Source organism: Malaclemys terrapin, chromosome 20 (assembly GCF_027887155.1).
Source record: "Malaclemys terrapin pileata isolate rMalTer1 chromosome 20, rMalTer1.hap1, whole genome shotgun sequence".
Lineage (NCBI taxonomy): Eukaryota > Metazoa > Chordata > Testudines > Emydidae > Malaclemys > Malaclemys terrapin.
Window position 1 is genome coordinate 10,367,129 of NC_071524.1, and position 142,701 is coordinate 10,509,829.

The following is a 142,701-nucleotide window of genomic DNA, read 5'->3' on the forward strand; positions in this document are numbered from 1 at the left end:
TCACGTCTCCAGGGGTCTGAATTTTTCACCCCCCTGAGCGATGTAGCTGGGTCGACCTAAGATTTAGGTGTAGATCAGGCCAAGCCTCAGCCTTGTTCAGCTGGAGTAAGGGGGTCCACACAGCCCTCAGTGTCGCTTTAACTGCATGGGCTGATCCTTGAATCTGCAGTCAAACCCGTGCACCTCTCTTGTGTCCATCAGGCCTCCATGGATTGGTTCTGTTGTTCCCTGTGAACCAGTTCCAGGAACAGCCCCTCCGCCCCATGTCACCCAGAACCAGCTGTTCCAAGAGGGGTTTGTTTGCGCAGCATGTTTCAGGAACACGTATTTCACAATCCAATGATATAAATAAAGCCACAGCGCAGGGCACAAGGGTCACTTCTCCTCTCTGGGCTCAGCTGCACACACCAAGTGGGTCACTGCAGGCGGGCGCAGAGGGAGGGGTCTCTGCAGTGAGAGGCCTGTCACACCCCCTGTCCCCTTGGGTCCCTGCCCCCTTGGATGCTTGCCCCATCTCCCCAGCTTCCCAGACTGTGACCATCACACCGAGCTCAGCCTGCCTCTCTCACAAGGACGATCGCCTGCCCTAACGCTTGGCCACGCTGCCCCACAAGGACTGTGCTTTGAACATGGGACTTCCCGGGTGCCTCCTGCTCCCAGCTGGGCACCCCCATGGCAGGAGCTCGGCTGCCTGCGCTGGAGCTGGGAATACAAGGATCCCCATCCTCCTGGCCTGGTTTTGGGGTGAGTGGCCTTTTTTCTTTGCTCTGGCTTTGAATAGCTCTGGGAGCACCATGTGATTCCGCAGCCCAACCCATCAGACACGGCATAGCTGTGTCCTGGGAGCCAGAACTACTGGGGTCTATTGCTGCCATGGAAGGGGAAGGGAGTCTAGTGGTTAGAGCAGGGGGGGGGTGATACCAGGATCTATCTAACTGCACGTACCAGATCCCTGCTCAGCCTGTGCTGAGCCAGCTAAACCAGCCAAGCTCCTCTTATCTGACCAGCCTCCATGCCCCGAACGTCCTAGCAGCCTTTCTCTGCACCTGGTCCCTTCTGAATCCATCTGTCTTGCACGCGGGTGACCAGAACTGCACACAGGATTCCAAATGATTGCCACAAATGACCTAACTTCTGTCCTGCTCTCACTGTGTTTGTTCAGTGTTTGACGCTTCATTTCTTAACTATTATTTATTATGCAAACACAAGAATTCATGTTACGGCAGCACTGTAGGCCGAGTCTGGTGAAGAATTCATTCATTAGAATGAACATAGCACATTGGTTCATTACATACTTATTAGCCACGATGGATCATAAAATCATAGAAGATTAGGGCTGTAAGAGAACTAAGGAGGTCAAAGCAGGACTAACACCAAATAAATCATCCCAGACAGGGCTTAGTGATGCCGGGCCTTAAAAACATCTAACGATGGAGATTCCACCACCTCCCTAGGTAACCCATTCCAGTCCTTCACCACCCACCTAGTGAAATATTTTTCCTAATATCCAATGTAGACCTCCCCCACTGCAACTTCAGACAATTGCTCCTTGTTCTATCATCTGCCACCACTGAGAAAAGCTGAGCTCCATCCTCTTTGGAACCCCCCTTCAGGTAGTTGAAGGCTGCTATCAAATCCCACCTCACTCTTCTCTTCCGCAGACTAAATTAGACCAGTTCCCTCAGCCTCTCCTCATAAGTCATGTACCTAAGCCCCCTAATCATTTCCGTTGACCTCCACTGGACTCTCTCCAATTTGTCCACATCCTTTCTGTAGTAGGGGCCCCAAAACTAGACGCAATACTCCAGATGTGGCCTCACCAGTGCCGAACAGAGGGGAATAATAACTTCCCTCCATCTGGTAATTGGCTTGCAGCCTTAAACTCAATCCCAAGGTGTTCTGGGATCACAGAAAGGCAAATTGCTAGATAACTTGGGGGAAGGAAGTCCCCTGGAGTTACTAGTGTCCCTCCCCTTTCCAAAGACATTGCACCATGCTCAGCCTGTTCCTCTGGGTAACAGTAGGGTTGATGAGAGATGGGTTGCTTCTCACCAAGATAACTTAGGGTGAAGTAGGGTCCCATTTTACAATAACCCACCCCTAATGCCATTACAATAAGCTCAGTTTAGCCTTTCTATACGAGCTGGCGACTCTCTTCATGTCTGGCCCCTTTGGAGATAGGTTCTTTTCCAAATTTGGACCAATCGTTCTGAATTGTTTTCCCATCAAGAGTTGTGCGGGACCATATCCAGCAGCTGCTATCAGTGTTAATCAGTAACTCAGAAGAGCAAGGAATGGGTCTTCCTGCTGTAGGATTTTCTTGGCTGTCTGTACATCTCTTTCAGCTTCTCCATTCACTTGGGGAAATGTGGGAGGCTCACAATAAGAGCAAAATCATATTTAGTTTGGAATGACAAATTCTGCTGCAGTGAATCGTGGTCTGTTGTCTGTCACTAGTTGCTCTGGAATACCAAAGTGAGCAAAGGTGCACTTCAGTTTCTCCATAACACTGTGACATGTCTTTCAAGTACATTATCTCTATATACCTGGAAAAATAGTCCATGATGACTAGGTAATGACAACCTCTGAATAGATGCAAGGTCTCTCTGGTAGAAATGTTTGTACATTGTACAGTTCAGCGACGTCTCTTAAGTGGATTTGTACTGGATCTCCTTTCAAAAGCCTAATATCATAAGAACATAAAACGGACATACTAGATCAGAGCAATGGTCCATCTAGCCCAGTATCTTATCTTCCAACAATGCCCGATGCCAGGTGCCCCTGACGGAATGAACAGAATAGGTAATCATCAAGTGATCCATCCCCTATCACCCATTCCCAGCTTCTGGGAAAAAGAGGCTATGGATAACATCCCTGCCCATCCTCGCTAATACTCTTTGGTGGACCTATCCTCCATGAACTTCTCTAATTCTCTTTTGAACCCTGTTATAGTTTGGTCCTTCACAATATCCCCTGGCAAAGAGTTCCACAGGTTGATTTTGTGTTATATCATCAAATCCTTCAGTGAGTTCTTCCACCTTTCTCACTAAGCCCATCGTGGCTGACAGGCTGCTGCTGAGAAGGTTGATGGTCTGTGGTTCTTTGATCACATGCACTCTGAATGCAAAGCTTTTGTCTTAGTAAGTTGTTTCTGTGGTGAACTGTCCCATGCATTTAAGAGTACCTCCAGGGCTAGTCACAGCCCTCAGGTGACTTCAGCTGTGGGAGGATGTGACAGGGTGCACTCACACCAAACCGAATGGGGAAGGGTTAATTCCTCACTGTGAGTGGAAGAGGCCACACCCCCAAGTCCCTACTAGGCATGCACCAAGTGTAGCACTTCTATAAAAGGGAGCAGCACAGCTCAGTCAGGGCAGACCGCTGGAGAGGAAGGACTCACGCCCCAGGCTCCAGCCCGGGAGTTGTCGAAGCCCCAGACTGCGGGAGCCAGAGGTGCTAAGACCCAGGTAGATGCTCAGGTACCCGAGGACACCACTCGGAGGTCGGAGCCACCGGGAGCAGCACAGTCCAGGGAGACCAGAGACCCAGAGGATGTCTAGACCAAGACTGCAGGAGACACAGTAGGAAGTATCCCATGGAAGGACTAGCCATTGTCCCTACAGCAGTCAGCGTGTATCAAGCCTACTCGCCACTACCAGTGTCCTGGGCTGTGACCGAGTGGAGCAGGGAGGGCCAAGGTCCCCCTAAAATGGCTGCCACTCACCTCTGGAAGGCAGCCAAATCCCCACTCCGGCCAGTAAGCCTTCTGCCCTGAGGATTAGGACAAACCCATTGACTCTGGACGCAAGGCCTTACCACCCCATGGACTAGGGCAAACCTTATTGACTCAGGCCACTAGACTTTTCTGTCCTGTGGCTCAGGGCAATCCTATGGGCTCAGGTCACTGGGCCTCACTACCCTACCGACAAGGGCATCCCTATTGACTTTATCCACTGGGATGCATTGTCTGGAGAGAACGGACAGCTTGAAGACTGGGGTGCACTCACCCGTGCTAGATGGGAACACCCCACCCTGTCACAGAGAGGTTGAAGGGGATTCTAAGTCCCTTCTGAGATTCCTGAAATATTAGCTGCTGAGTCAGTTTTATAGTCAAGTGTCTTGCCATGAACATTCAGTTTCACTCTCCAGACAGGCTCCATGTCCTCACAAGTGATGGATCCCAGAAACAACGGCTCTTGATTGTCTGTAATCTGAATCAGATCCATAACTGCTCTGGTGCTGCAAACAGCTGCAAAATGTCCATATTTCATGCAAATATTACCCCATGTGCCTCTGGCTGGACACGTATCATCCCTTGGGATAGGACCTTTTCCACACCTAGTGTATGTAGGCTGTCCCTCTTAGTCTGGGCATTCTCTCTCCCTGCCTGATGCCTTTTATGGTAATGACCTTTAACACTCAAATATCTGTTTATAGCTTCTAAGAGCTACACTAGAGAGTTTACAGCTGCAGAGCTGCAGCAAGGCAGCTGTGTCAAGCTCTCTAATGTAACCACTCTGAGATGACGGGAGAGCTCTCCAGTTGGCTTAACTACTTCACCCCCATGAGCGGCAGTAGATATGTCAGTGGGAGAACTTCTTCCGCCCACATAGCGCTGTCCATACCGGTGCTTAGGTGAGTGTAACTTACATCGCTTGGGGGGGCGGGGCTTTTTCACACCGCTATGCGCCGTAAGTTATACCACAGCAAGTGCTAGTGTAGACATAGCCTAAGCTAAGCCATAGCTAGTGTCAGGTTTAACAAGTTGCTCCTGCCTTTTGTTCTGTTGTTTGACTAATTCAGACTGGTTTGCTATTTGAATAGCTGTGGCGAGAGTTAAATCTCTTCAGTTGGAGCTGCTGTGAAATTTTTTTATCTGTTAGCGCACACAGGCAGGTTATTCGGTTATTTTCAACCTTTGCATTCCTGAAATCACAGTTTTTACCCAATATATGTGGAACTTTTATAAAATATTCCAAACTTTCCCCTGGTTCTTGAGTTCTCTGGTGGAAAGAAGCTTCTTCATAAGCTGCATTTCTCTGAGGTATAAAGTATGCATAGAACATAGCCAGAGCCCTTTCATAGTCACCTTTGTGACTGTCTTCAGTAAAGTCAAAGGATTTAAAGATATGCTCGGCCTCCTTCCCATAGCCTACATTAAAGACAATACCTGCATATCTCCAGTTTCCTTATGCAGCTTGGCAGCAATGTGAAATCTTGTTTCCAGTGTGTCCATGGTAAAGTTTGTGAAAGCTGAAGTTCTCTGGGGCAGTGAAGAGTGGCACGGTGATGAGATCCTGCAACCTTCCTAGCTGTGTTCCTTCTGTTTATGTTCTTAATTTATTCCACATGCCATGTCATGTTCTTCTGTACCAAACATGGACTGGTCACAGAGCTTCCTTTTACATACCACGGTCCTTTAATGCTCTGCCAGGCATGGCTGATATCAGCTTAAAACAGGGGCGGGCAAACTTTTTGGGCTGCATGGGGTTTTGGAAATTATATGGAGGGCCGGTTAGGGGAGGCTGTGCCTCCTCAAACAGCCAGATGTGGCCCAGCCCCCGCCCCCATCTCCCCCCCCCCCGGCTTCTCACCCACTGACGGCCCCCCCGGGACTCCTGCCCCATCCAACCCCCCCACCGTTCCCTGACCGCCCCCGCCGAGACCTCTGCCCTATCCATCCCCCCCGCTCCCTGTCCCCTGACCGCTCCCCGAACCTCCACCCCTGACTGACTCCCGCTGTCCCATCCAACCCCTCTTCTCTTTCCTGACTGCTCCCCCAGAACCTCTGCCTCATCCAACCACCCCTTCTCCTTGTCCACTGACTGTCCCCGGAACCCCTGCCCCTGACTGCCCCCCGCCACCCCATCCAACCCCCCCTCCTTCCTGACTGCCCCCTAGGACCTCTGCCCCCAATCAACCCCCCTGTTCCCCACCCTCTGACCACCCTGACCCCTATCCACACCCCTGCCCCCTGCCCACCAGCCTGAACTCCCTGGCCCTCTATCCACCCCCCTCCCCCCCAGCTCCCTGCCCCCTTACCGTGCTGCCTGGAGGGTCACGCCACCACGCACCACAAAGCACCGGGTCAGGCTCTCAGCTGCGCTGCCCCATGGGGCTCGCAGCCCTGCCGCCCAGAGCATTGTGCTGCCAGCGGTGCAGTGAGCTGAGGTTGCGGGGGAGGGGGAACAGCAGGGGAGGGGCAGGGGGTAGCCTCCCAGGCCAGGAGCTCAGGGCCCGGCAGGAGGGTCCCGTGGGCCCGATGTGGCCCGCAGGTCATAGTTTTCCCACCTCTGGCTTAAAATAAGGTATTTTACACACATCACCACCTATTGGGTGAGCAGTATAATACACTTTTGCATCCAATTACAGGGCTTGTGGGGTTGTCACACTCCAGGGTGGGGGGACACTAGCCCCAGTCATGCCTGAGGGGAGCAGGGTGTGTGGGACCTTCAGCGATGCAGGCAGTGTGAAAGCAGGTGTCTCGGTTTGGAAGGGCTGGTGCAGTGTCATTGGTTCTGACGTCGCTCACCATGTCTTGTATTTTGCCAGCTACTTAGGGCTCATCTGCACTGGAAAAATTACAGTGTAGATACTACCAAGGCCGACAGGAGACATTCTCCCATCAGTGTAGGCAATCCACCTCCCTGAGAGTCAGTAGCTAGTGTCACTGAAATATGATGTGCAGCTGAGACCTTTTCTCCCAGTGCATCAACAGATGGCAGGGGAGAGCTCACTCTGGCCACTGCTTACATCAGCCAGTGTTTGGAGATCCCTGAAGTGTCCAGTCATGGAGATAGAGACTTACCTCATGTCTTTGCTTTCTTTCAGCTTCTATGACAGGACTCCCAATGGCAGGTAAATACAAACATAGGCTGAGGGTGCGGGGTGTGTGTGGGGTGCATGCTGCAGGGTGCAGCTCTGGGTACAGCTATCTCATAAACCGGGGTGGGGAAGGGCAGAGTTAAGATTATTTAAACTAGTGGTTCAAATGTAGAACTGGAGAACTGGGTTCAAATCTTGCCTCTGCCAGACTCAGGCTCACTACATGCCTCTGTTTTCCCCACCAGTGAATTATTAGCAAGGCGGACTGTGTGGCAGAGTGCAGGGCATCTTGGCTGTTGGGTCCCTGTGGAAATACCCAGGCCACCCAGCATCTCGAGAACTCACTCCTGTCTAGCAAGTCCAAGTTACATTTGGGCTGTGGAAGCTCCTGGTTGAGCTGCTTCAGTTTGGGGTGACCCCAGATTTACCCTGGCAAAGGATCAGACCCCAAAAGATATTTTTGCCTTGAGTTATTGTTAGAGCCATTTCAGCTCAGCTCTGGCTGGGGCTGACGCATGGCCCCGACCCCTGCACCGGGGGAGTGGAGGTGCCGTGAGTGACGCTAGCTGGGGCCTGCGGGAGATGGGGGTGGGGTACCAGGAGCTAGCTACCGTGGTGCTGTCACCACAGGAGGGTGCTCAGTTCAGCCCAGGGCCGGCCCTGTCTGTCCGGGCGCTGTGGAATATAGAAGAGCCGAGTCAGCCCCAGTCAGCCCCAGTGGAGTCTTTGGGGAGCAGAACTACAGCCCCGCGAGGCTGCTGCTGTTGGCTCTGGTCAGGCAGGGTCATCGGGGCGTGGACGGGGAGGGAGCCCAGGCAGGGTCAAAGGACAGTTCAGTCTCCTAACCAGTTATGTCCTTTGCCCCTCGGCTGGGAGCCGCTCAGACTGAGGGCTGGCGTGGCCTGCACACACCTGTCCTGTCACGGAGGGGAATTAACCCCAGCAGCTCATTTCACATTTTGGGCATCAGAGAACTGCAATGGCTGCGACTTCTACTCACTACCAGCTTGGCCCCAGGGCCCCAGACGTAAAAGCCCAGTGCCTGTGCCCCCCACGCCAGCCACAGCCCCTGCCTGAGTTGGGGAACTGGTGCCCTCCAGAGGAAAAGTTCCAGGTCTCCTTCCCCCAGTGTACTGCGTCAGCTCATCCCCCTCGCACAGACTACTGGAGCCAGAGTCCCCTGTGGTGAAAGACCCTGTGTCCCATTCTCCATCCCACGAGTCAGCCATTCCCCCCTGCCTGGGGCTGGATCAGAGCTGGTGACCTCCCGAGAAGAACCCCGCAGTGTCCCATTCTCAGCCCTGCAGAGCCAGCCAGTCTGCCACACTGGGACTGAAAGGGAGCCAGAGTAAAGGATAGGGGAAAAGCCCCATATTCCTTTCCTCTAGCCCATCCCTGAGTGTTTATTCCCTTGGGGTATTTGCAGACTCAGGCATCCCTGAACTAACTCAGCTCCGACTGGTGAACGGCCCGAGTCGCTGCGCTGGGAGAGTCGAGGTGCTTCACAACCAGCAGTGGGGAACCGTGTGTGATGACAACTGGGATTTAACTGAGGCCAGAGTCGTGTGCAGGCAGCTGGGCTGTGGGACGGCGTTATCAGCCCCACGTGGGTCTCGGTTTGGACAGGGAACTGACCGTATCTGGCTGGATGAGGTAAACTGCACAGGGACAGAAGCCGCCCTCTCCGAATGCAGGGCTCGGCCTTGGGGAGAGAATAACTGTAACCACGTAGAAGATGCTGGTGTTGAGTGCTCAGGTAAGGCTCATCTCTTCTGTCATGATGGGTGCTGCAGGGAGTGGATTGGGAAGCTTTCAGCGCAGCCCCTGGTTCCCTGTCTGAGTTCCTGTGCCCCAGCACAGCGCTAAGGACTGTACTGAAGGGAGCAGGTTGGGAACACAGTAGGGGGCGCTCTCCTCTAGCAGTCTGGGCTGACCCCAGTCCTCCCGCTGGCTGACAAAAGGTCTGTGCTGCAGGGTATGGGGCTCTCTCCCTACAGTGAGTGATGCTTACAATTCCCCAGAGCTGAGCTAGGGGGCATGAGCTGCAGAGGGTGGTGTGTGGGGCAGAGTGAGAGGCCCTCTCCCCGCTCTGATCCCCCACCCCTCCCTGGCACAATGGGGCGCTGGGGAAGCATGGATCCCAGCTGTGGGACTTGGTGTCAAACAGAGCTTGCAGACACTCCTGGGGACTTGAAACCCAGGTCACCTTGTCAAGAGTTGGGCTAATAGCTCAACTATGCTGGACAATTTGCCCCACAGATAATTACCTCTGAACTTGTAACGTCCCCCACAGCTCTGACTGGACAAACATTTCCCCCTACTTCCTGTCATGCACAGTCACCATATTTCTGTGCCCTGACTCTCAGCTGCCCAGTGCCACCCCAGAAGTGGCAGCATGTCAGCGGTGGGGACTGAGCCCTTAACATGCAGTGGCTGTGTGAGGAGGCCAGTCACATGCATCAGTGGTAGGCAATACAGTCATCAGCATCACTTGTGATCAGATGCACAGGAATCTCCTTGAGTATTTATTGCATTTGCAGACTCGGTCATTCCAGACCCAGGTCCTCTCCAACTGGTGAACGGCCCCAATCGCTGTGCTGGGAGAGTTGAGGTGCTTCATAACCATCAGTGGGGAACCGTGTGTGATGATGGCTGGGACTTAACTGATGCTGGAGTCGTGTGCAGACAGCTAGGCTGTGGGACGGCGTTATCAGCCCCAGGCGGGGCTCACTTTGGGAGAAGTTCTGAAACTATCTGGCTGGATGACGTAAACTGCACAGGGACAGAAGCTGCCCTCACCGAATGCAGGGCTCGGCCTTGGGGAGACAATAAGTGTCACCACGGAGAAGATGCCGGTGTTGTGTGCTCAGGTAACCCTCCTCCATCACATCACTGGGACTGCTTCCTGGAACAGGCTGGGAAGCTTTCAGCACAGTCCCTGCTTCCCTGTCTGAGCCAGTGCTGACCCTAGTGTCTCAGCGAGGTGCTGGGGGGCTGTGCTGCAGGGAGAGGTGTATGTGTCCCTGTGAGAGACCTTCCGCCATCTCTGCCCGCTCCAGTCCCAGTGCCAAGCTATGGCACAGTTTGGCACTCTGTAGCCATTGGTCCCCCCAGTCAGATTCAGTGTCAGCTGGAGCCTGTAGCTGTTCACTGGGAACCCTGGATCACTTTGCCAAGCATCAGGCTCCTGACCCCAGTGTCCCGGGAAATTGGCAACTTAACTAATGTTGCCCTTGGCGTAGATGGGATTGGACATTGTCAGGGCCAGGAACACGGCGGTGTGGCCTAGTGGTCAAAGACAAGGTGGCATCGGGATCACGGTTGGAAATCACACAAAATATGAAAGCCAGAAACAGAGTCTGAAGCCTTGTCCAAGGTCAAGCCACAGTCAGAGTTGGTCTCTGGAATTAGGCTGAGGAAGCAGGAACAAGGGACAGTAATGGGAGCAAGGAGCAGGCACAGGGCCAGGCAGCAGGAGCCAGGAACAAGGGGTGGTAATGGGAGGAAGGAGCGGGAACCGAGCGAGGAGGCAGGAACCTGGTCCCTGAGGTCTGGCCAGCAGCAGCCTTAGAAACGAGTTGCTCAGACAAGGGGTAGGATGGGAACAGGAAGCTTTACACCTGGAGGTGTCCAATCAGCAGTCTGCTTCTAGTCACCTGCCTGTGGTGGGTGGGCCTCTGCCAGTGGACCATTAGCTACTATTCCCTCATTTCACCGTGATGTGACGGGTAAGGCTGTAGTTCGGCAACGTCGTGGACCTGGGTTTGAGACATGTAGTGCATGGGAGATGCCTAATTCTTTCCCATTTCCTGTATAAACAGCTGGGCCAACTTTGCCTAGCATGTGTCTCAGCTGCCCTGATTCACCCCAGAGGTGACAGCATGTCAGTGGTGGGGAGTGAGCCCTTGATGGGTATCTGTTGTGTGGACCTGTAAGTGGAAAGCACTACATTCTCCATTGTCACTAGTGATCAAATGCACAGGAACCTCCCTGAGTGTTTATTCCCTTGGGGTGTTTGCAGACTCAGGCATTTCAGAAGTGGCTCAACTCCGACTTATGAACGGCCCAAGTCGCTGCGCTGGGAGAGTCGAGGTGCTTCACAACCAGCAGTGGGGAACTGTGTGTGATGACAACTGGGATTTAACTGAGGCCAGAGTCGTGTGCAGGCAGCTGGGCTGTGGGACAGCTTTATCAGCCCCACGCGGGTCTCGGTTTGGACAGGGAACTGACCGTATCTGGCTGGATGAGGTAAACTGCACAGGGATAGAAGCTGCCCTCTCCGAATGCAGGGCTCGGCCTTGGGGAGAGCATAACTGTAACCACGTAGAAGATGCTGGTGTTGTGTGCTCAGGTAAGCCTCATCTCTTCTGTCATGGTGGGTGCTACAGGGAGTGGATTAAGAAGCTTTCAGTGTAGCCCCTGGTTCCCCATCTGAGTTCCTGTGCCCCAGCATTGTGCTATGGGCCTGTACTGAAGGGAGCAGGTTGGGAACACAGTATGGGGCGCTCTCTTCTAGCAGTCTGGGCTGACCCCAGTCCTCCCGCTGGCTGACAAAAGGTCTGTGCTGCAGGGTATGGGGCTCTCTCCTCACAGTCAGTGATGCTCACAATTCCCCGGAGTTGAGCTAGGGGGCGTGAGCTGCAGAGGGTAGTGTGTGGGGCACAGTGAGAGGCCCCCTCCCCGCTCTGATCGCTCTGATCTCCCGCCCTTCTGGCACAATGGGGCACTGGTAAGCATGGATCCCAGCTGTGGGACTTGGTGTCAAACAGAGCTTGCAGCTGCTCCTGGGGACTAGAAACCCGGGTCACTTCGTCAGCAGTTGGGTTCCTAGCACAACCATGCTGGATAATTTGCACCACAGATAATTACCCCTGAACCTGTAACATCCCCCACAGCTCTGGCTAGGCAAACATTTCCCCCTGCTTCCAGTCATGCACAGTCACCATATTTCTGTGCCCTGACTCTCAGCTGCCCTGTCCCACCCCGAAGTGGCAGCATGTCAGTGGAGGGGACTGAGCCCTTGACATGCAGTAGCTGTGTGAGGAGGCCAGTCACTCCCATCAGTGATAGGTGATACATTCATCAGCCTCACTTGTGATCAGATGTACAGGAATCTCCTAGAGTGTTTATTGCACTTGCAGACTTCGTCATTCCAGTCCCAGGTCCTCTCCAATTGGTGAACGGCCCCAATCGCTGCGCTGGGAGAGTCGAGGTGCTTCACAACCATCAGTGGGGAACCGTGTGTGATGATGGCTGGAACCTAACTGATGCTGGAGTTGTGTGCAGGCAGCTGGGCTGTGGTACGGCGTTATCAGCCCTAGGGGGGGCTCACTTTGGGAGAGGATCTGACACCATCTGGCTGGACGATATTAACTGTACAGGGACAGAAGCTACCCTCACAGAATGCAGGGCTCGGCCTTGGGGAAACAATAACTGTCACCACGGAGAAGATGCTGGCGTTGTTTGCTCAGGTAACCCTCCTCTCTCACGTATCTGGGGGTGCTGCCTGGAACAGGCTGGGAAGCTTTCAGCACAGTCCCTGCTTTCCTGTCTGAGTCAGTGCTGACCCCAGTGCCCTAGTGAGGTGCTGGGGGGCTGTGCTGCAGGGTGTGCTGTGTCCCTGTGAGACATACACCGCTCCCTGAGCCAGGCAACAGGCGTCAGGAACAAGGGATGGTAACAGGAGCAAGGAACAGTAACTGGACGAGGAAGCAGGAGTCAGGAACAAGGATCAGGAACTTGGGCTGGTCCCAGGCGTCTGGCCAGCAGCCGGCCTAGCAACGGGTTGTTCAGATAAGGGGTAAAACGGGAACAGGAATCTCTGTACCTGAAGGTGTCCAATCAACAGTCTGCTGCTAGTTACCTGACTATGATGAGTCAGCAGGTGTGGCCTCTGCTGGTGGGCCATTGGCTGCAGTGACACATTATGCTCTAGTTGGGCAATCTCATAGGCCTAAGTTTCAGACCTGCAGTAACTGAGAAAGACAAATTCTTCCCCATTTCCTGCCTAAACTACTGGGCCAGCTTTCTGTAGCCTGTCTCTCAGCTGCCCTGTTCCACCCCAGAGGTTGTAGCATGTCTGTGGTGGGGAGTGAGCCCTTGTTGGTCAGTCACTGTGTGCTGAGGCTCTTTAGACCTGTCAGTGGGAGGGATAAGATGCACAGGAATCTCTCTGACTACTCCTTCGGGGTTTTTGCAGACTCAGCCCTTCCACACCTGGCTGAGGTGCGACTGGTGAACAGCCCAAGTCGCTGCGCTGGGAGAGTTGAGGTGCTTCATAACCAGCAGTGGGGAACTGTGTGTGATGACAGCTGGAACATAACCGATGCCGGAGTTGTTTGCGGGCAGCTGGGCTGTGGCACAGCGTTATCAGCCCCAGGAGGGGGTCGATTTGGACAAGGATCTGGACCAATTTGGCTGGATGAGGTTAACTGCACAGGGACCGAAGCTGCCCTCTCCGAATGCAGGGCTCCCCCTTGGGGGAACCATAACTGTGACCACAGAGAAGATGCCGGTGTTGTGTGCTCAGGTAACCCTCCTTCGTCATGCCCATGTGAAAAGCAGTTTGGGGACTCACTGAGGTGCTCTCCCCTCACAGTGAGTCCTGACCCTAATGCACCACCTGATGCAAAAGGCTGTGCTGCAGGGAGTGGGGCTGGAGCTCAGTGGAGGCTGCTCTCCCTGCAGATTTATGTGTAACCACAAGGCCCCAGGACACATCTAAGGGCCTTTCTGCAGGGAGAAGTTTGGGGACCACAGGAGGGGGCTGCCCTCTCTCAGAGTCAGTGCTGACCCCAATGCCCCAGCATGGTGCTAGGGCACCGTGCTGCAGGCTGAGGTGTATACATCGCTGTGAGAGCCCCTTTGCTCACTCTGATCCCCCCCACCAACTACAGCACTTTGGGCACTCTGTGACCAGTGAGTTCGAGTCAGACTCACTTGGTGTCTTATTCTGATGAGATGGGAGGGAATAGCCTTGATGTACTTAGACATCTGCCATTTTTGTATGCAGTGTAGTTGCAGCCATGTCGATCCCAGGATACGAGAGAGACAAGGTGGGTGAGGAAATGTCTTTTATTGGACCAACTTCTGTTGGTGAGAGAGACAAGCTTTCCAACCACACCGAGCCCAGACCTGAAGAAGAGCTCTGTGTGAGCACCAAAGCTTGTCAGGAGAGGGGGTTGGGGTGCAGGTGGGGTGTGGGGTGCAGCAGGGAGCTCAGCGCAGGCGGTTGGGGTGCAGGATGCGGGAGGGGTTTGGAGTGCGGGCTCTGGCCCGGCGCCGCTTACCTTGAGCGGATTCAGAGTAGCAGCGGCGTGCCATCACTAAGGCAGGCTCCCTGCCTGCCCTGGGTCCGCACTGCTCCCAGGAATGGGGAACCATGGCCAATGGGAGCTTCGGGTGTGGAATCCACAGGTGAGGGCTGCGCATGGAGCCCTCTGACCCCTACCCTCACTCGGCCGTTTCTGGGAGCGGCGCGGGGTCCACGGTGCCACAGGGGTGGCAATCCCGCGGGCCGGATACAAAGCCCTGAGGGGTCGGATCCTGCCTGCGGGCCATAGTTTGCCCACTACTGCTCTAGATTCCTGTAAGGCATTTGACTTGGCACTGCACGAGAACGATGCAAAATTGACATTGTACATGATAACTCAATGATACATCTAGGAACACAGAACACAGGCCGCACTTCCAGGAGAGGGACTCTCTCCTGGGAAACAGTAACTCTGAGAGAGATTTGGGGGTGGGGGGTGGATAATCAGCTGAACAGGAGCTCCCAGTGTGACTCTGTGACCAAAATGGCTCATGCAATCCTGGGATGCACACACAGGGGAATCTCGAGTAGCTGTAGAGAGGTTATTTTACCTCTGTAGTTGGTGCTGGTGTGAACGCTGCTGGAATCTTGTGTCCAGTTCTGGTGCCCACAATTCAGGAAAGATGTTGATAAATTTAAGACGGTTCAGAGAAGAGCCATGAGAATGATCAAAGGATCATTGGATTGAGGGGAGGGATAGCTCAGTGGTTTGAGCATTGGCCTACTAAGCTTAGAGTTGTAAATTCAATCCTTAAGGGGGCTATTTAGGGAACTGGAGTAAAAATCTGACTGGGGATTGGTCCTGCTTTGAGTAAGGGGTGGGACTAGATGACCTCCTGAGGTCCCTTCCAATCCTGTTTTTTTTATGATTAGGAAACCTTCCTTGTGGTGATAGATGCAAGGAGCTCAATCTGTTTAGTTTAACAAAGAGAAGGTGAAGGGGTCACTTGATCACAGTCTGTAATTACCATCATGAGGAACAGAAATGTGATAATAAAGGGCACTTTAATCTTACAGGCAAGTGATTAATAAGATCCAGTGGCTGGAAGTTCAAGAGAGACAAATTTAGATTACGGATAAAGTGCAAATTTGTATCAATGAGGATTATGAACTGTTGGAACATCTTTCCGAGGGCTGTGGGGGATCCTCCCTCATTGGCAATTTTTAAATTGTCTGAAAGGTCTGTCCTAGGAATTACTCTGGGGCAGGTCTGTGGCCTGTGCTACCCAGGAGGTCAGACTAGCTGGTCACAGTGGGCACTTTGGGCCTTGGGAATCTATGAATCCCGCTGATCAGATTCAGTGTCAGATGGAGCCTGCAGCCATTCCCAAGGAGTAGGGACCCTGGGTCACTTTGTCAAGCACCAGGCCCCTAAACCCACTGGCCAGTTAGTGTCTTAGCTGATGAGCCATAAACCTGTAACATTTGGCACCATTGTGAATGGATGCAGAATTCTTCCCCCTGTCCTCCCTAAATGACTGGGCCAGATTTCTCTTGCCTGTTTCTCAGCTGCACCCCAGCAGTGGCTGCATATCAGTGGTGGGGACTGAGACCCTGATGGGCGGTAGCTGTGTGTGGAGGCTGTTCAGACCCGTCAGTGGGAGGTGCTACGTTCCCCAGCATCACTACTGATCAGATGCACAGGAACCTCCCTGAGTGTTTATTCTCTTGGGGTATTTGCAGACTCTGGCATCTCAGAAGTAACTCAGCTCCGACTGGTGAACGGCCCAAATCGCTGCACTGGGAGGGTCGAGGTGCTTCACAACCAGCAGTGGGGAACCGTGTGTGATGACAGCTGGGACATAATTGATGCTGGAGTTGTGTGCAGGCAGCTGGGCTGCGGGACGGCGTTATCAGCCCCAGGAGGGGGTCGATTTGGGCGAGGAACTGACCGTATCTGGCTGGACGATGTTCAGTGCAAAGGGACAGAAACTGGCCTCTCCGAATGCAGGGCTCGGCCTTGGGGAGACAATAACTGTCACCATGGAGAAGATGCTGGTGTTGTTTGCGCAGGTAACCCTCATCCATCACTGTGCATGTTGCAGGGAGCAGGGTGGGAAGCTCATTACGGGGCATTGTTCCCTCACAGCCATTACTAACCCCAGCATGGTGCTTGGGGCCTGTGCTTCAGGGAGCAATATGGCGGTTCCAGTAGGGGGCGCTCTCCTCTCACACGCTGCGATGACCCTAATTCCCCTGTGCAGATCTATAGGCCTGTGCTGCAGGAAGCGGCATGGGGCCTCAGTAGGGGACGCTCTCCCAGGGCTGGCTCTAGGTTTATTGCCACCCCGAGCAAAAAATGTTTTGGCTGCCCCCCACCCCAGCCCTGGGCTCTCCGCCCCCACCCTCACCCCCTGCCACCCCAACCCTGGGCTCTCCCCCGCACACCACGGGCACCCATCCACGTGTCTCCCTGCAGCGCCCAGCCCCTGTCCCACTGGGCATTCACAGCACTCACAGATCCACTGCTCCCAAAGGAACAGGGCCCCCATCTGACCATTTCCACCTCCCATCTCTGCCCCAATCAACGCACAGCCTGAAATCACTTCATAGTCACACCAAGGATAAGTGATTACACAGAGAGTAGAGATTTGAGGGGTACCAAGGAGAAGGGTTGGAAAGAAATGGTTCCATGGCCAATAAAATCATACCACGCTGACTAGAGCCTAGACTCATTGAACGAGATATTTTTCTGTCTGGTAGAGCAACACTCACCCCACAGTCCTTCCAGGGTTTTACTCCAGGCTTGGCTGTGATCTCCTGTTCCTGAGACAAATGCTGTCAGATGCCTCCTGGGTGAAAGGGAGCTCTTGTCCCCTCTCCTCTTTCTTTGTAGGTACAGACCATTGTCTCTTCCCAGAGGAGGTCTCTCTTCAGAGACTTGTGCTGAGGGTCCTTTGTCTTTGTAAATTCTCAGGCCCCCCACTGGGCCCAGACAGTGAATACAGCCTGTCTCCTCGGATGTGCTTTGTTCTATGTGCTGATTGGCTCAACTGAAGGGATTGCCATGGTGCAGGTGACAAGCTTCACTTCAGCACTTCTGGAGCCTCATATTCTGTATTTTACATCTCTCTTCAACTATGTCCCATACAAACATCTTGCTCCCGTTAGGTCGACCAGCGGGCTGCTGGCTCTTGGTAGAGACCTCACAAAACACCTCTGGTGAGCTATTGTGCATATATCTCATCCAGGGGATCCCTGTATAACTCTAGGTATCCCTGTGCCCTCTGCCAGTTGGCGTTTAGTTATCCCTGGGCCAGACTCCTCTGTGACGCAATGGGGACCTGGGTAACTGCAGCTTCCACTGGTTGGATTTGGTGTCAACGGAGCCTGCAGCCGCTCACTCAAACAAAAAATCTAGGGCCAATTTTTCAAGTGTCCGGTTCCTAATCACTGTGTTCCGGCAGATTTCCATCTCAGGGAATTAGCCCTGAACCTGTAACTTCCCCAACAGCTGGACACAGGACACTTCCTGTCCTACACAGCCTAAATATTTCCCTGTCCTGTTTCTCAGCTGCCCTGTCCTACCCTAGAAGTGGCTGCATGTCAGTGGGGGGAGTCGTCTTCTTTTGCGTATTTCACAAGTCAATATCTATGTAACCCTTCTGCCAGGTGGAGTCAGCAGCGACCAGGGCTGGATTCAATATCTAGGATTCTAGGGGTTCCTTTTCAGCAATACTACAGAACTTGCTTGAGTTCCCAGCCAGTAACCTGAGACTATTACACACCACCCCCTGGGTGCTTCTACGAGGCAAAGCTTCCCCTCTCGCAAGCACAGAGTTTCAGTGCAGAAAAGAAACTTTTTAATAAAAGGAGGGAAGTAACCCACCATTAACTTGGGAAAACACCGGAAATAGGTAAAACCATGAGCAAAACACCTATCCCAGAGTACACTGGGCAGTGTCTTGCCTCAGGTTCTAGAGTCCAGCAACCTAAAGTTCCTTTAAGGTTCCCTTTCCTTCTCCCTCTACTGCATCCCACTCACATTGGTTGTCCTTGGTTAGTGAAGACCCAGAGTTCAGAGGTGCACCTGTGTGACTTCACCTCCCACCATAGAGGCAGGGAGGAGAGTGCCTGGCTTGCTCTGCTGTCTGGGTGCTTGCTCTGGTGGCAGCTGCTCTGCCAGCCACTCACCATAAGAACATAAGAATGACCGTACCGGGTCAGACCAAAGGTCCATCTAGCCCAGTATCCTGTCTACCGACAGTGGCCAATGCCAGGTGCCCCAGAAGGAGTGGACCAACAGGCAATGATCAGGTAATCTCTCTCCTGCCATCCATCTCCATCCTCTGACAAACAGAGACTAGGGACACCATTCCTTACCCATCCTGGCTAATAGTCATTAATGGACTTCACCACCATGAATTTATCCAGTTCTCTTTTAAACGCTGTTATAGTCCTAGCCTTCACAACCTTCTCAGGTAAGGAGGTCCACAAGTAGACTGTGCGCTGCGTGAAGAAGAACTTCCTTGTATTTGTTTTAAACCTGCTGCCTATTAATTTCATTTGGTGACCCCTAGTTCTTGTATTATGGGAATAAGTAAATAACTTTTCCTTATCCACTTTCTCCACATCACTCATGATTTTATAGACCTCTATCATATCCCCCCTTAGTCTCCTCTTTTCCAAGCTGAAGAGACCTAGTCTCTTTAATGTCTCCTCACATGGGACCCGTTCCAAACCCCTAATCATTTTAGTTGACCTTTTCTGAAGCTTTTCTAGTGCCAGTATATCTTTTTTGAGATGAGAAGACCACATCTGTACGCAGTATTCGAGATGTGGGCGTACCATCAATTTATATAAGGGCAATAATATATTCTCAGTCTTATTCTCTATCCCCTTTTTAATGATTCCTAACATCCTGTTTGCTTTTTTGACCGCCTCTGCACACTGCGCGGACATCTTCAGAGAACTATCCACAATGACTCCAAGATCTTTTTCCTGACTTGTAGCTAAATTAGCCCCCATCATATTGTATGTATAGTTGGGGTTATTTTTTCCAATGTGCATTACTTTACATTTATCCACATTAAATTTCATTTGCCATTTTGTTGCCAAATCACTTAGTTTTGTGACATCTTTTTGAAGTTCATCACAATCTGCTTTGGTCTTAACTATCTTGAGCAGTTTACTGCAAACTTTGCCACCTCATCTGCAAACTTTTCCACCTCACTGTTTACCCCTTTTTCTAGATCATTTATAAATAAGTTGAATAGGATTGGTCCAAGGACTGACCCTTGGGGAACACCACTAATTACCCCTCTCCATTCTGAGAATTTACCATTAATTCCTACCCTTTGTTCCCGGTCTCTTAACCAGTTCTCAATTCATGAAAGGACCTTCCCTTTTATCCCATGACAACTTACTTTACTTAAGAGCTTTTGGTGAGGGACCTTGTCAAAGGCTTTCTGGCAATCTAAGTACATGTTGACCCCTTCAAAGAACTCTAATAGATTAGTAAGACATGATTTCCTTTTACAGAAACCATGTTGACTATTGCTCAACAGGTTATGTTTTTCTATGTGTCTGACAATTTTATTTTTAACTATTGTTTCGACTAATTTGCCCGGTACCGATGTTAGACTTACCAGTCTGTAATTGCCGGGATCACCTCTAGAGCCCTTTTTAAATATTGGCGTTACATTAGCTAACTTCCAGTCATTGGGTACAGAAGCCAATTTAAAGGACAGGTTACAAACCTTAGTTAATAGTTCCACAACTTCATATTTGAGTTCTTTGAGAACTCTTGGGTGAATGCCATCTGGTCCCGGTGACTTGTTAATGTTAAGTTTATCAATTAATTCCAAAACCTCCTCTAGTGACACTTCAATCTGTGACAGTTCCTCAGATTCGTCACCTACAAAAGCCGGCTCAGGTTTGGGAATCTCCCTAACATCCTCAGCCGTGAAAACTGAAACAAAGAATCCATTTAGTTTCTCCGCAATGACTTTATCGTCTTTAAGCGTTCCTTTTGTATCTCGATCATCGAGGGGCCCCACTGGTTATTTAGCAGGCTTCCTGCTTCTGATATACTTAAAAAACATTTTGTTATTACCTTTGAAGTTTTTGGCTAGCCATTCTTCAAACTCCTCTTTGGATTTTCTTATTACATTCTTGCACTTAATTTGGCAGTGTTTCTGCTCCTTTCTATTTGCCTCACTAGGATTTGGCTTCCACTTTTTAAAGGAAGTCTTTTTATCTCTCACTGCTTCTTTTACATGGTTGTTAAGCCACGGTGCCTCTTTTTTAGTTCTTTTACTGTGTTTCTTAATTTGGGGTATACATTGAAGTTGGGCCTCTATTATGGTGTTCTTAAAAAGCGCCCATGCAGCTTGCAGGGATTTCACTTTAGTCACTGTACTTTTTAACTTCTGTTTAACTAACCCCCTCATTTTTGCATAGTTCCCCCTTTTAAAATTAAATGCCACAGTGTTGGGCTGTTGAGATGTTCTTCCCACCACAGGGATGTTGAATGCTATTGTATTATAGTCACTATTTCCAAGCAGTCCTGTTATAGCTACCTCTTGGACCAGCTCCTGCGCTCCACACAGGACTAAATCTAGAGTTGCCTCTCCCCTTGTGGGTTCCCATACCAGCTGCTCCATGAAGCAGTCATTTAAAGTATCAAGAAATTTTATCTCTGCATTTGGTCCTGAAGTGAAATGTTCCCAGTCAATATGGGGATAATTGAAATCCCCCACTATTATTGGGTTCTTAATTTTGATAGCCTCTCTAATTTCCTTTAGCATTTCACCACTCTGCTCACCCTCACCTTCTGCTGCCCCCGGCCGCTCTACTGTGACCTCTGCAGGTCGCTCTCTTGAGGCTCCACCCAGCTCTCAGTGACTGTCAGCTCTTAGTGGGGAACCCTCAGTGCTGAAGCAGCTGGGCAAAAACACTTTCTCACAGCAGGTCATTTCAGCTCTAGTGATCACTGAAACCAAAAAGACTCCTAATGGAGCCTTAATTAACTCTATCTTTGGGGGGAGGGGCAGATTGAACCATGCCTAGACCCCTTACACAGCGCCCTCAGCAGGAACACCCATCTCCACCCCCTCTCACTCTTGATAGGGGTCTGGTGTCTGAGCCCCCTGGTTAGTGAGTTCAGTTCAGTTGTGGGTGACCCCCTCAGTCAGGGCAGGCTAAGCACAGTTCTGCTGCCCTTTACTCAGACAATCAGGATAACATTTCATTGCCCCTGTATTCAGTACTCCAGTGATTTGTAACCCAACACCAGCCAACACAGCTCTGTCTGCTGGATACCTAGGTAGACTGGGTGTGTTCATGTAAATACTGTCTGGTCCTGAAGCCTTTTCCCCTTCCCAGCTCATCACTAGGTGTTAGGGGAGAGCTCATTCCAACCTTGCTCACCTCTAGTTCAGGGATGGGCAACCTTTGGGACACGGCCCATGGCGGGCCGGGCCGGTTTGTTTACCTGCAGTGTCCGCAGGTTCGACTGATAGCAGCTCCTACTGACCATGGTTCGCTGCTCCAGGCCAATGGGGGCTGTGGGAAGCGGCGGCCAGCACATCCCTCAGCCTGTGCCGCTTCCTGCAGCCCCCATTGGCCTGGAAAGGCGAACCGCGGTCAGTGGGAGCTGCGGTCGGCCGAACCTGGGGATGCTGCAGGTAAACAAATCGACCTGGCCTGCCAGCGGATTTCCCTGACAGACCACGTGCCAATGGTTGCCGATCCCTGCTCTAGCTTGTTCAGCCATCTGACTGTGCATCCTCAAGGTCCAGTCTTCTAACGGGGCTCCCCTCCACCACGTGTGTGACCGTCTGTATTGCTGCCCTACCTCTTGTTTCATTAACCTTGCTCTCTCTCATCCTTCCACTTTATTCCCTGGTCATTCCTTACCATTCTTTTTACATCTTCAGCCACTATTTAAAAAAGTTGCCTATCATTTACCAGAACATTTTACCTTTCCCCTGCTCTGTGCAAACCTTAATTTTAAAACAACACCCACATGAAATGGTGGGTAGGTATTATCCATGCTTAATAGAAGAAGGTCCCAAACACAGATGATTGCCCCAGGTCACTTTGTGAGCCCATGGAACAGCCTGGGCTAGAACCCAGGCACTTCTAGTTGTTGTATTGTTACTTCTAATTTCAATTCTAATAGCAATTTGAAAATGTAACGGCTGCTTGAGAAGATCAAGCTAAGCCAAATCTCTGCATCGCAGCAGTCCCTCTGGCCAGTCCAGTCAGGGGCCCGTTAAGCCTAGTCCAGGATCTGCGTCCCAGGTTGCAAATAGGGAGATACAAGTTAGGGCTTCTAGAAATCCATCAGCACGCCAGTCTCTTTATCCCAGAGTTGCTGCCCCTCTGTGGGGACACAGATGTCAGCCCAGCTCTGTCATCATTCATCTGAGACTGGTACTGGGCTGGCAGCACTAGACACGAGTGCAGCAATGGCTGCCACAAAACGATGTTGCCAAGTCAGTCGTGGCAAGTCAAGAGGAACTGCAGGGGCAGGTGTTTGCTTCAGGAGGGGGCTGATCTGCTTGTAGGGAGTGTGCGTTGCCTCTGCCCTGGTCGGAACCATTGTCAGCCTGGTGCGCAGCAGATTCCTGCCAGGCGTCCCTGTGCTCCAGGCAGTTCTAAGGGGGATCATAGAATCATAGAATATCAGGGTTGGAAGGGACCTCAGGAGGTCATCTAGTCCTACCCTCTGCTCAAAGCAGGATCAATCACCAATTAAATCATTCCAGCCAGGGCTTTGTCAAGCCTGACCTTAAAAACCTCTAAGGAAAGAGATTCCACCACCTCCCTAGGTAACGCATTCCAGTGCTTCACCACCGTCCTAGTGAAATAGTTTTTCCCAATATCCAACCTAAACCTCCCCCACTGCAACTTGAGACCATTACTCCTTGTTCTGTCATGTGCTACCTCTGAGAACAGCCTAGCTCCATCCTCTTTGGAATCCCCTTTCAGGTAGTTGAAAACAGCTAGCAAATTCTCCCTCATTCTTCTCTTCTGCAGACTAAATATGCCCAGTTCCCTCAGCCTCTCCTCATAAGTCATGTGCTCCAGGCCCCTAATCATTTTTGTTGCTCTCTGCTGGACTCTTTCCAATTTTTCCACATCCTTCTTGTAGTGTGGGGCCCAAAACTGACACAGTACTCCAGATGAGGCCTCATCAATGCCGAATAGAGGGGAATGATCATGTCCCTTGATCTGCTGGCAATGCCCCTACTTATACAGCCCAAAATGCTGTTAGCCTTCTTGGCAACAAGGGCACACTGTTAACTCATATCCAGCTTCTCATCCACTGTAACCCTAAACCCTGCAGTTTTCTGCAGAACTGCTGCCTAGCCACTTGCTCCCTAGTTTGTAGCGGTGCATGGGATTCTTCCATCCTAAGTGCAGGACTCTGCACTTGTCCTTGTTGAACCTCAACAGATTTCTTTTGGCCCAATCCTCTAATTTGTCTAGGTCCCCCTGTATCCTATCCCTCCAGCATATCTACTACTCCTCCCAGTTTAATGTAATCTGCAAACTTGCTGAAGATGCAATCCACACCATCCTCCAGATTATTAATGAAGATATTGCACAAAACCGGCCCCAAGACCGACCCTTAGGGCACTCTGCTTGATACCGGCTGCCAACTAGGCATGGAGCCATTGATCAATAACCGTTAAGCCCAATGATCTATCCAGCTTTCTATTGGCCTTATAGTCCATTCATCCAGCCCATACTTATTTAACTTGCTGGCAAGAATACTGTGGGGGACCATATCAAAAGCTTTGCTAAAGTCAAGGAATAACAAGTCCACTGCTTTCCCCTCATCCACAGACCCAGTTATCTCCTCATAGAAGGCAATTAGGTTAGTCAGGCATGACTTGCCCTTGATGAATCCACGCTGACTGTTCCTGATCACTTTCCTCTCCTCTAAGTGCTTCAAAATTGATTCTTTGAGGTCCTGCTCCATGATTTTTCCAGGGACTGAGGTGAGGCTGACTGGCCTGTAGTTCCCCGGATCCTCCTTCTTCCCTTTTTTAAAGATGGGCACTACGTTAGCCTTTATGCAGTTATCCGGGATCTTTCCGGATCCCCATGAGTTTTCAGAGATAATGGCCAATGGCTCTGCAATAACATCCGCCAACTCCTTTAGCACCCTCGGATGCAGCGCATCCGGCCACATGGACTTGTGCACGTCCAGTTTTTCTAAATAGTCCCGAACCACTTCTTTCTCCACAGAGGGCTGGTCACCTTCTCCCCATACTGTACTGCCCAGTGCAGTAGTCTGGGAGCTGACCTTGTTCGTGAAGACAGAGGCAAAAAAATCATTGAGTACATTAGCTTTTTCCACGTCCTCTGTCACTAGGTTGCCTCCCTCATTCAGTAAGGGGCCCACACTTTCCTTGACTTTCTTCTTGTTGCTAACATACCTGTAGAAACCCTTCTTGTTACTCTTAACATCCCTTGCTAGCTGCAACTTCAAGTGTGATTTGGCCTTCCTGATTTCACTCCTGCATGCCAGAGCAATATTTTTGTACTCCTCCCCGGTCATTTGTCCAATCTTCCACTTCTTGTAAACTTCTTTTTTGCGTTTAAGATCAGCAAGGATTTCACTGTTAAGCCAAGCTGGTCACCTGCCATATTTACTATTCTTTCTACATATCGGGATGGTTTGTTCCTGGACTCTAGGTGATGTTTTCAGGGAGCTATGGAGCCAGCACATGTAAATTCGATTCTGATGTCAGGCTAAGGCAACCATTAATGACACGGGTGACTGTGCTGAGCTCACAATCACCAAGATGTTTATGCCAGCGTCTGCCCACGGTACTGCACAGTATCACACTGGAGCGAATATCAGCACCAGGAGTGAGGGTGTAAATCTGCTCCCCAGGAGGTTCCTGCCAGCAGTGCAGGGGATGATCTTTTTAAGTGCTCTAGTGGGAGCAGTAGGTCAGACTGCCATCCAGTCTGCATAACTAGGTGACAGCTGGCTGGGAGGGGAGTGGACAAACTTCAACATTGCCCAAGTGATTAGCCTGGTTAGTGGTGGGGAGCCCTTGACAGGCAGTGGCTGTGTGCAGAGACAGTCAGACACGTTGGCGGGAGGCGCTACGTTCCCCAGCAACAGAAGAGATCAGAGGCCCAGGAAACTCCCTGAGTGTTTATTCCCTTGAGTGTTTGCAGACTCCGGCATCTCCGAAGTGACTCAGCTGCGGCTGGTGAATGGTTCGAGTCGCTGCGCTGGGAGAGTCGAGGTGTTTCATAACAAGAAGTGGGGAACTGTGTGTGATGACAGCTGGGACTTACAGGATGCTGGAGTCGTGTGCAGGCAGCTGGGCTGTGGGACGGCGTTATCAGCCCCTGCCGGAGCTCACTTTGGGCCAGGATCTGACCATATCTGGCTGGATACTGTCAACTGCACAGGGACAGAAGCTGCCCTCTCCCAGTGCAGGGCTAAGCCTTGGGGAGACAGTAACTGTACCCATGAAGAAGATGCCGGTGTTGTGTGCTCAGGTAACCCTCCTCCATCACGTCACTGTGGGTGGTGCAGGGATCGGGCTGGGAAGCTTTCAGCACAGACCCAGCTCTCCTGTCTGAGTCAGCGCTGACCCCAGTGCCCCAGCATGGTGCTAAGGGCCTGTACTGCAGGGAGCCGGTTCGGGGTCACAGTAAGTGTTGCTTTTCCCACGGTGTCAGCACTGACCCCATTTCCCCCACCCAGTTCTACAGGCCTGTGCTGCAGGGAGCCGGATGGGGGCTCAGTGCGGGGCACTGGGGTCAGGGAGCAGTAGGTGCGCCTCAGTGAGAGACCCTCCCCATTGCTGATCGCTCTGATCCCCCTGCCCCGCTACAGCACAATGGGGCGCTGGGTAACAATAGATCCCATTTGTGGGATTTGGCGTTGAATGGATCCTGCAGCCACTCAGGGATCCCTTTTTGAAGTTGTGGTTCCTATCCCAGTCACTCCGGGTGATTTCCATCTTAGCTAATTTCCCTGAACCTGTAACATCCCCCATAGCTGTGACTTGAGACAGGGTTCTTCCTCAATTCCTCTCCTACACAGCCCAAGAATTTCTGTGTCCTGTCTCTCAGCTGCCTTGTTCCACCCCAGAGGTGGCTGCATATCAGAGGTGGGGAGTAAGTCCTTGAGAGGCAGGTGCTCTGTTTAGAGGCTGTTCAGATCTGTCAGTGGGAGGTGCTAAGTTCCCCAGCGTTAGTAGCAATCACATGCACAGGAACCTACCTGAGTGTTTATTCCCTTGGGACATTTTCAGACTCAGGCATTTCAGAGCAGACTTCGCTCCGACTGGTGAACGGCACGAGTCGCTGTGCTGGGAGGGTCGAGGTGCTTCACAACCAGCAGTGGGGAACCGTGTGTGATGATGACTGGAACCTACAGGATGCCAGAGTCGTGTGCAGGCAGTTGGGCTGTGGGAAGGCGTTATTAGCCCCTGGGAGAGCTCACTTTGGGCGAGGATCTGACCCCATCTGGCTGGATGACGTTCACTGCACAGGGACAGAAGCTGCCCTCTCCCAATGCAGGGCTCGGCCTTGGGGAGAGTATAACTGTCACCACGGAGAAGATGCGGGTGTTGTGTGCTCAGGTAACCCTCCTCCATCCCGGTGGATGCTGCAGGGAGTGGGGTAGGAGGTCAGTAGGGGGCAGTCAGTTCAGAGCCCAATGTAACAGGGCTTTGCAAGAGGCCTGTGCTGTAGGGACAGCGTGCGGGCTCCTGAGAGACTGCTCTGCCCTCACAGTCAGCGCTGACCCCCATGTGGGTGAAGGGACTGTGCTGTAGGGAGCAGTTTGGGGACCACACAAGGGGCCTTTCCCCCTGGAGTTAGTGCTGACCCCAGTGTCCCAGGGTGATGACGGCTGTTGTGCTGTAGGAGGCAGGGTGGTGGTTTCAAGAATAAAGTCCTCCCATTGTGGGCAGTGCTGGCCCCAGTGCCCCAGCACAGCAGTTACGGCCTGTGCTGCAGGGAGCAGTACGTGCGCCTCAGTGAGAGACCCTCCCCGTCGCTGATCGCTCTGATCCCCCTGCCCCACTACAGCACAATGGGACACTGGGTAACCGTAGATCCCATTTGTGGGATTTGGGGTTGAAAAGAGCCTGCAGCTGCTCAGGGGCAGTAGAAACCTGGGATCCCTTTATGAAGTGTGGGGCTCCTCCCCCACACACTCTGGGTGATTTCCATGTCAGCTAATTGTCAGCTTGAACCTGTAATATCCCCCAAAGCTGTGACTGGAGACAAAGTTCTTCCTCACTCCCTCTTCTGCACAGCCCATGAGTTTGTGTGCCTGGTCTCTCAGCTGCCCTGTCTCACTTCAGAGGTGGCTGCATGGTAGTGGTGGGGAGTGAACCCCTGACAGGCAGTTGCAGAGGCTGTTCACAGCCATTAGTGGGAGGTGCTACTTTCCCCAGGGTCACCAGTGATCAGATGGAGTGAATGTTTATTCCCTTGGGGCATTTGCAGACTCAGGCATTTCAGAGCAGCCTCAGCTCCGACTGGTGAATGGCCCGAGTCGCTGCGCTGGGAGAGTCGAGGTGTTTCACAACCAGCTGTGGGGAACCGTGTGTGATGACAGCTGGGATTTAACTGAGGCCAGAGTCGTGTGCAGGCAGCTGGGCTGTGGGACGGCGTTATCAGCCCCTGGGGGGGCTCGATTTGGACGAGGCTCTGATCCCATCTGGCTGGATAACGTTCACTGCACAGGGACAGAAGCTGCCCTCTCCGATTGCAGGGCTCGGCCTTGGGGAATCCATAACTGTAACCACGGAGAAGATGCTGGTGTTGTGTGCTCAGGTAAGCCTCTCCATCACTGTGGGTGTTCTGGGGAGCGGGATGGGGACTCACTAGGGGACGCCCTGCCCTCACAGTCAGTGCTGAACCCAATGCCCCAGCACAGCACTTAGGGCCTGTGCTGCAGGAGGTCGTACGTGCGCCTCAAGGAGAGACCCTCCCCATCGCTGATCGCTCTGATTCCCCTGCCCCACTACAGCACAATGGGGCACAGGGTAACCGTAGATCCCATTTGTGGGATTTGGGGTCGAATGGAACCTGCAGCCGCTCAGGAGAAGTAGAAACCATGGGTGCCTTTATGAAGTGTGGGGCTCCTACCCCCATCGTAGTGATTTCAATCTCAGCTAATTACCCCTGAACCTCTAACATCCCCCACTGCTGTGACTGAAACAGGGTTCTTCCTCACTTCCTTGCCTACACAGCCCATGTGTTTTCATGGCCTGTCTCTCAGCTGCCCGTTCGCACCCCAGAGGTGGCTGTATATTAGTAGGGCAGAATGAGCCCGTGTCAGGCAATTGGTATGTGTAGAAACTGACCAGATCCGAGGTGCTATGTACCCCAATGTCACTAGTGATCAGATGCAAAGGAATTTCCCTGAGTGTTTATTCCTTTGGCCCCGTTGCAGACTCAGCCATTCCAGAGCAGGCTCCAATCCGACTGGCTGATGGTTCTAGTCGCTGCGCTGGGAGGGTCGAGGTGTTTCACAACCAGCAGTGGGGAACCGTGTGTGATGACAGCTGGGACATAACAGATGCTGGAGTCGTGTGCAGGCAGCTGGGCTGTGGGACGGCGTTATCAGCCCCTGGGAGAGCTCATTTTGGGCGAGGATCTGACCCCATCTGGCTGGATGACGTTCACTGCACAGGGACAGAAGCTGCCCTCTCCCAATGCAGGGCTCGGCCTTGGGGAGACAATAACTGTCACCATGGAGAAGATGCCGGTGTCGAGTGCTCAGGTAACCCACCTCCGTCACGTCACTGTGGGTGGTGCAGGGATCGGGCTGGGAAGCTTTCAGCACAGACCCAGCTCTCCTGTCTGAGTCAGCGCTGACCCCAGTGGCCCAGCATGGTGCTAAAGGCCTGTACTGCAGGGAGCCGGTTGGGGGCCACAGTAAGTGCCGCTCTTCCCATGGTATCAGTGCTGACTCCATTTCCCCCACACAGATCTACAGGCCTTTGCTGCAGGGAGCCGGATGGGGGCTCAGTAGGGGGCGCTCTGCCCTCGCAGTCAGTGCTATCCCAGTGCCCCAGCACAGCACTTAGGGCCTGCGCTGCAGGGAGCAGTACGTGCACCTCAGTGAGAGGCCCTCCCCGTCACTGATCGCTCTGTTCCCGCTTCCCCACTACAGCACAATGGGACGCTGGGTAACCGTAGATCCCATTTGTGGGATTTGGGGTCGAATGGAGCCTGCAGCCGCTCAGAGGCAATAGAAACCTGGGATCCCTTTATGAAGTGTGGGGCTCCTCCCCCTGTCACTCAGGGTAATTTCCATCTCAGCTAATTACTCCTGAACCTCTAACATCTCTGAAAGCTGTGACTGGAGACATGGTTCTTCCTCACTCCTTCTCCTACACAGCCCATGAGTTTCTGTGCCTGGTCTCTCAGCTGCCCTGTTCCACCCCAGAAGTGGCTGCATATCAGTGGTAGGGAGTGAGTCCTTGATAGGCAGGTGCTGTGTTTAGAGGCTGTTCAGACCTGTCAGCGGGAGGCGCTAAGTTCCCCAGTGTCACTAGTGATCAGAGGCACAGGAATCTCTTTGAGTCATTTTACCCTTGGGGTGTTTGCAGGCTCAGTCAGTCTGGGCTTTGCTCCACTCGGATTGGTGAATGGCCCAAATCCCTGCGCTGGGAGAGTCGAGGTGCTTCACAATCAGCCGTGGGGAACCGTGTGTGATGGCAACTGGCAGTTAACTGATGCTGCCGTCATGTGGAGGCAGCTGGGCTGCAGGACGGCGTTATCAGCCCTAGGCAGGGCTTGATCTGGGCGAGGGTCTGATCCCATCTGGTGGGACGATGTTCACTGCAGAGGATCAGAAATTTCCTGCAGTGAATGTCTGGCTAAACCTTGGGGAAACCATAACTTTCACCACAGAAAAGATGCCGGTGTTATGTGTTCAGATAACCCACATCCATCACCATGGTGCAGGGAGGGGGAGGGGGTCTCAGCAGGGAGCACTCTGCCCTCACAGTCAGTGCTGACCCCAACACTCCAGTGTGGTGCTAAGGGCCTGTGCTGCAGGGAGCAGCTCAGGGACCACCATGAGAGCTGGATGTCAGTGGTGGTGATTCAGCCTGGGACAGGCAGTCGCTGTGTGCGGAGCCCATTCAGACCCCTCAGTGGAAGGCACTATGTTCCCCAGCGTCTCTAGCAATCAGAGGCACAGGAACCTCCCTGAGTGTTTATTCCCTTGGGTGTTTGAAGGCTCAGGCATCTCAGAAGTGTCTTTGCTCCAGCTAGTGAATGGCCACAATCGCTGGGCTGGGAGAGTCGAGGTGTTTCATAACCAGCAGTGGAGAACTGGGTGTTATGGCGTCTGGGACTTACGTGATGCTGGAGTTGTGTGCTGGGCAGTGGGACACCGTTATCAGCGCCACATGGGGCTCAGTTTGGACATGGATCTAACTGTCCCTGGGGGGATGATGTTAACTGCACAGGGATAGAAGTTGCCGTCTCCGAATGCAGGGCTAGGTCTTGGGGAGACCATAACTTCAATTATGCAGAAGATTCCAGTGTTGTGTGCTCAGGTAAAAGACGGTTACTCACCGTTGTAACTGTTGTTCTTCGAGATGTGTTGCTCATATCCATTCCATTAGGTGTGCGCGCGCTGCGTGCACGATCGTCGGAAGATTTTCTACCCTAGCAACACCGGCGGGTCGGCTGTGGAGCCCCCTAGAGTGGCGCCTTCATGGCGCTGAATATATACCCCAGCCGACCCGGCGCCCCCTCAGTTCCTTCTTGCCGGCTACTCCGACAGTGGGGACGGGGGGCGGGTTTGGAATGGATATGAGCAACACATCTCGAAGAACAACAGTTACAACGGTGAGTAACCGTCTTTTCTTCTTCGAGTGCTTGCTCATATCCATTCCATTAGGTGACTCCCAAGCCCAACTTAGGTGGTGGGGTCAGAGTGAGACATTGCTGTGTGCAAAACCGCTGATCCGAATGCAGCATCGTCCCTGGACTGTTGCACTAGTGCATAGTGAGCTGTAAACGTGTGGACTGATGACCAAACCGCCGCTCTACAAATGTCCTGTATCGGAACATGTGCCAGGAAAGCAGTCGAGGAGGCTTGGGCCCTCGTGGAGTGAGCGGTGAGGTGCGGTGCTGAGACACCTGCCAGGTCATAGCAAGTCCGGATGCAAGACGTAATCCAGGAGGATAGGCGTTGTGAGGAGACCGGTGAGCCTTTCATTCGGTCGGCCACTGCAACGAAGAGTTGCGTCGTCTTTCTAAAGTGCTTTGTGCGGTCAATATAGAAGGCCAGGGCCCTTCGTACGTCCAGGGAATGCAAACGTTGGTCCTGGCGAGTAGCATGTGGTTTGGGATAAAAGACCGGGAGAAAGATGTCCTGGTTGATATGAAATGGAGAAACCACCTTAGGGAGAAAGGCAGGATGTGGACGAAGCTGCACTTTATCCTTATGGAAAACTGTATAAGGGGGCTCGGATGTAAGCGCCCTGAGTTCAGAAACGCGCCTTGCTGAGGTGATGGCTACGAGGAAGGCTGTCTTCCAGGATAGGTACAAAAGTGAACAGGTGGCTAGTGGTTCGAATGGAGGACCTGTGAGTTTGGAGAGAACCAGGTTGAGGTCCCACGTCGGGACAGGCTGACGCTGTTGTGGGTACGTCCGGTCTAAGCCCTTGAGGAATCTAATGACCATCGGGTTAGAGAATACCGAGGACGCGAGTTCCCCTGGGTGAAAGGCCGATATAGCGGCCAGGTGAACTCTAATTGAAGATATCGCCAACCCCTGCTGTTTTAGGGAGAGGAGATACTCCAAAATGAGAGGAATGGGTGCCTGCAACGGGGACGTGGCTCGTTGTTTGCACCAACAGGAGAACCGCTTCCACTTGGCCAGGTACGTGGTGCGTGTTGAGGGCTTCCTACTGCTCAGCAGAATCTGTTGGACAGAGTGCGAGCATTGCTGCTCTGCCTGGGTGAACCATGGAGCAGCCACGCCGTGAGGTGGAGTGATTGCAGGTCGGGGTGACGCAGCTGGCCGTGGTCCTGCGAGATGAGATCCGGACACAACGGAAGCGGGATCGGTGTCTGAACCGAGAGTTCCAACAATGTGGTGTACCAATGTTGTCTCGGCCACGCTGGAGCGACCAGAATTACCTGTGCCTGGTCTCTGCGCAATTTGAGCAGTACCTTGTGGACCAGAGGAAACGGAGGGAAGGCATAAAACAGGTGGTCTTTCCAGGGAAGGAGAAACGCATCCGAGAGGGAGCCCGGAGCTCGACCTTGTAGGGAGCAGAACACGTGGCACTTCCTGTTGTCTCGGGATGCAAACAGGTCTATCTGGGGAAACCCCCACTTCTGGAAGATGGAGTGTATGATGTCCGGACGGATAGACCACTCGTGCGTCTGGAAGGACCTGCTGAGTCGGTCCGCTAGAGTGTTCTGGACTCCAGGGAGGAACGATGCCGTGAGGTGGATTGAGTGGGCGATGCAGAAGTCCCACAGGCGAATGGCCTCTTGGCATAGAATTGACGAACGTGCTCCTCCTTGCTTGTTGATGTAAAACATGGCCGTGGTGTTGTCGATGAGAACTAACACACATCGGCCACGTAGGAAGTTGAGAAATGCCTGGCACGCCAGTCGTACCGCCATCAGTTCCCGAACATTGATGTGCAGGGCTAGCTGGGATGCAGTCCACAGGCCCTGGGTATGGTGTTCGTTGAGATGGGCGCCCCAACCCAGAGATGAAGCGTCTGTGACCAGGTGCAGAGAGGGTTGTGGGGCGTGAAATGGCATCCCCTCGCAGACCACATTGTGATCTAGCCACCAGGTGAGGGAGGTCAGGACCGAGATCGGGACCGTGACCACCATGTTCAGGCTGTCCCGATGTGGTCGGTATATTGACGACACCCAGGTCTGGAGTGGGCGAAGCCGAAGTCTGGCATGCCTGGTTACGTACGTGCAGGAAGCCATGTGACCCAGCAGGGTAAGGCACGACCTCACCGTGGTAGTTGGGAAGGCCTGTAGCCCTTGAATGAGGCTCGTGATGGTGCCAAATCGGTTGTCTGGCAGGATGGCTTGTGCACGTCTGGAGTCTAGAACTGCGCCGATGAATTCTATTCTCTGGGTAGGTTCTAGAGTGGATTTGTCCTTGTTGAGTAGGATGCCCAACTCGTTGAATGTGTGCCCTATTATGTGGACGTGAGCTCGAACTTGCTCTTTGGTGCGACCGCGTACCAGCCAGTCGTCTAGGTACGGGAACACCTGTATCCCTTGCCGACGAAGGTACGCTGCCACGACAGCCATACATTTCGTGAACACTCTTGGGGCCGAGGATAGGCCGAAGGGAAGGACTGCAAATTGGTAGTGCACCGCGTTTACCGCGAATCGCAGGAAGCGTCTGTGAGGTGGGTAAATTGAGATGTGAAAGTATGCGTCTTTCATGTCGAGGGCGGCGAACCAGTCTCCAGGATCGAGGGAAGGGATAATGGCCCCCAAAGAGACCATGCGGAACTTCAACTTTACTACGAATTTGTTGAGTCCGCGCAAGTCCAAGATGGGCCGCAGACCTCCTTTGGACTTGGGGATCAGGAAGTAACGGGAATAAAATCCCCTGCCCCTTAACTCTATCGGAACCTCCTCTATGGCCCCCATGGCCAGGAGCGTAGAAACCTCCTGTATAAGAAGTTGCTCGTGAGAAGGGTCCCTGAAGAGGGACGGGGAAGGGGGGTGGGAGGGGGGGATAGAAGAAAACTGGATAGCGTATCCCCTCTCCACCGTGCGGAGGACCCAACAGTCCGAAGTTATAAGGGACCAAGCGCGGTGGAAGTGGGAGAGACGATCCTGAAAGGAGGGGGCTGGATCCTGGGGGATGACTGGGGCGCCGTCCTCGACCGCACCTTCAAAAGTTCTGTCTAGGACCTGAAGGTGGTCTTGGTGGCCCCTGGTTCTGACCGGGTTGAGGGCCAGCCCATCTTCTCCTACCACCTCGCCCTCGCCTCCGGGCCGAGTCTTGTCTCTGACGAGGCGGGGGGGGGTAGAAGCGCTGAGGCTGCGGCCTAAATGGTCTGCGCTGAGGGCCCACAACATGCATCCCCAGGGAGCGCATGATTGTTCTCGAGTCCTTGAGGCTCTGCAGGCGAGAGTCCGTCTTGTCCGAGAACAATCCATGTCCCTCAAAGGGCAGATCCTGTAGGGTTTGCTGCAGCTCCGGAGGCAAACCCGAAACTTGAAGCCAGGAGATCCTCCGCATAGCGATACCCGAAGCCAGGGTCCTCGCAGCTGAGTCTGCTATGTCCAAGGAGGCCTGCAAGGAGGTCCGAGCCACCTTCTTACCCTCCTCTACCATGGCTCCAAACTCCTCCCTGGACTCTTGGGGAATCAACTCCTTAAACTTCCCCATAGAGTTCCAGGAGTTAAAATTGTAACGGCTCAGTAGCGCCTGTTGGTTCGCCGCTCTAAGTTGCAGCCCTCCGGCTGAGTAAACCTTACGGCCAAACAAATCGAGCCGCTTAGCCTCTTTTGATTTAGGCGCTGCAGCCTGCTGGCCGTGGCGCTCTCGTGCGTTCACTGATGCCACCACCAGTGAACACGGTTGGGGGTGGGTATACAATTCCCCGTAGTCCTTAGACGGGACAAAGTATTTCCTTTCCACCCCTCTCGCTGTGGGTGGGATAGAGGCAGGAGTTTGCCATATCGTATCCGCATTCGTTTGAATCGTGCGGATCAGGGGTAACGCCACCCTCGATGGGGCATCCGCTCCAAGGATATTCACGATCGGGTCGTGCACCTCCACTATCTCCTCCGCCTGCAGGTCCATATTACGGGCCATCCTGCGCAGAAGATCCTGGTGAGCCCGAAGATCTATTGGAGGTGGGCCTGTGCACGATGTGCCCGCCACTGCCTCATCCAGAGAAGAAGAGGAAGATGCCTCCGGTGGAACAGGATCCAAGGGCTGGTCCTGGTCTCCCTGTTCCTGGGCTGGAGCATCACCTGTGCCTGGGTCCAGGGCGTCAGGTGGTGCGGACCCAGAAGCCTCCATGCCCCCTGGCGGAGGCCGAGAAATGGTGGACTCCGGGGCCCCTCTGATGGAGTGACCGGAGCGAGAGGTCGAAGCAATTGGAGCCCCTTGCGCCTGATGGTACGCCCACGGGGTCCAAAACGACCAGTGAGATGGGCCATGAGAATGGTCCCCTGTCGTGTCCTGCCAATGTCCCAAGTCCTGTTCCTCGGCTTGCCCCTGAGGGGGGTATGCCGATCTCGAGAGGTCCTCCGAGGAGTGGGACACCGATCTCGATGGCCACGGCGGTGCCGAGAGCGTCGAGACGATTCCCATTGGCTGCGGTGCCGCACGGTGCCGGTCCGGAGATGATCTATCTCTACGCGGTGCCGGCGATCGGTGCCGGGACCGCGACCGGTGCCGATGACCTCGTCGGTGCCGGGAGTCGGATCTGGACCTCGACGAGGACCTGGAGTATGCCCGGTGCCGGGAGCGGCCTCTCGACGTCGAGCGTCGACCGTAGCGGTGCCGAGAACTACGTCTCGACGTTGATCGGTGCCGACGATCATAGCGGTGCCGAGACGTAGAGCGGTGCCGCGAAGAAGATCTTGGCCGCGAGTACGACCGGTGCCGAGGCGATATTCGGTGCCGGGACTGCGAGCGGCGCGGGGACCTGCTTCGGGACCTGGATCGGTGCCGAGGTTCCAGCCCTTGCGATGGAGGGCGCATCAAGGCAGGTTTCCCCCTCGACTGGACCGGGCGAGTCAATGGTGCAGTCGGTGCCGGTGGTTGAGGCGGTGCCGGCTCCGTGAGAGCTATTAAGTCTCTCGCCGCCGCGAAGGTCTCTGGAGTCGACGGGAGGCACTGTATCACCGCCGGTCTCGGTGGAGACGCTATCTGCACCGGACTCAACGGCCTCGGCGCCGGAGTCGACGGTGCTGGAGGCACCTGTTTCCGGTGCTCCACCAGCGGACGCGGCTCTACCCCCGGCACTGGGGGAGCCGGCGTCTTCGGCACGGATGTTCCCGTCTTATGGGCTTTTTTATGCCCCGGGGATAATGACCGGCGCCGAGGCACTGCTTGCGGTGCCGACGAGGTCCGGTGCCGGGGAGGCTTGTCTGACGCCACTCGCGTGGTCGTCATAGCCGGTGCCGCCGGGGCACTGCGCACCGAGGTGCTAGGTGCCGGGGCCTGACTTGTAGATGGAGCGTCCGGACTAAGTGCCGCCTCCATCAGGAGTTGCCAGAGCCGAAAGTCCCGCTCCTTCTTGGTCCTTGGTCTGAAGGCCTTACAGATCTTGCACTTATCTGTTTGATGGGACTCTCCCAGGCACTTCAGACAGGAGTCGTGCGGGTCGCTCGTGGGCATAGGCTTAGTGCAGGAGGCGCACTGCTTGAAGCCGGGAGCGTTGGGCATGAGCCCGGCCCCGCGGCCGGGGGAGAAAGGGGGAGACGACCCCCTTAATCCCCTGAACTACTTAGAACAACTAGAACAACTTTTAAACTATTTAACTATTTAACTATAAACACTAGAACTATAACTATAACTATAACTGTGATACAACAAACTAAGCTAGGGAGAGTGGAGAACAGCTAAGCAGCGCTCCACAGTTCCAACGACCGTCAGGGGCGGTAAGAAGGAACTGAGGGGGCGCCGGGTCGGCTGGGGTATATATTCAGCGCCATGAAGGCGCCACTCTAGGGGGCTCCACAGCCGACCTGCCGGTGTTGCTAGGGTAGAAAATCTTCCGACGATCGTGCACGCGGCGCGCGCACACCTAATGGAATGGATATGAGCAAGCACTCGAAGAAGAACTTTTGCTTTCCCTTGCACTCTTGATTCTGCAGAGAGCCTGTTTGGAAGCTCAATAGAGCATGCTTTCCTGTCTGATTTAGTGCTGACCCCAGAGCCCCATCACTGTGCTATGCGCCTCTACTGCAGAGAGGGGTATGTGTGCTGTGTGGAGAGGTCTTCATCTCCATTTGATTGTTCTAGTTAGTAGAAAATTGATAAGGGAAGCAAAGTGACGGAATAAGAAATCTATGGCCAGCAGAGTAAATGACAATAAGAAGGCGTTTTTAAAATATATTAAGAACCAAAAGAATCCTGACAATGATAACAACAAGGAGTCTGGTGGCACCTTAAAGACTAACAGATTTATTTGGGCATAAGCTTTCGTGAGTAAAAACCTCACTTCTTCGGATGCATAGAGTGAAAGTTACAGATGCAGGCATTATATACTGACACATGGAGAGCAGGGAGTTACTTCACAAGTGGAGAACCAGTGTTGACAGGGCCAATTCAATCAGGGTGGATGTAGTCCACTCCCAATAATAGATGAGGAGGTGTCAATTCCAGGAGGGGAAAAGCTGCTTCTGTAGTGAGCCAGCCACTCCCAGTCCCTATTCAAGCCCAGATTAATGGTGTTGAATTTGCAAATGAATTTTAGTTCTGCTGTTTCTCTTTGAAGTCTGTTTCTGAAGTTTTTTTGTTCAATGATAGTGACTTTTAAATCTGTAATAGAATGACCAGGGAGACTGAAGTGTTCACTTACTGGCTTATGTATGTTACCATTCCTGATGTCCGATTTGTGTCCATTTATTCTTTTGCGGAGGGACTGTCCCATTTGGCCAATGTACATGGCAGAGGGGCATTGCTGGCACATGATGGCATATATGACATTAGAGGATGTGCAGGTGAATGAGCCCCTGATGGTGTGGCTGATGTGGTTGGGTCCTCTGATGCTGTTGCCAGAGTAGATATGGGGACAGAGTAGGCAACGAGGTTTGCTACAGGGATAGGTTCCTGGGTTGGTGTTTCTGTGGTGTGGTGTGTAGTTGCTGGTGAGTATTTGCTTCAAGTTGGGGGGTTGTCTGTAAGCGAGGACTGGCCTGCCTCCCAAGGTCTGTGAGAGTGAGGGATCATTTTCCAGGATAGGTTGTAGATCATGGATAATGCGCTGGAGAGGTTTTAGCTGGGGGCTGTATGTGATGGCCAGTGGTGTTCTGTTATTGTCCTTGTTGGGCCTGTCCTGCAGTAGGTGATTTCTGGGTACCCGTCTTGCTCTGTCAATCTGTTTCCTCACTTCCCCAGGTGGGTATTGTAGTTTTAAGAATGCTTGATAAAGATCTTGTAGGTGTTTGTCTCTGTCTGAGGGGTTGGAGCAAATTCGGTTGTATCTTAGGGCTTGGCTGTAGTCCATGCTTAGATGGAAATGGTAGAAATATCAATAACAATGCGGACAGAGCAGAAGTGTTCAATAAATATTTTTGTCTGTATTTGGGAAAAAGAGATCATATAGTCTCGCCATATGGTGATGATAACACTCTGTCTATTCCACTAATGTATCAGGAGGATGTTAAACAGAAGCCACGAAAGGTAGATAGTTTAAAATCAGCAGGTCCAGATAATTTGAATCCAAGGGTTTTAAAACAACCAAGTATGGAGCATGCTGGACAGTGATTATTAATTTTCAATAAGTCTTGGAGGACTAGGAAAGCTCCAGCAGCCTGGAAGAAAGCTAATGTTGTGCCAATTTTTAAAAAGAGTAAAAGGGATAACTTGGCTAATTACAGGCCTGTCAGCCTAACGTCAATCCCAGGCAAGATAAAGAAGTGGCTGATATGGGAGTTGAACAATAAAGAATTAAAGGAGGGTAATGTCATTAAAGGAAATGAACATGGGTTTATGGAAAATAGATCTTGTCAAACTAACTTGATATTTTTTTTATGAGATTACCCGTTTGGTTGATAAAGGTAATAGTGTGGATGAAATAGACTTAGACTTCTGTAAGGTACCACAGAACATTTTGATTAAAAAACTAGAACAGTATAAAATTAACATGGCACACATGGCAGAGAGTGGTTCTTGGACCTATGATATTTAACATTTTTATAAATGACTTAGAAGAAAATATAAAATCATAGGTGTTAAAATTTGAAGATAATACAAAAATTGGGGGAGTGGTAAATAATGAAGTGCACAGGTTACTGATTCAGCCTGATTTGGATTGCTTGGTAAACTAGGTGCAAGCAAACAATACACATTGAAATGTAAATATCTACATCTAGGAACAAAGAATGTAGATCATGTTTACATGATGGGGGATTATATCCTGGGAAACAGTGACTCAGAAACAGATTTCCAGGTCATGGTGGACAATCAGTTGGGCATGAGCTCCCACTGAGACTCTGTGGTCAAAAGGGCTAATGCAAACCTGGGATATATAAAGAGAGGAATCATTAGCAGGAGTAGAAAGGATATTTTACCTGTATATTTGGCACTGCTGTGGCCATTGCAGGAATACAGTATTCAGTTCTGGTGCCCATAATCCAGGAAGGATGTTGATAAATTGGAGAGGGTCATAGAAGAGCCACAAGAATGATTAAAGGATAAGAAAACCTGCCTTACAGTGATAGGCTCAAGGAGCTCAATCTATTAACAAAGAGAAGGGTAAGAGGTGACTTGATCACAAACCAGTCTACAAGAATCTACCTGGGGAATAAATATTTAGTAAAGGGCTTTTCAATCTAGCAGAGAAAGGTAGAACAGGATCCAATGGCTGGAAGTTGAAGCTAGACAAATTTAGAGTGGAAAGGAGACATACATTTAGAATGGTGAGGGTAATTAACCACCGGCACAATTTACCACGGGTTGTGGTGGATTCTCTATCGCTGACAATTGTTGAGTCAAGAATGGCTGTTTCTGTAAAAGCTCTGCTCTAGGATCAGACTAGATGATCACAAAGGTACGTTTGTAGATTTATAGATTCTAGGGCTGGAAGGGACCTCAAGAGGTCATCGAGTCCAGTCCCCTGCCCTCGTGGCAGGACCAAATACTGTCTAGACCATCCCTGATAGACATTTATGTAAACTACTCTTAAATATCTCCAGAGATGGAGATTCCACAACCTCCCTAGGCAGTTTATTCCAATGTTTAACCACCCTGACGGTTAGGAACTTTTTCCTAATGTCCAACCTAAACGTCCGTTCCTGCAGTTTAAGCCCATTGCTTCTTGTTCTATCCTTAGAGGCTAAGATGAACAAGTTTTTTCCCTCCTCATTATGACACGCTTTTAGATACCTGAAAACTGCTATCATGTCCCCTCTCAGTCTTCTCTTTTCCAAACTAAACAAACCCAATTCTTTCAGCCTTCCTTCATAGGTCATGTTCTCTAGACCTCTAATCATTCTTGTTGCTCTTCTCTGGACCCTCTCCAATTTCTCCACATCTTTCTTGAAATGCGGTGCCCAGAACTGGACACTATATTCCAGTTGAGGCCTAAGCAGCGCAGAATATAGTGGAAGAATGACTTCCCACGTCTTGCTCACAACACACCTGTTAATGCATCCCAGAATCACGTTTGCTTTTTGTACAACAGCATCACACTGTTGACTCATATTTAGCTTGTGGTCCACTATAACCCCTAGATCCCTTTCTGCCGTACTCCTTCCTACACAGTCTCTTCCCATTCTCTATGTGTGAAACTGGTTTTTCCTTCCTAAGTGGAGCACTTTGCATTTGTCTTTATTAAACTTCATCCTGTTTACCTCAGACCATTTCTCCAATTTGTTCAGATCATTTTGAATTATGACCATATCCTCCAAAGCAGTTGCAATCCCTCCCAGTTTGCTATCATCTGCAAACTTAATAAGCGTACTTTCTATGCCAATATCTAAGCCATTGATGAAGGTATTGAGCAGAGCCGGTCCCAAAACAGACCCCTGCGGAACCCCACTTGTTATACCTTTCCAGCAGGGTTGGAAATAACCATTAATAACTACTCTCTGAGTACGGTTATCCAGCCAGTTATGCACCCACCTTATCGTAGCCCCATCTAAGCTGTATTTGCCTAGTTTATTTATTTAGCCTTGGAATCAATGAATCTATGATCCCCTGCCCCGCTATGGCACAATAATTAATTAACCTCACTGGTATCAATGCCCTGATATTTCTGAATATATCTAGCTTCTGTCACTGGATCTCATTCTGGTTTTGCCTGCTGGATTTGAGAGCCTTCTGTGTCCTCCGATAGGTACTGATAGAGTGTAATCCCCTGCCCTGCTATGGCACAATGGGGCTCTGTGTAATCACAGGCCTCACTGGTTGGATATGGTGTCAAATTGAGCCCATAGCCAATTACATGGACGAGAAACGAGGGTCACTTTGTCAAGAGTAGGTCTGGTATCCCCATTCTTGTGGCCAATTTGCATCTTAGTTAATTAATCCTGAACCTGTAATGTTCTCCGGGAGCTATGATTGGACTCAGGCTGCTTCCCCAGTTCCTGTTCTAAACAGCTGGGCCATATTTCCCTGTCCTGTTTCTGCCTGCTCCTACCCATGAGGTGGCTTCATTTCAGTGGTGAGGAGAGATCCTGTTCTCCCGTTCTCATGCAGTCTCTGTGTGTGGAGCCTGTTCAGACTAACAGAGTTTAAGGCTGGAAGGGAGTGTTTTGAGCACTGAGTCAGGCCATCGGCAAAATCTCTCTTGAGCCAAGGCCTCAACTTCTGTTTGAGTTATCACAGACTTTTAGAGAAAGACGCCCAGTCTTCTTCTTCCTGTATAGACTTAAAGTGCCAGAGGATCTCACATGTCCCTAGATACATTGTTCCAATAATTAATTAACCTCACTGGTATCAATGCCCTGATATTTCTGAATATATCTAGCTTCAGTCACTGGATCTCATTCTGGTTTTGCCTGCTGGATTTGAGAGCCCTCTGTGTCCTCCGATAGGTACTGATAGAGTGTAATCAAGTCAACTCTTAACTTTCTCTAAATTGAACTAAATAGGATGAATGGATTAAAAGGTGGATAGAAAGCTGTCTAGATTGCCGGGCTCAACGGGTAGTGATCAACAGCTCAATGTCTAGTTGGCAGCTGGTATTAAGAGGACAACAAGGCGTCCGGTGGCACCTTAAAGACTAACAGATATATTTGGGCATAAGCTTTTATGAGTAAAAAACCCACTTCTTCAGATGCATGGAGTGAAAATTACAGATGCAGGCATTATATACTGACACATGAAGAGAAGGGAGTTACCTCACAAGTGGAGAATCAGTGTTGACAGGGCCAATTCGATCAGGGTGGATGTGGTCCACTCCCAATAATTGATGAGGAGGTGTCAATTCCAGGAGAGGGAAAGCTGCTTTTGTAGTGAGCCAGCCACTTCCAGTCCCTGTTCAAGCCCAAATTAATGGTGTTAAATTTGAAAATGAAGAAGAAGACATCAGGACATCAGGAATGGTAACATACAAAAGCCAGTAGGAGAACTCTTCAGTCTTCTATAGACATTCTATAACAGATTTAAAAGTAGCCATACTTGAACAAAAAAACTTCAGAAACAGACTTCAAAGAGAAACTGCAGAACTAAAATTCATTTGCAAATTTAACACTATTTCACTTGGAGGGTGGTGAAGCACTGGAATGGATTACCTAGGGAGGTGGTGGAATCTCCATCCTTAGAGGTTTTTAAGGCCTGGCTTGACAAAGCCCTGGCTGGGATGATTTAGTTGGTGTTGGTCCTTCTTTGAGCAGGGGGTTGGACTAGATGACCTCCTGAGGTCTCTTCCAACCCTCATCTTCTATGATTCTATGACAGAGCTTCGCACATTTTTTTCATTGTGATGCAGGTTTTCCAGAACTCAGACCCTACTTGGCACTCTTTTCTGAACCCTTTCCAATTGGTCACCATCCCAGTTTGAAGAGTGGACACCAGAGCTGGATACAACATCCAGTAATGGTCTCGCTAATGCCATACACCAAGGTGATACTACTTCCCTGATCCTATTCAACATTATCTCCAATTTATACATCCTGGGATTGCAGTGGCCCTCCTAGCTACAGCACCGAGCAGAGAGCTCATGTTCAGTTGGTTTCTACCATGACCACTAAATTCTTTGCGGAGTCATTCCTTTCCACATTACAGTCCCCTGTACTGTACATGTGACCTACATTCTTTGGCCTATATCCCAAAAGGGACTAAGGCAGCCACCTCCCAGTGCAGTCAATGGGACTTAGGCACCTAAATACCCTTGAAGACATGGGCCTTTGTTCCTAGGTGTGTGACCTCACACTTGTCTGTGTTTAAATACACGTTGTTCAAATGAGTCCATCTTACGAAGTGACCCAGTTTGCTGTGTAGAAAGGACCTGGCCTCATCATTGTTTACCGCTCCACTAATCTTTGTGTCTCCTGCAGACTTTACCAACAATAAATTGATATTCTTTTCTAGATCACTGATAAAGATATTGAATAGCACTGGATCAAGACCACATCCCTGTGAGACCCCACCAGAAACAGCCCCACTGTGACGATGATTCCCCATTTACAATTATTTTTGAGAGCTGTCCATTAGCCATTTTTTAATCCATCTGATCTGGGCTATGTTGGTTCTGTATAGTGTTAATATTTCTTATCAGAATGTCAAACTCCTTACAGAGTCTAAGTATGTGTAACCTTCTGGCAGGTGGAGCTGGCAGCAAGGGTTAGGGTCCATACAAAACAGAAGAAACATTATACAAAACAAAGCAAAACAGAACCGTCTCGAACCCCCACCCACTGATCTGGGAAAATTAAACATCACCTTGGGCACCTCGCAAAGGCAATACTTGCCAACTTGCAAGCACTGACTCTGCGTATAGCAAAGAAAATATCTAATGAAAAGGCAAAAGGAACCAGCATTAATTTAGGAACACACCACAACCACCATTCGAAAGCATATGACCATGAGCAAATACCCACCCCAGAGTATGTTGGGCAAGTGTCCTTTGCCTCATTCAGATCATGCTCACGTATAGTACATAAATACTGTTATATTTATCAACCAAACCTGTAATCCTGCGTCTTCCCAAAGGCAAAACAGAAATGTTGATCTCCCGTGTCTGCCTTTTCTGCATGCTTATTGACAATTTTACCATCCCTGCCATGCATAGGATCTAGGCCATTCCTAGGATTTCTGTATGTTCCTGATACATTACAAATACTACTTTTTACTGTAGTTACTCCTTTTTGATCTGAGCAGTTAGCTAATTTTCAGGGCCAAGTGGGTTGTTTCTGATAGAAGGAGAGATTGAAGATTCTGTAGCTAAGTGGGCTAATGTGATCCTGTAATGTATAAGTGGGGGAATATCAAGTAAGAGGAGGAAAACAGTTATTAACATTGCTGGATTTCTGCAACACAGTCCTGGTTATTTACAAAGCACGTACAAAGTCCCGTCTCGCTGAACACAGCAGAAATCAAACAAAAGGAGAGAGTTTCGTTGCTCACAGTTCAAAGTCTCTGTCAGCTCACGCTGACCCCAAAGCTCTTCGCATGTTTCAGAAGGTCACATGATCATCGATTCTCTGGCTGTGTCCTGGCTTCTTTGCTCCTTCTCTGCATCATTCTCTGTAACTCAAGACTAAGATAAAGATTCAGCATCAGCCCCATCGGTTGGTATTGGTGCTGTCTGCACTAATCACTAGAGCTTTCCCCTCCCGCCTGCCTGTTAAATGAAAATTAAAACAATAACTCCTAGGAACCCAGGTACTCTGCCATCCACACAGGTTTCCTTGTCACTCTGCCTGCTCCAGTCCTATATTCACTCATGGAGACATCAGTCATAGTTGGATCTAGATTATCAGTGAGTTCAGGGTTCATGCCCTCTCGGTGAGGCCTATCTGTTGTGGACAGGCTGTCTGTAGAAGATAGCAGTTGCTGAGGTAAGCTGCATGCTCTTGCTTTTGGTATCAGCAAGGATAAGTTGTTCCCCTTTTAATGACCATGTAAAGTCCCCTCCAAAAAGGAGTAAGTTTGAGATTCTTTTCCAGGATGCTTTTTCCAGTTGTGTAGCCACTGCTGCACCTTCTGTCCTTCCTGTACTGGCATTCCATTCTCCTCTCTCCTGGCATCTCGTGTCTGGCACGCTCCCATCCAGCTCATCTTTTCCTCCATCTGCTGGAATGCTGTCCTCAGGCCACTGAGATAAGGCCAGGGTTACGCTACACAATTACTTCAGTATAACTACATTGCTCAGGGCTGTGAAAAATCCGCACCCCTGAGTGACGTAGTTACACCGACCTCAACTCCCCTTGTAGAAAGTGCTATGTTGGCAGGATAGCATCTCCCGAGGACATAGCTACTGCCTCTCATGGAGATGGAGTTAATAAGCCGACCAGAGCGCTCTCCCCTCGGCATACAGGGTCGGTCCTGGGGCCGGTTTTGTTTAATATCTTTATTAATGATCTGGAGGATGGTGTGGACTGCACTCTCAGCAAGTTTGCAGATGACACTAAACTGGGAGGCGTGGTAGATACACTGGAGGGTAGAAAGAAGAACAGGAGTACTTGTGGCACCTTAGAGACTAACAAATTTATTAGTTAGTCTCTAAGGTGCCACAAGTACTCCTGTTCTTCTTTTTGCGGATACAGACTAACACGGCTGTTACTCTGAAAACTGGAGGGTAGGGATCGGATACAGAGGGACCTATACAAATTAGAGGATTGGGCCAAAAAACACCTGATGAGGTTCAACAAGGACAAGTGCAGAGTCCTGCACTTAGGACAGAAGAATCCTATGTACTGCTACAGACTAGGGACCGAATGGCTAGGTAGCAGTTCTGCAGAAAAGGACCTAGGGGTCACAGTGGACGAGAAGCTGGATATGAGTCAACAGTGTGCTGTTGTTGCCAAGAAGGCTAACGGCATTTTGGGCTGTATAAGTAGGGGCATTGCCAGCAGATCGAGGAACGGGATCGTTCCCCTTTATTCGACATTGGTGAGGCCTCATCTGGAGTACTGTGTCCAGTTTTGGGCCCCACACTACAAGAAGGATGTGGAAAAATTGGAAAGAGTCCAGCGGAGGGCAACAAAAATGATTAGGGGTCTGGAGCACATGACTTATGAGGAGAGGCTGAGGGAACTGGGATTGTTTAGTCTCCAGAAGAGAACAATGGGGGGGGATTTGATAGCTGCTTTCAACTACCTGAAGTGGGGTTCCAAAGAGGATGGAGCTCGGCTGTTCTCCGTGGTGGCAGATGACAGAACAAGGAGCAATGGTCTCAAGTTGCAGTGGGGAGGTCTAGGTTGGATATTAGGAAACACTATTTCACTAAGAGGGTGGTGAAGCACTGGAATGCGTTACCTAGGGAGGTGGTGGAATCTCCTTCCTTGGAGGTTTTTAAGGCCCAGCTTGACAAAGCCCTGGCTGGAATGATTTAGTTGGGAATTGGTCCTGCTTTGAGCAGGGGGTTGGACTAGATGACCTCCTGAGGTCCCTTCCAACCCTGATATTCTATGATTCTATGATACGTCAGTGTTTTTCAATCTGTGGTCCGTGAGCCCCGGGTGTCTGCAGACTATGCCTAAGGGGTCAACAAAAGTTTGTCGTTACCATAGAACCGTGGTTTTCAGCCTGTGGTCCATGAACCCCTGGGAGTCCACAGACTATGTCTGAAATTTCCAAAGGAGACCGCACCTCCATTTGAAATATTTCAAGGTCCGCAAATGAAAAAAGGTTAAACCCCCCTGGCTTAGAGCGTCTTCATCGGAAGCGCTAGAGCAGCACAGCTGCAAAGGTGCAGCTGCGCTGATGCAAGTTTATAGTGTCGACCTGCCCTAAGACTCCAGTGTGTCTCTGACCTGTACAGGTGCAGGGGGCCTGGCCAGTTCTTGCTGCTGAACATCAAGTCACTGGGAAGCCTGGGTTTGCAAGGTCCACAAATTATCCCAGAAGCAGAGCAAGGGATAGTTGATTGATGGCTGTGCTAAGATAACAAAGGATATCTTCATTTCCCAGTCTTGTTGGTCTTCATCGACTCAGGCTGTAAGAATGGAACCAATTGTGTAATTTACTCTCTCCACTGCCCTTTTACCCACAGGATAGACAACACTGGTACTCATCTTGGTTATCTGGAGTTCTCAGCAAACCTCATGTAGTAACCGTGATACAAATTCCTTCTCCTCATGACTGCAGATGCAGCCTGGTGGGATGAATTTCAACCCTACCTGTTTCATCAATGCAGTCATAGCTGTTTCAGTCCTTTTACCTTTCAGTCACTGCAGCACCACATGCTTTGGGAAAGTGTCATACACGGTCAGCAACTACCAATTTCCAGCCGGTGTTGCTCATAATTGTTTTCAGCTTTGGGAAACTGGCCCACTGGCCCTCCCTGTCCCAGCTTCACCAGAATGTGCTGCTAGAAGGAGCCAGCCCTTTTCATCTGGCCTGCTGGGCCCTGACCTCTGTCTGCTCCCCATGCTTCTAGGTGACGAGGGACCAACTCTCATTGATTCTTCCTGAAGCTGATTGTGGTAGACCGCTCAAGGCAACCCCTGGAGGTCTCAACTCACTGCTCTTCCCTTCCAGCAGGGCAGCCTGTTAGGGCAGGGTGTGCCGAAGTGCTGGGGCCTCCAGCAGGGGGCAACAAACATCTGGTACAACCCATCACCGCTGTCAGGGCACAGATTCATAGATTCTAGGACTGGAAGAGACCTCGAGAGGTCATCGAGTCCAGTCCCCTGCCCTCATGGCAGGACCAAATACTGTCTAGACTATCCCTGATAGACATTTATCTAACCTACTCTTAAATATCTCCAGAGATGGAGATTCCACAACCTCCCTAGGCAATTTATTCCAGTGTTTAACCACCCTGACAGTTAGGAACTTTTTCCTAATGTCCAACCTAAACCTCCCTTGCTGCAGTTTAAGCCCATTGCTTCTTGTTCTATCCTTGGGTGCTAAAATGAACAAGTTTTCTCCCTCCTCCTTATGACACCTTTTTAGATACCTGAAAACTGCTATCATGTCCCCTCTCCGTCTTCTCTTTTCCAAACTAAACAAACCCAATTCTTTCAGCCTTCCTTCATGAGACATGTTCTCTAGACCCTTAATCATTCTTGTTGCTCTTCTCTGGACCCTCTCCAATTTCTCCACATCTTTCTTGAAGTGTGGTGCCCAGAACTAGACACAATACTCCAGTTGAGGTCTAACCAGCGCAGAGTATAGCGGAAGAATGACTTCTCGTGTCTTGCTCACAACACACCTGTTAATGCATCCCAGAATCATGTTTGCTTTTTTTGCAACAGCATCACACTGTTGACTCATATTTAGCTTGTGGTCCACTATAACCCTTAGATCCCTTTCTGCCATACTCCTTCCTAGACTGTCTCTTCCCATTCTGTATGTGTGAAACTGGTTGTTTCTTCCTAAGTGGAGCACTTTGCATTTGTCTTTATTAAACTTCATCCTGTTTACCTCAGACCATTTCTCCAATTTGTTCAGATCATTTTGAATTATGACCCTATCCTCCAAAGCAGTTGCAATCACTCCCAGTTTGGTATCATCTGCAAACTTAATAAGCGTACTTTCTATGCCAATATCTAAGTCATTGATGAAGATATTGAACAGAGCCGGTTCCAAAACAGACCCCTGCGGAACCCCACTTGTTATACTTTTCCAGCAGGATTGTGAACCATTTATAACTACTCTCTGAGTATGGTTATCCAGCCAGTTATGCACCCACCTTATAGTAGCCCGATCTAAGTTGTATTTGCCTAGTTTATCGATAAGAATATAATCCGAGACCATTGTGATGGGTTGGATCACAGAAACCCCCTTGGGAGCTGCCACCTAATGTACCAAGACTACTTCTATTCCTGTTTTCCCTGCCAGCTCAGGACTCCAGCACCCTGTCTTGCTGAGCCAGACACTCCCGTCTGCTCCAACACAGACTCAGGGTCTGAATTACTTGCCCCAAAGCAGCAAGTTTACCTGAAAGCAGCTCACAGAAGTATGCTTGTCTTTAGCACTCAGATACCCAACTCCCAATGGGGTCTAAACCCAAATAAATCTGTTTTACCCTTTATAAAGCTTATACAGGGTAAACTCATAAATTGTTAACCCTCTATAACACTGATAGAAAGATATGTACAGTTGTTTGCTCCCCCAGGTATTAATACATACTCTGAGTTAATTAATAAGTAAAAAGTGATTTTATTAAATACAGAAAGTGGGATTTAAGTGTTTCCAAGTGGTAACAGACAGAACAAAGTAAGTCACCAAGAAAAATAAAATAAAATGCACAAATCTATGTCTAATCAAACTGAATACAGATAATCTCACCCTCAGAGATGCTTCAGTAAGTTTTTTCTCAGACTGGACACCTTCCAGGCCTGGGCCCAATTCTTTCCCCGGGTACAGCTCTTGTTCCCGCTCAGGTGATAGCTAAGGGATTCTTCATGATGGCTCCTCTCCTCCTCTCTGTTCTGTCCCACCCCTTTATATCTTTTGCATAAGGCGGGAACCCTTTGTCCCTCTGGGTTTCTACCCACCCTCACTGGAAAAGCACAAGGTTAAAGATGGATTCCAGTTCAGGTGACATGATCACATGTCACTGCAAGACTTCATTACCCACTTGCCAGCACACAGGTATACAGGAAAACTCACAGGTAAAACACAGCCATCTGTAGACAATTGTCCTAGTTAATAAGAGTCATCAAGATTCCAAACCACCATTAATGGCCCACACTTTGCATAATTACAATAGGCCCTCAGAGTTATATTTTATATTTCTAGTTTTAGATACAAGAGTGGTACATTTATACAAATACGATGATCACAGTCAGTAGATTATAAGCTTTGTAATGATACCTTACAAGAGACTTTTTGCATCAAGCATATTCCAGTTACATTATATTCACTTATTATCATGTTTTTATAAAACCATATAGACTGCACAACGTCACAACCATATCAAATGCTTTACTAAGTTTTGTGTTTGCACATAGCCAGTATGCTCAGGTCCGGATCACTTGCACCTCTGCACCTTCCCATTTGTAATTCTGTGATAAATTCTCCTTTGTCCATCAGTCTCCTGTAGGCCCAGCCCGAGTCAGGGGCCATACTTATCACAGATCATTCTTAGAAACTCCAGGGATGTTTTTCTCGTGGCAGCACGAGACCCCTGCAGGCTCCCATAGACTGATCCCCCAGAGCAACACAGAGTGTCTTTCTACACATTGCAGCGGGTGTTCAAAGTGCTGTTCACCCTGGTCTTTGAGCTGGGGGGCGTTGCAGACCCCTCTTGCCATGGCGCAATGGGAACAGTGTTCCCTACACTTTCCATGTCCAGCACTGTTGAGTGCTCACTAACTGTAAAGCAATTCAGGGTACCACCTCCCACTGCCCACTCTGCTCTTCCTAAATGAGGAGTGTTGCCCATTAGTTGCCTTAGCCATAGTGGGGCCTTGATGGGTTTCTTTAAGAGGAGAAATTGATTACACAAGTCAAGTGTTTCTTCAGTGCGATCTGATTTATTTACAAAGTCCTGTTTCCCTGAACACAGTACAAAACAAAAAGCAGCCGGCATTTTCCTTTCTCTCAATTTCCAGAGTCTGCCTCTCCAGCCAGTCCTGTGTCTCAAGGTGCTACATTCCCTGTGTCACTAGAGATCAGATGCACAGGAACCTCCCTGAGTGTTTATTCCCTTGGTTGTTTGCAGGCTCAGGCATCTCAGAAGTGGCTCCGCTCCGACTGGTGAATGGTCCGAGTCGCTGCGCTGGGAGAGTCGAGGTGCTTCACAACCAGCTGTGGGGAACCGTGTGTGATGACAGCTGGGACTTGTCCGAGGCTGAAGTCGTGTGCAGGCAGCTGGGCTGTGGGACGGCATTATCAGCGCCACGTAGGGCTCACTTTGGACAAGGATCTGACCGTGTGTGGCTGGATGAGGTTCAGTGCACAGGGGCAGAAGCTGCCCTCACCAAATGCAAGGCTAAGCCTTGGGGAGAGCATGGCTGTAACCCCGGAGAAGATGCCAGTGTTGTGTGCTCAGGTAACACCCAGGGCAGAAGGAGCCTGTGCTGCTGGAAGTGGGGTGGGGGCTCTGCAGAGGGCGCTAACCCCTGGGAGTCAGCCTAGGTGTGTTGGTGTGTGTGTGCGTGTGTGTTTCGGGGTTTGTGTGTGATTGTCTCTGTACCGGTTTCTGGCAGCGCGTGTGTGTGTGGGTGTGTGGGTGTGAAGGGGTGTACACGGGACAGTCGATGGATATTTGCATACATGTGTGGCAGTTAGGGTTGCCAACCCTCCAAGACTGCCCGGGAGTCTCCCAGAATCGGCCTCCATCTCCCAGAGGCTACTGAAACCAATCCGGGAGATTTTAGATGCTAAAAGTCCAGTGGCACAGCAGGGCTAAGGCAGGCAGCCTACCTGCCCTGGCTCCACATGGCTCCCGGAAGCGACCAGCATGTCCCTCTTGCTCCTAGGTGAAGGGGTGCCCAGGTGGTCTCTGCGCACTGCCCTGTCCTGAGTGCTGACTCTGCAGCTCCCATTGGCTGCAGTTCCCATCCCCCTCCTGCACTCCAACCGCCTGCCCCAGCCCTAAGCCCCCTTCCGCACCTAAACTCCCTCCCGAAGCCTGCACCCCACACCCTCTCCTGCACCCCAACCACCTGCCCCAACCGGATGAAAGTGAGGGTGGGGGAGAGTGAGCGACGGAGGGAGGGAGGATGGAGTGAGCGGGGGCGGGGCCTCGGAGAAGGTGGCAGGGAAAGAGCGTTTGGGTTTCTGCGATTAGTTGGCAACCCTAATGGCAGTATGTGTGCATGTGACTGTGTGTGTATTTGAGGCAATGTGTGTGTGTGCATAACAATGTATGGGGGTTGTGCATGGGACTCTGTATGTGTCTGCTTGTGAGGCAGCATGTGTATGGGGGGGTAGTATGTATGTGTGTTTGTGTGCGTTTGAGGTAATGTGTGTTTGTCCGCACAGGGCCATATAGCGGTTGTGCATGGGACTCTGTGTGTGTGTGTGTGTCTGCTTGTGTCACAGCATATGTATGGGGGAGTGCATGTGTGTGAGTGTGTGAGTGCGCGTACACATGCACACAGGTGGGATGAAATAGAAATGGCTCCTCTCTGCTCTGTGCAGACACACACACCCCATCCGCGTGCAGTGCTGTGTATCCGGGCGCCTGGCGGCTGGGAACAGCCTCTCATGCCCTGTGCTTTGTGTTTCAGATCAGGGCCAGCTGAGGCTGCGGCTGACGAGTGGCCCAAGCCCCTGCTCCGGGCGAGTGGAGGTGCTGATTAACGACACCTGGGGTGCCGTGTGTGATGCTGGCTGGGGCCTGCCGGAGGCGGGAGTGGTGTGCAAGCAGCTGGGCTGCGGCACGGCGCTGTCAGCCCCGGGGGTTGCTCAGTTCGGCCACGGGGCTGGCGACGTCTGGCTGGAGGGCGTGAGCTGCTCGGGTCAGGAGTCTCTCATCAGCGAGTGCCAGCTGAGCCGGCTGGGTCCCAGGCTGTGTGGCCGTGGCTCTGAGGCCAGCGTGGTGTGTGCTGGGCAGGCCGGTGAGTGCCCAGCTCCGTAGCCATTCCCATGTTTCTGCAGACACGGGGTGGGTGGGAGTGACACCCTGGCCGAGGTTACTGACTGTCCCAGAGGTTCCCACAGCCCTGCTCAGCCTGGGGCACCACTCCTCGGTCTCTGAGCAGCCTCCTCCGCCACAGGGCTCCCTCTCCTGCCAGCCCTCGGTCCTGTGCTGGAGTCTGCTACCCCTGCAGGCAGACCCAGAGCACAGATCTGGGGGGCAGAGAGCCTGTGGAGCCTAGGGGAGGAGTCTGGGGGCAGGGCCTGAGAAGGAGTCTGAGGGACAGGGCCTGTGGGAGAAGCTGGGGAGAAGCCTCTGGGAGTTAGTTCCCCAACCCTCTCTATAACACATCCCCCTCCCTCGGACTCCTTGGGCTGGGAATGGTCCCTGGGGGCAGCCCAGCCCTGAGCCGCCTCCAACACCCCAACTCCCTGTCCCAGCCCTGAGTCCCCTCCTGCACCCAAACTCCCTTCCAGAGCCCGCACACCCTCCTGCACTCCAGCCCCCAGCCCTGAGTCCCCTGCTGCACCCAAACTCCCTCCCAGATTCTGCATCCCCTCCTGCACCCCGGCCCCTGGCCTGAGCCACCTCCTGCACCCAAACTCCCTCCAAGAGCCCACATCCCCTCCCACACCAACCCCCTGCCTCAGTCTGGTGAAAGTCAGTGAGGACTTGGGAGAGCGAGCAACGGGGCCGGGGTGGGGGGGTGATAGAGTGAGAAGGGTCGTGGCCTTGGGGAAGGAGCAGGGGACAGGTGTGGGGCAAGGGTGTTCGGGTTTATGTGATTAGGCAGTTGGCAACCCTACCCCTTAGCCACCTCCAGCGCAGGGCCCTGCACTGCCCCACACTCCACCCTCCTCCCCGGGGCCTGTGGCAGAGGGGGTGGGGTTGACCAGCCAAAGTTCTAAGGGCAAGGAACTCAATCCCGGGTGGGGCTGTGGGTTGGGGCAGGGAGGTGTCCTCAGGATGGGGGCTGTGGAGTGGGGGGACAGAGTCAGACAAATAGGGACTGTGGGGAAGGAGAGGGAGTCAGCCGTGGGGGGGCCCATGGGGTGGGGACAGAGACAGGCCATGGGGAGTTATTGGGGAGGAGATGGAATCAACCTTGGCAGGGGGCTCTGGGAGGGGAGAGAGTCAGTCTCAGGGGCTGTGGGGCAGAGGCAGGGGTCAGCCCCATGGTTGTGGCAGGTCCATGCGGGGAGGCATAGTTCACTGCCCGGCTCTCTCCCCAGGCTCCGGGCTGCTCTGGTCTGTGCTCCTTGGCCTGGGTGCTGTCGTGGTGCTGATCTGTGGGGTCCTGCTCTGCTGGAGGATGCGGCGGGACAGAGCCGCTGGGAACCCCCTGGGTAAGAGCCCTGAACCCGGAGCACAGCGCTGCAAGGAAGCGGGGCTGGGATGAGGGTTGCCCTCCTGACCCTGGAGTCCAGCCCCAGCTGGAACCCAGTGCCCCTGAGTGGCAGCCCAGTGCCTTGTCCAGGCCCTGGGCTACCTCCCTGCCTGGGGACCTGCTGCTCTCACAGCTGCTGGGGACCCTGCTCTGGCTGCCACGCACAGGCCCAGTGTCCCGGCCTGCGGTTGCCCCGTCCCTACAGCCCTGCCCTGGCAGTGGTGTAGGGTTGCCAGTCATCCGGTTTTCGACCGGAACACCCGTTCGAAAGACGACCATGGCAGCTCCAGTCAATGGCGCAGTCGGGGTCCGGGGCTATGGCAGGCTCCACACGCTGCCTCCGCCCCGAGTGCTGGCTCCACAGCTCTCATTGGCTGGGAACTGCAACCAATGGGAGTTGTGAGGGCGGTGCCTGCAGATGCAAAGGCAGCGCGCAGAGCCTCCCTGGCCGCCCATGCACCTAGGGGCCGCAAGGACCTGGTGGCCGCTTCCTGGGAGCCACAGTAAGCGACACAGGGACCTCGCACCCCTAGCCCCCTCCCAGACCCTCACCCCTGGCTCCAACCTGAAGTCCCCTCTGACACACTCCCTCCTGGAGCCTGTCCCCCCCCACACACATCCCAACCCCCTGCCCCAGCTCCCTCCTGCACCCCAAACTCCTCTTCCCCGCCCCTGCCATAGAGCCCACAGCCCCAGCCGGAGCCCTCACCTCCTCCCCCCTGCACCCAACCACCCTGCTCCAGTCAGGTGAAAGTGCATGAGGGTGGGGGAGAGTGAGCGATGGAGGGAGGGGCATGGAGCGAGTGGGGGTGGGGCCTTTGAGAAGGGGAGGGGTAGGGGTGTTCAGCTTTGTGCGATTCAAAAGTTGGCAATCCTACGGTGGGGTCCCATTCACAAGGCGCCCTGGCACCTAGGTGAGGTGGGGCTGGGGACAAAGGTCATTGGCCCGGGTGCTTCACCCTGTCCTCTTGCTTGCAGGCCATGTGCACCTGGAGGAGCTGGGGGCTCCAGGGACCCCGCCCCAGCTTCAGGGTGCGGCAAATCCAGAGCCCCCGGAGGACCCCGACAGCGAGATGACCTGGCTGGTGAGGGAAGATGTGGTGCTGTGAGAGCCGCATGCCAGCCAGGCTGGGCTGGTCTCCGCCTGCAGTGAGAGATGGGCCGGTGGGATCCTGCACAAAGCAGCCCCAGGGCTGCCAGCTGCCTGGACTGTGGGGACGCTGATGGGGCTTGTCTGGGGGCTGGGGGTCTCCACTCCCCCTGTGGGGCCCCTAGCACCATTGTCCCCCCAGCTAACTTGGAAGGCTCCCCTGCTCCACCCCAGCCCCAGCTTTCCCTGGTGTAGCTCCCAGCAGCTCCCATGCCCATCCCTGAGCAGCCTGTGCCCAGCCATGCAGACAGCATGTGGTGCGCCCTGCAGAGCCATTGTCTGGTGCACTGGGACAGTCGGTTCCTTCCCCACGACACGACCATCCCAACATTTAAATGAGGTATGGGGAGAGATTGACTATGGGTGTCTGCCTGTTCCTGATGCGCCAGGCCCTGGTAAAGCCTGGTGTTCTCATCTGTCTGTGCCCAATACAGCCTGATCTCAGGGCACCAGGCCCTGTCTGTCTGTCTGTGCCCAATGCCCCCTGAGCTCAGGGGGCCAGGCCCCATCTGTCTGTCTGTGCCTGATTCTCCCTGCACTCAGGATGCCAGGCCCCATCTGTCTGTCTGTGCCCGATGCCCCCTGAGCTCAGAGCACCAGGACCTGTCTCCTCTCTCTGTGCCCAATGGCCCCGGAGCTCGGGGCACCAGGCCCCGTCTCTCTATGCAGCAGCCAGCTCGGGCCCCCAGTAAATGATCATTACAGCTTCTAGTGTGTAGATAAGGTGCAGAACTGAGTGCAGCTGCATGATGGTGCCTTGCTTAATAGAAAGGAATGGGCTGGGTTACAGATACAGATACAGAGAGCTTCCCTCTAACCTTCCCAAATTCCCGCCCCGCTCTGTCCTGGCCCCTCAGTCCTGCCCCACCCCCTCCTTACGCTGTATAAACACCCTGCGGTAATATTACACAGCTAGATACGGAGACAGCAGCTGTGTCCAGACACGAGCCCTCTTGCACATTTCACAGGGGATGATGTTAGGGTGACCAGACAGCAAGTGTGAAAAATCGGGACGGGGGGTGGGGGGTAATAGGAGCCTATATAACAAAGAGACCCAAAAATCGGGACTGTCCCTATAAAATCGGGACATCTGGTCACCCTAGATGATGTTGGGGAACAACCACATTATTCCCCCTTCTCTTTGCCTTAGTAGCATATTGACAGCTGAAAGATGTGTTTTTGCCATTTTCTGATTTCTTGTAATTCCTAAAAACTTCCACAAGGTGTCACTGGCTCTCTACTCCTCGAAATGCTCCACTCTCACCCCCTCTGTAGTAGGGTGACCATATGTCCTGTTTTGGCAGGGACAGTCCCCTTTTTCAGCTCTCTTCTGGCCGTCCCTACTTTTTCACTAAAACTGGACATTTGCCCTGGTTTGTGAAGGAAGCGCTGCCTTCAAAGCTGTCCCCCCGGGCAGCAGTCCCCGCTCTCCGACAGGGGTTAGTGGCAATGCTCTAATACGTAAACGCTGATTTTTTCTGGTTAGCTGAGTTGCAGCTGCAGGCTGAAAGCAGCGTGATGTCTCTTCCCAGCTCCAAGGTTTGCCTCGCTTTGGAGCCTGAGTGTTGAGACAGTGTGAAATAGGAAGGGTTTTTAATTGTACGTTTCGTTGTAGCTCAGAGTCTCCCTGAGCCAAAAAAGCTGCCTGTCGTAGAGGCAGAGTGCCGTGTTCAGATGCTGGGCTGGGCCAGTGTTCCGAGAAAGCCTTGTGAAGGAACACTTGCAAATCAATTCTACCCTGGTGTTTCAGTAGTAGATTTACCAGGCCATAGAGATCTCTGGAGATTCACTTGGCCCATAGCAAGAAATTGGTTCAGCAAAATAGGGGCTGTCAGGAGCAGGGTGCCAGCCAGAGGCAGACTGATATGTATCCAAAACATCCCTACAAGGAGCACACACAGTTCATTCACACACATGTTCTCCTTTGTCAAGGACTGGTTGTGTTACAAGTAAGGGTGGCAATACTACCATGCTACTCTTACTTCTTTGCTGCTGCTGGCGTGGGTGCTGTCTTCAGAGCCAGGCAGGCCAGCAAGCAGCTGATGCTCTCCATTGCCCAGCTGTGAAGGCAATGCTGCCACCAGTCACATGATGTTGCCAGGTGATACTTTTGGTTGTTTTTTTGGCGGTGGGGGGGCTTATGCATACCTGTGTCCTTAGAAGAATCAATAGTTTGTGTGTGGTCATTTTTTGCTATAAAAATGTCTAGGAAACATCTGTGTAATGAAGACCTCCAAATACAGTTCAAGTTTTAAAAAAAAAGACACTTCAACATTGGACAACAGCAAAGTTGTATGTGAGACATGTGGAGCACATTTCTCCATTGCCAGAAGCATAATGACATTACCCAACACCTTCAAAGCAAGAAACACAGAGATGCTGATAAAAGTAAGTGTTTAACACCAAGTGTTTCAGGATTTTTTTCTGAGGCAAGACACAGTAGCTGAAAAAGTTTTTGCCAATGAGGGAGTGTTTGCTTACCACTCAGTGCGGCACGCACACAGTTTCCAGTCTAGTGACTGTACATCACAGTTAATTAGGAAACTATGCCAGCCAAAATTTTCATCTGCTCGCACAAAATCTGAGGCAATCGCTTGCAACGTCTTAGCCCCTTTATCCATTGAAAAAAATGCAGCTTGAGTTGGATTGAGTTCCTTTATTATGCTTGCCCACCCCTGTTCTACATGCTTCTCAAGATACACAAACAGGGAAACCCAGGCAGACCCATCATAGCTGGCCATGGCACTCTTACTGAAGGAATATCAGGATTCATAGAAACCATCCTCAAAGCACTCACCACACAAAATAACTGCGAGAGCAGTAGGACAATGGAACAGACTGCCTAGGAAGGTTATGGAAGCTTCTTCACTAGAGGATTTCAGAAGGAGGCTGGAGCCATCTGGCTGCATGGGCGATGAATGGAGCCCACTTTGGGGATGCTAACCCAGGCTCCACCCCTTCCACCCCCTTCCCACAGCTAGAGCCCTGAGACCTCCTCCCTGTCCCCCCTTCCTCTCCCCGTGGCGGGTGTAGTGCGAGAAATTGCTATCTGTAGGAATTTGCTACATCAGATAGCATTTTTTTTTACAATTCCTTACATATGAGTTACTGCTATAGGTAGCAAATTCCTACACATAGCAATTTCTCACACTACACCGGAGCCTGCAGACCCCTCTCCCGGAGGAGCCCCAAGACACCCCCCTCGGCTGGAGGAGTCCCCTCATGCCCGGAGGAGCCCCCCCCCGGAGGAGCCTGCGGCCGGCCAAAGCCCCAAGCCCCCCTGTGACATTCTATACCTTGGGGGAGCATCCTGGAACCCCCATATTCCCTATTTTCTTATAATGGTGATCTTACATATAAAGCATGTCTTGTAAGGTACCAGGGGAAAGGTTATAACCTGCTGAAAGTCATTTCTCTATCCATATATGTATATCGTTAATGCATATGAAGTTATGAGAATTGTGTTGTATGATTGTCACTAAAACATGCTGTAAATTGGGGAATCAGAGAGATATTAGCTCCCCAGAGGCAACAACAAGGAAAGTAACCAGGCAGGTGTCAAACCACCATCAACAGCCATTGTCCAGGAAGGGCGCTACAATTCAATGACTCACCCGCATAAGGCCACACCGGGGGAATTGCTCAACTTTGCCTGGGGACTCAGCAATGCCCCAGACGTGCCTGGACTTGTGTTCTCCAAGAACATGGACTGAGGGTATAAAACAGACACAGAAGCCATGTTCTGGGCCCTTCTCCTGCCCCCACTTATGCTGCAAGGACATAAGACACTGAGAAGAAGACAAGACTCCAACAGAGGAGATTGGCCCAGATTTAAGGAACAAATCTGTATATTAAGGACTGCAATATCCAGTGGGGTGAGAAAAACTGCTTAATCTAGATGTTGTCCAGTCTAATAGGGTTGAGAGTTTAGACTGTGTGCTTATATTTTATTTCTTTTGGTAACTAACTGACTTTTTGCCTACCACTTAATATCACTTAAAATCCATCTTTTATAGTCAATACATTTGTTTAATTGTTTATCTTTACCAGTGTGTTTGTATGAAGTGTGGGGTAAATCTGCTCAGGTTTGATAAAGGCTGGTGTATGTCCACTTCCCATTGTTGAAGTGGTGAACCAATTAATAAATTTGCACTGCCCATCTTGAGCAGTGCAAGACTGTATATTCCTGAGGTACAGTGCCAGGAGCTGGGGGGATTTGGCTGGTGCCTTTCTCTGTGTGATTCATGAGTGGCTCTGGGAGCATTCATGCAGTCTAGCTGGGTGTGGGGCTCCACAAGCAGTTGTGCTGAGTGATCACAGCGCCTGGAGGGGTTTGCTGCTTGTCACTAGCAAAGCATTGTGAGAGACAGCCCAGACCTGAGAGAGTTAAGGGGGCACAGTGGTCCCACAGGCCCAGGCTGCGGGATCCCCTCACACACACACATACACACCCCTACCTGCTCAGAGGGTCCAGGGCCAGCTGCAGCTTCATCATGCAGCGCCTCCCCTCCCCAGACCTCAAGCCGCCCGAAGAAAGCGTCTCTCAGGCTTTTCTCCAGAAGAAGCTTTTGATAAGCCTCATGCAAGTTCTGGGGTGGCTGTGGAGGCGGTATGTGCTACTCAGCTTCCCGGGTTCATCAATCATTTCCCTGGAGCCCAGGGAGATGACTGATGAACCTGGAAAGCTGAATAGCACATACCGCCTCCTCAGCCACCCTGGAACCTGCATAGGGCATAATAAATCAAAAACTTCTCCCCAAACCCCGCAACCGGGGGTTCGGTGGCCACGGCAGCACCAGGGGAGGCTGAGCCTGCCCTGGCCTCTTATATCCACCATCCATGGCTGGCTGTCTTTCTGATTCCCTTAGTAACATTACTACAGAATTCCTCAGTATCTTCATTGATGCATTGCTCAATCACATATTCCTCACTTTTGCTTCTTAAGAATTTCCAAATTGCATATTTAGTGGGGATATTATCCTTGCCTTCAGTATTTCCTTGATCTATAATTAATGTCAGGAAGTGGTCACCACCCAGGCCTTCCTCTCTATACATTTCCCTGCTGCATTCACTTGCTATGGTGCTAGAAGTTCTTCACAGTTCCAGACATGAGAAACTTCTGTCTGCCATATTGAACGTGGTAGGTACTCCATCATTTAATGTCACTAAGTTATTCTCTTCAAGGAATTTCTGTAAATATTTTCCACTGTTACCATTTTCCTTACTTCCCCGCAATCCGCTGTGACTACTCAGATCAGCACACATAATGAACGGGCATGTGACATCTGTAATCAATTCTTTCAGGTCCATAGCCTAGTTTCCTGCATGGGCTATTGTGACACCCACGGGTACAACCTGAATTGTGGGTCTGCTGTGTCCCCTTTTACTTTCTGGATCAGGGTACCTCTTATACTGCTCTGCTAGTGACAAGCAACCCCTTCAGGCTTAACTCTCACACAGCCATTAGCATGTGAAGGCCAAAGTTACATGCAGGCTCTCACAGCCTCTCATGAACTATACACAGGAAGACACCAACAAATCCTCGCAGCCATAGCCTTACACCCCAGAAATGTACCATCTTACATTGTTCAAGACCTTCCCTTGAACAATGCACGCTCATTAATTAGTTTGCCACTTCATCAAAGGATAGTGGACATGCACCAGCCTTTGCAATCTGAGCAGATTCCCCAAGAACTTTAAACAAACCTGCTAGTAAGAATAAAACATAAAAATACGTCTATTAACTGCAGAAAGATAGATTTTAAGTGATTATAAGTGTTAGGCACAAAGGTCAGAGATAGTTACCTTAAAAACATAAAAAGTAAACATGGTTTCTAAATCCTAAACTTTTAGTCTAAGCAAGAGTTGAATTGAACAGCTTTTCTCACCCTAACAGATGGTACAAGCAGGTTACAGTTCCTCAATACACAGACTGGAGTCCCTTTCCAGTCTGGGACCACTCTTCCCCAGTTCAAAGTCTTTATCTGACAGACATCTTCTAGGTGTTGATTTGGGAGGGGGAGAAAGGCCAAGTGATGATGTCACTTCCACTCTGTGACACAGGACCAGAAAGGGTTACACAACTAGCAAGCTAATTGACGAAATTCAGCATTTAGAGACATGTTAGAGAAGAATATAAATGGTAATTAGGGCATTCCTTATAAATAGTTAACAGCCATGTTACATGAACTAAGGCTTTGAAATGCAAACCTGTATTGTTAGAGAATTAGAGGTAATACTAATTGTATGTGTTTATTTATGCCTTGTTAATGTTAACCATGTAAACAGACATTTCCTAGCTATTGATTCCGAGATTAAAAGCTTAAGCTTCATTCCGGGGAAGTTTGAGTCGTAAGATTGAGGTCTCCCGTCCCATCTGGACCACCCTGAGATTGAATATTTGGTCATTGGACTTATAACCTGATGAACTGATTCTTAAAAGGACTCACTGCAACCCTAAAGCTCACCATCTCTACTATGACACTGACCTAAGGACTCTATTCAAGTCTGCATGTATAATGATCTTTTAACCAATACTCTCTCTCTCTTTTCTTTTTTAATAAATCTTAGTTAAGAAGAATTGGCTGTAAGTGTGTATTAGGGTAAGATCTGAAATATTCATTGACCTGGGAGGTAATGCATCTGATCCTTTAGGATTGGTACAACATTTTATATGATGAACAAGATTTTCAATAATCCTCATCATATCTGACTTGGCTGTCTGGGTGGAAGCGCACAGCTGGGTTGCTTTAAAGGAACTGTATTTTTGCCTTCTGGGTAACCAGTAAAGCATTGTGGAAGCTGTTTTTATTGCTGGCAATAACCATCAGTATTTAATTGCTGACAATAACCATCAGTTTTGGGGATTCTCTGCCCTATTCTTTGCAATTTGCCCTAATTGAGCAATCTCAGTGTGACTCCCCTGGGACCCCAGTCACACCCTCTTTTATACTTCTCCAGCTTGCTGGAAAAATCTTTGCTGTGAAGTGGGGATAGGGTGACCAGACAGCAAGTGTGAAAAATCGGGACGGGGGTGGGGGGTAATAGGAGCCTATATAAGAAAAAGACCCAAAAATCGGGACTGTCCTTATAAAATCGGGACATCTGGTCACCCTAAGTGGGGATCAGGCAGTCCCATTGGTCAAGCAGTCTCCATTGCATATGTGCCTTTTCTAAGGGGTCTCTGGGATAGTGGATTCTTTTTTTGAGGGATGTTGATGATACATTAACGCTGTCTGGCTATTGATGGTTCCTCCTTTGTTGTAACTGAAAGGCTGGTTGTGGGTGCTCCCAACTTCACAACCTATTTCAGTAACACATATAGAAATACTTTATAACTTCACAGACCATGCTAATTCATACAATCCAACAGGATATTAATGTTCAACAAATCAAGACTTTTAAAATGATACCTCACGAGGTTTACTTTGTAGAAAACATATTGTAATCATATCACCATGGTGAATATGGAGGTTCCAGGGTGCTACTTTGAGGTACAGAATGTCACACAAATCCAATTATCACGGGGAGGGATACCTCAGTGGTTTGTGTATTAGCCTGCTAAACCAAGGGTTGTGAGTTTAATCCTTGAGGGGGCCATCTGGGGCAAAATCAATTCTTGGTCCTGCTAGTGAAGGCAGGGGGCTGGACTCAATAATCTTTCAGGGTCCCTTCCAGTTCTATGAGATAGGTATATCTCCATATATATATATATATATATATTCATACTAAGATAAACACTTATTTTCTGCTGATTATTAACTGATCAATTATCAATTATATTTGGGGATAGATTCACAAGGAATTTCAGTGTGGCACTGCTCAGGAAGGGGATTCTTTCACTCGCTCATATTGAAGCTATTCCAGTGTGGATAAACAATGGAAAACACATTGGGCTAGAGAGAAAACAAGCATAAGAATGACTGTGTAGCCTAGTGGTTGGTACACTCATCGGGGAGGTGGGAGACCTGGGATCCAGACACTCTGCTCCGATGACTTTTTAAATTATTTCTCCACCATGGCACAACTTCAATAGGAGCGATTAGGGGCTTTTCCCCACATAAGGGTATCCTCAAGCTTAGTGATTACAATACCCATGTGGAGGGTGGCAGATCCTAATTCTCCTTTCCCCTCTCAGGTGGAAAGGGGGGGTTCAACTGGGGTTGAACTGCCTTAGGTGAGTACCCTAGCCACTGGGCTAAAAGTCACAAGCAAGGGCCTCTGCCCCCCTCCCAGTAGTTGTTTTGTGTTAGCTCTGCTATAAGGGCCCCCAGGCTAGTTAAACAGAGAAACTCCTATTTTCCCAGTTCATGCATCGCTCTGGGACTTAGGTATCCAGATACCTGGCGTGGAGCTCCAGTGCGCAGGCTCAGAAGCAGGAGCATAGGTACCTAGGGAATTTTTACTAGAAAAATTCAGGCGCCAGGTGAGTTAAGGCACCTTCAGGGTTCAGGAGCAGCTGAGCAGAGGTTTGGTGACTCTCAGTGTGGCCTGATTCTAGCATTTAGTCGCCTAAAGTTGCAATTAGGCGCCTACGTCCCTTGGTGAATCCGGCCCACACTGATTATCAGTCTCCTTTTCTAAGATTGGCTATTGCTGCCAATTACTGAAGAATATTGATGAATATTCTTCATTCCTAGTTATTGGTTACTATGGATTACTGTTTGCTTACTACCAATTCTGATCAGTTATTATTATTAATACTGATATCTACAGCTAACTATTATTGCTATCCAGTTATAGATTACTATTCTAATTGCTTTTTGATTATTGTTTACTAGCAATTATTTTGATCAGTAATTAAACGATTACTGTTTTTTGTTACTGATTGCTGATTATTTATATTGATCACTGCTATTATAACCTAGTAATGATCAATTATTGATTGTTCACTAATAAGCTGGATCACTGATTAGTGATTATTAAAACTGACTATTAAAATGATTGCTTGCTGATTACTGTGATGTAATACTGATTATTGTAATTGATTATTATTATTACTGATTATTGATTGTTATGATGGATGATTGATTACTCCTGACTGTAGTTGATAATGGTTACTATTATCAGTTACTAAGTGCTGTGATGGGGCACATCACTGATTACTCAGGTTAATTATTGATTGCTGTTGATTGCTGGTTGATTAGATAGTGGCTGATTCTTGATGATTATTTGATTATTGATGGCTATTATAAATTGCTGTGACAGGGCATTGATTACCGATGGCTCGAATTGATTACTGATTACTACGGATGGCTGATTGCTGTAACGTACAGCAGATTATTGGTGACCTATAAAGGATTGGTTACTGATAGGGGCTCTTAGTGGTTGGTGATTAGTTACTGATTGCTGGGGATGGGCCGCTGGGGTTGTTAGCGGTTGGTGATGGGTTCCTGATTGTTGGGAACTGGCCATTGGGGCTGTTAGCGGTTGGTGATCGGTTACTGATTGCTGGGGACTGGCCGTTGGGGCTGTCAGTGATCGGTTGTCGGTTACTGATTGCTGGGGACTGGCCGTTGGGGCTGTCAGTGATCGGTTACTGATTGCTGGGGACTGGCCGTTGGGGCTGTCAGTGATCGGTTGTCGGTTACTGATTGCTGGGGACTGGCCGTTGGGGCTGTCAGTGATCGGTTACTGATTGCTGGGGACTGGCCGTTGGGGCTGTCAGTGATCGGTTGTCGGTTACTGATTGCTGGGGACTGGCCGTTGGGGCTGTCAGTGATCGGTTACTGATTGCTGGGGACTGGCCGTTGGGGCTGTCAGTGATCGGTTGTCGGTTACTGATTGTTGGGGACTGGCCGTTGGGGCTGTCAGTGATCGGTTGTCGGTTACTGATTGTTGGGGACTGGCCGTTGGGGCTGTCAGTGATCGGTTGTCGGTTACTGATTGTTGGGGACTGGCCATTGGGGCTGTCAGTGATCGGTTGTCGGTTACTGATTGCTGGGGACTGGCCGTTGGGGCTGTTAGCAGTTGGTTGTCCGTTACTGATTGCTGAGGACTGGCCGTTGGGGCTGTCAGTGATCGGTTACTGATTGCTGGGGACTGGCCGTTGGGGCTGTCAGTGATCGGTTGTCGGTTACTGATTGCTGGGGACTGGCCATTGGGGCTGTCAGTGATCGGTTACTGATTGTTGGGGACTGGCCGTTGGGGCTGTCAGTGATCGGTTGTCGGTTACTGATTGTTGGGGACTGGCCGTTGGGGCTGTCAGTGATCGGTTGTCGGTTACTGATTGCTGGGGACTGGCCGTTGGGGCTGTCAGTGATCGGTTGTCGGTTACTGATTGCTGAGGACTGGCCGTTGGGGCTCTTATTGGTTGACGATTGGTTGGGGACTGGCCATTGGGGCTGTTAGCGGTTGGTGGGCGGCTACTGGTACCAGACGACCCGATATTTCGGGGTTTGTCCCGCGTCCCGCCAATCTGTGATCGGGACACAATTTGCCCCGATATCCACCGGCAGGGCTGACTCGGCTTCCGGCGGGCACCCCCCTAATGTGTCCCGATATTGTCTTTCCCTCATCTGGTCACCCTAGCTACTGGTGATCAGTGGCCGTTTATCGGCACCAGACATTGATTATCACCAGCTGGGCACCGAGTATCGATTAGTCGCGGTGCAGCCGCGGACCGGGGGTGATCAGGCTCACTGCCCAGCCCAGGGACGGGGGGGTTACTGCGCATGTGCACAGCCGCTCTCACGCGCAGAGCGAAGGGGGGTCCAAGCTCCGGCTATCTCCCTGGCGCCGGAAGTGGGGCTGCCCCTAGTCACGTGGGCACGGGTGCTGAAGCTCGGAAGTGTTGCTGGGGGGAAGGACTGGTTGGACGGTCGGCGGAGCGGGGGAGACGTTTTGCTGAGACACCGGCCGGATGTGAAGGGTAGAGGGGAGCGAGCTGGTGGTGGTGGCCCGGTGAGTTCCCCACTGCCCCCCGGAGATAAACACCCCTCCCCGGGAGAGAATGGGCCCGTCCGCGCCCCATGCGCGCAGCGGGGCGGGCGAGACCATTTGTGCGCCCGGGGAGGATGGGGGAGACCAGGGTGAGGATGGGCTTGCGGATGGGGGAGACCATTATGTGGGGGGGATGGAGGGGGATTATGATGTGTTGAGGGTGATTGGGGCGGGGCGTGGATGGAGATGGGGGATACTATTGTGTGCACCCTGAGGGGGGGATGTGGTTGCAGATGGGGGGGAGACCACTGTGCATGGGGGGGGGGCAGGAAGGGGATGTGGGGAGACCATCTTATGCACCCTATGGGGATGGGGTAGCAGATGGGGGATAGTAATGTGCGGGGGGGCAGGGAGGAGATGGGGGAGACCATTGGGGTGGCCGTGGATGGGGCGGGAAGACCAGGGTGGATGTGCCCTGTGAGGAATCCTTGATCCCAAGGTAGAAGGGGCCCTTCCCATAAACTAGCACGGCCCAGAGAACTGCCCCACACTGATCCCCGGAGCAGAGATCTTACAAAAACATCCTGTCCGGGTTCAGAAATGGTAAGTGATGAAGAATCTGCCATGACCCCAGTTACCTACCTTCTTCCAATGATTCGTCACCTTCCCCATTGTACATTTACACCTTATTTCCAGGCTGAATTTGTCTGGCTTCAGCTTCCAGCCATTGAGTCATGTTCAAGCTTTCTCTCCTAGATTGAAGAGCCTGTTAAATATTCCCCATGTAGGTTCCCATTTTAAACCAAAACAAAAGTCCCTGAGCCCACTCTTCTCTCAATTCCTTTCCTCCAATTCCATCCGAGGCCCTCTCCAATCCGGCTTCCACTCCCAACACTACATTGAGGCAGCTCTCACCAAAATCTCCAGTGACCTGTCGCTAACCAAATTTCAAGAGTCACTGCTCCATCCTCATCCTTCTTCGCCAGCCACCGACCTTTGATGCAGTTGACCATGCTATTTTTCTTGCAATCTAGTCCTACTTGGGCTTCTGTGACTCTGTCCTCTCCTAATTCTCCTCCTACCTCTCTAATCACTCCTTCAGCATGTCCTTCGGAGAATCCTCCTCACCCCCTCCCACTTCTGTAGGGTGTGTCAAATGTGGGAATTTTGCTAATATCTGTATGATTCATATGCGTGCCTCAGTTTCTCTTTGTGTTTTGCATTGCTGTGCATAGAATGTAAAGGGTTAAAAAGAGCAGTAGACATGACATAAGACATTGGGTCAGGTAATTGTTGTCTGGGATGGTATCAATGGGCTGTTAAAGGACTGGCTGAAACCAATCCAAAATTAATGGAGGATCCTGAAAAACAATGGAAACCTGAATAGCAGGGACTTTCATGCCTAGCAACCAACAGCCAAAAGGAAGGAAGCAGACCAAAGAAAGACCCTGAGCTGGAGAACAAAGGGGGATGTATCAGGTGGCTATGTTAAGAGCTGGTCTTTGGAGAGAGACAGACACTGTCACCTGAGACAGACAGAGAGAGAGCCAAAATGGATTCTAGAAGCTTGGCTGGGTGGAGCCCTGGCCTTGGCCAGTCTGAATTCTGTCTTCACCTTTGCTTCTCTGTGCTAACCTAAGGACTGCCCTCCTGTGTTCCAGTTGGCTAATAAACCCTGCTCTGTTTTGAAAGGGCTGCCTGGTGTCATTGAAAATCCTTGATGAGGTGCCTTGATCCCGGGAGAGGGCAAAAAGACTCTGAACAGGACTCTGTCTCAATGAGACTTGCTGGCAGAGCTCACAGGGTGAAGAAGGCGGGCTGGAGCCCAGAGGCCCAGGCGCTGAGGCTTTGAGGCTGTGTAGCCCACCCTTAAGGAAGAAGGGGGGGTCTGGCACACTGATGGGGTTCCTCCAAGGAGCTGTTCAAAATCTGAGGTATAACACAGATCCCATGGGCCTGGGACAGTTGGTGGTAGAGGTGGGATGCTGAATACACCAATAATATTTTGCAGTAAGTGACTTGCAGCAGTCAAAACAAGATTAGTCAAAAGAAAAGGCAAAACAGTGGTGTATATTCACCTCCCTAAGAAGAGCCGTGTACAGAAAGAGGGTTAAATGTTGGGAAGTTAAACAAGGCCCAGCTCATTGCATGGCCGGAGAAGGGTGATCGAGCCAGGGTCCAGGCCCAGGTGGAGTCCTGAGAGAGTCTGAGGGCAACAGAGGCAGTAGCAGGGTGTCCTCACGACTTGACTCCCCATTGCCAGAGTTGGAACAGTGGAAATTGGAGCTGGAAGTGAGGAAGCTTCAACTAAAGGAACAGACACTAAAGGACCATGAAAGAGAGTGAGCTGATTGATAGAAACAGTAAAAACAGGAGGAGGAGCAGCACCAGCATGAACTGGCTAGGGAGAAGTGAAGGAGCACAAGTTCCCAGAGAGGGGTAGGTGGGGAGAGACCATGGGAAGCCAGTAACGCAAGGAGTCTAGATACCAAATTGCCCCAGTTTATGGGGAAGTGGGATATAGATGCCATTGAGAATGCTTGCAATTTGAACCTGGTTGACCCTGTGGACTGGCTTCACTGTCTGACCCTGTTATTTGGTCCCAAGCTATAAGAGGCATATAGCCAGCTGGATGGAGTTGACACTGGGGGCTTTGTTGCTTACATTTGAATCGACACCTGAAGCTTCTAGGAAAAGGTTTCAGTGTGTGCAAAAGATCCAGGGTGTGATGTGTTTGGAAGCCACTACCCTGATGGGAGAATCTCTCTACAAATGGGGTAAAAAGGTGCAGGCATCAAAAAAGATATTAGAATTGGAAAAAGTGCAGAGAAGGGCATCAAAAATGACGAGGGGTATGGAACAACTTCCATATGAGGAGAGATTGAAAAGACAGACTGTTCAGCTTAGAACAGACGATTAATGGGGGGTAATGACAGAGGTCTATAAAATCATGAAGGGTGTGAAGGAAGTGTTATTTCCCCCTTCACATAACACAAGAACCAGGGGTCTCCTGATGAAATTAAAAGGCAGCAGGTTTAAAACAAACATAAGGAAGTACTTCTTCACACAACGCACAGTCAGTCTGTGCAACTCGTCGCCAAGGGATGTTTTGAAGGCCAAAAATATAACTGGGTTCAGAAAAAGAATTGGAGAAGTTGATGGAGGATATGTCTATCAAGATGGTCAGGGACACAACCCCATACTCTGGGTGTCCCTAAAACTCTCACTTCCAGAAGCCTGGACTGGATGACAGAGGACAAATGGCTCTAATTGCCCTGTTCTGTTCATTCCCTCTAAAGCCTCTGGCAGTGACCATTGTCAGAAAGCAGGATACTGGGCTAGACGGACCATTGATCTGACCCAGTAGGGCTGTTCTTACATCACTACGCTGGAGAATTTATATAACTTATTGGTTTGAAACAACTCCATGGGATCTGTCCCCATGAGCTTAAAATGTGGTCAGTGAACATGAAGCCTAAGGTGCTTGTAGCGCAGGCCAACTGGGTGATGAATTTGTGGGTGGTAGGGCCCAGTGTTGAGAACACTAAGACCCAGGTTGGGTACCCAAAAGGAGTCGGGGGGGGGGGGGGGGGGTCACACAGTTGCCCCAGAAGTGGGATTTGAGTTAACCCAAACCAAGGGAGACAGCCGATGTGGGTTGAGCATCTCTGAGAGATCCCAAAGACCTGTGGTGTAATATCTGTGGATATTGCCCAAGGCTTGAAGAAATGAGGTTTAAACGGGACTCTTGAAGGGTTAGCTTGGTGAAAGCCATCCTTCCCAAGCCTATGTGTCCCCAATGAGGGAGACGTGTGTGTGTGTGTATGCGTGCTCTATGCCCTGGGGATAGGGGAGACCATTATCTGTGAATGTATCCTATGGGGGAGATGTGGGGGAGACCAGTGTGTGTGTGCTGTATGGGGAGGATGGGGGAAATCATTGTGTCTGTGCTCCCTATCGGGGGTGGGGTGGGAGAGACCATTTTTTGTGTGTGCGTGTGCCCCCTTTGTGGGGGCATAGGATGAGGATGGGGGAGACCACAGTGTGCACCCTCTGAGAAGGAAGAAACCACTGTGTGCACCCTATGGGGGGTGGATCAGCCTTCTGTGCATTGGGGCAGAGTCAGTGTCAACCTGTGAATTGCTTCAGGCACCTCATATCACTGTTTTCAATGTCAGTGCTGCAGGTCGGTTGCCTGCCCATCGGGGTGACCTCCTGTGCCCCTCAGCTCAGCGGGTATAGCCAGCTGGCGCGGCGCTGGTGGCTGCATGGAGGCTCTCTTGTTGCTACAATCATGATCCTGGCTTGCAGGGGGATTGGCCCAAACCAACCTGTGGGGGTGACTTGTGTCCAGCAGGGGCATCCATGGGGCCTTAGGTGCCAGTTTAACTGAACCGGTTTGCAGTGGTAGTGCTGATGTGCAGAAGCATGCAGTTCAGACAGACACATCCCTTACTCGAGGATTTATTGGAGGATACTCTATATTCTAGTAGACAGGTGAAGATAGAAGTTGATAAATACAGGTAGGAACCAAAGAGAAACAGTCAAACAAAAGAGTCCTATCCAGTTACACCACATGAAAGCAGAGGGCTAAATATTGACAAATTTGATAAGAGCTTGTATACAAATGCAAGAAATCTAAACATGAAGATGGGTGAACTTGGGTGCCTCATATTAAATGAGGATATTGATATAATAGGCATCACAGAAAGGTGGTGGAAAGATAATAATCAATGGGACACAGGAATACCAGGGTAAAAAATATGTTTCAGAGTAGCAGCCGTGTTAGTCTGTATCCGCAATATATCTCCTCAATATATGTTCCATTCTATATGCATCCGAAGAAGTGGGCTGTAGTCCACAAAAGCTTATGCTCTAATAAATTTGTTAGTCTCTAAGGTGCCACAAGTACTCCTGTTCTTCTTTTTGAGGGTAAAAAATATGTAAGGATGACAGAGTAGGCCATGCTGGTGGGGGAGTGGTAGAATATGTGAAAGAAAGCAAAGAGTCAAATATAGAAAAAAATCTTAAATTAATCAAACAGTACCATAGAATCTCTACGGATAAACATTCCATGCTTGACTAATATCAGTAGGAATATGCAACTGACCACCTGACCGAGATGGTAAAGGTGATTGAGAAATGCTGAGGGAAATTAAATAATCTACAGAAAACTCAGTAATAATGGGGGATTTCAGTTATCCCCATATTGACTGTGTACACGTCACCTCAGAATGGGATGCACAGATAAAGTTTCTAGACACCATGAATGACTGCTTCTTGGAGCAGGTAGTCCTGGAACCCACCAGAGGAGAGGCAATTCTTGATTTAGTCCTAAGTGGTGCACAGGATCTGGTCCAAGAGGTGAATATAGCTGAACCACTTGGTAATGGCCACCAGAGTGTAATTGAATTTCACATCCTTGTAGGGGGAAAAATACCAAAGAAACCTATGCCATAGTATTAAACTGCAAAAAGGGGAATGACACAAAAATGAAGAGGCTTGTTAAACAGAAATTAAAAGGAACAATCACAAGAGTAACATGCCTGCAAGCTGCATGGAAACTTTTTTACAAATCCCATAATAGGGGCTTAAACTATATGTATACCCCAAATAATAGTTTAAAGAGAGAGGACAGTAAGAGGACCAAAAAATGCCACTATGGCTAATCAACAGAGTAAAAGAGGGAGTTAGAGGCAACAAAGATGTCTTTTTTAAAAATTGGAAGTCAAATCCTATTGAGGAAAATAGAAAGGAGCATAAACTCTGGCAAGTTGAGTGTAAAAGTATAATGAGGCAGGCCAAAAAAGAATTTGAAGAACAACTAACAAACGACAGCAACTAACAACAAAAAAGAAATTGTAAGTAAATCAGAAGCAGGAAGCCTGCCAAACAATCATTGGGGCTTCTGGCTGATCAAGGTGCTAAAGGAGTATTCAAGGAAATAGAGGTTGTTGTGGAGGAGCTAAATGAATTCTTTGCATCGGTCTTCACAGCAGAGGACGTGAGGGAGATTCTCACACCTGAGTCATTCTTTTTAGGTGAAAAATCTGAAGAACTGTCCCAGATTGAGGTGTCGATAGAGGAAGTTTTGGAACAAATGAATAAATTACTATCTCTTCCTGAGAACTTACTATTGTTTATTCAACCAAGATTTCTGAAGAAACTCAAATATGAAATTGCAGAAATATTAACTGTGGTATGTAACCTATCGCTTAAATCAGTCTACCAGATGACTGGAGGATAGCCAATGTAATCCTAATTTTTTTTTAAAAGGCTCCAGAGGCGATCCTGGCAATTATAGGCTGGTAAGCCCAACTTCAGTACCAGACACATTGGTTGAAACTATAGTAAAGAACAGAATTATCAGACTCAGAGATTGGGAAGTGTCAGCACAGCTTTTGTAAAGGGAAATCATGCCTCACCAAACTATTAGAATTCTTTGAGGGAGTCAACAAACATGTGCATATGGCTGATCCAGTGGATATTGTGTACTTGGACTTTCAGAAAGCCTTTGCTAAGGTCCCTCAGCAAAGGCTCTTAAGCAAAGTAAGCAGTTCTGGGACTGGTGGTAAGGTCGTCTTATGGATCAGTAACTGGTTAAAAGATGGGAAACAAAGGGTAGGAATAAATGGTCAGTTTTCACAGTGGTGAGAGATAAATAGCAGATCTGTACTGGGACCAGTGCTGTTCAACATATTCGTAAATGACCTGGAAAAAGGGGTAAGCAGTGACCTGGTAAAGATTCCCAGACGATACAAAATTACTCAAGATAGTTAAGTCCAAAGCTGACTGCGAAGAGTTACAAAGGGATCTCGCAAAATGAGGTGACTGGGCAACAAAATGGCAGATGAAATTCAGTGTTGATAAATGCAAAGTAATACACATTGTAAAACTCAATCCTGACAATATATACAAATGATGAGATCTAAACTAGCTGTTACCACTCAAGAAAGAGCTCTTAGAATCATCGTGGATAGTTCTCTGAAAACATCCGCTCAATGTATTGCAGCAGTCCAAAAAGCTGACAATGTTATAAATCATTAGGAAAGGATAGGTAATAAGACAGAAAATATCATAATGCCTCTGTATAAATCCATGGTACGCCCACACCTTGAATACTGCGTGCAGTTCTGACTGCCCCATCTCAAAAAAGATATTTTAGAATTGGTACAGAGAAGGGTAACAAAAATGATTAGACGTATGCAACAGCTTCTATATTAGGGGATATTAAAAACACTGGGACTGTTCAGCTTAGAAACGAGGCAGCTAAGGGGAGATGCAATAGAAGTCTATAAAATCACGAATGGTGTGAAGAAAGTGAATGGGCAAGTGTTCTTTACCCCTTCACATAGCACAAGAACTAGGGGTCATCCAATGAAATTAATAGGCAGCAGGTTTAAAACAAACATAGGGAAGTATTTCTTCACGCAATGCACAGTCAGCCTCTGGAACTCGTTGCCAGGGGATGTTATGAAGGCCAAAAGTATAACTGGGTTCAAAAATGAATTAGAGAAGCTTGATGGAGAATAGGCCCATCAATGGCTATTAGCCAACATGGGCAGGGATGCAACCCCACACTCAGAGTGTCCCTAAACCTCTGATTGCCATAAGCTGGGAGTGGACGACAGTGGATCACTCAAGAATTGCCCTGTTCTGTTCATTCCCTCAGGGGCACCTGGCATTGGCCACGGTCGGAGGGCAGGATACGGGGCTAGATGGACCTTTGGTCGGACCCAGCATGGCCATTTTTATGGTTAAACAGGCACAACTCTGCATGGAGACAGTCCCTTGTTGTCTGTCCTGGTGCTGCTGAGGAGGCCGCGGAGGCGATGGTTGGGACGGGGTGACGCAGGTCCATACTGTCATGCTTGGTGTCACATGAACCGAGCCTGGCCCTGAAATGCTTTAGCAGGATCCTTTCCTGCTGTTGCAGGACCTTTCTGGGGTGTGGGTGCCCCCAGATAGAGGGATGCAGGCCCCCCCCCCAGCTCCTGAGCCAGTGGGTGTGGGAGGAGTGGCATCGGATCGTGCCCTGCGCAGGGCGTCGGGTATCTTTGGCCTGTCCCTCAGTGTGAGTGAGCTGTGAACGTCCTGTGTTGTACTTAAAGTACTGCACAGGATCTTTTCAGGGGGAATAAGACAAAATGTCACATTTATTAGTAATACATGTATTCATTAACACTGTATTATATGCATATAATATATTACACTTACACTCACACACACACACACACAAACACACTCCGTCTTGTTGTTACCAATTAGTTGCTCCCCTTAACTTCACTGGCCAGGTGAGTTAGATGGGGGAGGGGGTGGAGCCAGGTTTCTGCCAATCCGGATCGATGCTCCCATGTTGACAAGATGAGACCCGGGGTCCTCTGCAAGACACCTCACTTTTATAGCAGCTTTCCTCTTATGCAAATCTATACCAGCTTCAAACTCTGTGTCCATTGGTCCTTTGTGCTGCTTTCTTTTGAGTGTTGTCCCAATGCTGCAAAGAGGGTGTTTTCAAAAGAAGGTGCTTGCTTCTAACCCCCGAGGCCCTCGGTATGTCTGCTTGTTTTTAATGAGCCCACTTGACACGTTTTATTGTCCTTGGGTCTGGCTTCCAGCCCCTCTCCAACAGTTGAGGCTGTCTGGAGGTGCTGCCTTCCATGCCTTGCTCATCCACACCTCATTCATTCAACAGGGCAATTGATTAAGAGTGGGGAGGGAGAGCTCTTGTTCTACTGCTAGCAAAAATAAATTTTTCTTCTATCTTATTCTATCCTTAGGGGCTATAATATTATACCAAGGGCAATGCAAAGTTTCTAAATGATTCTTTGATACAAAGTCCCATGAAAACAGAGGTCACACGTGGGTAGACCCACCACAAGGTTATATGAAGAGGCACAATGTAAAGTCATATGAAAATTATCAGAGATTTATCTACACCTGGCCTCTGCTGGTGAGGGCAAGTTCCTCTGCACTGGCCAGGTGTAGTCACGGCAGGACCTTGGGGCTCCTCTCTGGGAGGCAGAGTCTTGGCCCCCCACACCTTTTCCCCCTCCCCTCCCTCCTTGAATGCAGAAGGTCGCTCTGCCTCCCGCAGCCTTGGGTGTGGGTCCCGCAGGCTCCCTGCCAGGGAGTGGTGTGCTGCCTTGGGCGGCAGGCTCAGCCATCCGGCAGGGGGTTATCATGCTGGGCGAGCTCATTGGGTTCTGCCTGGTCCATGCAGCAGGACAGCTCCTTGCTGCCTGCACCTCCTCCCCTCCCCTCCCCAAGAGAGTCGCTGAGGCTGATGGGTCCCACCACAGTGAGCCTGGATACAGACTGCCCCCATGGCCGAGGCCTCCAGTCATCCAGGACAGAGTGCTAATTCCTGGTGCAGTGACCCTGTCCTGAGCCCTGTCCTGTCCTGGATACTTCCTCTAGGGGACCATAGGGTGGGGCCCCCCTCACACATGGGGGAGGAATGGGGGCAGGGGAACCCAGGAGCCCCCAGGGGGGGAGAGCATCCCAGAGGGAGCATTATGTGGATGTGAGCCATGTGTCATCCTGACCATGCCTTGAATCCCCTCCTGTCCTGCTCCTTGTTCTCCACTCCCATCCCTGTCTCTGCTCGCCCAGCTCTCGCCCACCTAGATTTGGTTTTCACCCTCCCGTCCCTGGAACAGTTGTGCCCGTGTCTGAGCTACTCCACTTGGCCAAAGGGGTGGTAGGACATCATGTGTGGGAATGGCATAGACCCGGGTAATGGCCGATGGGGGAAGGGCCATACCCTGTATCCTCCCCTCCCTCCATCATTCACCATGCACTTCCCTCCCATCCACGTGTCCGGCTGGTGCGGGTGTTGCCCCATTCCCTCTCTGCCTCTGGTGAGCTGATTAGCATGGTAACTGCTGCAGGTGAGCCATGGAAAAGCCCTTTCTCACTGGAATAGGTGCCTGGAGATTGGGCAGGGAGCTGGGCGGAGGGAGGTGGGGGCAGAGGGAGAGGCAGGCCTGGGCGGGTAGTGCTAGGGCAGGAGTAGTGGGCCTTGCTAGTGTGAAGGTGGCCGTGCCAGGCTCTTAATTCTCCATCCTGCTCTTTTGCAGAGGATCCTGCCTGGAACGGGGGCTGGCACCCACAGTCATGGAGGATGATCTGGCTTCTCCTGCCAGCAAGGCCCCGTCCCCGCTGAGCTGTATCCGGATGGTCCAGGCGGGCTGGTCGGAGAAGGAAGACGGGGCCTGGGAGCGGAGTGGAAGCGTGCGGGATCCAGCGATGGTGGGGAGCTCTCCAGGGCGACCCGGGAGTTCTCCCCCTCTTTGCCCACCCAGCCGGTGCCAAGGGGAGCATAGCCCTGCCACCCCCCAGGACACTGATGAGTCAGGCCAGAACCAGAACGGGGGAGAAGAGGAGGTGGTGTCCCCTCTGTGCCAGGAGCCACCCCAGTCCCCGGCTCCAGGGGAACCACAGCCCCGCAGGCCGTTCCGGCGGAAGCACCGGCTGTACATGAAGCTGGCCCCTGGCAAGGTTACTGTGTCCCCAAGCCAGGACAGGGGGCAGCCAGCCACTGCCGAGGAGCCAGGGCCCTCTCAGGGCAAAAGGCTACGGCTGCTGCGAGGCCAAGCCAGCAACTTCCGGAGGAAGAAAAGACCCTTGGAGAATGGCCAGGAGGCAGGGCCTGGCAACGTGGGGCCCTCCCTCCCACTCCGCCAGTGCAGTGGGGAGGAGGGGCAGGACCCGGCACCAGAGGGGGAGGAGGAGGCGCAGGGCTTGGCATTGAAGCGGGAGGAGGAGGGGCAGGGCCTGGCAATGAAGCAGGAGGAGGAGCAAGACCAGGGCCTGGCACTGGAGTGGGGGGAAGAGGAGGAGAAGAGGTTCAGCTCCCCCAGGTTGGCTGGGCCCGGCACCGCCCGCCCCAAGCCGGACTTCGTGCAGCTGATCGATGAGCACGGGATCTACTCCACGGCCAAGCTGGTGCTGGGCAGCGCGGCGGGTGAGCTGGATGAGGGGGTGGTGCTGCCGCCACACCTGAGGCGGGCAGGCCCCCAGCTGGAGATCCGGGAGGTGATCGTGGACGACAAGCCCTTCGCGTGCAGCGTGTGCGAGAAGACCTTCAAGCGGGCCTGGGAGCTGTTCAGCCATGAAGTGGTGCACAACGAGGAGCGGCCCTTCCACTGCGACCTCTGTGAGGCCTCCTTCAAGCGCCACTCGGACTTCAAGAGCCACCGGCTGGTGCACACCGAGGAGCGGCCCTTCCACTGCGAGATGTGCGGCAAGAAGTTCAAGCGCTCGTCCAACCTCCAGGAGCACCGGCGCATTCACACCGGCGAGCGCCCCTACCAGTGCGCCTGCTGCGACAAGAGCTTCAAGACGCCCTACGAGCTGCAGCGCCACATGCTCACCCACTGCACCGAGAAGCCCTTCAAATGCGGCGACTGCGGGAAGGACTTCCCCACCTCCAACTCGCTGCTGCTGCATCAGCGCCAGCACTGCGACGATAAGCCCCACGTCTGCGGCGTCTGCGGCAAGAAGTTCACCTACGGTCACAGCCTCAAGGTGCACGAGCGGGTTCACACCGGCGACCGGCCCTTCGTCTGCCCCATCTGCGGCAAGGGCTTCAAGCAGTCCAACGCCCTCTCCTCGCATGAGCGGGTGCACACCGGCGAGCGCCCCTTTGTCTGCAAGACCTGCGGCAAAGCCTTCAAGCAGTCGTCCTACCTGGTGATCCACGAGCGCTCGCACACGGGCGAGCGGCCCTACAAGTGCGAGGTGTGCCAGAAGGCCTTTGCCCGGCCCTCGCTGCTGCTGCAGCACCACCGGGTGCATAGCGAGGAGCGCCCCTACAAGTGCAGCTTCTGCGACAAGTTCTTCAAGGACCTGGCCTACCTGACGGTGCACGAGAAGGTGCACACGGGCGAGACCCCCTACAAGTGCAGTGTCTGCGACAAGGGCTTTGCCCACCCCTCCAACCTGCTGCAGCACCAGCGTGTGCACCGCGACGGCTGACCCGGCTCCTGCTCCAGCATGCCCCGCCGGGGAGTGCGGCCCAGGCTGCATGCAACTCCCAGTGGTGCCACTCTAGCTGGGCCCATGGAGGCTACATCTCCCAACGTGCACTGCAGTCCCTCGTGCATTAGGGTGAAGCAGTGCATGCTGGGAGGAGCAGTCCAGTCAGGCCACACCCTCACACTATAAGTGGCACTGAAAGCTCCTATGTGCGCATTGGGTATGGGCTAAAGGTCTGCGGAGGGCTGGGTTGCCCTGGCCTGAGTCGCTGCTTGGCTCCAGGGCCCCGTGGCCCTTCTCTGGGCACTCCCTGGAGCTCGGGGAAAGGGAGGAATGGTTGGCTCCTCAGTGAGGGGTTTGCTCCATGCCTGTCCTGCAGGGGGCCAGACTGTCTCCTCTGTGCTCCCCAGCTAGAAAGGGGTTTGTGAGCCCCATCTCTGTGCCATTGCCCCATGGCAGCCTCCCGACAGGATCAACACACAGACTGGGCACAGCCAGGATGGCCCCTTGGGGCTGCTCCATCAGCATCCCTGTGACCCAGGGTTCCTCTCCTTGGATAGCATGGTCCCTGCCAGGGGATCGCAAGCTGGCAACTCCCCGTGTAGCTGGGAGGGGCTTTCTGGGCTCCTGGGTGAGCCCCAGGGGGATGGGAAAGCAGGTTCCTTCTCAGTCAGTGACAGGGCTCCCAGCTGCCTGGAGCTGAGCGGAGCTTCTGCTCGCTGTACCCCACTGCAATGAGGGCTGGGGAGTCAAGCCCCCATCCACCCAGTTTTGGATGCTGGGTTGCTTTCCTGTGGGAACTGAACCCACAGGGTGAGGGCTGGGCTACAGCCCCTCGCGTCTGGCACCTCCAGCCCGTGGGCGCTGGGATGCGTACGTGACCGAGTCACACCCATCGCTCCACAGACAGAAGGGGAGGTAATGAGATCTGCTCAAATCTTTTCCCCTCTCTTGGTGTCGTAGTAAGAAAACAACTTACATCACATCCAGATCGGGCTCTCTGAGCCTGCGCTAAGTGTGCACATGCCAGAATGGCGTACAATGTGAATTATAGCCCAGAGCCACTTCGCTGCTAGCTGGTGCCAGGCCCACTCCCATGTGCTGTCTGCTCTGCTGGTCTGGAGAGCTGCCTTGGGGACTGGAGAGTCGGTGCGGGGAGTTCTCAGCTCTGGGTGGGTGTTGGGTCTGACACTTCTCCATGCTCGGGTTAAATAGGTGTCAACAGAAAGTCTGGATTCCCCACCCCCACCCCCATCCTCGCTGCGAGTGGACGGATCTTGCTCCCTACCCTATGCCTGGCCACTCATAGGATCTGCCAGGAACAGTGGACTGGCAGCCTGCATTTCTCTCTCACAGTAAGTCGGGGAGGGGGCGAAGGGCAGAAGGGGTTCCTCTAAATATCATCCAGAAGCACCAGCACATAAGCGATGGGTGCACCCCAATTTCCCTTCTGAGACAAGAAGCTACAAAGGGGGGTTGAATGAGCCCTCCCATGCCAGGCTGGTTCCTGGCCCCTCTGCCCTGGGAAGGCAGGGGTTAAAGATGCCTGCTGTGCCAGACTGCAGAGATGTGCAGCCAGTGGGAGTTCAGGGGGCCCTGCTAGCCGAGCTGAGAGACTGGCGCCCTGGGTGACCCACACGAGAGCTATGGGGCGGCTGTTGCTGGACCCTATGCGTCCAGCACACCAGCTCATTCTCGTGGGATCACGCACTGCCTTTTGTTACGGAGCGCCCAGGCCACCGGTAGACAGTACCTCACCTGGGGAGTGCTTTCATGTGCTAGCACCAGTCCCAGGGAGTGTCACCCTGCCGGAGCTCCAGTAACAGGTGTTCCCGTCTGCACTGAGTTACACCGGGCATCGTGTCGGTCACCTCGGCCCCTCCAGCTCCTGTCCTGGCAGGACCCAATTTGCTAGTGAGATCGAGGTTCAGTTGCAGCCGTTGGGTGCTGCTGGCCCCTGAGTGTGGACCCAGAGCCAGCGGGCCTGGCTGTGTGTGGAGTAGGCGGCAGGATGTATCCCCACCACCACTGTTGCTTGTGCAGGTGTGCTTGCTGCAGTCACACCTTTATGTGCACGTGTACCCACTGTGTGGGGCGCTCCCAGGAGCCGTGTGGGGTGTGAGGATAAATGCCTGCTACTGCTACAGCTAAGGGACTGCCTCCTTCAGTTCTAGCTCTAGCTGTCTGGGGTTTGGCACAGTAGGGCCGGGGTCAAATCCTGCTGGGGGTTTTCCATCCCAGTCCGATGAGTTTCCCACCTGTGGCTGAGCTCCCCTGTGCTAGTGCTGAGGGAATGTAGATGGGGCTGTGGGGGCCTTGCCCTTGTGTCACACAGCCCTGTTCTCGGGGGTTAGGAGATGTGGAGCCAGTTCCTCAAATGGCCAGTCCTCCTGCAGGGGCAGCAAGGATCGGCCCCCTTTCCTGCACCCATTTAACCCATTAACAGGGCACTGGAAGGGGAGTCCCCTGGTTAATGCCCTAGCAGCCTTGTCCCATCTGGGGCTGTGAGAGCTCCTGAGCCATCTGCCTCTCCAGGCCTTCTGAGGAGACCCTCAGGGAACCCAGCTCCCCCAGGGCACACAGTGCGTCCCCTCCCTCCCCCCTGTGCAGCTCCCTGTTAGTGCAGCGTCGATGAGGAGGCAGCTGTCCTTTATCTGCTCCATCCCCACCCCGCAGTACCCCCTTCTCTGCTCCAATGGGGAGCATTTCTGTAGCGAAGGCTGCTCAGAGGGACCCCCCAGTGGAGAAAGGACAAGGATGTGTGAGATGGGACCAGCGGCGCCACGTGTGCAGTAGCAGAAGGGTTTACAACCTCCCCCCTGTCCCCAGGGGAGCAGGGTGTGGGGTGAGCCAGGTTCTCCTGCGGCTGCTGATTGCACCCATCAGCCAGCAGTTTTCTCCATGGCTGCGTTTTGGGGCTCAGTGCGGGGAGGATTACTGCTAGCGTGGGAAAAGCCTGGGGGGCAGTCCAGACAATTCAACGGGCTGTAGCTGAGGTGAAGACGCTCTCAGACCCGCAGCTCCTGCATGGCGGGTGAGAGTCGTGTCAGCCGGTGCTGTGCCTGGGAGGAGATGGTTGCTCACTCTGCCCTCCCAGCAGCAGGGTACCTAGCTGCCCATGAGTCATGCCATGTAGCAGGGAGCTCGGTGGAGCAGACGCAATATCACGTTGGTTACAATGGTTCCTAGGGATCCATCATGCTGGGGGCCGTATGGACTAAGGGGGAGTCTAGCTGTGCCCTGCCGGCCTGCTGCAAAATACCCTGCGAGAGCCAGTTGCTGGGGTGAGGGGCAGCGAGCAGAGGCAGGTGCAGCGGCCTGGTGGGGTTCCCCAGCAAGGGGCACTGTCCCCATGCGGTTGGGGCTGCTCAATGGGCAGCCCAGGGATAGATGAATGCTAGGAGGTACAAGTCGGTGGTCTGGGTCCACCTAGAATCTGCAGCTGGGAGAAGTAACTTGCCCTATTGCTGGCGATGGGATGTTCTCCCCAGCCTCTGTGGGGTGCACAGGGGATGTGACCTGGCAGAGGAAGTGGCAGCGCTGGGCTCTGCCCCAGGCAGCGGTGGGTTGAGCAGTTCACCCACGCGGTGCCTGGGGGGTTCACCTGACAGCTGCAGCCTGTCACTGGGTGCTGCACCCCTGTGCTGTGGTGGCCGTGCCCTGCTCTGTTTTAGGCAGTGAGGTGTGGTCCAGCAGGTTGGCAATGTGTGGCCCATGGTCTGAGGGTACTGTGTTCACTCGGTAGCAGGCATGTTTGGTTCAGCATATGCCACACCCAGTGTGTATAGATTCCAAACACTAACCCTCCCCTGCAGGGGCCTGGCCTGGCTGCTGGGTGCCCATCCACAACTGGTTGGCATCTGCAGGGCTTGGCCATTCCCAGCATACCAGGGGGCCACACCCTCCCTCAGGAAGTTGGGGGCAGGGCAGCCTCTGGGCACAGATAATTATTTAAATGGTCATGGGAAATTTCAAGTTCCTGGGCAGGTCCTGCATCACCTGCACCCAGGAAGGAGTGTGGGGAGGAGGGGATGGGCCCGGCCTGCCTGCACCAGAAACTCATCCAGCCTTGGGGAGAGCCAGGTGCATCGTCACTACACACCTGGGCCTGCCTGCGTCTCGGGGCACGGGGTGACTGCCGGGCAGCATATCTGGGCACTGTCTGCTGCCAAGCTCCCTTCTGGTTCCTGTGGACTTACGGCTGTGCCTGCCCATCAGCAGGGGGAGGCTGGGGAAGGACCTTACCCAGAGAAGGTCACACGGGGCCAACAACCCCCTGCACCTAGACTCACCCTGCGCCTGTGCTGGCCTAGAGGTGCCTGGCTCCACACTAAACTCCCCAGCACCGAAGCCATGGGACTCTGTGCGCGGACTCTCACTGCCTCGGGTCCCCCTTTTGTATTGCTACTGTAGGGAAGGGTGGGGGACCCCCACTCAGCTCCTCAACACTAATTACAGGACAGTTATTTAACTGTGTCTCTGTCTCATCTCTGCTCTGTGGGCCGGTCCTGATCACAGCTCGCCAGTTGCTCCTATTATCCCATGGGGGTCTACTGCCACTGTCCCAGAGCCACCGGTTTTTAAATGTGGGCCCAGTTTGGTGCTTGTGGAAGAAGGGGTAGGGCAGGGAAAAGGGGAGAACAGGCAGGTGTTACCTAATCCATCTCCTGGAGCAATGCTGGTGTCCTAACCCACAACCCCTGCCTCCGTAGCCCTGAGGTGCCCCTCAACCCTATCCCAGCCCTGGTCCGTCCCTCCCCAGCGCTGCCAGTGACCCTCAATCCTGACCCGCAGCCCTCCTCCTCTCCCTCCTGCAGTGCTAGGACACTCCTGAAAAGCCGGGTGCTGTACAGTGGCTTTGTGACGTGCACAAGTGGGCTCCAGCATAAAATGACCGACTTTTATGGCCAAATGCAGAGACTGGAGCCAGTGCGTCCATTTGGTCTTTGTGCCTGTGGGTGGCTGACCTTCCTTGTGTCACAAGTTTCCATGGGGCTCAGCCACAGGCAGGGCCCCTTCTAGTCTGGCTGCTGCTTGGAATGGCAGCAGTTCTAACCCAAAAGATGCCAACTGTTCCCAAACATGCCTCTCTTCCACCAGTGGAACTGCAGCCGCCCCCCACGGGCATGGGGGGCGAGGTGAGCCTAGGAGTCAGGTTGGCGCTCACCCTGGAACAACCCTAATGGATAAACGTGGCCTAAATCAGAATAATAGGGTTGGAAAGGACCTCAGGAGGTCATCTAGTCCAACCCCCTGCTCAAAGCAGGACCAACAACAACTAAATCATCCCAGCCAGGGCTTTGTCAAGCTGGGCCTTAAAAACCTCTAAGGATGGAGATTCCAACACCTCCCTAGGTAACACATTCCAGCGCTTCACCACCCTCATAGTGAAAAAGTTTTTCCTAATATCCAACCTAAACTTCCCCCACTGCAACTTGAGACCATTACTCCTTGTTCTGTCATCTGCTACCACTGAGAACAGTCTAGATCCATCCTCTTTGGAACCCCCTTTCAGGTAGTTGAAAGCAGCTATCAAATCCCTCCTCATTCTTCTCTTCTGTAAACTAAATAATCCCAATTCCCTCAGCCTCTCCTCATAAATCATGTGCCCCAGTCCCCTAATCCATTTCACTGGATTCTGCTCTCAAATCCCCCAGGGTCAAGTCAGAGTCACCCATTCACTGCAGGTCTATAGCAGTGCTGGGTTGTATAGGGCCCTCTGCACTAGCCAGTAGACCACATGGAAATGAGCCAGCTGCCCAGGGTTTGAGCCTGTTTGCAAGCCATGGTGAGACGTAATTAAGTGAGAGCTCCCCCATCCCAACACCAGGGGGTCCATTCAAATTAATGTTGCACACAGGGCAAAGAAATCCCCCAAACCTCCACTGAGCATTGCCACCCCCAGGACTTTGAAAGTCATGATTTGGGCCCCTGAAGTCATGGGATTGGCTTTAAAATCATTCAGTTAAAAAACCCAGAATTCTTTATTTTTGTTGATTTATGAGCCTTTAGGGGTCACATTTTGAAGCTTTTCTTTGTGACCAGGAGGGCTACAAACCTTAAAAAAAAAAAAAAAAAGCTGGAATTCTGGCTTATGCTCACGATGCCAGGGGCTTGGGCTTTCAGATATACAAAAAATATTGCCAGACTCACAATAATCTCCTGAGCGTGGGCAGCACTGACATGAGCGTGCCCTGATGCAGTGATGGTCCCTAAATCCCTAGCCTCTGTTTGTCAGAGGGTGGAGACGGCTGGCAGGAGAGAGATCACTTGATCATTATCTGTTAGGTTCACTTCCTCTGGGGCACCTGGCATTGGCCACTGTCGGTAGACAGGACACTGGGCTAATGGACCTTTGGTCTGACCCAGTACAGCCATTCTTATGTTCTTAAGTCTGCAGCCAGCCTGACTTTCCAGAGGGGTGTGAACCAGCCCCATTCATCTCAATGGGTATTGACTCTGAAGTGTAAGGACGGCAATACAAATTGTTAGTGCTGTTCATTGTGGTCACACAGCTGTTAACGTTAGAGGCAGCATGCAGCTATTCACTGCTCGAGACAGAGGTTGCTCTTGGGGTTGGGCGCTGAGATGGGCTGCTGTGCTGCTGGTGGGAAGGGGGATCATAGAATATCAGGGTTGGAAGGGACCTCAGGAGGTCATCTAGTCCAACCCCTTGCTCAAAGCAAGACCAACAACTAAATTATCCCAGCCAGGGCTTTGTCAAGCCTGACCTTAAAAACCTCTAAGGAAGGAGATTCCACCACCTCCCTAGATAACCCATTCCAGTGCTTCACCACCCTCATAGTGAAAACGTTTTTTCCTAATATCCAACCTAAACCTCCCCCACTGCAACTTGAGACCATTACTCCTTGTTCTGTCATCTGCTACCACTGAGAACAGTCTAGATCCATCCTCTTTGGAACCCCCCTTCAGGTAGTTGAAAGCAGCTATCAGATCCCCCCTCATTCTTCCCTTCTGCAGACTAAACAATACCAGTTCCCTCAACCTCGCCTCGTAAGTCATGTGCTCCAGCCCCCTAATCATTTTTGTTGCCCTCCACTGGACTCCTGGACTCATGGGGCCCCAGAGGCTTGTACCTGCTGTTTTGTGCCTCAAGTCAGAGCCCGTTTCTGTAGCTGGCTGCCCTTGGACCCAGCACGTTCCACAGGGTCCTGTGAGCTGGGGAATTGCTGCCATTATGTGGAGCAGGTCTCTGGCCTGTGCCAAACAGGAACTCAGGCTAGATGATCACAGTGGTCCCTTCTGGCCTTGGGCTGTAGGAATTTCACTGCCCCCCCAAATAATGCCCTGGGGAACCCGCAGATGGTGACTCTCCTTAGCTCCATTGAGGGCAGGCAGCCCGATTCCTCACAGCCTTTGGGGTGTGCTGGGAGTCCCTTCCCCATCCGTGAAATGCCAGTAAACCAGCATCCTGTGCTGACAGCAGGGGGCGCTCTGGGTTCAACTAACCAACACGCTACCGCAGCTCAGTGTGGCTCAGGGCCCTAGAAGCTGCTTTTTACCCCTGGCTGTCAGTGCAGACCCCAGGCTGGCTGGCTAGCTGGCGCTGAGCTGTTTGGGGTAACTCACTTAGAGGGATTTAGCACTGACCGAAAAGCTCCTAGCTCTGGACCATTCCCAGGCTCAGCCCCAGACCCTGTGCTGTGCCCCAGACCTGCCCGTCCAGTCGGGGTGATGCTCATTTCACTCCTTCTCTCTAAGACAGTATTTTTGCCACCAATTCAGACCCTCGTCGGGGTTTCACACCAGCCCCAACGTGTCCCTCTCCTGGTTACCCATGTGCCATAGACATAGCACGGGCTGCACCCTGCTCTGGCATGCTGGGTATTGCCGTTACCTCTCACACCTGAGCAGCCTTGTGTGCCTGTGGGATTGTGTTTTGAATTTGGCTCTCTCCAGCGCTGGAGAAAGGCACAGACACCTGTGCCAGGGCTCATCTCCTGAAACCACGGGATGACAATTGGATGGCATTTTCCAGGCCTTTTTAGTTGGGGAGAAAAGCTTGGAAATGTGACCCGCCTGAGTGTGCAGAGAGTCTGTAACAATAGGTCCCAGAGGTGTTGCTCTAGGACACTTGCAGTTCTGGTTGGGCCCCAGCAACACCACCCCAGCAGAGGGGCCCTTTGTTTGCTGCTGCTTTCCTGTTGTGGCTCTACTGGGATGGCTCACAAAGCCCCCCACCCCTCCAGCCCCCAGAGCTCTGCTTAGGCAAGCAGGGGCTGAGCCATCCAAACAGGATGTGTGGCAATTCCCTGGCAAACCCAGGAGACAGTGGGGGGCCCCCGGCAATTGCCAATCAATGAGGGGCAGGGCCATGTTCTAGGGGCAGGGCTGTGGGGTGTGCACTGTCGCCCCTGCTGGTGTCCTGTGAGCTGGTGCGGATTTGTAGGTTTCATCCCTCCCGCCAATTCAGCAAGAAGCCTGGAGGTTTGGAAGAAGGCTGGGGGCTCTTGTGCACCAACAACCGCTGGGGAAGCCGGTCCCAGGATATTAGAGGCTTTACTTCCCCCCCCATCCCACCCACACATGCCCTCATGGTGCCTCCTGCTATGTGTGTGTCCCCAGCCAGAGCACCTGGCCTGCAGCTCCAAGCCTCCCCCAGCCTCCCCTGCAGCAGCATAGCTAAGGACCCAGCCTGCTGACCCACATCCCCAGTAGGCGACTGTAGTCTCAGGATCTCATTCCCATGGGGGGCTCTTTCCCATCTGGATTGTTTTACTGATCAAAAAGAGCAGCTCCAGGACTATCCCACAGTGCCAGACAATAGCCCCCGGAGGCTGGAACCTGCCCTGCTCCCTTCATTGCACAGCACAAGTAGTCACAAACACAACCTGGCTAATACCCACTGCCCCTGTTCCATGCCTACCCCCACGCCGACCTCTCACTCACTCAGTGCTAGAAATGTACTGAGGGACCGTTCTGTTTAACCCAGGGCCAGCAGTTTGAGTCTTCTTCATTTAAAAAAAATAAAACCTGCCTCTGTTTGTCAGAGAAAAGCACAAAAATAAAGGGAAACAGACTGCCAAACATTTTAATGAGCACAATCCTCGTCATTAAAGGAATGCAAATGTACAATCTCTCTTTATTTAGGCTTTTCACTTTTATTTCCACTTATTTTATTGACATGGGAAAAGCCCAGCCTAGGATCATAAGATTTTTTTTTGCAACATACAGACAAAACAGCCATTACTAAATACACTGCCCCCCAGCAAAACTCTCTTCTTTTCCATTAATTTTTTGCTCAATATTGAGCCTTATAACCTAACAAGCCCCTGCTCTAGCTTTGAGGAGTCTGTCAAACCACTGCACTACCACTAATTAAAACTTTTTTATCAGAATCATTTTCCCACCAAAAAATGGGATTTAGTCAAACATATTTGTGTAGGAAAATGTTCTTTTCAGACTATTATTTGGGATAAAAGCAGACCGTATTTTGGACAGCTAAGGAGCGAGTACAACTGTCAACAACTGGAAATAAAAAAAAAAAGATTAAAATGCAACATAAGCAGACAAACAAAGAAGGGGGAAATCTTCATTAAAAGTTGTAGGTGAAAAATGACCAAACTCAAACAGTTTGCAAATCTGAGCTTGTTCATGAGAAGTTCCCAAGCAGACAAAAAGCAGGGAACTTCTTAGGGGAAAAGCAGCCTGAATTCTGCAGCATGTTGAAAGGATTCAAAAGGAGGGGGACATTTCCCGCTCATTTGAAATGCATCATGGGGCAGTTCAATCATTTGTGGGGATTTTATTGCTTGGGTTTCTGAAATAAGCATTGTGGCTCGTTAGATGCTGGAGATTAGGTGGGAGGGGAATCAATTTCTTCAATCAGTATTTTAAAGATAGCTTTGCTGTGATTGGACATGGTGCCAGAAATTTTAAACTGCCCTAGCTTAACAACAAGAGCTGTTGAATATCTGCCAAGTTTCTCGCTTACGTATGTTTCCGTTGGAGCCCTGAAGCTGCGCATGTTTTCGTAATTTAACTGCAGGTCGTCTTCCCTGAAGTTCTTTTTGCCTTCAAAGATTTCCAGTCCATACTCAAGTTCATGCAGGTTGTTATCCCAGGGGTTGGAGAACATGGCAATAAATGAGAACCTGTCTGACTCATAGGTGAAGACTCCTGCAATCCCGCAAGTGCTGAAGTTCCTTTTCACAAACACACAGGTCTCCCTGCTCTGGGGGCCGATGGATGGTGGGACAGGACTGAAGTCGTGACCGCTGTAACAGAAAACGCTGTGGGGAGATTGGAAATTGACTTGTTATGTTGCATCTTCAGCAATGGGATTACTATAATCACTAGCTCTTAGCAAAGCAGACATGACGTTTGATCCCCAGAATAAACAGGCTGATTGTACTCCATGCATGGAGCAGGAAGTTCCAACCCCTTGGGTTAACCTACTTTGGGGCTGTGGCTGTGCATTTCCTCAGCTATCTTTCCCTGAAGAACAAGTCAGCTTCTAGTGTCTGTGTTTAGCCAGGAATGTCTCACCAGGTCTGGCTGATATTTGTAGATTCAAAGATCTTTTCCCTTAAACATCTATTCCCTGTGGACTTTCACTTGAAGATCTTTGCCCTGACACTATCTGGCATTTGCTATGGTAGCACCTGCCCAATATCTTTATTTACACATACAAAAATAGTAAATAGGAAATGTCAAAGTGGCACAATGCACCCTTAACCCTGCCCCTGGTGGATATGCACAATGCCCTTGCCTCGTCTTTATCCTTCCTTTTTTATTCAATCATTTGTTTTCAGGCCCCTGCTGGACAAAGGCCTTCCCTATTTAAGTACCACTTTCTTCAGTCTTGCGCCCTTCCCATCCAAGCAGCTCCCAGTCCCACCTACTTTAGAGAGACAAGGTGGGTGAGGTGATAGAGACAAGCTTGTGAGCTACACAAAATAAAAACAGGTTTCAGAGTAGCAGTCATGTTAGTCTGTATCCGCAAAAAAACAGGAGTACTTGTGGCACCTTAGAGATTAACAAATTTATTTGAGCATAAGCTTTCGTGGGCTACAGCCCACTTCATCAGATGCATAGAATGGAACATATAGTGAGGAGATATATGTACATACTGAGAACATGAAAAGGTGGGAGTTGCTATAGCTCATCTTAGCCTCTTAGAGTTGGTTGGGCAACTCCCACCTTTTCATGTTCTCAGTATGTATATATATCTCCTCACTATATGTTCCATTTTATGCTTCCGATGAAGTGGGCTGTAGCCCATGAAAGCTTATTCTCAAATAAATTTGTTAGTCTCTAATGTGCCACAAGTACTCCTGTTCTTTTTACAAAATAAAGAGGTTTTGTAAAAAGAAATTAGATGGCTGCTGACGTTAGGGGAAGCTATCGAGAGAAATATACACTGCTCTAGATGTAGAGAGAGAGCATTTGGAAATAAGACAAATTAGAGGATTGGGCCAAAAAAAACCTGATGAGGTTCAACAAGGACAAGTGCAGAGTCCTGCACTTAGGACGGAAGAATCCTATGCACTGCTACAGACTAGGGACCGAATGGCTAGGTAGCAGTTCTGCAGAAAAGGACCTAGGGGTCACAGTGGACGAGAAGCTGGATATGAGTCAACAGTGTGCTCTTGTTGCCAAGAAGGCTAGTGGCATTTTGGGGTGTATAAGTAGGGGCATTGCCAGCAGATCGAGGATCGTGATCGTTCCCCTTTATTCGACATTGGTGAGGCCTCATCTGGAGTACTGTGTCCAGTTTTGGGCCCCGCACTACAAGAAGGATGTGGAAATATTGGAAAGAGTCCAGTGGAGGGCAACAAAAATGATTAGGGGTCTGGAGCACATGACTTATGAGGAGAGGCTGAGGGAACTGGGATTGTTTAGTCTCCAGAAGAGAAGAATGAGGTGGGATTTGATAGCTGATTTTAACTACCTGAAGGGGGGTTCCAAAGCGGATGGAGCTCGGCTGTTCTCAGTGGTGGCAGATGACAGAACAAGGAGCAATGGTCTCAAGTTGCAGTGGGGGAGGTCTAGGTTAAATATTAGGAAACACTATTTCACTAGGAGGGTGGTGAAGCACTGGAATGCTTTACCTAGGGAGGTGGTGGAATCTCCTTCGTTGGAGGTTTTTAAGGCCCGGCTTGACAAAGCCCTGCCTGGGATGATTTAGTTGGGAATTGGTCCTGCTTTGAGCAGGGGGTTGGACTAGATGACCTCCTGAGGTCCCTTCCAACCCTGATATTCTATGATTCTAAGTATTCTGGATAAAACAATGCCACGTACCCTGGGGATGCGAGGGTCACAGTCGTTTTGTTGGTTATCTCAACTCCCACACATCTTGAATGATCCACACCTCTAAGAATCTGTTCAATGGCTTCATTCTTGTTCATCTCTGTGGCTCACCAGTGCAAGCAGGGATTTTTTAGTGAGTCTCAGCTCAGCTCCTCCTCACACAGGGTTATAGCTGCTTCTGCCAAGCACCCAGCACATATGAGGACTTCGGCAATGAGCAATAAATGTTCCCACGCACTGTCAGTAAATAAGCCGGGAGGCAAGGGGCATCTCCAAGGGAGATCTGGCTGTTGCTTGGAGGACTCCACCTCCAGGGCCGGCTCTGGCTTTTTTGCTGCCCCAGGCTCAAGCGGTGGTGGGGGGGGAAGGGGGGCCAGAGCCCTGCGGGGAGGGCGGCGAGCCCTGGCGGGGGCTCCGCTCTCCCCCCTGCAGCCGGGGGGAGGGTGCCAGAGGGGAGGGCGGCTGGAGCCCTGGGAGGAGGGCGGCGAGCCCCGACCGGGGCTCCGCTCTCCCCCCGGCGGCCGGGGGGAGGGCGCCAGGTGGGAGGGCGGCCAGAGCGCCGGGGGCAGGGCGGCGAGACCGGCCGTGGCCCCACTCTCCCCGGCAGCCGGAGCGCTGCGCTGCCCCCCTCTAGGTGCCGCCCCAAGCACAAGCTTGGTGGGCTGGTGCCTGGAGCCGGCCCTGTCCACCTCCCAGCCTCCAGAACCCTGTGGTGTTTGTCTGGAACATTAAGGCAAAGCTTATGCAAAAGCTATTCATTTCTAAAAGGGCAAGGAAATGGGTGTGATCTAGAGCTGGCCAAAGGGGGAAACCAGCTGCAACTCCAAAACTGAAGGACATTTGGAATATTTGATTACATGTCTTTTGGAAACATTTTGAAATGTCCTTGTTGTGTTCCCTGCCTGCCCCAGGATGCAGGACAATGAAGGATGCCCTGGTTTGGGTTTTTTCACTTTTTCATTTTTCTGTCTTTTCAGTTTTCCTCTGCTGGTCAAAGCTGGAGTCTTGGTGTAAAGAATCCAGTGCTGGAGAACTCCGCACTTCCCTTGGGCTTGTGACCCAATGCTTAACCGCCCTCCCTGTTGTGCATTTGAACCTGTTTCTAGTCGAAATTTGTCTTGCTGCAACGTCCGTGTGGAAATGGAGGGAGCTGAGGTTTGGGGCATGGTGGGAGGGATGACAGGTCTGACCCCTTCCTCACAGTGAGTCAATCCCTGAGGTGACATGAGGGCAAGGGAAAAATGCTCTCTTGCTGAGGCACCAATGTGGGCGATGGGACAGAGATGCCCTAACGGTTCCTGGGCAAAGGCCATATTGATAGAGAAGTTAATCAATATCCACAGCCCATAAATGTGAAACTGAAATGTGTCGCTACCAGTTACAGGAATTCAGTGACTGCTGCTGGGAATATTTATCTTTATTGCAAACCCTGAAAAACCGGGGTAGGAAACCGCTAGGATGTTTGCATGTTGGCTGTGGATATTAATTGAAGTGACTTGAGCAAAGGGCAGCTCAGGCAGGGAGCTCTGTCAGGCATTACGATTTAGGTCTGTTTGCTTCCTCATCAAGCCATTAGCACCCCAAATGCAGACACGTAACTCAGGCCCTCTATGAGGCTGAGAGAGGCCTGGGCCAATTGCAGCTTTTGAGGCCCCTAGCCATAATAAAAATAAAAAATTACAACACATGAAAACAAAATAAGGCACCAAAAAAAGAGTGAGACATAATTTGAATATTTTTTAATTTATTTTTTAGCAAATGCACTAATTATTAAGGAAAAAAATCTAGCTTTCATGCAATGTCACAGTTGATATTAAGCCTGGTGAGCCCATTCAAATGCTCTTGTCCCATAGTTGAACGTTGATAGTTCTTTACCTGCTTCAACACGTTGAAGGTGCGTTCACCTGAAGCCACTGATGCAGGCAAACTGACAAAAATACACAATGCAATTGTGATATTAGGAAACACCCCAGAGACTCCAAGTTTGAGTATTTCTTGAAGCAATTCCTTTGACTTGCAATCCAATTGAAAGTTCGTGGAATATATTCGTCTGAGGAAGATGACCTCATCACTGAGATCTTTTGAGATTTCTTTGTTGTACTGTTCCTGAAATTGTTCAGCTGCAGAAAACAGATCTTCATTACTTAGTCTGTTGAACTGCCAAAGAAACCCCAAAAGGGTACAAATTAGTAGCGGTGACTCAAACTGATGTGTAAGACCTGATTGAAGAGAGTCAATGATGACAAGGAAGACATTGAGACTATAATGCTGCTCAGCATTGGATTCAGTAGATCAGTAGATTCTCTAGGTTTTAGTCAGGAGGAGAGGATGGATGAGGATAAAGTAGGGGCCAGATCAGACGAGAAACATTCACATAAAAAAGAATCTGACACATCAAAAAAGGGCAGACAAATAAATAGTGACAAGTTTTTAAAGTGCTTGTATACAAATGCTAGAAGCCTAAATAATAAGATGGGTGAACTAGAGTGCCTCGTGTTAAAGGAGGATATTGATATAATAGGCATCACAGAAACCTGGTGGAGTAAGGACAATCAATGGGACACAATCATTCTGGGGTACAAAATATATCGGAAGGACAGAACAGGTTGTGTGGGGGGAGTGGCACTATATGTGAAAGAAAATGTAGAATCAAATGAAGTAAAAACCTTCAATGAATCCACATGTTCCATAAAATCTCTATGGATAGTAATTCCATGCTCTAATAAGAATATAACAGTAGGGATCTAGTATCAACCACCTGACCAGGACAGTGATAGTGATGATGAAATGCTAAGGGAGATTAGAGAGGCTATCAAAATTAAGAACTCAATAATAGTGGGGATTTCAATTATCCTCATATTGACTGGGATCATGTCACCTCCGGACAAAATGCAGAGACAAAATTTCTTGATGCTTTAAATGACTGCTTCTTGGAGCAGCTGGTACAGGAACCCACAAGGGGAGAAGCAATTCTTGATTTAGTCCTGAGTGGAGCGCAGGATCTGGTCCAAGAGGTAACTATAACAGGACCTCTTGGTAATAGTGACCATGATATAATAACATTTAACTTTCCTGTGGTGGGAAGAACATCTCAGCAGCCCAACACTGGCATTTAATTTCAGAAAGGGGAACTATGCAAAAATGAGGAGGTTAGTTAAACAGAAATTAAAAGGGACAGTGACTAGAGTGAAATCCCTGCAAGCTGCATGGACACTTTTCAAAGACACCATAATAGAGGCCCAACTTAAATATATATTCCAAATTAAAAAACACAGTAAAAGAACTAAAAAAGAGCCACTGTGGCTTAACAACCATTTAAAAGAGGCAGTGAGAGATAAAAAAAAGCATCTTTTAAAAAGAGGAAGTCAAATCCTGGTGCAGTAAACAGAAAGGAGCATAAACACTGCTAAATTAAGTGTAAAAATTTAATAAGAAAAGCCAAAAAGGAGTTTGAAGAACAGCTAGCCAAAAACTCCAAAGGTAATAACAAAATGTTTTTTAAGTACATCAGAAGCAGGAAGCCTGCTAAACAACCAGTGGGGCCCCTGGATAATGGAGATACAAAAGGAGCACTTAAAGATGATAAAGTCATTGTAGAGAAACTAAATGAATTCTTTGCTTCAGTCTTCACGGCTGAGGATGTTAGGGAGATTCCCAAACCTGAGCCGTCCTTTGTAGGTGACAAATCTGAGGAATTGTCACAGATTGAAGTGTCACTAGAGGAGGTTTTGGAATTAATTGAGAAACTTAACATTAACAAGTCACCGGGACCAGATGGCATTCACACAAGAGTTCTGAAAGAACTCAAATGTGAAATTGCGGAACTGTTAACTATGGTTTGTAACCTGTCCTTTAAATCAGCTTCTGTACCCAATGACCGGAAGATAGCTAATGTAACGCCAATATTTAAAAAGGGATCTAGAGGTGATCCCGGCAATTACAGACTAGTAAGTCTAATGTCAGTACCAGGCAAATTAGTTGAAACAATAATAAAGAATAAAATTGTCAGACACATAGAAGAATTTAAATTGTTGGGCAAAAGTCAATATGGCTTGTCTAAAGGGAAATCGTGTCTTACTAATCTATTAGAGTTCTTTGAAGGGGTCAACAAACATGTGGACAAAGGGGATCCAGTGGACATAGTGTACTTAGATTTCCAGAAAGCCTTTGACAAGGTCCCTCACCAAAGGCTCTTCCAAATTAAGTTGTCATGGGATAAGAGGGAAGATCCTTTCATGGATGGAGAACTGGTTAAAAGACAAAGAACAAAGGGTAGGAATAAATGGTAAATTTTCAGAATGGAGAGGGGTAACTAATGATGTTCCTCAATGGTCAGTCCTAGGACCAATCCTATTCAACTTATTTATAAATGATCTGGAGAAAGGGGTAAAGAGTGAGGTGGCAAAGTTTGCAGATGATACTAAACTGCTCAAGATAGTTAAGACCAAAGCAGACTGTGAAGAACTTCAGAAAGATCTCACAAAACTAAGTGATTGAGCAACAAAATGGCAAATGAAATTTAATGTGGATAAATATAAAGTAATGCACATTGGAAAAAATAACCCCAATTATACATACAATATGATGGGGACTAAATTAGCTACAACTAACCAGGAAAGAGATCTTGGAGTCATTGTGCATAGTTCTCTGAAGACGTCCACACAGTGAGCAGCAGCAGCCAAAAAAGCAAACAGGATGTTAGGAATCATTAAAGAAGGGATAGAGAATAAGAGGGAGAATATCTTATTGCCCTTATATAAATCCATGGTACATCCACATCCTGAATACTGCATACAGATGTGGTCTCCTCATCTCAAAAAAGATATACTGGCATTAGAAAAGGTTCAGAGAAGGGCTACTAAAATGATTAGAGGTTTGGAATGGGTCCCATATGAGGAGAGATTAAAGAGGTTAGGACTTTTCAGCTTGGAAAAGAGGAGACTAAGAGGGGATATGATAGAGGTGTATAAAATCATGAATGATGTGGAGAAATTGCATAAGGAAAAGTTATTTACTTGTTCCCATAATATAAGAACTAGATGCCACCAAATAAAATTAATGGGCAGTAGGTTTAAAACAAACAAAAGGAAGTTCTTCACAAAGCGCACTGTCAACCTGTAGAACTCCTTGCCTGAGGAGGTGGTGAAGGCTAGGACTATAACAGGGTTTAAAAGAGAATTAGATGAATTCTAATTAACCTAGTCCATTAATGGCTATTAGCCAGAATGGGTAAGGAATGGTGTCCCTAGCCTCTGTTTGTCAGAGGGTGGAGATGGATGGCAGGAGAGAGATCACTTGATCATTACCTGTTATGTTCACTCCCTCTGGGGCACCTGGCATTGGCCACTGTCAGAACACAGGATCCTGGGCTGGATGGACCTTTGGTCTGGCCCAATATGGCCATTCTTATATTCTTATGGTTGAACACCATCAATCAGTGCAGACCATCTAGTTTGGGACATCCCATGCAGTGAAACAGGAAGATATTGCTTCAGGATTTCCCACCTTTATGGACTGCTACTGAAGAGATTGTACATTTGCTGAACAGTTCCAAAGTAAGTAATTGCCTCCGTGCATGATTTAGCACAGTCAACACCTACAAGGTTTAGTGTGTGGTTTCCACAGCTGGAGAAAATACAGTTTGAATTATGCTCAAGCAGAACTGCTTGTACCCTTTGTACTTCCCAGCCATATTAGATCCATTGTCATAGGCTTGACCAATACAGACTTGAAAATCTAACTTAAAACCTTCTAGAATTACTAGTACTCCAGCAGCAATTTCTTTTCCAGTTATTCTCATGAAATTATCAAACAAAATAAATCTTTCTTCAACTGAAAATTTTGAGTTCTCTACAGTCTTAACATATCGAATAACCATAGTAGTCTGTTCCTTGTGAGAACAATCTGGAGTGGCATCAACAATGATTGAAAAATACTTGGCATTTCGAATCTCATCGAGAATTGTTGTGTGTACAAATGACCCACATAGCTCAATAAACTCGTTTTGTTCTATGCGTGTGGAGAGATTATGGACTTGCATGCGCTTTTGACTCTCTTACGATTCTCGAACATGTTTAACATGCTCTGATAAAAGTGGGTCATATTTGCTGAGGAGCTCAACTATACCTAAAAAATTTGCATTTGCACGATCACCGATACGTTGACTGGAACACTCAGAAAGAAAAAGGATGACATTCAGGATGCGCTCAAGAAGTTTTTTCCAGTGACTAGTTTCTGTAAAGAGAGTTCAGTCAAGAGTAAATTCTCAACCGAACTTTCAGCTGATGGTGCCCTACTGGCTGATTTCCGTGCAACATAGTTTTCTTTGTGTGATGTTGAACTCTCATGATGGTATTTGGTCTTTCAACTTCCTCCAACCTCTGTTGATGCTCCATCCTGATTGATCAGAGAAAACTGATGCATTTGCAGCACTTTTGTTCAAAATGAAGCAGGGTTCACAGTACAGAGATTGTTTTTCCGTACTCCAGCATAACCAGTCTCTTGTGCAGGTCTCACCATTTGGAAGAGATTTTGTCAGCAGACGAGTAGGGAAAACATGATTATCAGCATCTTGTGGAATGTTACTTGGAATTTCAAAACAACTAATTTGAAGAAAAGATTGCGTTTGGGTAGCATTGCTCTCATCAATAATTCCCATGTCAGTCACAGTCAAACCTGTAGTACTCATCAATTGCTCTTGCTGCGTAAGATCTCCATCTTCCTGTTGCTTGATCGTACACAGGATCTTCTGCTGCATCTGTTACTATTGGCACATCTCCTTCTTGACTACTGTCCTCATGTTCAGGTATTGGCATTGAAATATCACCTGTTGCAGTTGCGTAGTTTTCATTATCTGTAGCATTGTTTGTTGGGTAAGGTGTGTTTTCTAGTGGCTTGAGAAATGAAGTTATTGGCTTTGAACTCTTAGCTGCTGCTTCACTCAGTTGTTTTCACTGTCTCTTGCTTGCACCACTTTCAAATCTCCTCTTCACAGTGATCTATCTGGTCAATATGTAGTCTATCCACACTTGAAATATTCTGCTGTAAGTAAGTAGCTTATCTACACTTGAAATCTTCTATTGTAAACATGTCCACATATGCTGAAAAGACTTAAAATGAAGGAATACTAATTAAGAACACAATGAAACCGTGAGACAGGTTATTATCCTTATCACTGAATCAAAACTCAAGCACGCTGAAGACAAAGGGATGACATATATATAGTAAACACAGACACGGATACAGACAGAGGGATAATGTCCAAAAATTTCAAACGTGTGTCCTCATGAAACTCACTATACAAGATTCTCCTCACAAATTTTCACCTTTGCTCTGGGCCTATAGACTATGAAAGCAAATGATGATGGCCAAGCTACCAAGCTAGGGCTCAGCCAACCAACCAGTCACCTCTTTTAGCTACCATATGAAGATAATAATGAGGAATTCTCAGACATAAATAATTCCTTAGTCAACTAGATGTAAAACAATAAAGACACTAAAATGTAACAATTCTCTACCTTTCAACACACTGTGAAATAAGGAGATTCTTTCCCCCAAGAATCAGGCAGCACAGTCAATACTGAAGATGCGTATTTACGGCACTGGGAAGACTGATAAACAGCTTCAAAAGTATGATGTTACAGTGACCAGTTATATACATTTTCTTATCAATCCATTTGCATTTACCTTGTACTTACAGAGACAAACATGGTTTGAGAGAGAGAGGACACTTAATATGATAATGACAGGAGTAGGACATACACATTACATCAATTATCTGTGACTATCCTTAAGGCGAAGGGGTGGGGGTGGGGGTGAGTGTTCACTGATATCTGGTTTCAGGGTAGCAGCCGTGTTAGTCTGTATCCTCAAAAAGAACAGGAGTACTTGTGGCACCTTAGAGACTGTCACGGAGTATTGGGGAACTCAGGGCCCTGCACCCCCGGCTTCCTGCGATTCACCATGACTCTCAGCCAGCCAGTAAAGCAGAAGGTTTATTTGGATGACAGGAATACAGTCCAAGACAGGTCTTGCAGGCACAGACAACAGGGACCCCCTCAGTTAGGTCCATCTTGGGGTCTCAGGGCATCCCAGCCCCCCTTGGGAGGTCAGAGCAATCTCTGCCTCCCCACCATCTCACCACCCCGCTTCCAAGACTCTGCCTTCAGCGACCCCTCCCCCAGCCTTTGTTCAGTTTCCCGGGCCAAGGTGTCACCTGGCCTCCAACCCCCTCCTGGGTTCTCATGTTACATGCTCAGGTATTCGCCTTCGGGCAGACTATCCCAGCCACACTCCCCCGCCAGCACGCACAGACCACAGCAAGAACAGTCCCAGTTCGTCACAGAGACTAACAAATTTATTAGAGCATAAGCTTTCGTGGGCTACAACCCACTTCTTCGGATGCATATCTGATATCTGGGGAGCTGTGGAGGGTTTGTACTGTTCTTCCTTACTGAGAGGCCGAATTACTGGGCGGACATCTGACCATGTAAGTTATCAAGTGTTTACAGATGCCAGTGTCTTTGGGCTTCTGGTATTCCTGCTTGTTAGTTAGTGGGTTTCTGTCTCAGCTGCTAACTGAATTTTTAACTCTTGCCTAACAATGCACTTGATCCAGCACCAGCCACTACTAGTGGTTTGTTTATATAATCAGCTGATCTGAGAGGACACGTTCATCATGGTCTAATCTTGTACCATCAGGACCGATATATTTTATTAATATTTATGAACATTTTAAACTCTTTAATATGACAAAATCTATATCAGTTAACAAAAAAATTGGGTCTTTTACCAAATCACATCTCTTATTTGTTTAAATTTGCAGCTCTAAGCTGAGAGAGTGTGTCACATTTTGGTCCGATAGGGATGCGTGTAAAAACAAGTTGCGAAACTTATCAAATGCCAAAAAATTAACAAGTGTCTAAATTTGAGGCTCCCTTTGAGCTTGAGGCCCAGACCAAATGGCCCACCTGCCCTCCCCCCACTCTGATTGGCCCTGATGTAACCTAGTGTCACTGAAAATTTTTTGGAGGAGCTCTGCGATAAATGAAGGGGAGGGTAGCTCCCTTTTATGGCACCCAGACAGCCAGTTAGCTATAAAATCCTTCTTGGAAGTTGTTCTCTACTTGCTTTGCCTGTAAAGGGTTAAAAAGTCTCCCTGCATAGGTAAAAGGAAGGGAGTGGGCACCTGACGAAAAGAGCCAGTGGGAAGGCTAGAACTTTTTAAAATTGGGAAAAAAACTTTCCCTTTGTCTGTCTGTCTGTCTGTTGTTCTCTGGAGGGAGAGGACAGAGCAGAGACAGGGCTGAGACTATGGTGTAAAAAGCTTTTCATCAGGTATGGAAATCATCAGATCATACCTAAAAATGCCTCATTTGAGACTCCAGATATATAAGTAAATCAGAAAATGTCTAGAAAGACGCGACTATGTTTATCTCTTGCTTATTTCTTATTGGCTTGTGGACACCTCTGTGCTAACCCCAAATGCTTTTGTTTTGCTTTAACCTTTAATCTGGTCCTCAAGAAGGTTATTCTTGATGTTTAATTTTTGTAAGTGGATTTCTAAAATCTAGCAAGAGCCTAAATTCCAGATTTATTTTCTTTCTTTTTGTTTTTAATAAAATTTACCTTTTTTAAGAACAGGATTGAGTTTTTGTGTCCTCAGAAGTTTGTGCACACGGTGTTTAATTAGCTGGTGGCAACAGCTGATTTCCTTTGTTTGCTTTCTCAGCTCGGGGGGGCGGTGGGGGATTGAAAGGGCTTGAGGGTACCTCAAAGGGAGGAATTCCCAAGTGCTCCTTCCTGGGTCCAAAGGGGTTTTTTGCGCTTGGGTGGTGGCAGCATCTACTCATCCAAGGTCAGAGAGAAGCTGTAACCTTGGGAGTTCAATACAAGCCTGGAGTTTAGAGCCTGGAGGTTTAGAGCCTGGTTCCAGGTCCAAAACAGCCAGGGGCCATGACAAATAGCACCCCAGGGCCGGGCTCCAAACTGAATAGTGCCATTGTTGCTGAAATTTGAACTTCCATTTTCCATATTTATATTAATACCAACAAAAAAATCCATTTAGTGAAAGTTGTAGCAGGAGCTCAGCCAAACCGTACCAGCAGGGCATAAGGCATGTGCATTCCTATCCACCTTCAGACCATCATGCTGACAGGTGCTAGTGGCTCTCAGCAGGTAGGATTTGGATCCAGACAACCACAGACCTTGTTGAGCAAGTGAGTGCCAAGCTCCCTCCTTCAGGCTCAGTGGAAGAAGTACTAAAGCCCCTTTAGGTACTAGAGACAACTGCAGACAGGGGGCTATGAGTGGGAATGGGGGCGTTTCCCCGGTTGCAAATGCAAGGGCTCGGATATTGCGTGCAGGCTGTGGGGACTAGAGCCAGGAAGCCAGGAGGAGAACAGAGAGACCAAGTGACCAGGACATGGGTGGTTTTGCCTGCTGGTTAGAGCAGGAGTCAGTAGCCAGTGTAAGCGGGTAATGGTTCTGTTACTGTGGGGAACTTTCCTGGCTTCTGCGCTACTCCAGTGGAAATGGATAGTGAAAGGATCTGAGTCCTTGCTCCCACACTCTTAACCCAAAAGCCTGCCTGACCTCGAGGGCTCCCCTTACACTTTCCTGTGTGGCAGAGTCCTGGGGGGCTTGACCCCCAGCCTTGTCATGGTCACTTAGGACAGGGGCTAAGGTGTCCCCAAGCCAGGGTGCTCTCTCTGGACTGGATGCTTCCCTGACCCACTGATCATTACATACAGTTCAAGCAAATACAATTTATTAAACAGCAATTGTAGGAAAAATAAGGGGAAATTGAAGAGGTTAAAGGAACAAGGGACCCCACCCTGTGGGCACGGGGAACACCACAAACAGCCATTGCTGGGACACGAGACAAGGTCACAGTCTGTTCCTCCCACATCCCAGGCCTCCCTCCCAGGCCTTGGCTGCGCTGCGGTGATGAGACACTTGTTCTGGTGGTGGCCACACGCCCTCAGGTGCTAGGTGGCAGGACCCTTCTCCCCAGCATTGTCCCTCCTGTCAGGGTCACAAGCCCCCTCCGAGTCTGACCTTCATGGTCCTCTTGACTGACATGTCCCTGCATTGTGCCCTCTTCCCAGGGCCCCCTACTTTGCCCCAGCCACTTGCTGCACCCAGCTCTGGTGTTACTCATGTCCCGGCCAGCGTCTGCCATCCTGGCTCTGGCCCTGCAGCGCATCCCTTGCTCCCAATTGGCACGACTGGTTTGCATTGCTCCAGCTCCAGCTCCGGGCTCGGGGCTGCTCCACCTCCAGCCTCCCAGCTCTGCCTCCAGCTCAGCTCGGGCTGCTGCTCTCCTCTTAGCTCTGCCCTGCTCTGGCTCAGTCAATGGCAGCTCACACCGAGGATGGGCCCCCGGGCTCCTGACTCCCCCATTGGCCTGCCTGCCATGTCAATCCAACTGAACTAGAGTTGGCCTTTCCCCATTGGCCCTGGGGGCTGTCAGTCTCAGTGTCTTGATTTCCCTTAATCCCCCTTTCTCTGGGCATTGGAAAAGGGCCCACTGAAAAAACCCACTAAGTTCCAGTGAGAGGCCAACAGCCCCCTGACATTAGGAATCAAGGTCCAGGGGCAGAGGAGGAATCAGAGTCCAGATGCCAGAGCCCAGGAAACTGGAGCCGAGGGTCAGGTTGGGGATACCTGATATGAGGCCTGATGGGAGCAGGGCTGGAACAAGGCAGGAGTACGGCTGGGAACACGCAGGAGCAGTGCCCATCACAGTCCTGAATGTTTTGAGCAGCTGCTGTTGCTGGGCTCTGGAGCCGGGCTGTTGACTCATCCAATCAGTCAGGCGGCGTAGCCAGATAGGCAACCTGCTACAGGCCAGCTGTGCTCATTACATTGCCCAGAGACTGGCTTTTATGCGGGCTCGGCTTTGTGACACAGAGCTTCTTGGGCACAGAGCTCGCTGGAGGGGTAGACATGGGGATTGCACAGTGAGGAAGCTGCCTGCTGCTGTTAGACTCTGAGGTGCTCAGGGAACACGCCCGTGTGTGAATGACCAGGACGACACTGAGAATCTCCCTGACTGGTCTCACAGATTTTCATCCTAACAGAAATGCCCTGCAAAGCCCTGAATATCAGCTGAACATCTCGGGCCCAAAGGGGCTACCCTCTGGTTCTCACTGCCCTCACTAACAGAGACCAAACAGCAACACATCCTGCAATGCCATCCAACTCGCTCTCTGGAGAAAACCTGTCACAGGGCCCCTGAGCAGTGTTAAGGCAGAGTAGCTTCCCCACCACCTGGAGCGGCTGACAGCCAGGTGGGCAGATCTGTGTGTCCGAGCTTCTGTGGGCCCCATTAAGGGTTTGTGCCAGAGAGCGAGTGGGATAGAATTGGGGGACGTGTGGGTTTTTTGGAGGGTAGAGGCCATGACCCACAGCATTGTGGGTAATGTGAAAATATACAAGTCTTTCCTTTTAACTCCTCATCTCCCTCCTTTTAAGGCTTGGGTGGGTGGGTACATCCCGATGTCATCACTAAACTAAGTAGTTGTTTGTGTGAACATATTTTCCCTTTCCTGATCTTGTCCTGGAGCCTCATCCCAAAGAGTCTCCTCTCAGCCACTCAGTTCTTGTTCCCTTTCAGTCCTCCTGTTGCTTCCCAGGTGCCCCGTAACCCAGTGGGGAGTGTGTGTCACAGGTGCCACTCTGTGCCAATCCACAGAGGAGATGAGTTGCCTACTCCCCTCAAAGCCACCTGGCAAAATAATGTACATCCTGGTTCACTGAAGAGTGTTGTGTCAGGGATCAAAGGAAGGCTGATGTCACACTGGTTGTGAATATCGTCATAAAATATATGTGCAGCTACTATGTAAGGCGTTATGTCTATGTACTAGAACTATCTTCTTAGCATTTCTATCAAGAAGGGATTAAGCCCCAGCAGAGATGAAACACTAGTTTCCTGCCAGACCAGAGACATTTATCTGTCTGGTGCAATGTAAATTAAGTGGTGTCTCGTTCAGTCACCAGTCTGCACCAAATGCGGATGAAGGATTGTGAGATTTAACAGGAAGGGAAGAACAGCAGGGGGCAAAGAGTCTTATCTGGGGGTGCACTGCAAAGGTTTCCTGGACTGTAATTGGGGGACACAGAAAGGGCCCTGTTGTCCTGCCCGTTAGCAGTAGATGGCAGCACATTTATGAAAACGGGATTACATCCAGCCTTGTTTGGAAACACTGCAAAAGGTTTCGGGTGAGATAAGCCAGCTCTAGACAGGCGCTTAGCCTGTGACATTTACTTGCCAGAAAGCGTGTTCTGAGTTTGTTTCAACCCTTTTGTTTCCATTGTCCTCACTCACTGGCTCTTCAATCCTGATGACAATAGACTTATGATTGTTTTCGCTCTCTGTAGATCTCAGGCCTGGGCTGTAGTACAAGGGGCTGATCCTGAGTCAAATTATTCGAGTGGATGTATGTCCCGGTCCCTTGGGGACAGCAGGCCTGGTATTACTGCGAGTGCTCCGTGGAGAAGGGACTGGATGCTGAAAGGACCCAGAGGGCTGTGGTGTGGGTGGTGAGGCAGACAGAGGGGTAACAAGGTGGCGCATACACCTGGGCACTCTAAGAACTGTCACATTGCCACCAGCCTCAGCCATTGCCACCAACCCTCAGCCTTTGGATCAAGCTTTTAGCCCTCATGGCTAATGCACCAGAGACTGAACCAGGGGCTTCTAAAGCAAAAGCTGCTACAGCATCAGCTAAGGAGCCAGTTCTCTGTGGCTGGGACTGTCACAGCTCCTCACCCCTGTGGGTCGGCATGGGGCGGAGCAGGGGCTGGGACACACACTCCCCAGTGAGTTACACAATAACCCTAAATAGTGAAGAGGAGCCGCCCAGCTTGCTGCACGGCCAGGTTTTTGGTCAGACCACTGGGCTGACAGGTCCCATGCTTAGGGGCCCGGAAAAAATCTGCTGCTAGGTGGTGGAAGCCCAGAGCCCTGGCTGCCAGGCGGGCAGGGTGGGGGAAGGCCCTGCACTCCGACCCCGCTCCCCGGCAGCAGCTCCAGGCAGATGGGCAGGGTGGGGGAAGTCTCAGTGCCCCCCACGCTCATCCCTGGCAGAAGCCACTGGGCTGGGGAAGTCCTTGCCCCGCCCCGCCCCCCCAAAGCACCTGACCCCATCCCCAGCTGAAGCGCAGGGGTGGTGGGGAAACCCCAGCACCCAGACCCTGGCTGTGGCCCTGGGACTAGAGGAGCTCTCACTCCCTGCTGCGCCCCGGGCTGGGGACTGGGGGTGGGGCAGAAAGGAAGAAAAGGGGTTGCAGGGCTGCAGTGGGGGGGTGAAATTTGGGGGAACCCTGTGTGGAATGGGGTGGGCCCAGGGAAGGGGCAGAAAGGGGTGGGGCTGTGGGCAGTGGTGAAGGTGGAAGGGGCGGAATGGGAGCGGGACTGCAGGCAGAAGGGATAGGGAGGGGCCCCACTTACTCAGGCCCAGAGCCCCAGGAAACCTTAATCTACCTTTGCGTCAGACGACTGCATCCCAGACACTGGCTATCTCCAAGGAAAACCTGCAGCTCGCAATTCAAACACAGTCTTCAATACACCTCACTGTCCAGTGAGGAGTCGAGCTTTATCCATCGTAGTAAGGGCCAAGCTAGAGTCACTTTGCGTTGGGTGCAATACCATGTGTGTAAAAATATATCATCTATCATTTCTCAGAACGTAATGCTGTTTCACGGCTGACTGCACGAGGACTCTAGCACGTCTCCCAAACTGAAGCCAGCATAACAACACAATTTTTCTTTCCCCACATTACAGACAAGTGCTTACAGAGCAACTCATCCTGTTGTCTAGGTCAATTCGGTGTCTGTAATAGGCCTTCCCGGCCCTTGTGAGCTAAGGGCTAGTCTACACTGGCAACGGTAAAGCGCTGCCGAGGCTTTAATGTGCCTCGTGTGGTCATGGCACAGGGCTGAGATAGAGCTCTCCCAGCGCTCTAAAAAAACTCACCTCAACAAGGGGCGTAGCTCCCAGCGCTGGGGCAGTGTTTACACTGGTGCTTTACAGCGCTGCAACTTGCTGCATTCAGGGGGGTGTTTTTTCACACCCCTGAGCAAAAAAGTAGCAGCGCTGTAATTGCCAGTGTAAACAGGCCCTAAGTTAGTGAGTTTGTTTCGAACTCTACTAAGCTTTGCTGGGCTGAGCTCCTCCTCTGAAGGTAACAAGCACTGTAGCTATAGGACAGCGTCCTTTTCAGGGTCCCATCCCCCTTTACCCCTCTCCTCACATCCCCCAGACTGGGGCCAAGGCTGAAGCTGGGGTCTGGGATTAGAACTGGAAACCAGGCTGTGGCTAGGGGCGGGACCCGAGCAGAGTTGGGAGCGGAGCAGCACTGGGTGGTATTCCATCCTCCCCATGTGGGCTGTCCCGGGCCCCCTCACACCCTCCCCCACAAATGGCCCTCCACACCGACCCCAGGGAGGCATGGCACACAGTATGGGGACCTCTGCTATAGGGGCAATTTTGCACTGTTGCCCTTCCACAGGCATGAAAGCTGAAAGCCGTTCAGGATGACCCCTTCTTGCCTTCTGGAGGGTTATTGGCCAGTCATCCCACTCCACTCAATAGTCATCAGCTAAGAGGCACCACAGAATTGTTAGACTCTGAATGTCGCCATTCCCCAAACACAGCTCCCATGCAAAGGTCTCTCACTGAAGGAGTTTGCCCCATTTCCCCATCACCTCAGACAGGACTAGGTGAGAAGAGGCAGCACCGTCATGCTTGGCTTTGGGCCATTACAGTGAACGTTGTGACTGGCTGGTAACCAATATTTATTCCCTACCCTTCTTTCATTTTCTCCTTGCTGAGTCATGTTTTGCCACCCATCCTGCACCATTCTTCCCAAAATTCTATGGGCCAGAGACAGGCAGGTCCATTGAGAGAAATATGGAGCCTGGTACACTCATGTTCACTAGGGCCCAGGCCTTTCCATCTAACTTTATTTACACAATGTTTTTTGGTGGCCCTGATCTTGCAGCCCCAATACAGTTCTCCTCTATTTCCTCCCTTCTTGTCAGCCCTGGAGACAGGGGCTCTGGTCTGCAAGGAGAGGGCAGCACAGTAGCTGTGAAAGGACTGGCAAACAGCAAGAACGTTTCTTCAAACCAAAACAAACATGGGAGAAGAAACCAGATGTAACCCTTCTGCCAGGAGTTGGCAGCAACAAGGGCTAAGTTCAGGGTTCCTCTTAACAATACAAAATAGAACTGGCTTGAGCTCCCACCCAGTAATCTGGGAAAATTACACAGCACCCTTGGGTGCCTCCAAGAGGCAATGCTTCCCCTCTCGCAAGCACGGAGTGGGGAAAGGAACCCAGCATTAATCTGGAAAACACCACAACCACCATTCAAAAGCATGTGACTATGAGCAAACACCTCCCACCCAGACTACATTGGGCAGTGTCCTTTGCCTCAGTTTCTCAGTTCCTTTAACACATCAGTTCCCTCTCCCTCCGCTGCACCCACCTCACAGTTCCTGCCCTTGCTCGCGAGGACCCAGAGTTCAGAGGCAAATTCACATGAGTTCACCTCCAACCCCGGAGGCATCGAGCAACACCTCAGCTACTGTAGCCACTGCTACAACTGGTTCACAGTTGCTGCCATTCAGCCAGCCTTGCTGCCAGCTCCTGCCATCATAGGCCCTGCTCCACCATTTGCTCCACTGCCATTAGCCACTGGGCCATTGCTGCTCTGTCGCACCCTCGGCAAGGCTGTGTCTTGAGGTCCCACCACTTAACCGAGCTCTCAATGATTTCAGTAGTTAGCGCAGAACCTCACCACTAGCACAGGCTAGACAATCTCATTCACTGAAACACTGCCCCCAGGGACATCTAGGGCTCAGCACATAAAAATGCAGTTATCAGTTTTGTCAGCTCTAGCAATCATCAAACCAAACAAGGACGCTCAACTGAGCGTAATCACATGTGCTTTTAAACAGCAAAAAAAGAGAATTACAACAAAAAACCACATCGCTAGAAAAAACATCTTCTTTCTCTATCACTAGCATGTAGCATCCCTACCTCCTGCTTAGCAAGTGCAGTTCAGTTGAGGGTGACTACCTGATTCAGGGCCGGCTAAGCGTGGTTCTGCTGCCCTTTACTCATGCAGTAGGAATAGCAATGTCATTAGCCCTGCACTAGAGTGACTGGTAACCGAACACCAGGGCAAAGCAGCCCCTCCTGCTGAGCAGCTGGGCAGAGTGGGCGTGTCTATGCAAAGCCGGTCTGCTCCCGAAGGATTCCCCCAGCTCATCTCTAGATGGCAGGGGAGAGCTCACTCAGACCCTGCTGACACAGATTGCAGAGAAGGGATAGATTTTCAAGGATGACAAAATATTTTCCCAGCAGCGTAACTGGATTCCCGTAACTGTGACAAACCTCTTTCACTTTCAGTTTATTCTCTCTTGGATACAGAGGCTGCTCTGCTCAGATCAGGGATGCCCCTATAAATGTTTCCCAGGGTATGCACATGTATGGTGTGAGCCAGGGAGTTCCCAGGTGTCACCACCAACCCCTATGGAGCCATCCCTGCTTCAGTCACTGGGCCCCACACATCACCCTGCCAGTACTCTGTACACAGTACTCTTAGCCCCCGCTGGGTAGCAGAGCAAGCTGGATGGGTCCATCCTGAGTGGCACCGCAACCTCCATGTGCCAGATCACAATGCCACTTGGTTTGGGGGCCCTCTCAAACAAAGATCTGGGGTAAACTGCCCCTTTTGCCCCTGCCTCCCAGTGGCCCTGCTGCCAATGATATGCACTGTGCTTAACCTGCATACAGCTGCAAGCACTGTGGCTCACATGTGCAATGCACCATGTAGACTGAAACCGGAGGCCTGAATACCGCAGGGCATGCTGGGTGTCGCTGCGAAGAAGCAGCTGTTGGACATTCTGCCTGTCAGAGCCCAGGGCTGGGTTCACCTGCACCTCTGCACCATGGGCGCTGCACTGCACGGGGGATAACCCGGAGCTCAGCAGCTGCAGTACCCACCATGCCCTGGTCTAATGTAGCAGGGCAGGGAAGGTCCCCCAGAAGGCAGGAGAGCTGGTCTGGGTGGTGCTGCAGGGACTCGGGGTCAGAGGCACTGAAATAGGGGTGGTGAGGGGGCCAAGGCCCTCGTACTTTTTACTGGCCATAAGGGGACTGGGATGGGGGAGGGGGCAGAGAGGAATGAGTGGAGGGGGGGCTTCATGGTAAGGGGCCGTGCAAGGGTGAGGGATCAGGGGGAAGGGGCAGCATGGAAGTGGGGCCTCTGGGAGAAGGGGTGGCAGGAGGGCAGGGCCTCAGGGGAAGGGGCAGTGTGGGGGCGGGAGCTCAGGGAAAAGGGGCGACACAGGGGTTCGGGTGCCGCCTTTAGTGACCTTCTGCCGTTCCTGCTCGGGGTCATCACAAATCCCACATCATCGCGCAGTCTCATCTTAGCCATGCTTTGGTCTGTGGCTATCACAACTCTGTCCCCCTCCCCAGGCAGTGTGGGAGCTCTCGGTTCAGATACACTCAGCTCCACTTCCTGCCCTTCCTTTGGTTCCATGTTACACTTCCTCACAACAGTGGCTCTGTGGAGCCTGTCTATAGGGGTCCAGCCACCTCCTGCTGCCTCTCCCCCACCAGGCACACTGTGAGATGTCAGCCCAGGGCTCAGTTCAACCTGGCTGTGATAAACAGAGGGGTTAGGTTACATACCAGGTCCTTTCCCCAGACAAAACTATACACACTGACCCTGTAAACCTCGTAATGCCATGGCAGCATAACCCCAAGAACCCCTTTATGCCAACTGGCAAAGGGCACAGTGGATCATGGGCTAATTATGAGTCAACAGTGTAACACTTGCAAAAAAAAGTGATCATCATTCTGGAATGTATTAGCAGTACTGTTGTATGAGAAGTAATTCTTCTGCTCTACTCTGCACCAATTAGACCTCAACTGGAGTATTGTGTCCAGTTGTGGGCACCACATTTCAGGAAAGTTGTAGACAAATTGGAGAAAGTCCAGAGAAGAACAAAATTAATTAATGAAAACATGACTTATGAGGGAAGATTGAAAAATTAGGTTTCTTTAGTCTAGAGAAGAGAAGACTGAGGCCTGGTCTATATTACGAGTTTAGGTTGACTTTAGCAGCGTTAAATCGAATTAAGCCTGGACACGTCCACACGACGAAGCCCTTTTTTTCGACTTAAAGGGCCCTTTAAACCGGTTTCTTTACTCCACCTCCGACGAGGGGATTAGCGCTGAAATCGGCCTTTCCGGTTCGGATTTGGGGTAGTGTTGACGGAATTCGACGTTATTGGCCTCCGGGAGCTATCCCATAGTGCTCATTGTGACCTCTCTGGACAGCACTCTCAACTCAGATGCACTGACCAGGTAGACAGGAAAAGTCCCGTGAACTTTTGAATTTCATTTCCTGTTTGCCCAGCGTGGAGAGCACAGGTGACCATGCAGAGCTCATCAGCACAGGTAACCATGATCATAGAATCATAGAATCATAGAATATCAGAGTTGGAAGGGACCTCAAGAGGTCATCTAGTCCAACCCCCTGCTCAAAGCAGGACCAATTCCCAGCTAAATCATCCCAGCCAGGGCTTTGTCAAGCCGGGCCTTAAAAACCTCCAAGGAAGGAGACTCCACCACCTCCCTAGGTAACGCATTCCAGTGTTTCACCACCCTCCTAGTGAAATAGTTTTTCCTGATATCCAACCTGGACCTCCCCCACTGCAACTTGAGACCATTGCTCCTTGTTCTGTCATCTGCCACCACTGAGAACAGCTGAGCTCCATCCTCTTTGGAACCCCCCTTCAGGTAGTTGAAGGCTGCTATCAAATCCCCCCTCATTCTTCTCTTCTGGAGACTAAACAATCCCAGTTCTCTCAGCCTCTCCTCATAAGTCATGTGCTCCAGACCCCTAATCATTTTTGTTGCCCTCCGCTGGACTCTTTCCAATTTTTCCACATCCTTCTTGTAGTGTGGGGCCCAAAACTGGACACAGTATTCCAGATGAGGCCTCACCAATGTCGAATAAAGGGGAACGATCACGTTCCTCGATCTGCTGGCAATGCCCCTACTTATACAGCCCAAAATGCCATTAGCCTTCTTGGCAACAAGAGCACACTGTTGACTCATATCCAGCTTCTCGTCCACTGTGACCCCTAGGTCCTTTTCAGCAGAACTGCTACCTAGCCATTCGGTCCCTAGTCTGTAGCAGTGCATGGAATTCTTCCGTCCTAAGTGCAGGACTCTGCACTTGTCCTTGTTGAACCTCATCAGGTTTTTTTCTGCCCAATCCTCTAATTTGTCTAGGTCCCTCTGTATCCGATCCCTACCCTCTAGTGTATCTACCACGCCTCCTAGTTTAGTGTCATCTGCAAACTTGCTGAGAGTGCAGTCCACACCTTCCTCCAGATCATTAATAAAGATATTAAACAAAACCGGCCCCAGGACCGACCCTTGGGGCACTCCACTTGAAACTGGCTGCCAACTAGACATGGAGCCATTGATCACTACCCGTTGAGCCCGACGATCTAGCCAGCTTTCTATCCACCTTACAGTCCATTCATCCAGCCCATACTTCTTTAACTTGGTGGCAAAAATACTGTGGGAGACAGTATCAAAAGCTTTGCTAAAGTCAAGAAATAACACATCCACTGCTTTCCCCTCATCCACAGAGCCAGTTATCTCATCATAGAAGGCAATTAGGTTAGTCAGGCACGACTTCCCCTTCGTGAATCCATGCTGACTGTTCCTGATCACTTTGATGGAGTCCCAGGATCACAAAAGAGCTCCAGCATGGACTGAATGGGAGGTACGGGATCTGCTCGCCATATGGGGAGACGAATCAGTGCTAGCTGAACTCCGTAGCAGTAAACGAAATCGCAAAATATTAGAAAAGATCTCAAAGGCCATGAAGGACAGAGGCCATAACAGGGACGCACAGCAGTGCCACGTGAAAATTAAGGAGCTAAGGCAAGCCTACCACAAAGCCAGAGAGGCAAATGGAAGGTCCAGGGCAGAGCCGCAAACATGTCGCTTCTACACGGAGCTGCATGCCATTCTAGGGGGTGCAGCCACCACTACCCCAACCGTGTGCTTTGACTCTATCAATGGAGAAACACGCAACAGGAAAGCGGGTTTGGGGGACGAGGAAGATGATGATGAAGACAATGAAGATAGCTCACAGCAAGGAAGCGGAGAAACCGGTTTCCCCAACAGCCAGGATATGTTTATCACCCTGGACCTGGAACCAGTGACCCCCAAACTCACCCAAGGCGTGCTCCCAGACCCTGAGGGCGCACAAGGGACCTCTGGTGAATGTACCTTTGTAAATATTACACATGGTTTAAAAGCAAGCGTGTTTAATGATTAATTTGCCCTGGCAATCGCGGCCAGTACAGCTACTGGAAAAGTCTGTTAACGTGTATGGGGATGGAGTGGAAATCCTCCAGGGACATCTCCAGAAAGCTCTCCTTCATGTACTCCCAAAGCCTTTGCAAAAGGTGTCTGGGGAGGGCTGCCTTATCCCGTCCGCCATGGTAGGACACTTTACCACGCCAGGCCAGTAGCACGTAGTCTGGAATCATTGCATAACAAAGCATGGCAGCGTATGGTCCCGGTGTTTGCTGGCATGCAGACAACATCCATTTCTTATCTCTCTTTGTTATCCTCAGGAGAGTGATATCATTCACGGTCACCTGGTTGAAATGGGGTGATTTTATTAAGGGGACATTCAGAGGTGCCCGTTCTTGCTTGGCTGAACAGAAATGTTCCTCGCTGTTAGCCACGCGGTAGGGGGGAGGGGTGAAGTGATCATCCCAGAGAATTGTGTGTGTGTGGGGGGGGGGTAGTTGGGTTTGTGCTGCATGTTAACCTGGAAACCGCAGCCCCTCCTTTTACATTGCAAACCCATTTTAAATGACCAACCCAATGGGTGCTTGGTATGGGAAATGAGGGCGCTACTGTTTGAAACCATTCCCATATGTTAAGAAGGTTAAAAAAGCCAAAAGACTGTGGCTTACCATGGCTGCCTGCAAGCCGAAATCTGTTGCCTGGCACTGCGTGAGTGATCTCTCACACCAAACCGCCAGGCCCTCAATATAAGAGGAAAAATGCGACCTTGTAATGAAAGCATGTGTGCTGTGTAATGTGAACAGCAAAATTTAATGTGAAAGAGTGTACCCATTGTTCTCTAAAATGTGTCTTTTTTAACCACCTCTCCCTTCTCCTCCACCAGCTGCAAATGTTTCTCCTTCACAGAGGCTAGTGAAGATTAGAAGGAAAAAACGGCGGACTCGGGATGATATGTTCTCGGAGCTCCAGATGTCCTCCCACGCTGACAGAGCACAACAGAATGCATGGAGGAAGTCAATGTCAGAGTGCAAAAAAGCGCAATATGAATGAGAGGTGAGGTGGCGGGCTGAATCGTGGGCTGAAGAGAGCAAGTGGAGGGCTGAAGAGGATAGGTGGCGTCAGCTTGCTGACAGAAGGCAAGAGTCGATGCTCCGGCTGCTGGAGCATCAAACTGATATGCTCCAGCATATGGTTGAGCTGCAGGAAAGGCAGCAGGAGCAGAGACCGCCGCTACAGCCCCTGTGTAACCAACAGCCCTCCTCCCCAAGTCCCATTGCCTCCTCACCCAGACGCCCAAGAACACGGTGGGGGGGCCTCCAGCCACCCAGTCACTCCACCCCAGATGATTGCCCAAGCATCGGAAGGCTGGCCTTCAATAAGTGTTAAAGTTTTAAAGTTTTAATCTGCAGTGTGTCCTTTTCCTTCCCTCTTCCCCCACCCATCCTGGGCTACCTTGACAATTATCCCCCTAGGTGTGTGATGAATTAATAAAGAATGCATAAATGTGAAGTAACAATGACTTTATTGCCTCTGCAAGTGATGCTCGAAGGGGGGAGGGGAGAGTAGGGTGGTTAGTTTACAGGGAAGTAGAGTGAACCGGGTGGGTGGGGGGGCGGAGGGTTCATCAAGGAGAAACAAACAGAAGTTTCACACCGTAGCCTGCCAGTCACAAAACTCGTTTTCAAAGCTTCTCTGATGCGCACCGCACCCTGCTGTACTCTTCTAACCGCCCTGGTGTCTGGCTGCGCGTAATCATTGACCAGGCAATTTGCCTCAACCTCCCACCCCGCCATAAATGTCTCCCCCTTACTCTCACAGATATTGTGGAGCGCACAGCAAGCAGCAATAACAATGGAGATATTGGTTTTGCGTAGGTCTATCCGAGTCAGTAAGCTGCGCCAGCGGGCTTTTAAATGTGCAAATGCACATTCCACCACCATTCGGCACTTGCTCAGCCTATTGTTGAACAGGTCCTGACTACTGTCCAGGCTGCCTGTGTACGGCTTTATGAGCCATGGCATTAAGGGGCAGGCTGGGTCCCCAAGGATCACGATAGGCATTTCAACATCCCCAACGGTTATTTTCTGGTCCGGGAAGAAAGTCCCTTCCTCCAGCTTTCAAAACAGACCAGAGTGCCTGAAGACGCGAGCATCATAGATTCATAGATTCATAGATTCTAGGACTGGAAGGGACCTCGAGAGGTCATCGAGTCCAGTCCCCTGCCCGCATGGCAGGACCAAATACTGCCTAGACCATCCCTAGTAGACATTTATCTAACCTACCCTTAAATATCTCCAGCTCCTGGGAATGGGACACTTGGAGCAGATTTGGCGTATAGGAATTTTGCTGCATATGACTATGAGCAGACTGCTGACAACAGGGCTCAGCTCTGGCCCCTTGACTCAACCTTAGCAGCACTTTGTTCAGCAAGGGTCCCCATTGGGAGTAACTTGCAGAGCGTGGCCAGAATGACCAGAGGAGCCCAGAACCCACAGTCAGGGCCAGTTTATGAGAACAGCTGGGAGCATGTTGGGTGCTGAGCACATTTGGAAATCTGTGGATGCTGGGCCCCTGGAATTGTGATGCTGAGGATCTGGTCACTCAGGAGGTGAAGCCCCCTCCTCAGAGGCCAAAATAGCACATAGGTTATATTTCATAGAATCATAGAATATCAGGGTTGGAAGAGAACTCAGGAGGTCATCTACTCCAACCCCCTGCTCAAAGCAGGACCAACCCCAACTAAATCACATTTTGGGAGCTTCGGTGGGGTTCATGGGACTCATATTGACTCTGTGCACAAGGGGAATTTCATTCAATGCAGCTAAGAGTGGTCAGATCAGGCCCAAATGCAGAATCAGGCCCTCTGGTCTTCCCACTAGTCATCTTTACTACTTGTCAGCTGGCTTTGGAATGGTTCTGCTGCTGAGCTTTGTTACTACTCAGGTTCTTGGCACAGCCCAGGGACTGAGCAGTGATTGTGTCCCGTGGGTTCTCTGGTGACCTTCTTTCTGTGGCCCTGAGCCCATTATTTGCTTTGTTCAGGAACAGCTATACAGGTTGATTTTTCCCCCCTGGACAAAACAAATTAATAATCAGAACAGAAAAGACAGGGGGAAAATCCACTGAAAATTTGCCCTCTGCGGGTCCTGGATTCTGCATGAAGAGCATTCCAAGGCAGGGTGGTGTCTCCCTCTCGTTTGGGATTTCTGAGACAGGAACACAATTTTCAGGTGTGTTACTGGGTCAGCTTGTGAGAGAAGCAGCGGAACGGAGAAGATGGCTACTGGGAGCAAGATGGCTGTGGAGTGTAGCCGGGAGGAGAACCTCTCTCTTCAATTAATACTCTAAGGGCAGCATAGTGGCAGAAATCTGAAAGCTATGTAATGTTACAACAAGGGCAGTTGTGTTTCTCCCAAGTTGGTCCTTTTGATAGGTTCTGGACAGAGGCCTGTGGCCACGCATGCTGTGGTAGAGACTCTCCAATTCCCTGCAGCTCATTCTGCCTTCGCGGATTTCCAGTGCATACTGGAGGCGGTGCACATTGTTGTCAAAGGGGTTGGAGAACATGAGGATAAATGAGAACCTGGCCCACTCATAGGCGAGAGCCCCTGCAACTCCCCAGGCGCTGAGGTTCCTTTTCACAAATACACAGGTCTCCTTGCAGCCAGGGCTGATGGCTGGTGCAGGGGGCGTAAAGGTGTGACCGCTGTAACAGAAAAAGCTGTGGGGAGACAAGAATTCTGTTTGTGACAGTGCATCCTCAGCAGGAGGTTATTAGAATGAACCATGAGTTAACAAAGCAGAGACGGCGTTCAGTCACCTGATTGCAGCATTGACAGTGTTGAGAACTCTCACAATTTTATCAGCAGTTTTATGAATCTGGGTGTCTCTCTTAAAGCTCAGCTGCTGGAATCTCAGCTTTCATTTGTTTATAAAAACGTCAAATTGTAGTGGGATTGGGTGGTATCCCTTTAAATAGTTTGTGAGCCCTCTCAAGGTGCTCACTGTGTTTGGTGCTTTAGAAGTCCCCCCAAACTAGTCAGAGCTGTAGTTGGTGGGTAGCTGGGCCTGTAAAGCTGGCAAACAGAGTCGCTAAACAGAGTTATCAGGGACTCAGCTGCTCTGTGGTTTCTTTGTAGTTTTACTATTGGGCAAGGCACAGACACAGCACTAGCCTCTGGGGTGGAGACAAAAGCTGGGAAAACCAAAGAAATGCCCCCAACATTCATTCTTTCAGTGTTTCCACATCTGGGAATTCCCTGGCAGCGAGGTGGGTTTGGCCCCTGTGGGCACCCATCTGATGATGATGTGAAACGCTCATGCTATTCTATTCCATTATATTCTAAATAGGTTCTTATATATAGGTTCCCCTGAGTGTCTGACTCACGGGACCCTGCCTCTGACTGGCTCCCTTCCACACTGCCACACCTCCTGGAGAAGGGCATTCAATCAGGATTGCTGCCAATATCCCACCACCACCAGGAGCTGAGAGGTGTTTTTGGGTGGGGGGATGGGCAGATGAATACATTGCTCATGGCAGGGGAGGAGGGAATGGAAAGAGCTCAGTAGCTCATGACAACTCTGCTGCCCCTCCCTTGCTATAAGCAATGGGCCAGTCTGTTCAACCCCTCTCCTCTCCCTCCCAGCAGCATCCAGCCTGGGAAAGGGGACAGGAGAGTTAAGACCCCCTGGAACTCCCAGAAGTCAAAACTGATGTGGCGGTGGGTGGAGGGGGGTCATGATGAACTGCTGGCTTGGGAGAAAGGGCCGCTGTGGGGCTGGGAGCACAGGAATCCTTTATTACAGGGTTTGGGGGATTTTCTTCCTGCAGAGGTTGCACTATGATCAAGTCACTTTTTGATTTTCTTTTTGCTAAACTAAACAGCTCGAGCTCTTTAGCTTCTGACTGTGAGGAATTTTCTCCAGCCCTCAAATGATTTTTGTGGCTCTTCTCTGCACCCTCGACAATTTTTCAACATCCTTTATATAACATGGATACAGAACAGGATGCAGTATTCCAGTAAAATCACCTCCCTGCTCCTACTCACAGCTCCCCGGTTTATACCTCCAAAGATGTCATCAGCCCTTTTTGCCATAGTATCGCACTGGGAGCTCCTGCTGTCCACTGTGACCCCTCAATCCTTTTCAGGGTCACTGCATTCCAGGATACATTAAATGAAGTAAGAACTGGCTGACAGCAGTCATCAATGGAGACTTGTCATCAAATAGGGTGTTTCTAGTGTGGTTCTGCAGGGATCAATTTTCATCATTTTCATCAATGAGCTGGAAGTAAATATTAAATCACTGATGATAAAATTCCCCATTCTGTAGGTGTGGCCTGCATTCCTTGTTCTTAAATTTATAACCTTGCATTTGGCTGTACTAAAAGAGATTTTGTTTAAGAACATAAGAATGACCATACTGGGTCAGACCAATGGTCCATCTAGCCCAGTATCCTGTCTGCCAACAGTGACCAATACCATGTGCCCCAGAAGGAATGAACAGAATAGGGCAATTATCAAATGATCCTTCCCTGACAATCTTGGCTAATAGCCATTGATGGACCTGTCCTCCATGAATTTATCTAATTCTTTTTTAACCCAGTTATAGTTTTGGCTTTCACAACATCCCCTGGCAACAAGTGCCAGAGGTTGACTGTGCATTGTGTGAGGAAATACTTCCTTCTGTTTGTTTGAAAGCTGCTGCCTATTAATTTCATGGGGTGACCCCTGGTTCTTGTGTTATTGAAGGAGTAAATAACATTTCCTTACTCACTTTCTCCACACCAGTCAGGATTTTATAGACTTCTATTATAAGCCGTTTTAGCCGTCTCTTTTCTAAGCTGAACAGTCCCAGTCTTTTTAATCCCTCCTCATATAGAAGCTGTTCTGTACCCTTAATAATTCTTGTTGCTCTTCTCTGAAACTTTTTTTCCAATTCTAATATATCATCTTTGAGATGTGGTGACCAGAACTGCATGCAGTATTCAAGATGTGGACGTATCATGGATTTATATAGTGGCATTATGATATTTTCTGTCTTGTTATCTATCCCTTTTCTAATGGCTCCTAAAATTCTCTTTGGTTTTTTGACTGTCACTGCATATTTAGTGGAAGTTTTCAGAGAACAATTGATGATGACTCCCAAATCTCTTTCTTGAGTGGTAACAGCTAATTTAGACCCCATCATTTTGCATGTATAGTTGGGTTATGTTTTCCAATGAGCATTACTTTGCATTTATCAACATTGAATTTTGTCTGGCATTTGGTTTTATTTAGTCACCCAGTTTTATGGGATCCTTTTGTAACTCTTCACGGTCAGCTTAATTATGTATCATCTGCAAATTTTGCCACCTCACTGTTCACCCCCTTTTCCAGATCATTTATGAATATGTTGAACAGCACAGGTCCCAGTGCAGAAGTAACCCGAATGGACTCAGATTACCAAGCAATCCAGATCCCTCTCTATGGCTGCCCTGTCCTCATAATTAGTTACCGCTCTGTCAATTTTTGTGTCATCCACAAATTTTATCAGTAGCTGAATATGAAAATGCTGAATATACATAGCAGGGTGTTGTATAGCATTGCTCACAGTACTGAGCCCTGAGGAACTCCACCAGAAACACCCAGGAAGAGGTTACTGGGGACTTCACGTCGGCCATTCAAGCTGCCCTTACAGGGTTGTTACTGGGCCACATTTGGAGCCTAACTTCAGTCATGGCAGTGGGGATTTTAGCCCTGCTTTAAGATGGAGTCACTAGCAGCATCTCTGTAGGACAGAGCCTAGCTACTCTGGTGACTGCGTAGCTAGACAGACAGAAATGGTACATAGATAGGCTTGGCAGAATTCCAGGTTTTTTAAAATTTCTATGGATAATATCAATGTTTATATTTAAGCGTTTTTTCCCTATTTTTATCAATTTAAATTTTCACATTTGCAGGAAATTATGGAGGTGTCAGCCAATAATTATTTAACAACAGTAGAGACTGAGATTCAAAAAGTTAAAGCTCCGTAGCCTCTATAACAAATCATCTACATTAGATACCAAAATATACAAAATAAATTGCCTCTAATCAAATTCCATCTATTTCTCAAGCAGTATCTTTCTTAGTCTGCCTAGCAGTGAATGTTGATTATTATTGAGGTAAATATTGTTTCGTCGGTTTGTGCGTGCACAGAGTGAAATCAACATTTGTTGACATTCCCTGATTAAAATCTCATCTTCCAACCTACACAAAGACAGCAGCTATGGACTCACTCGGAAAGCATTGCTGAGGGGCAATGGGAACCTACTTACCTGGGTCAGTAGCAGATCAACATCCTCCTTCTTGTGAGTTACTTGGGGCTTTCCAGATTCTCTCTGTGCCTCAGAGGTTGTGGCTGTTGCTGTTTTTATTGGAAGGCAGAGCCCAGCCCTAGTGTTTAATCAACTCTAGGCCTGTCTCTCCAAATCACAAGAGAAAGGGAGGAACCTCGGCCAGCATTTACGGGAAATGAGCGGGTGGGAGAGGTGCAGGGTACATTGACCTTATTCTGGTGTGACCTTGACTGTGCTGACCAGCCACATGAAGATGCCACAGACGAATGAGAAAGGTACAGCAGCCTTTAAACTGGGCCACTCAAGGAGTGATGCCAGATTGTTAATTGAGGAGAGGTCATAGTCTAACAGGGTAAAAACAGCAGTGAGGATGATGATTAATGATATTGAGGAGGAGGAGGATGATAAGAAGATGAAGAACAAAGGCTGGAGAGTTCAATAGGGCTTTTCAGGTCAAAGGATGCCAATGCATTTACAAATGTAATAAATATCCACAGGAATAATGTTGTCTAGTAGGGAGTGCAGCCACCTCTGGGGTGACACATGGACACAGGGACATGGATAATCATGAGTCTAGAACCAGGAGACTTTCTAGAGTCTGCCATGTCTTCTGAGACCTTTCTAGAATATGTGAGGCTGGTAGGGAGCTTTATAAAGCCCATGAGAACTCCGGGAAGGGTCACCAGAGCTGGTGTGTGTGTAAAAGGGAATCTTGAGTGTCTCCATTAGTCATTATAAGGGCTATAATGAATATAAATATAAACATTGAAAATACAAGCATTTTCTTTACTGATCTGATATTAGAAAATTGATGCAAGAGTTATTTCAGGGCCTACACCAACCACCTTCCCATAGCGACGGTGCTAGGAACATATCCTGAGGTGTCTGAAGTTAATAGTGACAGGCATCTGCTTAGAACAGTCATGGTGGCACCCCAAAAACATGCAATTTATCGCTTTGCTGCCTGTATCAAATGAATAACTGACACATCTGAGAAAACATGGGCCACATGGGATGAACTGATTTTTAAAAATTCATCAACAGAATTTTTAGAAACTCAGTACGCATCTCTACTGGGATGCGTAACTTGCAATGTGTTGGCTTTGCTGGGCTCCCTACCTGCTGTGTTTGATCCCTCTTATCTAACCCTTACATAAGGATATCAACAATTGTGTTCATCTTTAATTAACAACTCTAATACTTGCTTTCGAACAACAACTATGCAATAAAAACATATAGAAATCCCTGGGGCTGTTACAGCTTCCTTTCCAATTATTCACGCAGGACAACACAATGTTTTGAGTGTTTTGCTGAGCAAAGCAAGGCCCTACACTCAACTGGCTGAGGTCTCCTGCTAGCCAGAGTGCCCATAGGAAGGGAATCCCTGCAAGTCCTCGGGACCATGGGTAGAGGAGTCCGGGGCTGTGTGAGGGTAAAGAGATTTGATGTTGAGAGGTGCTCAGATACATGATGATGGACAACTTACCTGTGTGTCTTGCTTCATTTGTGTGTCTGTGTGTGTTGGGACTGCTGTTCTGGGGTGCGACATGTGACATTACTGACATAACCTGTAACTGTATAGATCATTGTTGCAACCACTGTTATATATTTGCAGCAAATATTGTACAAAGGTTGTAGTGTAAGATTCCAATACTATGGACAACATTAATATCTTCATTAACTGGATGGTAATTAAGTTCCAAACATTTGCCAGAGCTTGTTTGGATAAAGTAGCTATGTTCTTTAGCTCTTGGCAAGATCTCATGAAACATACAGGAACCATGCTGCAAGAGTAGTCCAATCCACTATTGTTCTAACCAAATTTTACCTTGAGTTTATAAAGAGATTCAATCATGTTATTGAACATGACTTTGATAAATCATTTCTGTTATACACTGGTACGGCTTCTAACCCAATACTAGCTGTAGTAAGACAGAACCCAGGATGGGGAGCTCTTGGGATGCAGTCAGTGATGTTTGTGTCATCCCTTCCTGCATCAATTTTGCGTTTGGGGTGTGATGTTACTGAGATAACCTGTAACCGTATAGATCATTGTCGCAACCACTGTTATATATTTGCAGCAAATATTGTACAAAGGTTGTCATGTAAGGTGTCTATGGAAAGGTTATGATTTGCTGGTTATGATTATGCTATCTGTAGGTGTGTACCATTTTTGTAGTTAAAGTTATGAATATTGGCTATGTACTTGTATCTCAATGTGTTTTGATTCTAAGAAGTCTTAGTAAAGCATTTGGGCAGCTTCTTGAGAAACGAATTTGCAAATTAAGTGCCCAATCAAGAAACACTTAATCAACAATGGACCTTGGAAGACTCCAATCCACATAAGAAGTCTTCCTGGGAACGTTTAAGATAGCATGTGAGCAATGGCTGCCGCCTGTAAAGAACTGAGTCATGCATGGACATGTGACTTGCCCATGTGACTCCAAACTCCATTTTGCTGTAATTTTCCACAGTAAGAACAGAGAGGTGTCCGTACACCTGGAAGAGACTATAAAAGACAGTAACATAGGAAAAAGTAGGAGAGAAGCCCTGGGGGCCAAATTTAGTCTGCTACGTGAGAGATTAAAGTCCAGGACCTCCATGGTTGCAGGTACAGAGAATCACATGCTTCAGACAGAGACATCCCTGGGGGGGGGGGGGTTATTAAAGGGGACTCTCTATATCCCAGTAAAGAGGAGAGTAGGGAAGTTGATAAAGTTTAGGTAAGAACTGAAGAGAAATAGTCAAATGAAAAAGAGTCCCATTCAATTACATCTCAAGAAGGCAGACAACTAAATATTGACAAATTTTATAAATGCTTGTGTACAAATGCTAGAAGTTTAAATACTAAGATGGGTGACTTGAGTGCCTGGTATGAAATGAGGATATTTGTACAACAGGCATCACAAAAACGTGGTGGAATGATGATAATGAATGGGACATGATAATATCAACATACAAAATATGTAGGAATGACAGAGTAGGTCGCCCTGGTGGGGGAATGGCAGACTATGTGAAAGAAATCGAAGAGTCAAATATAGTAAAAAACTTAAATGAATCAAACAGTACCATAAAATCTCTATGGAGAGAAATTCCATCCTTGAACAATAAGAGAATAGCAACTGGAATCTACTTCCAACCACCTGACCAGGATGGTGACAGTGACTGTGAAAGGCTCAGGGAGATTACAGAGTCTACAAAAACAGAAAACCCAATAATAATGGGGGATTTCAACTATCCCCATATTGATGGGTATATGTCACCTCAGGATGGGATGCAGGGATAAAATTTCTTGGCACTGTTAATGGCTGCTTCTTAGAGCAACTAGTCCCGGATCCCACAAGGAGAGAGGCAATTCCTGATTTGGTGCTAAGTAGAGTACAGAATCTGGTCCAAGAGGTCAATATATCACTCAGTAATACTGACCATAATATATTTAAATTTAACATCCCTTTAGGGGCGGGAAAATATAAAAGGATCCCATAGCAGTAGCATTTAACTTCAAAAAGGGGAACTACACAAAAATGAGGAAGCTAATTAAAGGGAAATTAAAAGGCGCAGTCACAAGGGATAAATGCCTGCAAACTGCACATAGACTATTTTAAAATGCCATAAAAGAGGCCCAACAAAGTGTATACTGCAAATAAAAAAATACAATAAAAGGACCAAAAACAAATGCCACCAGGAGTAAACAACAATGTACAAGAAATGGTTAGAGGCAAAAAAGCATCCTTTAAAAATTGGAAGTCAAATCCTACTCAGAAAAATAGAAAGGAGCATAAACTCTGGCAAGAGCTTCAGCCCTGGGTGGTGGGGCTCAGGTTATAGAACCCCCACCTGGGGCCGCAGCCCTTGGGCTCCCCCCGCCACATGTGGCAGTGGGCTTTGGCTTTGGGCCCTCCTCTGCCCTGGGGTAGCAGGGCTCAGGTGGGTTCAGGCTTTGGTCTCCCCTCCTGGGGTCAAGTAGTAATTTTTGTTGTCAGAAGGGGGTCATGGTGCAATGAAGATTGAGAACCCCTGATCTAGACAAACAGGTGGAAGTGAGATGGCAAAGTTTGCAGATGATACTAAATTACTCAAGATAGTTAAATCCAAAGGAATCTAACAAAACTGGGTGACTAGGCAACAAAATGGGAAACATAATTCAGTGTTGATAAGTGAAAAGTAATGCACATTGGAAAGCATAATCCCACATATACAAAAAAAAAAGATGGGGGTCTAAACTCAAAAAAGAGATCTTGGAGTCCTCTGGATAGTTCTCTGAAAACATCCGCTCAATGTGCAGCGGCAGTCAAAAAAGGTAACAGAATGCTGGGAATCATTAACAAAGGGATAGATCATAAGACATAAAATATCACATTGCCTCTGTATAAATCCATGGTACGCACACACCTTGAATAGTGCATGCAGATGTGATCATCCCATCTCAAAAAACATATGTTGGAAATGGAAAAGGTTCAGAAAAGGGCAACAAAAATGATTTGGGGTATGGAACAGCTTCAGTGCAAGGAGAGATTAAAAAGACAACTGAAGGGGGATTGTGACATACCCAGGATACAATCTGGACTGATGAACAACTGCGTCCCCTCAGCTCTCTAACCTAGAGTACCTTTTACACTGCTATTGGGTGAGTGCTGCAGCCAGCCACTCTTGAATTACACTGCAGAGGGACGCCAGGAATTTTCCAGTCCCAGACTTTCCTCAGGTATGTGCGTCTTGTACGGCCCTGCACCCTCCTGAACAATAAAAGCTCATAGAAAGTCCATCATTTATTAATAGAAAATGATATGCACGAATCCTGGTATCCCAAATGGAGTTTTCCCAAATCCTTCAATGCAAACACACTGGTTTAGATAAAACAATAAAACAAGTTTATTAGCTATGAAAGGATAGACTTTAAGTGAACACAAGTAATGAGACACAAGTCAGAATTGGTTACAAGAAAAATAAAAGTAAAATGCAACTAATGCCTAACTTAACAAACTCGAATGAATTCAAAGCAAGCGCTCTCTCACCACATGTTCCTGCAGTTCTACTGGCTGAACTTTCAGTCAGGATACCTCCCCTGATCCAATGCTCCTCCCTTTGTTCTCCAGGTGTCGTGGGCAGAGAGCAAGTGAGGAATGATTTGGGGCATCTGCCCTTCCTTCTTATTGTCCTTTCCCTTCTCTGAGAAGTATTTCCAGCTGAGGTTCAGGAGACAAAAAGACTGTGTGGATGGAAATGCCAAGCTCTTTCTTTTTAAGATGTAGATTTTTTTGGCCGCTCCCCAGATTTGGAATATTTCTTACTAACACCATGCAATGGAATCTTATAACTTTACATACAATGTTGCTTGCTACACACATTTTATCAGGACAATCATGAGGGGCTGTGCCTCCCCAAACAGCCTGGCATGGCCCCTCCCTCGCGCCACCACCAGATCCCCTCCTGCCTGCTGTTCCCTTTTGTGGCCAAGAGGCTGGGGCAGGCAGGCTGGGGGGTCGTGGTGTGCACGCCACGCCACGCCATGCCATGCCACGCCATGCCACACCAGGCCACCTGCCTGGTGCGCTGGGGCTGGGAGTGTGCGGGGGGGGGGGCTAAGGGGTGTGTGCTCCAAGCTCCCAACGGCGTTTTCACCCGCAGCCCATGAGGACAATATTAACCAGCAAGTTATGAGTTTTCAAACCCTGTACAAACATTATTATGACAGTGTGAAATAGGTGAATACAGGGTACAGACCACCAGGGTATGATAGAGGTCTATAAAATCATGAATGGTGCAAAGAAAGGAAATAGGGAAGTGTTATATATTAAATAGGAAGTGTCATCTTTTTCCTAACACAAAAACTAGGGGTCACCCAATGAAATTAATAGGCAGCAGGTTTAAAACAAATAAAAGGAAATACTTCTTCACACAACATACACGCAACCTGTGAAACCCGTTGCCAGGCGATATTGTGAAGGCCAAAATTATAATGGGGTTCAAGAAAGAATTACATAAATTCATGGAGGAGAAATGGCTACTGTGGCATTACACCCCGTATTCTTAATAGTAATATTGTTATGATATGATTATGGCATAACTATAATGTATTTTATGCCAGATAGGTCATGTAAGATATAATTGAAAAGGTTATAATTCACTGAATATGATTATTCTATTTGTATGCCTGTATCATTGTGGTATCTAAAGTTAGGAATATTGTCTATGCATCTATTACAAATGTGTTTACACCTGGGGAATGCCTACTAGACAGAATGCAATCAGTCAAAATGGCTGTCTGGAAAGAGCCATTAGGAAGAATAGGTCTTAGAAGACGCTAATCTCCCACTGGGAGCCTTCCTGGAGAGCTTTCCTGAGGATGCTACAAACAGCCTCTGACTCATGGCTGCTTTGACACGACCAGGTCACCTGGCACTGGACTCCATCTTGAAATACCAGTGTTTTTCCACTGACTGGCATGGGAACAAAACTGGGAGACAAAGGGTTCCCGCCATATGCAAAAGCTATTAAAGGCAGAGGACTGACATCATTGTGGTTCTTCACTGACTCCCTGCCCAAAGGAGATGTTTGGAAACACCTGAGAAACAAGGACTGAACTGGGGGAGAAGTGTTGGACCCAGGCTAGAGGCATTTCTGGCCTGTGAAAGAAATACCTTCGGTTTTAAGCTGCAAGCAAGTGCAGCTTGCCCTCAAGAATCTCTACGAACTTCCTAAATTAACAATTAGGGTGAGAATTTGCTACTCATATCCTATGTCTTTAATATATTAAGTTTAGATTGTGTTTTTGTGTATTTGCTAAGTAATCTGCTTTGATCTGTTTGCTATCCCTTATAATTACTTAAAATCTATCTTTTGTAGTTACTAAACTTATTTTGTTTTGTCTAAAACCAGCGTGTGGAAATCATTACCAGGGGCAGAAAGCTGTGTATACTCCCCCCCACACTGAAGGAGGGGACGAATTTTATGAGCTTACGCTGTACAGTTCCCTGTCCAGGACGGTATAATTTTGGGTTTACCCTCCAGAGGGGGGTGTTCACTTGAGTTCTGGGCAGTTCCTTAGCTTAAGCCTTCCCATTCAGAGCTGATCTCTCTGTCTGTGTGTTGCTGCAGCTGGGTGTGTCCCTACCTGTGTGTGTGCTGGAGGGGACTTGAAGGCCTGTCTCAGCAGGACAGTGTAAGGGAGCCCAGGCTGGTGGGTCAGGAGGGCTCAGTGGTACCCCAGTTCCAGGTTGCACCCTGGGGGAACCCATCATAGCTCCTAGTCAAGTTGGTCAGGGACACAACCCCATGCTCCGGGTATCCCTAAACCTCTGACTGCCAGAAGCTGGGACTGGACAACAGGGGATGGATCACTCGAAATTGCCCTGTTCTGTTCCTTCCCTCTGAAGCATCTGGCACTCGGCTAGATGGACCACTGGGCTCTTCACTAGACCATTGGGCTGATACAGTATGGCTATTCTTATGTTATTATGTCTACTTATCCCTTTCTTTTGCTTTCCATTAAAATTTATAACTTTTATTTAAGTTTCTTAGCCAATTATATTTTACCTAGCAAGCACACATGCATTAAAAACAACCTTATACAGCTATACCCAAAGGTCATGCTCTTAAACATATTTCCACTTACAAGAAGTTTAGGTCTTATTTGATAATAATTCTATGTTATCTTTTTTAGCATTACTTTTTGCAGAGCTTTCTGGGAGTTTTATCACCATGATAAATGCTTAAGATTCAGATCTTCATATGCCAACACCTGTTATTTCGGAGGTTAAAAAATAAGCAAGAAACAAAATTTTTATATTATAAAATGATGACAAAATGCTGGAGGTCTGGATACCACCTGGGTAGAGAGACATGCACTAGTGGACTAAAAATAGCAGTGTGGACACTGTGGCATGGGCCACAGCTCAGGTTAGCCACCTGAGAATGTACCCAGGAGGTCAGGTGAGAGTGCACTTGGGTGGCTAGCTCTTCCCACCACCCACACCGCTCTGGCCATTCTTAGTGCACTAACTCGAGTAGAGCTAGCTTAAGAGTCTACTCAAGCTGGGAGAAAGAGAGTCACTATTTCCCACCAGCAGCCCCCTTGTCTTTCACATTGGGGCATTTCCATCGGCTGCCTGGCTTAGCTGAGTAAGGCGGCCAGGGATCTTTTTGCTCAATCTGCACTTTAATGATGGACTTATCCTTGTTGGACATAGTGGCCTTCACCTGGATCTTCTTATTGGTCACCTCCAGCTGACCATTTGGGACCTCGAGCTTCACTTTCCTGTAGGACTCACATGTATAGGGAGGGCCGTCACTGTACATGTAGTGGTAGAGGCGCTCCATGCTGTGGAAGTGCTTCCTGCCAGTGAAGATCTGGATGGCAAACTCCGAGCTGTAGAGTACACGGTCGAAGGGGTTGGAGAACATGATGGCCAGAGTGAAAGTGTTGGACTCGTAGCTCAGCACCCCGACGCTCCCGCGGGCTGTGTAGCTTGTTTTCACAAACACGCTGCTCCCGAAAGAGCCGGGGGGGATGCGGGACACAGGGTCTATCATGGCATGCCCACTGAAACAGTAAGTCCTGGAGGAAAACAACACAGGGTTCCTTCATTACACAAAATCCCTAACAATAATTAATAACTGCGTCCCAGCAGCAGGAGAATCCTGACCTTAAGGGCTGGGATGGGTCACAGCCCAGCTGCTCTTCTGTAGAGGGGACACACAGGTCGCTGGACAAGAGAGCACAGCCCTACCTTGGCCAGCCCCCAGGACAGCAGGGTCTTTCCTACATGATCAAGGCACTAGGTAGTGGAGATAAGGTAAGCGGGCAGGGCTGGCCCCCACCCTCCGACCTGACCTGGGCAGGGCTCTGCCTCCCCCACTGCCCTGCTCCCCGCTCACACAGCTGCAGCCTGCCTGGTGGGAGTGCCTGCTGCAGAGCCTGGGCTGAGGGGCTGGAGCCCAGCAGCTTAATGCAGGCTCTGGGACTGGGCAAGGAGGAGCCCTCTGGCCTTGGAGATAGCAGCAGCCAGGCTGTCTCTAAGGCAGGGGGAGGAGCCAGAGCTGCCCCTCTGGGGCTGCACGTGCCAGGGCTGGGCGAGGGGGGACTCTAGGTGGCAGGGTGTCTCTTGGGGAGCTCTGGGTTTTTACTGGGTGGCAGGAATCTCTGGGCATCAGGGTGTTTTCTTGGGGGGGGAAAGAAGGTGGAGTCTGGGTGACAGAGCTTATATTGCAGTTCTGGGTTTCCCCAGGGTGTAGGGGACTCTGGGTGGAAGGATTTTTAGTGGTGGTCACTGGCTGACATGGTTTTTGGAGGGTGTCTCATCTGGGCTGGGTGTGTAGCAATCAGACTGTCAAGGGGAATTTAATATGGTTGAGGTGGGGGCCAGTTGGTGGAGTGACCTTCCTGTCAAAATTCCCCTGGGGGGGTTTGATTTTGAATTTGATTGTTTTCTCACAGCTTTCTTGCTAATGTGGATGAAAGCCAGCTGGGGCTTGTAGCTTTTTGTTTTTAAATCAAATCTGTACTGGGTATCTAACAGAAGCTTTCCTTTGTTATTTGATATACAGACCAATGGGTTAATAAAAAAACACCTTTGTTTCAATAAATATATTGGGCTACTTTGGGGCTAGTATTTAAATGACTTTGGACTATTAATGCAGTAGAAATCTGGCAACCCTGAAAGCGTTACATGGTCCTGCACATTATGTTATTAACTAAAGCGTTCAGAGCCATACATAGACAGACACACACACATCATATGGCTGTGTATGAGTGTGTGAGTACATGTGTACGTGTGTGTACATGTTTGTGTGACTGTGGGTGTATGCCTGTGAGTGTACATGACAGACACATACATACATGTATGTGGTGGTATCAATGTGAAATAAACACACTGAACACCTTTACAATACATCACAGGCCTATCGCCATATCACCTGCCCCCCATCCATCTCCCTGGGACTTACTCAGACTTCCCGACCTCCCAAGAGGCTTCCAGCAGCCATTTCCTCTCAAATTCCCTCCCCCCCCCCAACAAAAGTCTGATTTCCCTCCAAACTCCCCCAACCCTAGTCCTGGACACATTACATAAAATGTCCTGTCTGGAAGGTCCATTACAATGTTGTGCCTCTGCAGGGCTAGAAACAGCAAATTCAGCCCAGAGGGCAGTGGGATTTGCAGTGACCCAAAGCACATATATCACTCACCCAATATGTAAGGTTGGGAGAGAGAAAGGTATATGGGGATAGATAGATAGATATATAGATAGAGTGTATGGGGACGGACAGACAGACAGATGGATATTCAGTAGCAGACACATACCGTATACCCTGGCACATCTGTATAGACACCAGCCACAGGTTGACTTGGGAAGCTGTGTGGAGGGGGCTATGGGAACCTGCTTACCTGGGGTTCTCAAGGGTCACATCTCTGGTGTTGTTGGCTATCTGGATGCCCACACACCGGCCTGCATTCGCCTCCAGAAGCAGCCCTTCAATGTTAGTCATCTCGCAGCAATGAGGGATTGTTCAGCAGCAGCTCCCACAGAGCACCACCAGCCCCTCTCTGGGCAGAGTCAACTCACTGCATTCCCAGGTCTCAGCCAAGCATTCAGGACCAGCACCAGCTGCGTGGGCTTCCTGCTAGCACATCTGAGGAAGTCGGACTTCGGCAATGAGCAATAAATGCTCCCACACACTATCAGCAAGGGGTGTCTCCAAGGGAGGACTCCACCTCTCATCCTCCAGAACCCTGTGGTGTTTTCCTGGAACATTAAGGCAAAGCTTATGCAAAACCTCTTCCTTTCTAAAAGGGCAAGGAAATGGGTGTTATCTAGAGCTGGCCAAAGGGGAAAACCAGCTGCAACTCCAAAACTGAAGGACATTTGGAATATTTGATCAAATGTCTTTTGGAAACATTTTGAAATGTTCTTGCTGTGTTCCCTGCCTGCCCCAGGATGCAGGACAATGAAGGATGCCCTGGTTTGAGTTTTTTTTTCCCACTTTTTCATTTTTCTGTCTTTTCAGTTTTCCTCTGCTGGTCAAAGCTGGAGTCTTTGTGTAAAGATTCCAGTGCTGGAGAACCCCCCACGTCCCTTGGGCCTGCGATCCAATGCTTAACAGTCCTCCCTGTTGTGCATTTGAGCCTGTTTCCAGTCGGAATTTGTCTTGCTGCAACGTCCATGTGGAAATGGTGGGAGCTGAGGTCTGGGGCATGGTGTGGGGAGGTGACAGGTCTGACCCCTGCCTCACGGCTCCTCTGGGCTGCAGGTGAGATCTCACAACAATTACCCAGAATGCTCTGTGGCTGGAAGTAATGCACGGGGTTCTGGGATAAGTACCACTCTGCAACACACACTGGACACACAACTTGCACTCTGGTGTCTCTTGCACTGCTGAATTAGCCTCAAGGGTTCCCCAACGCAGCTCCACATGCAATGTGGACACACAGAGAATTTGCTTGGGGGTACTAGGGCCTGCCTGGAGCCATGGAAACCTTGTGGATACATTTCCCATCTTGTCCCCATTCTTCTCCCCTTGCTCTATCCCGTCACTACAAGGTAATGCAGCGCCCCAAGACCGCATGATGGCAGGCACTGTGATGGCAGCCTGCAGACCAGGTGTGCCCCTCCTCTGCGCCTGAGCTTTGGGCATCACATGGTCAGACAGAGGTGTAAGAATTGGAGCGAGTCCGGAGGAGAGCAACACAACTCATCCAAGATTTAGCAAACCTGACCTGTGAGGAAAGGTTGAAAGGATAGGACTTGTTTTGTCTAGTGAAGAGAAGGCTGAGCGGGACCTAATAGCAGTCTGCAAATATGTTAAGGTCTGTTATAAAGGAGACACTGAGCAATTGCTCTCCATGTCCACAGGAGATAGGTCAAGAAAGAATGGGCTTAATCTGCAGCCAGGGAGATTCAGGTTAGGTATGAGGAAAAACTCTTATTCTAAGGGTAGCTAAGCTCTGGAATAGGTGACCTAGGGAGGCTGGGGGATTCCCATCACTGGAGGTTAAAGAAACAGGTTGGACAAACCCCTGCCAGGGATGGTCTAGGTTTATAGGGTCCTGCCTCAGCATGGAGGATGGGCTAGATGACCTCACGAGATCCCTTCCAACCCTACATTTCTCCGATGTCTGTGACTTGTCTTCACCACCGATTGTTCCAGATAGTTCAGCCAGAAATCTCTCTGGATGCCAAGGAAAGGTAAAGGGCCCTTTGGAATAGTAGTAAGCAGCATCAGCATTTAAAAGTGAGCAGCTGGGTTGAATGCCTGGGGGGCGGGGAGAGGAAAGAAGGGGAATAATAAAGTGGAAAAGGCTGAGGAGGACAGAGCAAGAAGTGAGTCAATCCCTGAGGTGACATGAGGGCAAGGGAAAAATGCTCTCTTGCTGAGGCACCAATGTGGGCGATGGGACAGAGATGCCCTAACGGTTCCTGGGCAAAGGCCATTTTGATTGAGGAGTTAATCAGTATCCACAGCCCATAAATGTGAAACTGAAATGTGTCACTACCAGTTACAGGAATTCAGTAACTGCTGCTGGGAATATTTATCTTTATTGCAAACCCTGAAAAACAGGAGTAGGAAACCGCTAGGATGTTTGCATGTTGGCTGTGGATATTAATTGAAGTGACTTGAGGAAAGCTGAGGCAGGGAGCTCTGTCAGGCATTACAATTTAGGTCTGTTTGCTTCCTTATCAAGCCGTTTGCACCCCAAATGCAGACACGTAAACCAGGCCCTCTCTGATGTCAAGAGAGGCCCGGGCAGATTCCAGCTTTTGAGACCCCTAGCCATAATAAAAATAAAAAATGATGACACATGAAAACAAAATAAGGCACCAAAAAAAGAGTGAGACATAATTTGAATTTTTTAAATTTTTTTTTTAGCAAATGCACTAATTACTGAGGAAAAAAATCTAGTTTTTGTGCAGTGTCACAGTTGATATTAAGCCTGGCGAGCCCATTCAAATGCTCTTGTCCCATATTTGAACGGTGATAGTTCTTTGCCTGCTTCAACACGTTGAAGGTGTGTTCACCTGAAGCCACTGATGCAGGCAAACTGACAAAAATACACAATGCAATTGTGATATTAGGAAACACCCCAGAGACTCCAAGTTTGAGTATTTCTTGAAGCAATTCCTTTGGCTTGCAATCCAATTGAAAGTTTGTGGAATATATTCGTCTGAGGAAGATGACCTCATCACTGAGATCTTTTGAGATTTCTTTGTTGTACTGTTCCTGAAATTGTTCAGCTGCAGAAAACAGATCTTCATTACTCAGTCTGTTGAAGTGCCAAAGAAAACCAAAAAGGGTACAAATTAATTGCACGTGTAAGACCTGATTGAATAGAGTCAATGATGACAAGAAGACATTGACCCTATAATGCTGCTCGACATCGGATTCAGTAGGTAAGTTGCGATTGTTGGAGACCTCAGATGAAATCCAATATTCTGTGCTACTAATTTGGATTCAGTCAGGATCGCATCCCTTTGTTCATGAATCTGTTTAATGTCATTGATAAGACTTTCAATGTTATCCCTCTCAACATCAAGTGTAGCATTGCATGCTTCAATTACCAGATTACCACAAAGATGACATCAGAATTCATTCAAATTTGGACATGTGCTTCTGAATAGACTGACATTCAGTTCGAGCCCGTGCAGTGAGATTGAGAGATTCAAGCTCATTTAAAGCCTTTCTCACTGAATTCAAATGCTGCACAACTGGTTTGCGAACAGGGACTGCTAACAGGGAGTTTTGAGAGTGAGTTCTCCAGGCGAAGGAGGAAAAAATACAGGACCCTTGGAGTAAGTGGCTGTCTGTAGTGTGTGTTTGTGTTTGGGGGTTATTTGCTGTGTGCTGAGCTTGTGTTTGTCTGTTTGTCTGTCTGTCTGTTTGTTTGAAGGACCATATGCTGTGGCCGGCAGTTGAAAGCTGTGAGCTTCTAAGCAAGGTTTGAAATCTAGAAGCCTCTGTTCATTGGCTGAGCCTTATTCGGGGGGGGGGGGGGGGCTATCAGGAAGGCCAGGGCTTTATAAAGCAGTGAGTCAGTGACCAGGGGCTGCTAACAGGGAGTTTCGAGAGGGAGTTTGGAAGAGGAGTGGGAAGGGGGCGAGGTACACTTGCCATTCTTTAAAACCTTTAAACTAAACTATAATAAAAACTTCTTGATTTAAACAAAAACCCTAACATTAATCTAGGTAGATGTAGGACAGAATGCAGGCAGAAGCCTAGCAGCAGAGTGGGGGCTATCCTGTTTATTGTGCTCACTGTAGCATGTATGATTACTTGCCCTATGGACGGGTGGCATATGTGTGCATTCGGTGCAAGGAGCTCCTAGCCCTCAGAGACCAGGTATGGGCTTTGGAGGCCAGGGTGGCGGAACTGGAGGAGCTAAGAGAGGCAGAGAGGTATGCTGATGTAGCTTTCCGGGACACTGTAGATTTGTCCCACCTCTGGTCAGACAGCCCCTGCGCTGTTGAGGAGGATGAAAGGCTCAGGGAAGGAGAGCAGTGAACGGGAGCAGAGGGAAACCTTCCCATAGTTGGGACCCTCCTTCCAGATGATGTTGGGGTATCCTCTTGCACTGAGGTTACCTCTCCAGGGGAGGGAACTCCAGTCATTAGGAAAAGGCAGGTGTTAGTAATGGGAGATTCTGAAGGGTTAAAATCCATGTGCATTTTATATAACAACCTGGTATATGGATTGTGCCAGCTCTTTCTCAGACCCAAAGTCCAGAGTTTGGTTAAGAGACCAGAGGCCTAGCAATAGTGATCAGCTAAGAGAAAGCTGGGGGTAAACAAGATAACATTGCCTTTGCTAAGATCTGCTTGGTCAGTAGAAATGCCAGATGTTGAAGCAATAACTGAATAATTATGTTTCATCCAATGTTTCAAATTGAACAAAGGATCCCTGTTCCTATTGTGTTTCTCCTGATGGGAAAACAGTCTTCCCACAGATCCAACCTTGAGTTTATGAAAAATTGGCACAGGTCACTATAATGATATGGCACCCTTCCACCTCCCTTCCAAGGAACCAATGCCCTGCCTTAAGACATAAAGGAGACAATCTCTATTTCCATATGCTTTCACTTTTTCTTTGCTTTAACCCCTAGGAATGTACCTGTTGGACAATCAAAGGAGGTGCTCCATTCCTATGGACCCTAAAACAGAATTCAACATATATATTTTATACTAATAACATTTTATCACAGTATTAATTAAATGTTAACTTGCTAACTTGAGACCATGGGCGCAGACATTATGTAACCTTTTAACCATTGGCTACTGTGCTATCTTGTCTTGCTGCAAAACCTATCCCGGGGTGTGGAACTGCCTACCCCGTCACTTTCCCCCACTCTTGGAAAATCTATATATTCCATTGTAATCAATTGATTGACAGTGTCTCTGAGCCTAATAAGCCAGGTGACACTCTGCCAGGGCTGTGTGTAATAAACTCCTATGCTTGACCACTACATGGTGTGGATTTATGTCCTTCAGATTTGATCATTAGAAACATAGCTGGGTTTGTGATGACCGGGAGAACCGTATGGTGACTTGCCTGCCTGGTGCGAAGGTTGCGGATCTCTCAAAGCATCTAGATAGACTTATGTGTAGTGCTGGGGAGGAGCCGGTGGTTGTGGGACATGTAGGTACCAATGACATAGGGAAGGGTAGGAGAGACATCCTGGAGGCCAAATTTAGGCTGCTAGGAAAGAGACTGAAATCCAGGACCTCTATGGTGGCATTATCAGAAATTCTCCCAGTTCCACGTGCAGGGCCAGGTAGGCAGGCAGAGCTTCAGAGTCTCAATGTGTGGATGAGACGATGGTGTAGAGAGGAGGGGTTTACATTCATTAGGAACTGGGGAAACTTTTGGGATGGGGGAGTCTATACAGGAAGGATGGGCTCCACCTAAACCAAAGTGGATCCAGACTGCTGGCACTTAACATTAAAAAGGTTGCAGAGCAGTTTTTAAACTAAGAGATGGGGAAAGCCAATTGCTGCAGAGGAGCATGTGGATCAGATAGAGACTTCTTTTAGAGGAGAGTCTATTGATAGAGATTCTCTAGGTTTTAGTCAGGAGGAGAGGATGGAAGAGGATAAAGAATGGGCCAGATCAGATGAGAAACATTCACATAAAAAAGAATCTGACACATCAGAAAAGGGCAGACAAATAAATAGTAACAAGTTTTTAACGTGCTTGTACACAATGCTAGAAGTCTAAATAATAAGGTGGGTGAACTAGAGTGCCTCCTAGGAGGATATTGATATAATAGGCATCACAGAAACCTGGTGGAGTGAGGACAATGAATGGGACACAATCATTCTGGGGTACAAAATATATCGGAAGGACAGAACAGGTTGTGTGGGGGGAGTGGCACTATATCTGAGAGAAAATGTAGAATCAAATGAAGTAAAAACCTTAAATGAATCCACATGTTCCATAGAATCTCTATGGATAGTAATTCCATACTCTAATAAGAATATAACAGTAGGGATCTATTATCAACCACCTGACCAGGACAGTGATAGTGACGATGAAATGCTAAGGGAGATTAGAGAGGCTATCAAAATAAAGAACTCAATAACAGTGGGGGATTTCAATTATCCCCATATTGACTGGGTACATGTCACCTCAGGACAAAATGCAGAGACAAAATTTCTCGATACTTTAAATGACTGCTTCTTGGAGCAGCTGGTATAGGATAGGATAAAGGTATATAAAATCATGAGTGGTGTGGAGAAAGTGAAAAAGGAAAAGTTATTTACTTGTTCCCATAATATAAGAACTAGCGGTCACCAAATGAAATTAATGCGAAGCAGGTTTAAAACAAATAAAAGGAAGTTCTACTTCACACAGCGCACAGTCAACCTGTGGAACTCCTTGTCTGAGGAGGTTGTGAAGGCAAGGACTATAATAGGGTTTAAAAGAGAATTAGATAAATTCATGGAGGTTAAGTACATTAATGGCTATTAGCCAGGATGGGTAAGGAATGGTGTCCCTAGCCTCTGTTTGTCAGAGGGTGGAGATGGATGGCAGGAAAGAGATCACTTGATCATTACCTGTTAGGTTCACTCTCTCTGGGGCACCTGGCATTGGTCACTGTTGGTAGACAGGATACTGGGCTGGATGGACCTTTGGTCTGACCCAGTATGGCCATTCTTATGTTCTTATGATTGAACACCATCAATCCGTGCAGACCATCTAGTTTTGGACATCCCATGCAGTGAAACAGGAAGCTATTGCTTCAGAATTTCCCACCTTTGTGGACTGCTACTGAAGAGATTGTACATTTGCTGAACTGTTCCAAAGGAAGTAATTGCCTCCTTGCATGATTCAGCACAGTCAACACCTACAAGGTTTAGTGTAAAACAAAAAACAGGAGTACTTGTGGCACCTTAGAGACTAACAAATTTATTTGAGCATAAGCTTTCATGGACTACAGCCCACTTCTTCGGAAGCATAGAATGGAACATAATATTGAGGAGATATATATACACATACAGAGACAGGTCGGAATTGTCTTACCAACTCTGAGAGGCCAATTAAGTAAGAGAAAAAAAACTTTTGAAGTGATAATCAAGATAGCCCAGTACAGATAGTTTGATAAAAAGCAAGTGTGAGAATACTTACATGGGGAGATAGATTACAAGGTTTAGTGTGTGGTGTCCACAGCTGGAGAAAATACAGTTTGAATTATTGAGTATCAGAGGGGTAGCAGTGTTAGTCTGGATCTGTAAAAAGCAACAGAGAGTCCTGTGGCACCTTTAAGACTAACAGATATATTGGAGCATAAGCTTTCATGCGTCTGACGAAGTGGGTATTCACCCACGAAAGCTTCTGCTCCAATACAACTGTTAGTCTTAAAGGTGCCACAGGATTCTCTGTTGCAGTTTGAATTATGCTCATGCAGAACTGCTTGTACACCTTTGTACTTCCCAGCCATATTAGATCGACTATCATACGCTTGACCAATACAGACTTGAAAATCTAACTTAAAACCTTCTAGAATTGCTAGTACTAGAGCAGCAATTTCTTTTCCAGTTATTCTCGTGAAATTATCAAACAAAATAAACCTGTCTTCAATTGAAAATTTTGAGCTGTCTACAGTCTTAACATATCGAATAACCATAGTAGTCTGTTCCTTGTGAGAACAATCTGGAGTGGCATCAACAATGATTGAAAAATACTTGGCATTTCGAATCTCATCGAGAATTGTTTTTTGTACAAATGACCCACATAGCTCAGTAAACTCATTTTGTTCTATGCGTGTGGAGAGATAATGGACTTGCATGCGATTTAGACTCTCTTATGATTCTCGAACATGTTTAACATGCTCTGATAAAAGTGGGTCATATTTGCTGAGGAGCTCAACTATACCTAGAAAATTGCCATTTGCACGATCACCAATACGTTGACTGGAATGCTCAGAAGGAAAAAGGATGACATTCAGGATGCACTCAAGAAGTTTTTTCCAGTGACTAGTTTCTGTAGAGAGTTCAGTCAAGAATAAATTTTCAACTGAACTTTCAGCTGGTGCTGCCCTACTAGCTGATTTCCATGCAACATAGTTTTCTTTGTGTGACATTAAACACTCATGTGATGGTATTTGGTCTTTCAACTTCCTACAACCTCTGTTGATGCTCCATCCTGATTGGTCAGAGAAAACTGATGCATTTGCAGCACTTTTGTTCAAAATGAAGCAGGGTTCACAGTACAGAGATTGTTTTTCCGTACTCCAGCATAACCAGTCTCTTGTGCAGGTCTCACCATTTGGAAGAGTTTTTGTCAGCAGACGAGTAGGGAAAACATGATTATCAGCATCTTGTGGAATGTTACTTGGAATTTCAAAACAACTAATTTGAAGAAAAGATTGCATTTGTGCAGCATTGCTCTTGTCAATAATTCCCATGTCAGTCACAGTCAAACCTGTAGTACTCATCAATTGCTCTTGCTGCGTAAGATCTACATGTTCCTGTTGCTTGATTGTACACAGGATCTTCTGCTGCATCTGTTACTATTGGCACATCTCCTTCTTGACTACTGTCCTCATGTTCAGGTATTGGCATTGAAATATCACCTGTTGCAGTTGCGTAGTTTTCATTATCTGTAGCATTGTTTGTTGGGTAAGGTGTGTTTTCCAGTGGCTTGAGAAATGAAGTTATTGGCTTTGAGCTCTTAGCTGCTGCTTCACTCTGTTGTTTTCACCATCTGTTGCTTTCACCACTTTCAAATCTTCTCTTAATCGTGATCTATCTGGTCAATATGTAGCCTATTCACACTTGAAATATTCTGCTGTAAATAAATAGCTTATCTACACTTGAAATCTTCTATTGTAAACATGTACACAAATGCTGAAAAGACTTAAATGAAGGAATACTAATTAAGAACACACAATGAAACCGTGAGACAGGTTATTATTCTTATCGCTGAATCAAAACTCAAGCACGCTGAAGACAAAGGGATAACATATATATAGTAAACACAGACACGGATACAGACAGAGGGATAATGTCCAAAAATTTCAAATGTATTTCCTCATGAAACTCACTATACAAGATTCTCCTCACAAATTTTCACCTTTGCTCTGGGCCTATAGACTATGAAAGCAAATGATGATGGCCAAGCTACCAAGCTAGGGCTCAGCCAACCAACCAGTCACCTCTTTTAGCTACCATATGAAGATAATAATGAGGAATTCTCACACATAAATAATTCCTTAGTCAACTAGACATAAAACTATAAAGACACTAAAATGTAACAATTCTCTACCTTTCAACACACACATGATCCAGCACCAGCCACTAGTAGTGGTTTGTTTATATAAGCAGCTGATCTGAGAGGACACGTTCATTGTGGTCTAATCTTGTGCCATCAGAACCGATATATTTTTATTAATATTTATGAACATTTCAAACTCTTTAATATGACAAAGTCTATATCAGTTAACAAAAAAAAGTATGTCTTTTACCAAATTACGTCTCTTATTTGCTTAAATTTGCAGCTCTAAGCTGAGAGAGTGTCTCACATTTTGGTCCGATAGGGATGCGCATAAAAACAAGTTGCAAAACTTATGAAATGCCAAAAAAGTTAACAAGTGTCTTAATTTGAGGCCCCTTTTGAGCTTGAGCCCCAGGCCAAATGGCCCTGCTGGCCTCCTCTCTGATTGGCCCTGACGTAACTTAGAACTTTTTAAAATTGGGGAAAAACCTTTCCCTTTTCTGTCTGTTGTTCTCCGGAGAGAGAGGACAAAGCAGAGACAGGGCTGAGACTATGGTGTAAAAAGCTTTTTATCAGGTATGGAAATCATCAGATCATACGTAAAAACTCCTCACTTAAGAACCCAGATATGGAGGTAAATCAGAAAATGTCTAGAAAGACGCGACTATGTTTATCTCTTGTTTATTTCTTATTGCCTTGTGGACTCCTCTGTGCTAACCCCAAATGCTTTTGTTTTGCTTGTAACCTTTAATCTGGTCCTCAAGAAGGTTATTCTTGATGTTTAATTTTTGTAAGTGGATTTCTAAAATCTAGCAAAAGCCTAAATTCCAGATTTACTTTCTTTGTTTTTGTTTTTTTAAAAAATACCTTTTTTTAAGAACAGGATTGGGTTTTTATGTCCTCAGAGGTTTGTGCATATGTTGTTTAATTAGCTGGTGGCAACAGCTGATTTTCTGTTTTCTTTCTCAGCTCTTCTCCGGAGGGTGGGGGGAGGGGGGGCAAAAGGGCTTGAGGGTACCTCACAGGGAGGAATTCCCAAGTGCTCCTTCCTGGGGTCCAAAGGGGTTTTTTGCACTTGGGTGGTGGCAGCATCTACTCATCCAAGGTCAGAGAGAAGCTGTAACCATGGGAGTTTAATACAAGCCTGGAGTTCAGAGCCTGGGGGGTTTAGAGCCTGGTTCCAGACCCAAAACATCCAGGGGCCAAGCCGAACAGTGCCCTGGGGCCGGGCTCCAGACCCAAAACATCCAGGGGCCAAGCCGAACAGTGCCCTGGGGCCAGGCTCCAGACTGAATAGTGCCATTGTTGCTGAAATTTGTACTTCCATTTTCCATATTTATATTAACACCAACAACAAATCCATTTAGTGAAAGTTGTAGCAGGAGCTCAGCCAAACTGTACCAGCAGGGCATAAGGCATGTGCATTCCTTTCCAACTATCGTATTGTCATGCTGACAGGTGCTAGTGGCTGTTAGCATGTAGGTTTTGAATCCAGACAAACACAGACGTTGCTGAGCAAGTGAGTGCCAAGCTCCCTCCTTCAGGCTCAGCGGAAGAAGTAATAAAGCCCCTTTAGGTACTAGAGACAACTGCAAACAGGGGGCTATGAGTGGAGATGGGGGCGTTTCCCCAGTTGCAAATGCGAGGGCTCGGATATTGGGTGCAGGCTGTGGGGACTGGAGCCAGGAAGCCAGGAGGACAACAGAGAGACCAAGTGACCGGGACATGGGTGGTTGTGCCTACTGGTTAGAGCAGGAGTCAGTAGCCAGTGTAAGCGGGGGAATGGTTCTGTTATTGTGGGGAACTTCCCTGGCTTCTGCACTACCCCAGTGGAAATGGATAGTGAAAGGCTCTGGGTCCTCACTTCCACTCTCTTCACTCAGAGCCCTGTCTGACCTCGAGGGCTCCCCTTCCACTCTGCTGTGTGGCAGAGTCCTGGGAGGCTCGAACCCCAACCTTGTTGTGGTCACTTAGGACAGGGGCTAGGGTGTCCCCACTCCAGGGTGCTCTCTCTGCACTGGACACTTCCCTGACCCACTGATCATTACATACAGTTCAAACCAATGCAAGTTATTAAACAGCAATTGTAAGAAAAATAAGGAAAAATGGAAGAGGTTAAAGGAACATGGGACCCCACCCTGTGGGCATGGGGAACACCACAAACAGCCATCGCTGGGACATAAGACAAGGTCACAGTCTGTTCCTCCCACCTCCCAGGCCTCCCTCCCAGGCCCTGGCTGCGCTGTGGTGATATTGTGGGTCAGACACTTGCTCTGGTGGTGGCCACATTTCGTCAGGTGCTAGGTGGTAGGACACTTCTCCCAGCTTTGTGCCTCCTGTCAGGGCCACGACCCCACTCCAAGTCCAGCCTTCCTGGTCATCTTGTCTGACAGGTCCCTGCATTGTGCCCTCTTCCCAGGGCCCCCTACTTTGCCCCAGGCACTTGCTGCACTCAGCTCTGGTGTTACTCATGTCCCGGCCAGCGTCTGCCGTCCCGGCTCTGGCCCCACAGCTCATCCCTTGCTCCCAGTCGGCACGACTGGTCTGCACTGCTCCAGCTCCAGCTCCTGGCTCGGGGCTGCTCCACCTCCAGCTCCCCAGCTCTGCCTCCAGCTCAGCTCGGGCTGCTGCTCTCCTCTTAGCTCTGCCCTGCTCTGGCTCAGTCAACTGCAGCCTGACTCCCTCATTGGACTGCCCTGTCAATCCAGCCGACCTGGAGTGTTGGCCTCTCCCCATTGGCCCTGGGGACTGTCAGTCTCAGTGTCTTGATTTCTCTTAAGCCCTCCCCTTTCTCTGGGCACTGGAAAAGGGCCCATTGAAAAAAAACACTAAGTTCCAGTAAGAGGCTAACAGCCCCCTGACATTAGGAATCAAAGTCCAGGAGCCGCGAAGGAGTCAGAGTCCAGATGCCAGAGCCCAGGAAACTGGAGCCGAGGGTTAGGACGGGGATACCTGATGTGAGGCCTGGCGGGAGCAGGACTGGAACAAGGCAGGAGTACGGCTGGGAACAAGCAGGAGCAGTGCCCATCACAGCCCTGGGCGAATGTTTTGAGCAGCTGCTGTTGCTGGGCTCTGGAGCCGGGCTGTTGACTCATCCAATCAGTCAGGCGGCGTAGCCAGACAGGCAACCTGCTACAGGCCAGCTGTGCTCATTACATTGCCCAGAGACTGGCTTTGATGCAGGCTCGGCTTTGTGACACAGAGCTTCTTGGGCACAGAGCTCGCTGGAGGGGTACACATGGAGATTGCACAGTGAGGAAGTTGCTGCTGCTGTTAGACTCTGAGGTGCTCAGGGAACACGCCCGTGTGTGAATGACCAGGATGACACTGAGAATCTCCCTGACTGGTCTCACAGATTTTCATCCTAACAGAAATGCCCTGCAAAGCCCTGAATATCAGCTGAACATCTCGGGCCCAAAGGGGCTGCCCTCTGGCTCTCACTAACAGAGACCAAACAGCAACACATCCTGCAATGCCATCCAACTCGCTCTCTGGTGCAAACCTGTCACAGGGCCCCTGAGCAGTGTTAAGGCAGAGTAGCTTCCCCACTGCCTGGAGCAGTTGACAGCCAGGTGGGCAGATCTGTGTGTCCAAGCTTCTGTGGGCCCCATTAAGGGTTTGTGCCAGAGAGGGAGTTGGATAGAATTGGGGGACGTGTGGGTTTTTTGGAGGGTAGAGGCCATGACCCACAGCATTGTGGGTAATGTGCAAATACACAAGTCTTTCCTTTTAACTCCTCATCTCCCTCCTTTTAAGGCTTGGGTGGGTGGGTATATCCCAATGCCATCACTAAACTAAGTAGTTGTCTGTGTGAACATAATTTGCCTTTCCTGACCTTGTCCTGAAGCCGCATTCCAAAGAGGCTCCTCTCAGCCACTCATTTCTTGTTCCCTTTCAGTCCTCCTGTTGCTTCCCAGGTGCCCCCATAACCCAGTGAGGTGTGTCTGTCACAGGTGCCACTCTGTGCCAATCCACAGAGGAGATGAGTTGCCTGCTCCCCTCAATGTCACCTGGCAAAATTCTGTACATCCTGGTTCACCAAAGAGTGTTGTGTCAGGGATCAAAGGAAGGCTGATGTCACACTGGTTGTGAATATCGTCATAAAATATATGTGCAGCTACTATGTAAGGTGTTATGTCTATGTACTAGAACTATCTTCTTAGCATTTCTATCAAGAAGGGATTGAGCCCCAGCAGAGATGAAACACTAGTTTCCTGCC

General features: G+C 49.6%; 3 protein-coding genes across 3 annotated transcripts; 2 read left to right on the forward strand and 1 right to left on the reverse strand.

Annotated features, from left to right (window-relative positions):
- The first annotated feature begins 394 nt into the window (after window positions 1-394).
- LOC128826658 (deleted in malignant brain tumors 1 protein-like) lies at window positions 395-59,619 on the forward strand. Its single transcript, XM_054010072.1, has 16 exons — window positions 395-744; window positions 6,832-6,858; window positions 8,252-8,581; window positions 9,366-9,695; window positions 10,847-11,176; window positions 11,967-12,296; window positions 13,025-13,354; window positions 15,821-16,150; window positions 25,286-25,615; window positions 26,377-26,706; window positions 27,581-27,910; window positions 28,533-28,862; window positions 50,566-50,895; window positions 52,079-52,408; window positions 53,661-53,774; window positions 54,794-59,619. The coding sequence occupies exons 1-16, from the start codon at window positions 630-632 to the stop codon at window positions 54,922-54,924; spliced, it is 4,347 nt and encodes a 1,448-aa protein (XP_053866047.1). The 5' UTR covers window positions 395-629; the 3' UTR covers window positions 54,925-59,619.
- Window positions 59,620-65,344: 5,725 nt separating this feature from the next.
- Window positions 65,345-82,301, forward strand: LOC128826676 (zinc finger protein ZFP2-like). The gene is made up of 2 exons (XM_054010106.1): window positions 65,345-65,867; window positions 75,926-82,301. The coding sequence occupies exon 2, from the start codon at window positions 75,963-75,965 to the stop codon at window positions 77,823-77,825; it is 1,863 nt and encodes a 620-aa protein (XP_053866081.1). The 5' UTR covers window positions 65,345-65,867; window positions 75,926-75,962; the 3' UTR covers window positions 77,826-82,301.
- A 41,404-nt stretch (window positions 82,302-123,705) lies between these two features.
- LOC128826691 (uncharacterized) lies at window positions 123,706-129,355 on the reverse strand. Its single transcript, XM_054010134.1, has 3 exons — window positions 129,166-129,355; window positions 126,919-127,338; window positions 123,706-124,355 (listed from the first exon to the last, which is right to left on the reverse strand). Exons 1-3 carry the CDS (start codon window positions 129,264-129,266, stop codon window positions 123,932-123,934), a joined length of 945 nt encoding a protein of 314 aa, XP_053866109.1. The 5' UTR covers window positions 129,267-129,355; the 3' UTR covers window positions 123,706-123,931.
- Window positions 129,356-142,701: the final 13,346 nt, after the last annotated feature.

Bases quoted from the DNA above. Each gene is read 5' to 3' on its own strand.
- LOC128826658 (XM_054010072.1), top strand. From the start codon at position 630: ATGGGACTTCCCGGGTGCCTCCTGCTCCCAGCTGGGCACCCCCATGGC. The intron at 8,582-9,365 runs GTAAGGCTCATC...TTGCATTTGCAG, and splicing joins TGCTGGTGTTGAGTGCTCAG to ACTCGGTCATTCCAGACCCA. The intron at 13,355-15,820 runs GTAACCCTCCTT...GGGTATTTGCAG, and splicing joins TGCCGGTGTTGTGTGCTCAG to ACTCTGGCATCTCAGAAGTA.
- LOC128826691 (XM_054010134.1), bottom strand. From the start codon at position 129,266: ATGACTAACATTGAAGGGCTGCTTCTGGAGGCGAATGCAGGCCGGTGT. The intron at 127,339-129,165 runs GTAAGCAGGTTC...GTTTTCCTCCAG, and splicing joins GTGACCCTTGAGAACCCCAG to GACTTACTGTTTCAGTGGGC. The intron at 124,356-126,918 runs TCCCTGGCCGCC...TTAGCCCCCCCC, and splicing joins GTGCAGATTGAGCAAAAAGA to CCCGCACACTCCCAGCCCCA.
- LOC128826676 (XM_054010106.1), top strand. From the start codon at position 75,963: ATGGAGGATGATCTGGCTTCTCCTGCCAGCAAGGCCCCGTCCCCGCTG.